The sequence below is a fragment of the Anopheles stephensi genome, chromosome 3, assembly GCF_013141755.1.
Source record: "Anopheles stephensi strain Indian chromosome 3, UCI_ANSTEP_V1.0, whole genome shotgun sequence".
In the NCBI taxonomy this organism is placed as follows: domain Eukaryota; kingdom Metazoa; phylum Arthropoda; class Insecta; order Diptera; family Culicidae; genus Anopheles; species Anopheles stephensi.
In genome coordinates, this window is record NC_050203.1 from 19725791 (window position 1) to 19857951 (window position 132161).

General features: G+C 43.7%; 12 protein-coding genes, 1 long non-coding RNA gene and 1 other non-coding gene across 35 annotated transcripts; 6 read left to right on the forward strand and 8 right to left on the reverse strand.

Moving 5' to 3' along the window:
* Positions 1 to 14403: 14403 nt before the first annotated feature.
* On the reverse strand, positions 14404 to 17595 carry LOC118512736 (toll-like receptor Tollo). Of its 2 annotated transcripts, none has more exons than XM_036057599.1 (2): positions 17483 to 17595; positions 14404 to 16557 (listed from the first exon to the last, which is right to left on the reverse strand). In XM_036057599.1, exons 1-2 carry the CDS (start codon positions 17506 to 17508, stop codon positions 15270 to 15272), a joined length of 1314 nt encoding a protein of 437 aa, XP_035913492.1. In that variant the 5' UTR covers positions 17509 to 17595; the 3' UTR covers positions 14404 to 15269. The 2 variants fall into 2 exon arrangements, with proteins under 2 accessions (XP_035913492.1, XP_035913493.1); XM_036057600.1 differs by lacking the exon at positions 17483 to 17595 and adding an exon at positions 17333 to 17387.
* Positions 17596 to 36526: 18931 nt separating this feature from the next.
* LOC118512737 (brachyurin-like) lies at positions 36527 to 41444 on the forward strand. The gene is made up of 2 exons (XM_036057602.1): positions 36527 to 36577; positions 40117 to 41444. Exons 1-2 carry the CDS (start codon positions 36560 to 36562, stop codon positions 41065 to 41067), a joined length of 969 nt encoding a protein of 322 aa, XP_035913495.1. The 5' UTR covers positions 36527 to 36559; the 3' UTR covers positions 41068 to 41444.
* A 1456-nt stretch (positions 41445 to 42900) lies between these two features.
* LOC118512745 (protein LLP homolog) lies at positions 42901 to 43689 on the forward strand. The gene is made up of 2 exons (XM_036057631.1): positions 42901 to 43266; positions 43354 to 43689. The coding sequence occupies exons 1-2, from the start codon at positions 43090 to 43092 to the stop codon at positions 43651 to 43653; spliced, it is 477 nt and encodes a 158-aa protein (XP_035913524.1). The 5' UTR covers positions 42901 to 43089; the 3' UTR covers positions 43654 to 43689.
* LOC118512742 (syntaxin-17) lies at positions 43671 to 45657 on the reverse strand. The gene is made up of 2 exons (XM_036057629.1): positions 44672 to 45657; positions 43671 to 44599 (listed from the first exon to the last, which is right to left on the reverse strand). The coding sequence occupies exons 1-2, from the start codon at positions 44991 to 44993 to the stop codon at positions 43977 to 43979; spliced, it is 945 nt and encodes a 314-aa protein (XP_035913522.1). The 5' UTR covers positions 44994 to 45657; the 3' UTR covers positions 43671 to 43976.
* Positions 45658 to 45966: 309 nt separating this feature from the next.
* Positions 45967 to 48175, forward strand: LOC118512739. The gene is made up of 2 exons (XM_036057607.1): positions 45967 to 46383; positions 46691 to 48175. The coding sequence occupies exons 1-2, from the start codon at positions 46208 to 46210 to the stop codon at positions 47853 to 47855; spliced, it is 1341 nt and encodes a 446-aa protein (XP_035913500.1). The 5' UTR covers positions 45967 to 46207; the 3' UTR covers positions 47856 to 48175.
* On the reverse strand, positions 47994 to 60376 carry LOC118512740 (hemicentin-2). Its single transcript, XM_036057608.1, has 7 exons — positions 59062 to 60376; positions 49570 to 49668; positions 49417 to 49496; positions 49125 to 49346; positions 48959 to 49056; positions 48802 to 48897; positions 47994 to 48336 (listed from the first exon to the last, which is right to left on the reverse strand). The coding sequence occupies exons 1-7, from the start codon at positions 59586 to 59588 to the stop codon at positions 48289 to 48291; spliced, it is 1170 nt and encodes a 389-aa protein (XP_035913501.1). The 5' UTR covers positions 59589 to 60376; the 3' UTR covers positions 47994 to 48288.
* LOC118512741 (G-protein coupled receptor 52) lies at positions 50938 to 90967 on the forward strand. 18 transcript variants are annotated; one of them, XM_036057627.1, is made up of 7 exons: positions 70195 to 70328; positions 70950 to 71786; positions 81018 to 81343; positions 81414 to 81554; positions 81621 to 81879; positions 83371 to 83379; positions 85390 to 90967. In XM_036057627.1, the coding sequence occupies exons 4-7, from the start codon at positions 81422 to 81424 to the stop codon at positions 85964 to 85966; spliced, it is 978 nt and encodes a 325-aa protein (XP_035913520.1). In that variant the 5' UTR covers positions 70195 to 70328; positions 70950 to 71786; positions 81018 to 81343; positions 81414 to 81421; the 3' UTR covers positions 85967 to 90967. The 18 variants fall into 18 exon arrangements, with proteins under 18 accessions (XP_035913508.1, XP_035913511.1, XP_035913517.1 ...); XM_036057615.1 differs by lacking the exon at positions 70195 to 70328 and adding an exon at positions 50938 to 51112 and having other exon boundaries at positions 70903 to 71786; positions 81018 to 81554; XM_036057618.1 differs by lacking the exon at positions 70195 to 70328 and adding an exon at positions 50938 to 51112 and having other exon boundaries at positions 81018 to 81554.
* LOC118512746 lies at positions 66224 to 67578 on the reverse strand. Its single transcript, XM_036057632.1, has 2 exons — positions 67248 to 67578; positions 66224 to 67171 (listed from the first exon to the last, which is right to left on the reverse strand). Exons 1-2 carry the CDS (start codon positions 67391 to 67393, stop codon positions 66988 to 66990), a joined length of 330 nt encoding a protein of 109 aa, XP_035913525.1. The 5' UTR covers positions 67394 to 67578; the 3' UTR covers positions 66224 to 66987.
* Positions 90968 to 91475: 508 nt separating the features above from the next.
* LOC118512738 (PAN2-PAN3 deadenylation complex subunit PAN3) lies at positions 91476 to 103290 on the forward strand. Of its 4 annotated transcripts, XM_036057606.1 has the most exons (18): positions 91476 to 91621; positions 94207 to 94766; positions 94855 to 95002; positions 96885 to 96963; positions 97033 to 97125; positions 97207 to 97552; positions 97625 to 97725; positions 98268 to 98406; positions 98537 to 98683; positions 98763 to 98906; positions 99001 to 99117; positions 99202 to 99322; positions 99393 to 99515; positions 99593 to 99722; positions 100964 to 101100; positions 101171 to 101362; positions 101445 to 101607; positions 101684 to 103290. In XM_036057606.1, the coding sequence occupies exons 4-18, from the start codon at positions 96898 to 96900 to the stop codon at positions 101798 to 101800; spliced, it is 2136 nt and encodes a 711-aa protein (XP_035913499.1). In that variant the 5' UTR covers positions 91476 to 91621; positions 94207 to 94766; positions 94855 to 95002; positions 96885 to 96897; the 3' UTR covers positions 101801 to 103290. The 4 variants fall into 4 exon arrangements, with proteins under 4 accessions (XP_035913499.1, XP_035913496.1, XP_035913497.1 ...); XM_036057603.1 differs by lacking the exon at positions 94855 to 95002; XM_036057604.1 differs by lacking the exon at positions 94855 to 95002 and having other exon boundaries at positions 91528 to 91621; positions 94204 to 94766.
* On the reverse strand, positions 101878 to 105202 carry LOC118512748. The gene is made up of 2 exons (XR_004906349.1): positions 102538 to 105202; positions 101878 to 101910 (listed from the first exon to the last, which is right to left on the reverse strand). It is a non-coding gene; the product is annotated as an uncharacterized LOC118512748 (long non-coding RNA).
* A 233-nt stretch (positions 105203 to 105435) lies between these two features.
* On the reverse strand, positions 105436 to 106288 carry LOC118512747. The gene has a single exon (XM_036057633.1). It carries the CDS (start codon positions 106131 to 106133, stop codon positions 105960 to 105962), a length of 174 nt encoding a protein of 57 aa, XP_035913526.1. The 5' UTR covers positions 106134 to 106288; the 3' UTR covers positions 105436 to 105959.
* Positions 105436 to 117856, reverse strand: LOC118512743. Its single transcript, XM_036057630.1, has 4 exons — positions 117701 to 117856; positions 115973 to 116223; positions 115793 to 115893; positions 105436 to 106288 (listed from the first exon to the last, which is right to left on the reverse strand). Exons 2-4 carry the CDS (start codon positions 116160 to 116162, stop codon positions 106139 to 106141), a joined length of 441 nt encoding a protein of 146 aa, XP_035913523.1. The 5' UTR covers positions 116163 to 116223; positions 117701 to 117856; the 3' UTR covers positions 105436 to 106138.
* On the reverse strand, positions 116865 to 116936 carry Trnap-ugg. Its single transcript has one exon. It is a non-coding gene; the product is annotated as a tRNA-Pro (tRNA).
* A 2076-nt stretch (positions 117857 to 119932) lies between the features above and the next one.
* On the forward strand, positions 119933 to 121638 carry LOC118508798 (leucine-rich repeat-containing protein let-4-like). The gene is made up of 2 exons (XM_036048516.1): positions 119933 to 119967; positions 120435 to 121638. Exons 1-2 carry the CDS (start codon positions 119933 to 119935, stop codon positions 121636 to 121638), a joined length of 1239 nt encoding a protein of 412 aa, XP_035904409.1.
* The last annotated feature ends 10523 nt before the right edge of the window (positions 121639 to 132161 follow it).

Here is a 132161-nt window from a genome sequence, read left to right on the forward strand (position 1 = left end):
TACCACGGTACAGCCCATCATCATCATCGTGATCGTCAATGTCTTAGGAATTAACGAGCGAGCAAATAAAATAGCAAAAGTTTTAAAAAAACTCCTCCAAACCCAGAATGTGTGTATGTATTTGTATGTACCGCGTGAGCAAACCTATCACGACCACCCAGAAGTGAAATGGAAGTTCTGCACCATACTGCTGGGGAAAACCCCGGCAGAAGAAACGTTCTATTCCTACGTTCTCGGACAGGCAGAAGTACTAAGGTTTCCTTCGTCCACTGAGGTAAGTTTTCTTCAAATGAGGCGGTTCTAAGGGGGATTTTTTTTTGCCTTTCTTAGCTTTCCCTGCCAAGCTTCGGGATGGCTTCAGTGAGGTGTCTTTTCCTGTTGTTTATTACGCACGTAATAATCTGCAACTCCGCTGCGTGCGTATATGAATGAGTGTGGGGAGGATGGAGGCAAGAGATGCGTAGAGCGAAACAAAAACGGAACAAACAGCCTGTCCTTAAATGGTAGACAACTTTGTCGAAACAGTTAATGAATTGAAATAGAGGGAAAAAAATGTGCAGTTCGAATTTTCAACGACGGTTTGTGGACTGAAAAAAATATTTTGGGATTTTTATTTATAGTTACCCGGATGTAAATAAATTGTCGCACACAAACAAGAAAGGAAAATATTTCTGCGACAACAAAAATAACCCAATAATACACTCTCAATGGTCAAACATTGATCAAACATTAGTTTATTTGCCATGGACACCTGGATTAATTTATCCTTTTCTGCAGCAATGTTTTTGAGGAATTGCAAATATTTAATATACAATGCGCTGATGAAGTCTTTGGGACCTCCGTCTTTAGCTCTACAACCTAGAGAGTTTTTGGGATGCCATCACTACCTTTCGTACACATGGGTTTAAATTCACAGATGCTGAAGTCTTTGGATTTCTTTCAAATCTCCCAATAATATACGCCTTTAAATTGATAGATGGGGCGGTTCATTGGCCGAGGCGATAACGGCGCTAGTCTTCACACGGCAGAACCGGTGTTCAAATCCCTCCCAGTACTAAAGGTAAAATTAAGTAACAAAAAGCCAGAAATAGCTGGCCGAGACCTCCCGAGGTTGAAGTCCCAAGGAAGAAGAAATTGACAATAAATCCGTTGGTTCACACAACCTTTTATGGGGTTCTCAATATAGAGCTATGTCTTGGATTGCATCGTTCTAGAATCTATTCATTTATTTTGACAAAAATCAAAATTTCTAATAAACTTCAAGAATTACTTCCTATTCATGCTGGTATAGCAAGTCCAACTATGATTCCGAGAAATGAAGATTCTTCCAGGTAAGGTAAAGTTTACTGTTACGGTTCTGTTTATGAATCCTTAATGCCTTGAAATATCAACACAAGCCATACGTCAGTCAACAGCTTATGTTGTATACTACCAAGTGAATTTTTGAAGTTCAACAAAATTGTTGAAACCTTCGGAAGTGTAAAAACGAATCACGTACATCACGATGGTTTGCGCCGGAAAAAAAGAACCGGGACATCATGAAAGTTGTGCAATGTTCCTTAAACACCTTGAAATCAAATCGAAATGTGATGGAACACCTAAACGGGAGTTTTGAGAAATGTTTTGCGGAAAAGGACACCCAGCAGACGATTGAATGGCGTCCGATCGCCGCATTCCTGTCGAATTTTCCTGAAAAAGTTTTTCTAACTCTCCACACCTGAGCCCCCTGGACCAATTTGTTCAAGGTGAAGTAAAAAGGGATTTCAATCGAATATTCTCTAACACCAATGTGAATTTAGTCACAAAAATAGTATCCATTTTCGAGATCTTTCAAAGGGACACCAGGAAGTTGCCTGACCGTAATCGATGCCGAAAGTGGATATTTTAAATAATTTTAATAAATTAAAAATACAAACTAGATAACTGTAAAGTTTACCTTAAAAACTCTGTATTTTTTTAATATTGCTGAGTATATTAAGGCAGTGTTAAAACTGTACTCAAACCCATGCATTATTTATTTTATTTTATCTTATTTATTTAAAGTGTAACAGCTAGTCGCCGTATAGTCAACACCGCCTTGCATTCTTTAATAGAGTAAAATAATTAATATCGGAATAAAAATTACAACAAAATTAAACGACTTCTTTTATAGAATATTCTCCTAGTCTCCTAGTCTTCAAAACACTTGTTTGTAGCTTTGCTGTATAAGTCAACCTCGTGCAAACGAACGCCAGTCCGGGATGAAAAGCCACTCACCGGCAGTCTTCTTTACATGTGACACGAACAAAACAACGAAACCAAACAACGAAGGATAATGCTGGAAGCCAGTGCCAGTGGCCTACCACCACCGTAAATCCTTCAGCAACATCATTCACACAAGGACAGCTCCGTCTCCAAGGTTGGCCTATTGCAAGTTTCCGCCAGGAGGAGTAATGGGCGCGAACAGTGGAAGCTAGATCTCGTCTGCTAATGAGGCCCCTAAAGATGCCGGTTGACGGTTTTGACGAGTAGCGCACACTTGCAACCACGCCACGCAAGACGCCCTAATGAAGGTAGTAAAAAAAAAACCAGCCGCCGACCGGAACATGCGGACGATGGGGAAGGACGGTGTGATGGTGTGCCGGTACCAGGCACAAATTCAAAAGATTTTTCAATTGCGCTGGCTGCGCTAAAGTGGAGTGGAGCCTCCGCCGTCATCATCGTCGTCGTCGGTTCGTTCAGATGGAAACACTTCCGGCGAGTGCCGGATACACCCTCCCGCCGTCCACCTTCTCCCCCTTTCCCCTTGTTCTAATGCTAGGAACTCCATGCCTTTTTTTAATTCAACAGCTTTCAGTATGTGTGCTGATTCGGGCAAACTATGCAAATCTGCTAGAAAGAAGCAGCTTGGCTGTGTAGTGCAAAAATTGCACACAAATGCTAATTGCGATAACGCTGCTTATGGCCCACCGCAGAAGGTGGTACTTGTCGATGAGATTTTTTTTCGGTTCCTTCTTTTTTTGCAATGCACTTTGCACTTCCACACACATGCACTTGCCCGCACGTTCGACAGCCGGTTTGCACATTCAATGCTGCCCCACTCATGTGCTCACCAGACCTATTGTGGTGTACACATGTTGTCACCGGAAAGCCTATTGTTTTTTGTTCGGTCTGAATACATTTCCCCGGGACGGGTTGGAATTTTCCATCCATTGCACACACACACACACAAAAACAACCGTGGGTTTTCCGTGGGCTAAACAGATGCAAGTGACGCACATGTGTGTGTTGTTTGTGCGCTGATGGTGCATTTACAAGGGTGCGTCGATATTTCAAGCTCCCGAAAGTGTTTTCACGGTGGTAAATGGTGGCTTTTGGGCTGAATGAGCTGGGACACAAAGTGGTGTAATTTGCACCATAATTATCTTCCGGTACATGGTGGATGTGAAATGATTTGTGTTCCTTCGTCACTGTTCGGCTGAGTGTTCTTCGGTTATTTTACATTGAAACAAGTGTTTGAAGAATTGTATAAAGTTGTAGTCTCTTATACCATATACATTCCATTATTCAGTTTCTTAAATGTAGGATAAGCTAGTAAAAAAATATATTAGCATAAAACACAGTAATATAGTAAAAAAATTATGTTTTATAAAATCATGCCGAAAAGCTTATTCTTCTTATTTGAATCTACTATCTAAAGGGTTCTTGTCCAATCCTTGCAGATTTCCTTGTCAGTATGGGAAGACCTTGAGAGGATTTTTGGTTTTTTTTAAATAATGGTTTTGATTATGCATAAACTAAGATTTTCTTTTCTACTACAACGATTGTCATTAATATTTGTAGTGAGCAATTAAAAATGTTATACACATAAAAGTTGTTCAAACAGATACAGCTAAGGCACAAATATGTGCGGATGTTTAAGAGTACAGAATGATGGCAGCATCATAAGCTGTCCAATAATCTCACTAATAAGCAGTGAATTTCACTTCGAAAGTTGCGTTGCGTTGCGTCATGTAATGATAATAAAACCAAACGCCCAGACCTACATGGTCTTTTCAAGCCATCCAAGTAGACACAGAAGGATCGGTAGGATCAGTACTCGACCGTGAACGCTTTTAATAGTTACAGGAGCAAATCAGAAGAAATTTTGCTTCCGATTATTAAGTAGTAGTTAGAGACAAAATAGTAACTAAATAACTCCGTAGGGCATGTCATGTCATGAGAATGACACCGGACGACCCAGCTCGTAAAGTCCTTTCAGGCCGTCCACAAAGACAGAGGAGGCGTGGTAGACTCCAACTGAAATGGAGTTAAGGCGTTGATGTGTCCGCCAGAACGGCCTGGATAATCGAATGGCACACGACGGTACTAGACCGTGAGCTCTATTGAGGATTATTGAAACCGGCCATGGCCGCGAAACGGTTGTAGCGTCTCACAGTAGTTAAGAACTGTTTTCAAAACAGTACTGTGTTTTGGACAGTAAATTTCAACCTTAAGTTACTACTTGAAGCATCAAAAACGTCAATTAGTATCCACATATTATAATCCAGTTATGCGAATTTGTTCTCGATATTATGAGCACTTCAATTAACATTACTAATAATAAATATGTGATATTTTCAACCGCCAATTTAATTCACCCAAAATTGATTACCTCCCACTGATTGTTTTCCATTACCAGCAAGCAAGTCCCAGTCTAGAATTCCTTCCGTTCGGGAAGCAACCTCGCACCGCAAATTCCATTACGAGACGCTAAATAATATCAAGCAATTTGTTTTCTACCGGTAAGCATACCCACGCGCATCTCACACGCTACCGGGTGTATTAGATTCCACCGATTAACGAGCTTATCGAACGGAACAGATTCCCCGCAAAACGTATCGTAATCGACACCGACCATCCCACACCGATTAACCCAAAAAAGGATCTACCTTTCCTGCCGAACCACTCCACTGCACAGCATCTGCACCTGCACCTGGTTGAGCTGAACTGCAACTGTTGGGAAATGAGGAAAATAACTTACCGGCTGCTTACCGACCGGCCGTCTAGGTTACGGCGAAACGGAAGGCCGCTGCCGTTCTGGCATCATAAATCAATTTAGTTAAATTGCACATGAAATTACCTTTTCCCTGTTAAATGGCACCGTTTAATGGATTGATTAATGTGCGCTCGGCGTTCCGCCAACAAGTTGGAACCGCGAGCAACGGAAGAAGTATCAGCTAACGAGCCTGTAACTTGCAAGCCGCTGTGCAAGGATCCAGCTCGCCACGGTGAAAGAGTTCCACCGGTTTGCCATCGCGGAAGTCTTTCGGTATCGGGGGCTCCCCCCTTAATTGGTCGTAACTTGAGTTGGTTGGTTTCAATTTGTGACTGGCTGGCGATCGGCAGGCGTTACAGATTTTCCGCGACATGTCGGCAGGGAAAATGGCTGATAGCCCCAGAACCGATCGTGCCTGGTATCGATCCAACCCGATCGTGCTTATTTAATTGTTCAATATTGAAACACTGATTAAGTTATTGAGCGAAGAATCGTGGGTTCCTCCAAGGTAGGTTTGATTAATTGGGACCGAAGCAACCTCTATCGGGCACGCCCTGCACTCCAGCGCAGGCCAATTTGCATAGAATGTCTTGGGTTCATTTATTTTTATGTGTGCCATCAATATCAGTTGCAAACACGTACCTGGTTCACGTTCTCCACCGACGATCGGTTAACGCCTGTGTGGTCCTATAAATGGCCATCGGATCCTGCCGATGCGAACAGGTTCGCACGGGGGCCATTTGCTGGACATAAAGATTTACCGGCCGCTAAAGCCACCACCACCGATTCGATCAGGCCATTTTTTAAATCAAGCCACCGTTCGTTCGTCTCGGTTAGCCATTTAAAATTGGTCATAAAAATCATAATCTCATTTCTACCCAATTACGCAGCCAGCGCTCGATGAAGCGAGTACGGCCATTTTGCTTGGTCAAACACACCGCCGTTCATCCCGCTACTTGTTGTCGACGAGGATTTGTGTGCAAAGAACATCCCTCTTTGGATAGAAAATCAATTTCCACCTGCTTCCCACTCTAGGGTCGCGTTTTTTTTTTCTTCTCTCCTTCCACTGAAACCGTACAAAGGAAAATGGGAAATTCTCCGTCGAGCTGAAGACAGGATTTTTCGATCAACGTCCAGCCGGAAGTGGTGCGCGTCGGGAGGAGGTAACTTTTTGCAAAGCAAAAAACCGGAGATTCGTTCCTCTCGTCAGCGACCGATGCCTGGAATCTGGTAGGTTTCGGTATGGGGAGGGCGAATTCTTCGCCCGAGACGGAAAGTAGGATGGAACGTAATAAATTTTCATTCAATTAGTGATTCGAAATCTAATTTTCGTTACGGTTACGGGGCGAACAAGTTTGGGGACGAAGCACGTCTATAAATTGGGATTTTATTTGTTCGCCTTGTTTATAACGAGGGTGTTTAAATTATTAATCCTTAGAAAAAAATATTTTTATTCATCACTTTTCTAAGCTAGTGGACGAATTAGAATTTTTTATATATTTAAAAAAATATTTAAATATTTGTTTATGTTTTAAATTTTCAATAGAACTGTTTATAGAACATGATCCAAGCATTTTTCACAGGTAGATTTGTTTAATAGCACATTATGCAAACAATTTCCTTAACTCCTGCAATGGCAATCGCTCTACACCTTTTAATGACAGGGAGAAATTGAATTATCAGCAATGTAAGCCAAATTAAAAAAATATCTTTTATAATCTTTAAATTAAATGTTTATCTAATCCTTTATTCCTTTAATTTGTTCAAGGTTAATCTGAAACCCCATCAAAGTGTATCCAGATTTCATAAGCTAAAATGAAGATAGAAGACGCTCGAAAAATGAGTGTAAATTGGTAAAATATTAAGTAAAAGAATCCAAAATATACATAAACTAGAAAAAACTTATTTTCAAACTACATTTTAAGAGAAAAAAAACAGTCAAAATTGAACTGTCAAAAATAAGGAAAAATGGCAAAAAAAAATTTGAAACTACTTAACTGACGAACTTGAAATTAAAAGTGGCAAATAATATAATACGAAACAAGAAGCTAAATGACAATTGAAACCAACAGACCACAATAATTATAACAAAATAGGCTAGAAAGACTCTAGATGGCCGACAACACTGTAAAATAAAAATTTGTACTAAAATTTATTCTAAAGCAACAATATCACATGTACTCTTTTAATAGATAATGGGCAATGGATTTAAATAAAAATTAAAAAATATTAGCATCCAGCTGAAGCCAATAGGCGCACAAGCAATATTCCCAAAACGTTACTGCCATCAAGTGCATTCTTATGAAATGTTCAATTATAAGCAGAACCGTCCAAAATGGGACCCGAAATCAAATAAACCGCTTTTTTTCGAAATTTCCCCAAGTAATGAAGAAAACGGCACGGAAAGTCCACCTCCCTATCTGCCAACGGAAACCCTGAAGATTCCTGCTCTAGCGATGTCTTGCAAGCAGCCGTACAAGTTGCTGCCTAAAACTTCATTTTGTTTTCGTGTCCTCCCAACGGAAAAAAGAGAAATTCAGAACACCTCCGAGGGTGGTAGAAAAGTAAAATGGAAAACAGCTAATACAAATCCGCCCGGAAATGGTTTCCTTGCACACCGTGGGCTAGCAATCTGTGCTGTGCTGTTGGGCAGGATAAAAAAAAACCAACCCACACACACACACACCAACCTAACGATACGATAATGAACGACCCGTGCGGGATCCATTTTACTTTTTTGGTCTCTTACCCCCTGACGCGCTCATTTCCGAGAGGGTGGTGGTCAATATGGTTCGCGGCCCATCAGGAGGGTAACGCGTAACGCCATCATCGCGGCTCGCACCCTCGGGAAGGAGGATGTACCGAAGCGATTGGAAATTGGGAGGGAAAAGGGCGGAAAATCAAGTACGTCCACACCGCAAAAGGTTTCTGCTTCTTTGTCTTCTTTCCCTGGTGGGATTGCGTCGTTTTGTTTTTTTTTTTTTCCTTTGCGCTATTGCAACCATTGCGAACTTAATGGACTTTGACATGTACTGGATTTTTTTCTCTCTCGCTCATTGTCCCTCATTTGATCGTTTGGCTTTTCGGTGTGTGTGTGTGTGTTTTTGGGATTGTTTTTCTGGCTCGCAAAACTTCGCCTTAAAAATCTATAAAAATCCTTAGAACGGTGAATGTTCATCTTCGGAGGTGGTACGAGCGGGGATTCATTCAGGAAGCAGCGACTTGAACCTCACTTTGGCCCCAGTGTCTGCTATAAAACATTCTCCTTAGAAATTCATTGTTTCGTAAGAATAGATTTTTTTAGACTTGCTTTTAAAAGCATTGGGAGCAGGATGAGTTTATGCGTAAATTTGATGAGGCTGTCAGGATATGGAAATTCTGTTTCTGCAATCATTTTCACGATTGTACGTAACTGAAAATTGTGGAATGGAAAAGAATTTTTGAATGAAATTGCTTTGTCATTTCTCGAGGGCATGTTTTATTTTTTGCTGCGACGAAATGGATTGTTTTGAGTATTTTATGGTCATGCCTGACAAACTAGCAAACATTCCACACTTCTTTCAAGACAATTTTCGAGTCATTTAATAATTGGAAGCTGAGGCTTTGCGTCTTTGAGACCTCCTTACCCTCTAACGGCAGCTAGACTAGCCTGCCTTTTCTGCAACCAAGCGTTAGCAAAGGGTCATCCGAAACTCGTAGGTGAAAACTTCTGGGATCTTCTACAAGTCTATTAAGATTCTTAGTTACGCTGATGACGATAGACATCTCTAGTTTGAGACTCTCCTTGTTAACAGAGGCTCTCTGAAGAATCCAGCAAGTGAAACGTAACGTCGGGTATCGCGAAGGTTAGCATCGAGGCGAAGATAGCATCTGTGAAGTCGAACAATACATTACCTATGTTGGGTCAAAAGTCCTTTATCAATATAGATGATGAGACACATGCTCATGACGGATGAAGCTAGAACTGTAGACCTAGTCTGATATATAAACTCTGCGCATAAAGCAGAAGAATGCCTCTTAGTAACAGAGGATGATACAGAGGCTTCAAGGGAGCTGCTCATGTCTTGAGAATGGCATCGAACGTTCCAGTCCGTAAAGAAGAGACTCGGTAGGCTTCAAATTGAGATGGAGTCATAGCGTTGAGGAATCCGTCAGAAAAGCCTCAATATTGAGTTGGCCCAAGACTTCGTTCGACCGTGAATGAACCACGAACATTTTCCGAGAAACCCATTCTTACGTTGCACGGCCTATTGAATCAGCTGTATTAATAAAGTGAACGATTTGTTTTATGACCTTTACCTGCAATGAAGCTAAATTAACACTCACCAACACATGGAATCATTTGCGGCCAACTGCAATTAATAGTTGCATTTTACAAGCTCATGAAAACCCCGTTCAAAAACCAAACGTTCCTTGGAATGCTCGATTTTTTTTTGGAGATCATAAAAAAGCAAATAATTAAAGTAATATTTTCCCGGTTTTTTATTGTACCTGCAGAGAACGATTCTTTTTAAAGGCAACACAATCGTATACGTTTTTTTGTACGGTTCTGCAATTAATATCATTGGTTCGATCGTATGGATAAAGGTTAAAATTTCAACGGCACCGTCCAAACTACATTCTCGATCTTTTTTTTTCATCCGTCACACATCGGTGCATTTTTGCAGCCATTTTATTTTTTTCCCACTCTGGTTGCAGCAGGAACGATGCAAAAAATGTACCCATTCGTCGCCTCGAAAACGCTCAAGTGATAGCGCGTGAACAAACATGCATTGCTCCCTCCCATCGTTTACGCTGACATGACCGATCCTAGGCACTCGGCGTTTTTGCACCCCTTGTCTTCCTTGCCGATCTGTCAGCGGGCCCGGCTGGCAAACATTTCTTTTCGCCGTACGTACGGCTTTCATTGTGGCTTTCTTTTCTGCTGTCTTTGCCTGGTGTGCGATCTTCCTCATACATCGGTCCCGAAGCCATGGGGCGAGAGCAAGAGCGCGTGTGTGCCTGGAAAATGATCCCAAAGCGCACCAAACCGAACAACAAAAAAAAAAAACGCCCCGTCCAACGTTTGACTGACGGTTTTCCTTGCACTTCACGCTAGAGTGACTCTTGAGGCGGTTTTCTGCAAAATCTACACACACACGCTGGCCTGCCAGTTGAACCCTTGTGCGACGTTTGCACAAAGGATATGCCCTACGAACGTACGAACGAAACCTGCCACACCGTCCGCCCTACTACGTCATAATACGTCCAGTAAATTGGCAAGTGCGAATATATGTATAAAGGGAGAGAAGAGCCAACCCCGGAGCCCTCAGCAGCAGCAGCAACAGCAAACAGAGCGAAAAAAATGGCGACTTTGCACACATAAAACTACTACTTCTCGCTGGCACACTCGAAAACGGGCTGCTAGGCGAAAACCCAACCCCCTTTTGTGTACGGAACCCCGAAATGGAAAAAAAACCCAACCGATCTGATGGCGATGCTGATGATTGCGAGCCCGCTCTGCAACGCAATTTTCCACCCGGAGTATTTTCTAAGGAATATTTCTTTTTATTTGCATTTTTGCAAACCAGCCCGCCATTACTGGCCCTGTGAGATTGTGAGTAAAGGAAGGAAAAGCGGGGAGAAAAAAAAAATCCCATTTCTGCAGTGCAACCGGCAGAAGAATTTGTAATTTGCACTTGCATGGTTAATGCATGTGCTAGCAATGCATGTGTGTTGTGTGTGTTGGCACTTTTTCAAATCTTCACCATTACTTCGCAATGCTCGTGCTTCTGGCCAGACTCATTCAAATGGGCGTAGACACATATTCGGAGTTTTATGTTTTCTTCTTATACGGCTTTTCTCATTCGTTAGTGAACTTTCAGTTGAAAAAACAACGTTAAAACAGCTTCTCAAAAGGTATCCATTCGCGCTATTCGTTCTGTGCATTCTGGGATGCATTTTAATTTACACCACGTGATGATCTGATCGGTCCTAGGAAAGATGGAAGCTAGTTTGAGCAAGCATTAGGGTGTAAAATAGAGAGAAGATTTGCAGCTTTACAATCTGCTGTGTTGTTTAGGGTTAGAATGTTTTAAAGGTGAACAGCTATTGTTAAATCTTCATCCTGTCCTGTAAATTATTTTTTTAATATGCCGTTTAAATTTTCATAACTGTTTCATCTATAAAAACCCTTAAAGGTGCTTGGCCTGTAGCAGGAATTCTATATCCCTTTATAATATCTCCTCAGTCCACCAGTTATTCTGGACTTTCTAACTGACGTATCAGCGCTATCCATTCCTCTCAAATCAAACTTATTCCACCTAGAGTTCTCATAGGAAACAACAACGAAAAAATTAACAATTGCACAAAGTACAAAAACATAACAAAAAATCAGAAAAAAGTCGACATAAAATATTATTCAGAGACGTCGAGTATCACAAATATAGTTGGAAGGTCCCTCAATATAAAATGCTGTTATAGAGACATGGAATACTTGCGTATAGAAAAAGAAGAACAAATCAGTCTTTTTAGGACTCTTCTGTCCATTTAATCATCCAAAGATTAATGAAACTTTACGAGGCAAAACCAGCACGGACTGAACTGTAATGTTGAAGTCATTGTACATCTGGAGAAGTCCTTGTCCAAATGTTTTTTCTTCTCTATATCTAGGACCTGGCCTTCTTATTTTTCTTCCTTGGCACTACAACCTCAAGAGGTTTCGGCCTGCCATTTCTGGCTTTCTGTGACTTGATTTTGATTTTGATCAGCGTACGGGGAGGCAATCTTGACAGGATTTCAACCCCGGTCCTGCTGTGTAAAGACCGGCACCCTTATCAGCTCTGTCACCGGAACGCCCCAATCGTATTGGTGGTGTGGCTAGTGGTTGACAAAATTTGAGCACTGTCTTGGATTATTAATTGCCAAATAGTCCTGCACTTGTGTTGGACATTTTCCTGTCGGGAAATTATAATAAAATCTTCCAAAACATGTTGTCAAAAATCAAAACATTGAAGGTCTACACAGTCAAAGACTAGCGGCACATGTTATGGGATATAATCATTTCAAGTTAGCCAGAAATTGCAGTTGATTAAGCCCTCTCGAAGTTGTAGCGTCAAAAAAGAAGAATAGGATCTCGCTGTAGCGTATTGATAAGAATTATCATAAGATCTCTTTCACATTGTATATAATTTTAAACGATTAGACGACTAATCGATAGTATCACAAAAACCTCAAGAAACCGGTAACTGAGCTCAAGTGATTAAAGTATTAAACTATTTTTTTCTCAAACCTCTGGATGCTCTTAAGCATGGATAAAAACGTACTTTATTTATAATTATATGAAACTCTTACGGAAAGCAAACCCCCTTTTAGAGACTTTGAGAAAAATAGTAAAATCTTTAATTTATTGAAACCCTTAAGTGAAAATAAGATCGTAAAAGCATTGCATAAAAAAGGGACCAAATTACAATGAATTTAAACGGCCCCCAATAAAGATTGTAACACTTTTTAATCGAAGTAGATCGGCCCGATAGCATTACAGCAGCGGCAACAGTGTAGTGCCCATTTACAAACAATGTAATGACTGCAGGTCTGATAGCGCAACAAAGAACCCCTTTTCATGTAATGTGCCTTACCGCATCATTACCATGGACACCATCTTTAATGCCGCCGATCAACCGTTTTTCACCATCACCATCGTGTGATCGCGTGTTTTGAATTCTGAAAGTTTGCCGATATACATGCAACAACAACGGTCCAAAACAAAACCAGAGAAACCAACAACAACAAAACTTCCCTTTCATCTCCACCTCTATAACGACCGGCCAAAAAATACACCGCCAGGTCCAGCTGTCCAGGTGTGTGTGCGTTATGCACACGGCAGGGGATGCTGGAGTGCTGCGATAATAACGGTCCGATTGGTTGATCCTGTCGGTGTACAGAAGGCCGGGTTGGTAGCAAGCAACCAGCAACACGCATTAAATTATTCCGTGCTTGTACATTGGCCAACGGAACGGTCCGCCGGTTAAACGGTGCGAAACGGAACGGTCCGCTAATTGTAGTGACCCGAAAAAGTGAGTGGCGTCAGTGGCCAAATCCGAAAAGCTGGCACACGCAGCATCCCGCCGGCAGCTGCATCACTAATCAGCTGTTCTGTATGCTTACTGCAGTGATTAGAGAGGACCTCCACAGTAAGGGCCGGTAAAGTCCGTTCTAACCGTTTCCCCTTAGCACCAACCGAAAGAGTCCTAAAATTAGGTAAATTTTCATTCAACCTTGGTCTGGTATACGGAATGTCCTTTCAACATACAGTTTTTGCTTCAATCCCTTTTTCCAAATTCTCAGCACCGATTCCATGGCGCTTCCCAGTTCATGGTCGTCCTAACCCTTTCCGACATTCAGCTTCTGGACATGCGGGACATTCACAAGTGGTACCGATTGCACATGTATTAGTGTGTGTGTGAATGTGTCCAGATGTGGTAAAAAAGGACACCGAATTCCAAATCCCTTGGCAAGCATGCAAACAAAACCCTGCTGGCTGCATTCCACGAGGGTCAAACACTACTTTCCCGTGGTCCGTCTCAACGTAACACACACAAACTAGGAAGTCTTTGTTTGCTTTATTATCAATCTAGATATTATTCAATTTTCCCATTCCGGTGTTCCATCGCGGCCACCGACCGACGCTTTTGTTTTGCTAGGCTCAACCCTTTCCTGGTGCCGCACGAAAGGGTTGCCGATGCAGGCGAGCTTCGGAGGCAGCTGGATGCTGGAATCAACAACAAAAAAAGGGACGCACAGGACATTCAACTGCACAATAATCATCCGGGCGCAGAGGGTCAGAACAGAGGACTCGCCGAAGCTCGTTTGTTTCGCCGCGTTCCTACCATCCGAGGAGTTGTTGTTTTTTATAAATACATTTTAATATCACGGCCTGAATCCGGAGGTTTCCCTGGAACCCCCTTCTTTACCGGGGACCGTTCGTTACAGGCCGCTCGAGCGCTTGACAGGACATCGTGGAACGTGATTCCTTTTATTCAAATTACATAAACCCCAGCTTGTGACCCATATACCCCGGTCGCCGAGCAGCAGTCAAACGTGCGGGAAAACCAGTTTTCTTGCGAGGAAAACTTTTGCTGAGCACCTATTCTTTTTTTTTCTCCTCATTTTCCTGTGTGAAACTCTCTGTGGCGCATTCCGTGTTGTAACCCTTTTTGTCGAGCAACGAGAAGAAATCATCTCGATGTAGAGTAGGTACAGAAAGCTGTACTTCATTTGGTAGAACTATTCGCAATGGTGATGTCTGAAAGTGAAGATCGTACCTGTAGTGCCTCCGAAGTTTCCGATTGTGTCAAAGAATTATGTTCAGGATAAATTCTCGAAGAAAACAGTGGCTACAGAAGAAATTATGGTATCTTTTGCGAAATGTTTACTGCAGAAAGCATAATCTGTGTGTTGTGCTTTGTCCGTGAGCGGTTACGGGTGAGGTGCTTCATATCGGCAACGCATAACGTGGTCTGTGTCGCGCATTGCTTTCGTAGTTACTTTGGACATCGCGACAAGGATGATAACAACAAGTTGCTGGGCAAACCAATTCTCCTTTGATTCGACTGTTGAGGCAGTCATGTAGATTCCAGAAGCGGATCTTCCTTACTGGATCGTTGGAGACAACGAGGCTCATTGGCGTATAGAGTGGACCAGGCGACTCTGGATATTGAGAGGGAATATCCCTAACAGACTCGTTGGAGTCTTTAAGGCCTTACTTTGGGTAGGAAGACACTCAAAGCTCTTAAAAGAATTGGACGTCAGAGTTTGAGTTATGTCAAGTCTAATCCCAGCAAGCCTACCTTATGTTATCTTGGATTTAAAAGAGCGTTTGTGATTGTGGAAAAACAGTGAAAACTCTCCATATTTCCCTAATGTCCTATCCTTGAGAGCCAAAAATCCTAGCTTTGCGTGTCCGAACAAAACATGAATCAACTCAAGAACAGCGGGAACCTTCAGTGAGTTCCTGAAGTTGCTGACATTTTTATATAAATAGATAGATTTACATCTCCTTGATGAATGCGTCTCTAAATTAAGATGTATTCTGAAAAACTCAGCGATTTTTATACTCTAAAAGGGTTTCGCACCCTTGCAAAAATTCATCAAGTTTGCAAAAATATTGAAGTAATTCTTTTTTAAATGTCAATAATGCACGCTTTGTTTATTCTGTTTAAGCATCCATTCATTTAAGAACCCGTACTTTAATCCAACACTCGCAACAAATCACCTACGAGCAACAGATACCATCGATAAGATTCTGATTCTTGCGACAATCATTCCGGGTCATTGCGTACGCCGTGATGGAACCCTTCAGCTCCCTCACCAATGCTCGGTTGTCTTCGCACCGGAATCGATTACCCTCCAGCATCATACGCACCATCACCGGGAACGAACCGGACAAATCCGTCACCGTGATCCGCTCGAGCTGGTTCCGGCGCAGATCCAGCTTCAGCACACGTGGCACAGTCCGCATCACGTTCAGATCCAGATGCACGAACTGATTGTCGGCCAGATGTACGTACTTCAGGTGTGTGATCGGTTCCGTCAATCCATTGCTCAACGATTCCAGCTGATTACCGTCCAACTTGAGCAGCACCAGCTTACCGAACCGTGCGATCGATCGGAAATCAAACTCACGGATTCGGTTAAACGACAGATCGAGTGTGATCAGCTTATCGAACGTCGGTACATCGTCCACACTCGACATCTTGTTGTGTGGCATCTTGAGCAGAATCAGTGACGACCCGTTAATGGCATTGCTTTCCACCGTACGGATCCCATTGCCCGTTGCAACTAGCTGACGCAGGTTCGACGGGATATTCACGGACTCGAGATGATTGTAGCTGACGTCGATCAGGTCGAAATTGTACCGCCGCTCGAACTGTGCCAAGTTGAACGTCTTCAGTGCGTTGTGCGACACGTTCAGTGTCGTCAGTGAAGGGCACCCACGAAACACTAGATCACCGATCGAGGACAGATCGTTCTGCTGCAGCTCCAAACTTTCCATCTCGGACAAATCATCAAACACGCTGGACTCCAGCTCGGTGATACTGTTTTCGTTCAGCAGCAACGTATTTAGGTTACGCAACCGCTTGAACGCCGTACCGTCGATCGTGGTGATCTCGTTGTTCGAAAGATCTAGCGTCTCAAGACGATGTGCGCCGAAAAATGCTTCAGCAGGCAGTTCATGAATTTTGTTACCTCGCAGATTCAGCGACAGAAGCGTTCTTGCTCCGGCAAAACTGTTCGACTGTACTTGTTTGATTTCGCTCGAGGATGCGTTCACTTTTTCTAACTTCGGAAACGTTTGGAACAGTGTCGGTGGGATTGCGGCCAGCTGCGAGCGTGCGAACTGTACGTTGGTGAGCGTTGATGGGCTTGGGCTGGAGAATTCGGTCAGCAGCACTTCGTCGGCGAACACCTTGGCGCCGATCAGGCTGCAGCTTCGATTCAGCTCCATCGTACAGACGAGCTGCTTCGAAAAGGCGCCATGAGGTGCCACGAGGGCTACCATGCTGGGGAGAAGAAGAAGAGATTGTTGGTTTTTACTTCTGTGAGCTTCGATAGAAGCACTTTACTTATCCGGCTGAACGATCCAAATGTTGGAGTTTAAGCTTATCTTTCATTAGGATTCTTTAGTGAGATGAAATTCACTCTTTGAATAATTTCTTTGAAGATTTAGAGTTAAATAAAACTAACTCCAATGAAAGATAAGAACTTTGCTGTCAATAGCTACTCACACTCCTGGAATTTCTGAACCATTCTCTGATTCACCAGCTCTGACATTCATTGAGACATATTTTTAACTTCAAACACGTTTGGATGGGCATCAACACAGAAATATGTGACTGAAACAAGGTTCATTACGTAGGCCAGGGACATCATCAATCCAACGAGCATCAGATTTGTTTTGAAAACAAACGTTTCACTCGGCAAAACCCATGATTCAAACGTAAACCGCAATCTCTAAACGACGACGAACACTTGTTACTCTCGACTCTCTGTGAACTTAATTAGGGGATATGACAATACATTTTTAATGTACTTCATTTTAAAATGTCCAGCTATACGTGTAAGTTTGCTTCATATAAGCACTTCTTAATGGACTTTTAGCACAAATTATTGATATTTTTTGACGCAGATCTAGGTTTCACTAAGAATTCTACGTAGGAAAAAGCTGGGTTGTGCGATTCTACCTAGTTATTTTGTATTTTATGAAAAGGATTTTAATTAAACAAAAATCGTCACTTTAACACTAAGTAAAACAAGCTTCTAATACAGACTGCTTGCCTCAAATAATCTTCTGAAGTTCGATCAAATTATACCGGTCCACGTGGTTACATTCTCTACCTATGATGGCATTAAAATTAGTCTGCTTCACAGTCACCTTAACAAATCACAACTCACTGTACTATTCCAATTTACATCGCAAATACTTACAACAAAACTACGCACAGCTTAACCATCTTGAATCGGCGAACGGACTGAAACTACTGCTCCCGTATGCTGCTTGAGTCAGTCTTAACACTTCACGCTTTAAATAAATCCACAATGATAAGGAAGTGACCGGTCCGATGTTATTCGCCTGACCTCAACTTTAACCCACCAGCTGTGTAATCACTGTAACTTTTTTCACGCAAATCTACATGATTGTTCTGAGTAATTGTACTTTCCGCCACCAGACTACTGGGAGTCGTTTTGCAGCATAAAGTGCGTTGAATCAAACAGAAAATATTTACTGAAGTGCATTTCTTCATAATTCTTACGCTAAACATATTCTTCCTCTCGAGTACGAGATTACCGGTACGCGTAGCTTAAGCAAAATATAAAATCGACTATGGGCTCTCGTTATCGCCTGGAGTTGTATTCAATGCACGTCATCACCGCACATCCGATTCATCATGGGAATCGGTCGCTCAGCCGTTACATCGAATCAACATTCCGATTGAAATGTTTTATGCCGTCGGCATCTCACTTTTCCATACACCATACCCGTGTGTGTTAAGCGATGAATTTAACGAGAACTCAACTTATACGGAAAACGATTGCAAGACTTGAACTGGTTTATTTATATTGCTGGTGCGTTGTAAGCAAAATAGAAACAGATCATTATGTCGTTGTTAATTCCCACACCGGGAATTGATCTCGGGGGTTTCAGGGTGAAAGCCGGACATCCCCTTCGCCTGACAATTTAGGACGCGTTAGGAGAGAGCAACTTCAACTTTGTAATGAAATTACTTGCTCTATTTATCTTTATTTTTCTTAATAAAAATGAAATAAAAATAATTCTATTAGACCACTGTACAGCAATCAATTAAGCTTTCAATTGACACACTAATAGAAACAAATGATGGGCCTCTTAGAGATGAAGCTGTCCACTTGAAGAACAGCCCTCATCCAGCGCGTACCTCATCATTCAAACCAAGCTAAGCGGCCGATCCCTGTCCTAATGAGCCTAATTAATCAACAGAACCTCCACGCTTTTACACCTTCACGCTCAAAGCTGTAGCTTTCCTTGGGCAGTCCCTCACATTCTCCCAGAGACATTCCTGATGAGCGATGCGTTACGGGGCACACGCTAATTTGCCACGGATGATTTCAAACAGCCGCCGAATAAATCAAATGTGGCTCTTTGGAGCACCAGCCGGGACTCCACGCTACTTACTCCGTCAATCAAAAGTCCATCAAAATGCAGCACCAACATCGGATTTGACCCCTTGGAAGATCTCCTGCTCAGAAGGATGTCCAAGAAGATGTGCAAACATTCTTCACTTTCTTGCGTCAGCTGAGAACTCATAGCGTCCCGTGTTTCTTGGTGGATGGCCGTATCCACCGAATTGTTGGCGATTGTTGCGCTGCTGGCCGTCCTCCAAAAAACCAATATCGCCAGCCGAGAAAGGGTGAAAGACGTAGGGTTCACAGCCGGTTCCAGCGAAAGAAGAAGAAAAGCTGTCCATTACCGGCCGTTTGGCCGTCAGCGGCAGCATCAACCATAAACATCCGCCTTAATAATGATTATTTGAAAACATTTATTATAAACTGCTTAATTACACAGGTTTCGGTCTGAGCCGGAGCGCTCATGTGCTGGCACCTTTGGTTGAGGTGAGGTTTTCTTTTCTCTCTCTCTATTTCTTCTCACTCCATCTGTTCCGCAAAAAACCCCCCTAAAGAAACAACGGGGTTTTTCGGGTTTGCAAGCGTACGGGGCCCACTCAAGATGACAGGACAGGCGTGTGCAATTTTTTTTTATCTTGAAGCTTTTGCGCACCGAAACAGAAGGCGTGCAAAAGAAAAGCGCCCGGAACGGTGAAAAACGCACCAAAACCCGCACCGTTTCACCGGTATCACGCTAAATGGATGGAAGCCACCTGGAAGCACTTGGCAGATCGCGCACCAGAAGTGTGCGTGCTGTCTGTGGCCTCGTAATCCTTCCACGGATGTCGGCGTCTGGTGGGAGATATGGGGATGTAAAAAACCATTTTGAACGTCGTCGTTCTGTGATGTTTGCACAGTGATCTGTTGCGCTGTGGGATACCGTTTAACATCATATAATTATTGAGAGATGGACACAGGCATACGAGAAAAAGGAGTCAACTTGTTTCGGTTTTGGTGTCGAATAAAAATGTTTATAAAGAAATATTTAAAAAAAAACATCGTTTTAAAGGATAACAAAAGAATATCCACCAAATTAATCCTTACCAGCTTTAACATTGAGTCCTAAAAGCGTATATTCATTCCTTTGCATTATTCTGTATTTATCTTCTATTTTTAATTATTCGAAATCTTAATCAACATCATGATGTAAATGTATGTGTAAGGGGCCCGGTGGTGGATGCGACAACGGCGCTGGTCTTCATACGGCAGGACCGGGATTCAAATCCCATCCGGACCGTTCCCCCGTAGTGAGGTCTGTCAGATATGTCTGACAGTAGATGTAAATGTGCCATAATTGATCATGATATTCAATACACAAGCATAATTACCGGTAACAGGTAATCGATTGAACAATCGAATAAAATCTGGTAAATATAATTTTTAATTACAATTAACAGCCATTTGTCTACCCAAGAGGACTAAACTTAATTGATCGAAGCATAGCAAAGCATAGCCGATCGATTCAATGCTTTATACATTCTGAAGCTGCTAAAATCAATATGAGAGAAATACTACCCGCCTGTCCATCATGAATGAAAAATCAATAGGATGAATGAATGATTCGATTTACCGTAATTAGCAATGACGGATGGCGAGTTTTATTAGTTTTGAAATCACGCAATCAATTTACTAACCGCTGGCCCATGCATCACCCTTGCAGACGCTTTATTTAATTTTCATTCAGCTTTTAATGCTTTGCTGGGAGTCACAGGAAATGCAAACAAAACTGATTTTTTAATTGAAGAATTGTTTTTTACTCCGCTGATTTAGACAATAAAATTGTATTTTATTTTTCTTCAACGGTCACAAGAAGAATTTCCCTTCTAAACAAATCTTATACGATTGCTAAATGGTAATCTACATTCAGTTTCACGCAAAGCATTTCTGCTATTCACCTCATTCGAAAACCATCCGGAATCAGGACCCATTTCAATGCACCCATCACAAAACCACCTTCGCCACCATCATCAGTGTAGCAGCAGGGTTAATAGTGTCATGAATTATTTTTAGCACCAAACAGCCGTTCTTGGGCAACATTGTGTGTTTGTGCGTTCGCGTGGTGCACAACAAGCCGATCATTGTGCCACCATAAACTTTATACGATCACCTACATCCGCTTGATGCTTCGTCCGTTCGATCGTTTACATGCGACCCTAGGCGATCGTGGTCAACACCCACCCCAAGCCATCAAGGGACAGATGCACCGTGCAACCATGCACCGACCTGCACGAACTCCACTCCACAAAGTGTGCCTGTGTGTGCTTTTTTATGAATGAATGCACCACCTCGTAATGGCCACCACGCGCGAAAGAATACAGCCATAAGTGGAGGGCGTGTGTAATTTTCAGTCGCTGTTCCGTCTCGGATAGGGAACGAGGGTACGAAACGAATCATCCGGCCACGGAGGGGTTTGCATGGATTGCATCTTTGATTGGTTTCGAAGGGTCGTTCGACGGCAAACGCGAGCCGCGGTAGGTTCGTCATCGGCGCGCGTGTACAAGTCACCGCTCTTGGCTAGGATTTACTGTGTCATAAGTTACGTGAAATTGATTCGCGACGCATCGGCGGCCGTTCGGTGCTGTGGTTAGGCGCAGCGTTCGGCTGGGCGCTGTTTGTGTGTCTATTTTCTATTACTTTGTGCACATGTGGCGAAATGTGTCGTAAACCTAATGTCGTGAACAACACGTTAGGATAATGATGAGAAGATGATTTCAGAACTTCGCAGACGTTGCATCGGTTTGTAGTAATGTTGCTGCAATGCAATGGTTGGTATTATTTACGTTGATGATTGAAATTTTACTGAACTGGTGCTTTTAAAAAATTTATAGTTTTCTTAACAAACAGACAAATAATACGGTTTTTTGTTATCAATTTCTCCAACATTTTTTATAAGTATCTCAATAAGTGAAATAGCTGAACAAGTGACTAAAATAAATAAGCGAGAGTGAAGCAAAAAACCTGCATTTCTTAACGTCTTAAACGCAAAAGAAACTACAAAGTGATCAACATCTACGGAACCTAGCACATTAATTTTCACCATAAACCATAAGCTTTATTAACACTTTAACTTATGATACCCACCGCATACATGTATCGCATTGAAAAAAAAACTTCTCGCATCTTCTCGCTTGATTGAACTCTTTCACTTAGCTAATCCACTCAATCGGTGATTTATTCAAAGTTGCATTAATCCCACAAGAAAAATACCCTACAAAGTGGTTCGCTTTAATCTGAACCCCCATAACGATCATTACGTACGCCACTGCAATGTCTCCCACTTGGCAATTACCGTGCAGGTTGTTTGCAAAACAGGGCCCCGATCCCTACACACATTCAAAACCCCAGTTTCCACCAAAAAGATACTTCAATCAGGGAGGAAGGTGGAAAATGATGCACGCGTGGGAGCTACGATCGATCGAATACCAAACCAAATTGCACCAGGTCTCTGTGCAGGCAAACCGTGGGTCGGCTTCCCTATAAACCGGCGCGCAATAAACTGATGATGACGATAATTTGTTGTCTACATGTGTTTTGAATTATCGCAATCGTTTAACCGTCCCGTGCTTGCTAGCTTAGAAGGCTGCCCGGGAAAGCCGAAAGCTGGCCGTCCTTTCTAATTCGCGAACATGGCACAGGGAGTCGCGGCCGAACGATCGCGACTCTTCACTCTATCAAACATTCACCCGCGAATGCTGGCTAGGAAATACACCGTTGGAACCATCGGGTTGAGATGTGCACAAAACCCGGTTGATAAAGCGAACGAGTAAGGCACAGGGTCAGAAGGAAAGGTTAAGGCCCACAACCGTGCACGATTGTCGTCAGTACCGGTTGGTAACATCAAACGGTTTCGGATCCCTTTTCTGGTGGGTCGTGTGCTTACGGGAAATTCTGCTCACATACCCGAGGTAGAGACCTACCGATACGTGTTGGCTCCCAAGCCTCACTCGATCATGGTTGCCTGATAGTGGAAACGCGGAAAACGGTATTAACACCTTCGATAAAGTTTTGCGGCCGCTTTTCACATGCACATTCCTGGCCTTTGACCACAAATATCTTTTCCCTCTTCGCCGACTAGCTGATGGAGGTAATTAAAGGTGAATTAAGAAACTTGGTCTGGCTTTTGCATTGGATAAGTTTATCTGGTGATGGTATGATCATTTTGTGAGGTTGCGGTTTACTTGTTCATAAAACAGGGAGGTGATGCTTCTTCCTGTGGGATTCTACAACTATTTGCTGTGGGATGCTTTGAAAAAAAAATGGGTTGGCTTCATACGACGTAAATAACTTTTATCTGAAGCATCAGTTCCCCTTCTTCATCAAACTTGAACTTCGTTAAAAAAATCATAGAAAACTTGTATTTTCTCGACTAAATCAGGTTCTAGCATGTTTTGATAAAATAAATATTATTGGTAAACTTCTGCTTTATAGCAATTGTTTGCTAAAGGCTCGATCAAGCAACGAAATAGCTTCAGATAGATATAGACAAGGCAAAAATTGAAGCCCTATTGGTAAAGATAGTCGATTTGGAAGTTGTAGTAAAATTCTATCTATAGCTGGTGCGAAATTCGAGCTCATACCAAAATTGATTTTATGAATTGTACTATAATGCTGACAGTCAGCCAGCCATATCAAATAAAACACAAGCAAAAGTAGTTGAACCTCTCAGGCCTTTCTCAGGTTTCCCCAGAGAGCCTACGGCTTACGACCCCGTTTGAGTGAAACGCTTCTAGAAATCTTAAGCTGTATTAGCTATCCAATTTGCGTGTTATATCTTATAGTGTATCTGATCAAAATAAAAACAAAACATACTCCAAGATTATCTCGATCTACCAAAGAGGCAAATCATATATAACTTGCCTTAAATGATATGCAGTTAATGAGGACACCAAAAAAGGCTGAGCTTTAAAATTAGTAGAAAAAATACTTCTTCGCGAGCGGTTATTGATGGACTCTTGTAACAGGTGTCAATGTACAGCCTGATAAGTAAATACCTTGAGCAAGGACCAATAATAAAACTCTGAACTACTGTTCTAGACAATGAAGCTAAGTCTTTAGTCTTCTTTACCTTGAATCATCAAAAGTCTTTGAAGATGGTGTATGTTGAACTAGGATATAGAGCTGCTGGATCAGAAGAGTTTCTGGATGATCAGCTAGCCTATCTGTTCTAATCCAGATCAATAATGTAGTGATATGGATATTGGAGTATTATGAAGATATTCCTAGATTCATTACTGATAATTGATGTTTCATATATTTGAGAGTCAGAGAACGATTCACATACCGTGAGAACCGTTGAGGATTCATGCTCTGCACAGTTCTTCTGCAATGTAGTTAGGTGATTTAAAGAGCCAAAGAAACTTTGGAGTAGAGATCTGTAGATATCACTAGGATCTTCCAATATAATTACACTGTAATATGATTGTCTGTTCCAGACAATCAACAGATTCTTCTCAAAGTTTTGATGAGATATCCAGTTACTGTTTCTTGTTTAAAAATTACTTTCAATAAGCCAAATACACAATACTTCACCAATACAGCTCATTCTTCTTTGTAATCAAATCACCCGTACAAAGTAAAGATTTCCTTCCACCAAACCGCAATGCATCTCAGCTTGGGACATTAAACGAAAAAAAAACCCACCCATCAAACCCCAAATTACTCCACCTCGTGGAGTACACATGCTGTAACTTCATCATTACCACATCTCCCACCGCTTGGCGCACCGAACTCTACCCTTATGCTGATTATACACACACACACATGCTACCCGATACCCGAACCTTATTATCATAAACCGTTAGCCCGTTATCATTGCTAATGCGTTCGCTTTACGGTTCCGTCACGATCACACTTCACTTACGGCCGCGAAATACGCCGGGACGCCTTCCATTGGGGCCCCCCGTTCTTTTTTTTTGAAACGACATAATGAAAGGTCCTTTTGCTGCCCCTTCGCTACACGGCAGCAGAATTGCGTGCTGCAAGCTACGTGTCAATAATTTCTCGTCGTTTGGTGGAGATAATAAATTCGAGCCACCACGCAGAAGGTCACTGTTTCACGGGTTTCTTTGCGGTTTGCGTTATTTCGATGCCCGCGCAGGTAGCCGGCATGATTGATGACGAAAAGGCAAAGCACATCATTGGAGGCTGGTGGTGGTGGTTTTTTTTCGGGGGGGGGGGGTCGGAACCCAGCTTTTGAAAGCTTGCAGCTCACGGTGGTTCGATAATGGAAAAGCGATAAGAAAGCAGTGGTAAGAGTTCACTTTTACCACACAGCACAAAGCGATGATAAATTAACTCACGAAACCAATAAAAGTGATCGCAAAATCTCGAAATCATCTTCAAGTCATTCCTGGCCTGGTGGATGGACGTTCGCTGACCGATCGCTTCCCCATTGCAAAATACCACCGCCGGACATTAATCAAGCACTTTGTCGATGATTGTGAAATTGTCATGTCAGCACAAACGAAAGAAATTTACCAGGTTGGTCAGCTTTTCGTCCCACCCATGGGTTTATTGTTTTATTGTAGTGATAGTTTTTACTTTATCTTCCCATTTTCTTCATTTAATTTGCTCTCCCCTGGGAGGAGGCTTTCAGTATGTTTTTTTTTTGTTTTGTTCGGGGGATAAACATGGCGCCCGCAAGCTTCACGGCGCTCGAAGTAGGTCATTGAAATTCTGTACTATATTTCCGCCCGAACCAGTTCTGCCCTTCCCGATTGTGTCAGCTGGGCGCAGGTATACGGGCTGGAACTCATCATGTTTCATGGTTCCAATCATCCCGCCGGACCTTCCGTCGACATCCTTCCGCCCTAAAGCACACCCATTTATGGGAGCTGCTGCAGCAGCAATAACAACAAAAAATCAATTACATGTATCATGTTTCGATGAAATTATGATTGCTGTCGATTCTTATTTATCGCTTCGCGTACGACGCACACCACTCGCGCCCTTTCCCAAAACCTCCTGCGTTTCCCAGGCGTAGCCGAAACAGGGTCCAATTACGCACAAAAGCGACATTTTCGTCGATCGCCGGTGAATCTGGCATAATGACCGATTATCGTTGCCGGTGGGCAGCACACACGCAGGCACATCGAAATATGCGTCCGATTGGAATGTGCGAGCTTTTGCGTGGTCCTGGTATTGGGCGTGATTGGATGTGATCGGTGATTTGATCAGCAAGGTGAACGTTTGATGCATATTAAGGTGGTACAACAAAAAGTAGTAAGAGAGTTGAACAACAATAATGTGTGTTTTAATTTCTAAATCCAAACTTTTGATACTTCTTACTTCTTGGGCAATAAGCTCACTCAAGTGAGATACACAGTTGCCTGCCAATCTTAGCTCATTAGAACTGAGAAGCAGCTACCTCATGAGCGCTTGCTCCAGAGAAAATCGGTGAGCTAGCATTAGTGAATCATTTCTTATCTTGTCTACCCACTAATGGCTTATCGACCCGAAGAATTATAAAGTTGCACCATGATAAAAGTAAACCGACAATAGTCCTTCTTTATCTTGGTATCAGCACAACTGGATATTGGCGAGAAAGACTATTAACGACGCGGTCATCATGGTCGATCCTAAGCAATTGCGCTATGCTCCAAAGTAGACGGCTTCTACTCGGGATTTCGAATAATGCTCTAGATCTTGGAACAAAATAGTCACCGGGCTCCTGAGTCATCCTACTGGACTTTGGATTAACTGAACAGGCTTACAAATGACAGACTCTTCAGTGCTCGGGACACGGCTGTTACTGTTCAAGAAGTGCCTAACATGTAGCATATTCCCTCTATTTTTTTTTTGGTCATAGCTGCTAATTTAATTTAATTTAAACTTCTATTACCTAAACCTTGCAAATATTTATTCAAAATACCTTAACCCAACCACCGATCTCTCAGTCCCACACGCTGCCTTATTATCCTACACGAACCCACAAATGCAGCTGGCCACCTCGTCGACCGGGAGGTCTCGACTGATTCATTAGGTTAACCTGCAACCTACCGTGACCCCGGGCAGTGACGATGTCATCAGTGATCGGCGAGACGAGAAAGCGAGAGATCGTCTTGGCCAGCCTACCTTCCGCTTGTTTGTCTTTGCCCGCCAGCACCACCATCATCCATCCGAAAGCAATCTCTCAAAAAGTCGTGGGGTTGATTCAATTGACACCGTTTTACGAAACACCACTGCCCCATTCGCTAACTCATTCGTTGGTTGCGCAGTCTTGGCGCATCGATCGTTTGCTACGATCCTTTTGCCCGACAACGGGTACGGTGGATCCTATGTTTACACCGTTGGAGGATGAAGAAAACCCTGACGGCACCGTACCGTTGCCGAAGAGGTCATCTCTCGGTGACGGTTTCATTTATTATACCGTCGCCGCAGCTTGTGTACGATGGTTTTACGGTTCCGATGCACTCATGCACTCATGCACATGCTCGCTGCATTTTTCTTTAGCAGCACACCGTGCCGAAGACCGTTCCGTACGACAAACAAAAAACGGCTCAAGATGGGAATTCTCTCGCACTAAACGGTACTGGACGGTGTTGTTTTGTTTCGCGGTTCGTTTCTTTCCCTTTCCCTCGTAATGTACTGCGGGACATGCAAAACGGATCGTGTGGGCTCAGGTGCATTCTTAAATCATGCCAGGCCGTACGGTATGTGAGGCACACTCCGTCGTCATCGCCGTCATCCGTAATAAAGTTGTGCAACATGTCGATGGACATGGTTTGATCTTGTAGTATAACCTTTGCTCGCACCATCCCATACCAAACATTGTGGTGAAGTTGGACGACGTACAACACTTCCATGAGGAATCAACCACAAAGGTTCACTGCATGGACGTCATAACAAACTGAAGTCAATTAACGGGGGCAACTGACTGACGATTGTTAGCTCGGGTTTTAATTTAGGCAACTTATTTTAATACATTAATTTCATTGCTGAGGATCCACGTACCTTGCGAGATAATGATATGAGCCATACGATTATAATCATTACTTCATCATTTGTGAGAGTTAAACTTACAGCAGTACGAATTTTAAGTTGGAACTGATTATATGGATTACACATGTTCGTCACAAATTCAGTGGAATATTTCGTCTCGGGGTTTCAATATGTTTTCATGATCAGTTTTTCTTATGACAGAACGAAGGGTTGCACAATACGGCATCGGACCGTAATACTCAATAAATAAATAAATAAAATAGAACGAAGGGTTTGTAGTATCGAAGCATTTCTTGTTAACTTTTGATCCTAGAGTTACAATTAAAATAGTACAATTTTTATGAGTTTTCATTTTCACTAAAAAACCATTCGTTTCTGGCTTTAATTAATCCTCTTTATGATTTTGTCCGTTAGAGTAAATATTGATCATTACTAACAGGAGATGGGTCCACCCAACGGAATGACGGTAGTCCGAGGCGATAGTTGCGCCGGTCTTCTACGGCAGGACCGGAGTTCAAATCTCATCCACACCGCCTCTCAGTACGCAGGACTCACTACCTTGCTATGGGTAAAATGAACTCACAGAAATCCAGAAATGGCAGGCCGAGACCCTGCGAAAGGTTGTAGTGCCCTAGGAAGTAGATGAAGTTTACGAAACAATACGTGAAAGTCAAATATATTATAAACAAAAATTTAACATTTTTTACGCTGCAGGCAACAGTTACAACCTGGACTAATCTCCAGAAGTTGAAATATTTACTCAAATAAATTATAGCCAATTCAGTATAGGAAAGAATTTACAAATCAGATAGACAAACAGCGGTAAACTTAATTCGAGTTCCATCATTGCTTAACACATAAAAATGTTTACAATTTCATTAAAAAAAAATTAAGAACGAACTCCAGTTTTTGCTGTTTTTACTGAGTGAAAGAGTGAAATTAAAAATAAAGTATAAAAATCTAGAAAAAATTTAGAAAAATGAGGAAGTTGTAGTAAAAGTAAAATAAAACTAAAAATAAAAGTAAAATAAGAATCAACTTAAATAAAAACCCACAAAACTATGCAATTTATCCTGAATGTCGATCAAACCAAAAAGCATTGGCAAAAATTCGGAAACAAAAGCAGAAAACCATAAAACAAAGAAAACATTCCTACATTCCTTCCTAATAGAGATAAATGTAAAAAATAGAAATACTGAATTTAGAAATTTAGAAAAATGTGGATGTGAAAGCAAACAAAAAAAAATAAAATAAAACTATTCAACAAACCGATAGAACAAAGACAGTTCTCCTAAATTTCCTAATACTGACATGAACAAAAGAACTCTTGTCCAATATTTACCTGTTCGATTTCCATTTTTCCGTCTCATTCATCAAATCAAACATCCATCCCCCGAACAATGTAAAACGCTCCCTAATGCCCGATAGCTTCCATTTGCATTCCAAGCTTTGATTTCTTTTGCAAAGTCCCATGCTTTTGTTACCTTTCTGCAAAACCACCACCATATGGCAAACCTACCGGGCAATCTCCGGTCATGTGGAATGCTTTTACCCGCTCCCGCTCAGTTCACAGATCTAACTGAATCGCCATCGAAACACACAATTGTCCACAATCGAACCGCTCGAACATGACATGAAACATGACACCAGGGCAACGAAAAAAAAACCTTCCAAAATTCTACCAAACGAAACAGAAAAATTGGGACTGACTGCATCTTGCTCGGCTCAAACGAACAGACAGAGGGTACAAACAGACCAACGTTTGTCACACAAAGCACCGAAATTTCACCAAAGAAAAACCTTCATCTGACCGGACGGGGGCCTTGATTTGGCCGCGTTCCAGTGTTCATGCAGGTCTGCCTTGCGGTCGTCGTCGGTTCATTCGGCCGGTGCCACCAGCGCCACCAAATTAAGTGCATGTACTGTGCGTGTGAGTTTGTGTGTGTCTGTGTTCCCTCTTCGCATCATCCCCATAATTTTCGTGTCGAAAGTATGCCCTCTTTGCACAAAGGGGGCTTTTTTCCCCCTCCGCATTTCTTTTACTTTGAGGTTACTTAACAAAGAATGCGTCTGGTGCTGGAGAGCAGTAAAGAAAAAAAGGATTGACGGTGCAGCACATGTACGACGAAAAACTGCACGCACATCGGATGGGTTGTTTCTCGGGAATGCAGGGGGATGCCGAAGAAAGAGAAATGCAATCTCATCATATTTCCGCACCGAAAAAACGAAGCAAACGCCAAAAAACAGACTTCCCATCCGGGTGGTCAATGCTGAGAGAGAGAGAGAGCGCATCTTGCCGGCATCTTGAATCTGTCTTGAATATGCTCGGGTCAGTTCGCGGAACACCAAGCAGCAGCAGAAGCCGTTCCCTCACCGTTGGTTGAGAAGTTGGTGGTGAAGTTAATTAGTTTGATATCGGCCACAGTTTTCCGTCCCGTCCCCCCCAAGAGGGTACATCGGTGAGGTTCATTGGCCTACCCGTGCGGACAGTTTGTTTTCCTTCCAACCCTTCCGCTGGTGGTGCAGTTATTTTGCAGTTATAATAATGATATCAGCTGTACCAATAATGAAAAGCACATCCGTCGATAATGATTTCTCGCAATCGCCAAACCGCCTTCCCCGTGCCCCCTCCTGTTGGGGGTTTGTCCTGTGTTTTCGGAAGATTGTCCGAAGACCACTCCTTCTCCGGCAAGAGCTCGCGGTGGCTCATCCCTGTTTTCGCGGGGTGGTCCACAGTTTTTCCACGTATTTCGCGGCATTCGAAAGAAAGCAAAGTGGGAGGCTTACTTACAGCAAAACATTAATTAAGTAAATGTAACTCAACTGTAACCATCAAGATTAACTGTTTTTTTTTTTTGGGTCTGTTTGTACAATTTCCTTTGGACGGTATGTGATCGCAGTCGGAACGCTTTTGTTTCACCTCCAGGGAACGGTTCGGGAATTGTGTCTCAAGTCGTTTTTTGGCGCGTCTTCGTCATAATGGCTTAGTTTGATGAAATTAATTACCCAAGATAACGTTCTTTTTTTTTAAAGGGGTTGGCGAAATTGTTTCATTGGAAAATCATCGGTTCGGACGGTGTTGGATGTGTCTGGCTGTTGGACTGGCTAGCAAATTGAGAAAGCGAATGGGTATGCGAATAATAAAATAATTAGATTCCGTGTAATAATTAGCATCGGGTTCAAAACGGGTGGTCAATCTGTGATGTGTGGCGAGAGAACTTACCCAGAACAATGTTAGGCGTTGTGGGGTTTTACATGATTTACTTTATTCGTATTTAGCAGTTGATATTGTACACGTCCTTTCAGCACTCGGGAAAGTGCGTGCAATATCAACGGTTACTATGAGAATATCATCTTAGAACATTACAATTAAAGGTATTTGATTTCCCTGTCATACGAAGCCGTTTCCATATCAACTAGCTTTGTTTGCCTTTTCATCTAAGAAGCCTGCAATAAAAATTTAAGCTATTGCCTTATCAACTGAAAACCCTTGTAAAAGGTATTTGATTTCCCTGTCATCTGAAGTCGTTTCCATATCAACTAGCTTTGTTTGCCATTTCATCTAAGAAGCCTGCCATAAACATGGATGCTATTGCATTATCAACTGAAAAACCCTGTATTCTGTTTCTGATTATATCATATTTTTTTGCATTTCTTTTGCAATTCGCTTTATTCGGCAAAGTGATCAAAAAAAATTTTAATTATTTAACAAATTGTATGAAAAGTATTGTAATTTTTACAAAAAAAAATATTTCATTTAACCAAGCTATACAATATAATCTCTTACGTCAATACGTTTTGCATCTTTTTCTGTGGTGAACGTTCATAAAGGTTAATACTCAATCGTAATTTCTGTAAAATATTGGACTAAATCTTAAATATTTAGAGCATCTTTTTTAAGTTCTTTGTTTAGTTATATTTTTGAGTTTTTTTATATCCTGTTTTATTAACTATCTCTTTTTCTATAATTGTTTTTATTTTTTTTTATTCTTCAAATAAACTGCTTCAGTCTTGCTGCTTTATGACTTAGCGACTTTATTGATAAAGTATGTACTTGTTAATCTTTATGCAATTATTTATTTATGAAAAAGAAATAATTCTTTGCATTATTAGTTTTGCTACTTAACATCGTATTGTCATATATAGTGACTTATTTTAGAATTTTTTTATTTCTTATTATATTTTGACTTGCTAACTTTTAGATTCTTCCTTACCTTACTTTAATTTAATAAAGTTTTGATATATTTTTTATTAGTACTGAAACCTCTTTATACTGTAAATCGTTTTCTATTCAGTTAAAAAAATAACTTAATCAAGCACTCTAGTTAAATTTTATATGTTTTTTTACAAATTTTTAACAGGTACACACACACATTTTTAAAAATTTCACCAAAATTTTATTACTTTTAAAAAAAAATTATGGATAATATCAACAATTTTTTCTATTTCTTTTTAGGTTATTCTAAATTTCTAAAGGTTTCTAAAGGTTATTATTTAGGGTTACTAATAAATTCAAGCCTCAAACTACATCACCTTCCAAAACGTGCCAAACATCCCACCGCCAAGCAATCATCACACAGCCACGGGAGGCTCGTCGACAACGCCGCCCGGCACCGTCATTATCTCAATCTCGAGGTGCATAACGAAGTTGTATTGTATTTAATTATTTTTGGCATTCTAGCTGACTGCAACTGCACCTCCACTACAGGCGAGATTAGCCCGGACAATAAACAAACAGTTAATCGGTGCCTCGAATCATCCATGTTCACGCGAGGCATACACACGACACGCTGCTAAGGCTGGTACAGTACTTGGTGACTATATAGGCAAGCTGGCTACACATTCTAGCAACCGTCCCGTCAAAAAGGCCATAAAGTGCAAATCTTACACTCCAAAAAGCGGTGCTACCACCAACATCTGCAGTCACGCTTTTGGCTCACTTTTGCCTGCCGCTACTAAGCGACTTGAGGATTAACCGTGGAGCACCCTTGGGAAATGGGTGCCGTGTGTCAAACAAATTACACCTGGGCCGCCACAGTTTGCCCAAAACACCGTGCACCGTACAGCAGCATAATTGAATCTGATATTGATATATCCTGCACAAACACCTTCTTCACACGGGTGCCGCACTGGCACGATCTGGCTGGCTCGCTTGATTGCGGATGCTGCCGTGACTTGCGACGAGCCCTTCTTTTCGTTTTTGGCTCATTGGGAGATTCGGTTAAAACTGTGCACTGTTTACCATATTCATTGCACAGAATTTGCGCAACCGATTTGCACAAAGTACACAGACCGAGCGCGGGCGTTTAGGATTAAGTTAGCTGGCGTCTGGGGCCAGCTGGAGCTGGGGTTTTAATGCCGCTAACTGGCAGTGGAGTAATAACGGACCTTCGAAAGGGGACGAAAGGCCGAAGTGGAGCTGTGCCTTACGAGGGTACAAGGCAAAACGTGGAGCACAATGTTTACAAATCGTGAGCAAACATTTAACATCGTTGGTGTTCATTATAAAAACACTCTAAAACATGTGGAGGAATTTATTGGCCTTTTCTAAATAAACTCACATGAAGTTGAAAACTTCTTAAACAGGGCTTTTGCAATCAGTTTAGATGTCTCGATTTTACCTTTAACATCAAAAAATTTACCCCTCATACCGGTGCAGGAGAAACTCAGCAGAAATAGTGTTTACTAATACAATGAAAACACTCGACCATTTCAACCGTTTGGCAAGCTAACCTTCTTCCCCGTTGAATAGGGCTCTATGGATGGATTCGAGTAGCAGACACGCGTGAAAGGAGCGCCCTTAATGAAGCAAATATATACTCACACACACACGGAACAATAATGTGCCTGGGCCGTGCCGGGAAGTGTGTAAATGTTTGCATTCACATAATACAATGATCGTGTGTAAACATTAAACTTCACGCCGGGTATCGTCTGCCCTTCCTGTAGCATTCGTGTGCATTGGCAGGCAAGTATCGCAGAATCCGCCCAGCAACGTTCATCCACAGCTTCACTGCAAGGTTTTAATTGAACACGGGCTGCACGGAGAGTGGTGGAGAGTTGCAGAAGAGGGTAAAAATATAATTAAGCACACGCTCCCATCACTATTTCCAAATATTCAAACTGTTTCAAAATTAAACAGTCAAATTTGTTACTAAATTAGGGATCGTTGGATGAATTTGGCCCTTGCTATTAAATGGATGCATTAAAAATGGCCCATTTTTGGATTTTAGTAATTATAAAATTACTTCTGACGACTCAATGAACAAGATTTATCATAAATCCTACATTCGAAATGTTTTTAACATAAAAATGGTCAGCTATTAGCATAAGATGCTACGACAGTTGAAGGAGTCTATAATCATGTATCCGAAAAATAAATATTCAGCTGCGACTTAGTCTTGGCGACAGGATCATACGAGAGAGTTATCCCATGGATTTTCGCCCCAAGATTCTATTGGTCGCTGTTGAAGTCAGTTGGAAGTATATTGAAACTATCGAAAAACCATTTTCTTACAAAATCTGCGTAATTGTGTTGATGATCATTTTCGTTCAAGACTTGAATACAAACGTTCATCTTATCCAGGATAACCATCACCAGTTGGACTTCTGCTCTGACTTATAGATACAAATTTTACAGCAATTTTATTTACGTTCATTTTATCCAGGATAACCATCACCAGTTGGACTTCTGCTCTGACTTATAGATACAAATTTTACAGCAATTCAGCCATCAGCCGTAAAGCCTGAGGAGATTCTGATCAGTCTCCACTGTATTTCACCGTTACAAAACACTGTGAGGTTGCACGAATCTCTTCCCTATTAGAAGTTTTCGTGTAACTCCAGAAGTGTTAGTATGTCGTAGCTACTATTCGAATCGGCTATAAACGCTCGCTCAGATGGTTTACTGTCAGATCTTTACTCAATGATAAATCTCTTACATATTAGCAAAAACTTGTCAGCTGTTTTACTTTGAGGGAATTGCTTTGGGGTCGTATCTGATTTCAGATCAGAAGTACGCATCTTAAGATCACGTATACCTTTGGAAAGGCTCGTACTAGGAGATCGTACTAGCTTTATTCTATTTGATTTCCTATGGCATCTAGTGCTTACATCACAAATTAGGCAGATTTATGAGGAAGAGTTGGGGTCACGCTGCAGTTACAAGATAGATTTCGTAATAGCTGCTTCAAATCAACTGATGAAGCATAGACTCGTGACAGAAGGCAATGGAAAACAGGTACATCGTTTTGACTTAGGACCATCGTGTGAAAAATTGAACTAGGTCTCTTGCAACTGAACACATTCTTCTTCCTTGGCACTACAACCTCGAGAGGTCTTGGCCTGCCATTTTTGTGGGTTTCTGTGAGATTATTTTACCCGCAGTAAAGTAGTCAGCCCTACGTGCGGGGAGGCGGTCTGGATGGAATTTGAACCCCGGACCTGCCGTGTGAAGACCGGCACCGGCAATTAATGGTCAATAGATGCATTACTTGTACTGGCTAAATAGATGAATGCAAGCTTTTCCTATGTGGACTAGAAATGTGCAAGACAATTGTGGACTCTGCTTAAGATGAAGTGGACAACTTACTGATCAAACTAAACACTTAGGCGCTTTTTCGAGTTCTACAAGAGTGGACTACTAACATATGAAACTGGGAAGTTTTGGGAAAATTTATTTTGTAATCTTATCAGCAATGAAATCTTCTTCTTCTTAGGCACTAGAACCTCTACATGGGGCTAGCCTGACATATCTGGCTTTCATTGACTTGATTTTACCAGCGGCTTGGTAGTCAGTCCTTCAGCAGTCAGCCAGTCAGTCAGCAAATGACAGGGCTAACACATTTCTGAACAGCTCATCATGTATATTGTCCACTTAATTTGAGCCCTGAAATGGCTTAAAATATACTAGTTAATTCCGTAAACCCTCTAACGATTATTCAAAGTCAACAAATCAGGGAAGTTAATCAAATAAAACTGAACACATCTTAAGTAAGAAAAGTTTCCTCCCATTAGAAAATAGGATAAGCAGATGCATCGAACTATTCTCATAAAACTCTACGATCGATTTGCTCGCCCCCGTTCAAACAATGTTTTACTCTCCAGCATCGATGGTTGTGAAAGATATTTTCACGCTATCATCACCGTTACAAAAGCTTCGCACCGGGCTAAATGTCTAGGGTTCAATTTCCACCCGTACTTCCAGCTGCAGCACTGTACCAGCAGTTTCGTTATAAAGCTGTTGATCCAAATTATAGGGCCAGCGGATGATGATTACGGGTAAAACCCAGCCGCGGGCGAACGTTGGCTCTCCGGTCCGGTCCGTGCTGCTGCAAATTTGTCTAATATTTGCAAGTGCACCGAAGCACCGACGATTCATTCGATCAGATGATCGCATCGGTCCATTCGGTGGTTTATTTGCATAGGCTTGTGAGGTGTGTGTGTGTGTGTGTGTGTGTGGCTGTAGTGACTTACCACGTCCCATTATGCCCTTAAGCGTCCGAAATGGTTGGCGTGACAGGTTCACAACATGGTGGTGACTTGTGTGTCCTGGGTGTGGCAAAGTCCTGCCTCGCTACACTGGTAGGTAGCGCTCAAGAGTGGGTTTGTTGATGCGAAAACAACAGTGCGATTGCCCTGGAGGCTCGTCAAAAATAAGGCAAACAACAACTGGAGGTAAAATTATTACCCCGCATGCCATTCCCTGCGCCCTGAGATGCGATCATGCGATCAGTTTGATTGAATGTGCAGCCCCATGGTGGTGACCTAAAATATCTTCACCAGAAGATTAGACCAAGACGGTCCATACAAAGATCGCACGGGACGTAATTTGTCCATCCCACACTCGCTCGGTGCTTGTTAAATGCGCCAGTTTCGTTCCACGAACACGATCGTTCAATCATCGCTCAATCAACGGCTGCGATGTTGCGAGTTGCAACGGTAAGTGAGCTGTCAGGGAACAACCCCCGGGTTGAAAGGAGGCTTTCGCGGGATGCATTTATTTGAATTATACCGCCATCGTCCAACCAAGAGTTCAACAACAGCTTCATTTTTTTTCGGTCCGATAATATGTTGGACCTCCAAGTCCAAGTTCCTTTTTGTTCATTTTGCTTCCTTGCATGCAGCCTGGCGTGTGTCCGGTTTCCGATAATGATCGGCTGTACGGCTGGCCGTACCAGGGTGGACAGGGTGACGATGTCTACCAGGCAACGTTTGCTCGGCGCCCATCTGGTGACCTGAGCTAGGTGCAGAATTGCAGTCTGTGCCTTTTTTGTTTTTGCTCTCCTCTCGGAGGGCCTTCTGGTGTTTGACTCTACCGGATTACTGCAGGCAGGCAGGCAGGCACGTTTGCGTAACCGAACACACAACTGTCTGAAGATGTTGTTGTTCTTCGTCTCCTCCTTCATTGCTCATTTCACTTTTACTTTTTTTTTGCTGCTGCAGAAGATTCGCTCATGCGACCTTAACCTACCGGACGTCCGTTTTATTAAGCTTATGCTCGTTCAATCCACGCAGACAATGCAGCAAAAATCAAATTAAAAATGCATTCTTCCCCGAGTTGCAGAAATTAAAACACCAACTGCCAATTGCATCCAGGAATATGCCGGGTCGCTTGCTCAGCACAACGTCAGGTGTTACCGGGTACAAGGATAACGGAAGGTGCCTACAGCGTGATGTGTGCTTGGCTACTGGGCATCTAGTTTCGCGTCATGTTGTTATGATAATTTGTGCCAAAAACAAAAGGGGGGGGCTAACGGGCAGCAAAAACTCAACACGATGTACGATGTAGTCGATTAAACTTTTCCGTTTCGGTACTTGTTGAACTGATGAAATATTTATAGAAGCCATTTTTGTTGATCGGTTTTTCATCGAATTAGTAAGCTCATGGTGCAGTAAAAAGTAGAGACAATTTATCTTGATTGGAAGCATGGAAGGACCGTCTAGCTTAAGAAAGATGTTAAAGTTTTTGACGGATGATAAAATGGCTGCCACTTTCTACATCGGCTGGCTGGCTCTACATCGTATATTGCTTAAGGAGACGCTGTAATTGATAGTCGGTAAAACAGTAGAGCACGATGTTCCAATTTGTTGCATGAATAAATTTGAAAGAATCTACCCTTAAAAGAAACCAACAACACCTCTTTTTTCGAGAGTTAATATAATTTAATATTATCAGTTTTTAAGTAAGTCTGCTTCAAGACAATGGTAAGAGAGTGTCTCGTATTCTGGCGCTCGATCGTGGAGACCTGAAGGATCGAATTTTATTTAATTATCACGGCTTGACATCGTATTCCCAGGAATAAGGAACTGAATTATAAGCTTGATCTTGTTTTTTGTAGCAAGAGTTCATCCACCTGGCTACAATGTTGAAAATAATTCGAAATCACCTTTACATGATAGCCAAGACTCGTGTGTTAGTCAACTTGATCGATGTCTAAATAACCGTATTTTAACTAAATTTTAATCCAACAATCCTTTTCTCCAAGCTGTCCACTAGTGATGGGTCATACGACTCTTTCCATGGATTGACCCGGAGTTGAGTTCGTCCTTACAGGAATCGAGTTCGACTCAAGGATCCGTATGGGTCGACCCGTAGGTTCAGCAAAGCATACACGAGTTCGACCCGTAGGTTCGGGTGCAACGAGTCCGGGGGTTGGACCCGTGGGTTCGACGAGTTCGGGTTGATTTGCTTTGGCAACAAATTCTATAGATTATCCCGAACTCCTTGCACCCATGGATTAGACCAAACGCAACCGAACTCACGGGTTGACCCGAACTGGTTGGAATTTCAAATTGGACCCGAACCGCTCCGGGTCGCTTACGGATGACTCCGACCCGGTAGGTTCGGGTCGCCCCCGCCTAAAAAACATTCTTCTACTGCAAAAAACTTGAAATATTCAAGCAAATTGATGTGATTGAGCTATCAGTTCTTCATCAAGCTCCTTTCACAAGAATTAATTCTGACTTCTAAGGAACAGATTGAGAATTGTGAGGCTCTTGCACTCAGTCGTTATTTAGTCAAATCAAACCTAAAATATATTCTCCTTTTTTAAAATAGTTGAGCAAGTTAACTGATGGAAGTCCGACAATGTAGACTGAAGCATAAATTATTAAAGCAGAAGTTCAGAGTCTATTGATTGTAGAGCCTCTGGTCTAAGGACCTTGAAGCCAAGGCAATACCCTCACCAATTAAAATAATCCATGAGTAGTAAAATATCTTATAAGTCTTATATCCAATAAAAGGAGACATTTTGACCATGAAGTACTAAGAAGAAGATGTCCCCTTCGTCAATAAATTTGAAGTCTGGACGCCGAAACCTGTCTCTGTGCCAAGGAGCAAACGAACTGGGGAACGAGTGATGTGAAAAATAATCTGTTGAAGCAATAAAGGATTTGTCCCACTGGAGGCCCTTGCAGGTAGCTCGCGGTAGCCCTCCGAGGCCGCTCGGTTTGTCCCTTAGGACCTCGAATTCTTGAGTTGTACCTTATGACTGGCTAATAGAATTATTGGGTTATAAGATTCACCTCAAGTAACCAATTTGTTGGAGACCAAAACGCTGGTGCTATTGATCGTCATTTTTATGGAAGATCTGTCCAGGCCGTCACCTATGATTTCAATACAAAAAGTTTATTTTTACTACAAATTTAAATTAAAGACTTAATCATAAAAAACTACAATTTAATATTAATGCTGACACGCTTAGTCACCGATTCGGTCTTCCCTCGGGGCTTGACAAGTGAAGGGAACGGGCCGCAAAAATCACACCTTGATGGGAAACCGTTCGATACGTTCCCCGGTACTTCCGACCTACCGCACACACAACTCTTCATTACGGGGCCATATATTTTGTGCAAAAACACCTTCCCAACCATCCCAACCGGGCACGGTTCGGTTGTGCGAAAAATGAGTGAATACGCCCGGAAGGCAAATGAAGGCCGGTGGGCTTCGCTGGCCGCCTCGGTAGACCCACCTACGTTGCAGGGCTATTAATTTATTAATCCCATAATCAAGCCCGCCGTAAATCTTGGGCGCAAAGTGAAGGCTTTCCGTTGCACTATTAGCACGCAGGGTGTGATAGAACCCGCTCATCATGTGATTCATCATGTCACGCTCGATTGTCTTGAGCCCTTCATCGAACTAATGGCTGTAATTGCTTTACACCGGGGGTAAGCTTGGGGGGAATTTAAAGCATTGGCAAAATTCGTTATTGAAATAAATAAGCTTAATAACAGTCACAAAAGGGGGGTTTTATCATCAATTCCTTATGATGGGCAACATTTAATGAGCAAGGTGTCACTTGCTCAGAATACTGGTTTCCCTGCATTCAACAGTTACTTAACCTACATCTCACCGTTCGGAACTCGCAAGACGCCGCTTGCTTGGCCTTATTTGTAACCCAATCTGCAAGTCTGTGCCATCTTCTCTTCCCAAATGGTCAATACTTGTCAGTTCTTCTAAAAGGTTTTCGTATAAAAAGCTTCATCCAGCAGGCCCACTCGCCTCATTCTGTGACAAGATGATAAGGTACGTTCTTCTCACTAGTCTTCTGACCGTTCTCACTCTGGCGGAAAGGATCCAGATCGATTGGTCCAAAGTGCGGCCGATCGAGGACTTCGACCACTACTGGGAACGTCTGCCTGCCGAGCTCCAATCCCTCCGCCACTCATCCCCAACGAACCGTATCACCAACGGACAGGAAGCAACTCCCGGCCAATTCCCGTACCAGATCGTACTGCTGAGTGAGTTTGCCACGGGGACATCACTCTGCGGTGGATCGATACTGACCACCAACTTCGTCCTAACGGCCGCTCACTGTGTTGTGGCCGAGGCATCAACCCTAGCCCTGGGAGGCATCGCCATCATGGGAGCTCACAATCGTATCGTTGAGGAAGAAACGCAACAGCGTATCCGGTTCGTGTCCGGCGGAATTCTTCGCCATCCGTTGTACGTGTCGTCCAGCCTTCGGAACGATATTGCCGTGATTCGTCTAAATTCTCCGATGACTTTCACCGATCGAATTCAACCCATCCGCTTGCCGGCCCGTTCGGATACGCGCCAGTTTGCTGGGTACACTGGAACCATTTCGGGGTACGGGCGTACCTCAGACTACAGTTGGGCTACTGCGGCTGTGCTCAGGTTCACCAGCAACCCTGTCATGACCAATGCGGACTGTATTGTGCGCTGGAGTGCTGCCACCATCCAGAGCCAGAACGTGTGTCTTCGAGGGACGGGTGGACGTTCCTCGTGCAACGGTGACTCCGGTGGACCGGTTACGGTGCAGGATGGCACCAATGGACCACTGCTGATCGGTGTGGTGTCGTTCGTGTCTGCGGTGGGTTGTGCCGTCGGTAGACCCTCGGTACACACGCGTGTATCCTTCTACTCGACATGGATCGAGGGCATCTCCGATTACGTTAATAGCCCTTAAGCTTAGTTTTAACTTTACTTTGTCTAAATATTTTTACAAAATTGAAATACGCTTGTATTAGAACTCCAACTAATACAAGGACACAACATTCCACCTCCATCCACTTCCATTCAAGCTGCCCTCTAATTAGAGCTCATGTCAAATTTCAATTACGAACAAGAAAGCACTTCCAAAACTTCATACGATAAGGATAAGGGCTCCGAGTGTTGCCAGGAGGGACGACGTGCCACGGCCACGGTAAAAAAAAAAAACTAACTTCTCCCTCGTTAATAAAAATCTCCTTAGCGTCCTGCCATGTCCCTTTTGCTCTCGCCACACGAAAGCCTGACAAATATGGCTGCCTTCCGGACCGTAGCACTGAATAGCAAATACGTCCCTTTTTTCTCTGCTGCCATATCCCGGTCTCCGGCCGATGATGATGATGATGCTGTCCGAGGTGGTTTGCATGGAGTTTTTTTTACATAATGTAATACGCGGCGCGGCGTACCAAGCGGTAGTTGCGAAAGACCACCAAGGAAAACCTCATTATTTCCTTGAAGTCTCCGCCGACCAGCTCCTTCCCCGGGCCCGACCACAAGACTATTTCCTTTCATTTTCTCGTCCGAGAACTAATACCAGCGCGGAAAAAGTGTGTGTCGCAGTGTGTAGGTGCAATTGACCAACTTCATCAGCATGCCGAATGATGGTGGTCTGGTAGCAGCAAGGATCGTGGGTTTGGGTCCGGACGAAAATGGGAAGTTTTCGAGAGTCCATTTCCATTACTTGGGTGGTAAAAAAGTGTTTGGAAAGAAAATTGCCACCCTCTCGCTGGCATTGCTACCTCTGTATGTGTGTGTGTAGCAACGGACGCAAGGCAGCCATATTGATTTTTTTTTGCGCCTGCCTTTTCTTATCGTACATTTAAACGAGGGGTGTCGTTTTTTTTACCCATGCTAGAACCACCCCTGCGTTGGGTTGTGCTGCTACTTCTGCTGCTGCTGCGTACGGTAAGCGTGAGGGTGTGAAAAGCATCCCTAGAAATGCGATCCAGGGGGCGGGTTGTGTGCGGCATTTGCTGGCCACGGTTCGTTGCTTCCGGAGCTGCCGGGCGAATGAAATTGCAGGGAAAAATCAAAGCCAAAACCAACCATCCATCCATCAATTGGTTCACGGGCACGGGTGAAACGAATGGGCGTTCACTGGGGATGGCAAACGACTGTGGTAGGTATTGATTTTTGTTTTCGGATGTGCTGTAATGTCTTTTTCTGAGGTTTCTAAGCTTATTGTGAATTCTAGAAAATTCCTTACCGGTGTTTACCCGGTTTTATTATTTATTCTTTTAAAAGAATTCAAGGAATTTGCTTTTAAATTCTTAGTTCACCTCACACACAAATTATTTCAAACATGTTTTGTAGACTATTTTTCAAAATATTTTCTTTTTTTATTTGTTTAATAATAGTTTATCATGTGATGATAAAATTCTGAATGTATTAATGGTGTTTTCGTTTAAACTTTATTTTTTGTTTGAAATTCAAATGATAACGGCAGATATCGTGAAACATTTCACCGATTCAAACTCTACAAGCAAGCGTGGTCCGTTTACACTGCCGTAGTTGAGAGGTCAAATCTTTTCCACGCTAGTTTGAATTAAAATTTAGTTTTAAATTATCTGTTTTCCTTCAATGAAGCATTTTGGTAAATCATTATTTTATTCATCAATCAAATATTACTTTACTTTCAATAAATCACTCAAAACTATAATAAAAACTATTAAAACAAACAACTACACACCATGGCACCTACAACTGGATTCCCATACGTCATATCGCGAAACGTCAAATGCCGTACGACGTTCACCTTCAGCATGCCTTTTTCACAATACGACCAAGTAGAAGCACCACGTTTCTGTGCTGCATTCTACAATTGTTTGTATTAAAACGGTGCAAAACCACCTGCATTTGTGTTAAAACAATCCCGAATCGTACCACGGTCACGTTTCGTTTCGCTTTCCCTTGTGAATAAACCCGAGAAACCGGCACCAGCATGACTGCACGCAGTAAGAAACGGCGCAACCAAAACAACGCCATTCGCCGCACCAAAAACAAGGTGAAGGAGCTGAAGAAACTGAAGAAAATGCTCGGCTTCATCGAGGAAGACGCGGGCGAAGGAAAACTGATGGACAAAATCAAGGAAATCACCGCACAGAAGAAACAGGAAGAGGTATGTAGGAAGGTCCAATCTGTTTGGGTTTCAATTCAAATGCACACACATACGGGTACTAATCACCATAATCCCCCTTTTGTATAGGAACTAGAGCAGGTAAAGCAGGAAGCGATTGAAGAGCTGATCGAACAGGAAACCAAGGAGTACGTCAACCAGGACAAGTTCGTAACGGTGGTCAACCCGAAAACGAAGGTGAAGCACGTGTACAACGTGAAAACGAAGCGGGACCAGTTTGGCCAATACCCGGTCTGGTATAACGCGAAGAAGGAGCGCATGAAGCAGCGACGCCGCGAGGGTAAGAGCGTCAGGTGTCGGCAGTTCCGTGGCCACCGTTTGCACTTTATCGACCGAGGATCGAACTGGAAGGCACTGCTGGCGAAATAAACCGAACCGTGATTTTGTTATTAGTAACACAAAGAACGTGGTTTTTGGGTTTATTTCCATTGTAACGACGGATACAAACATTCACATTAGTGGCTAGTGTAATGGGATAATGGTGATACGGCGGCGATTAATCGGAGAATACCAGCGGAGAATTGTTCATGAAATTGGTAAGCAATCGGTAAGCAATTCCAACTCGCAAGCTCCAGCAACAATGTACAGCTCTTACAAACTAACAACGCTCTCCCCGTCCGTGAGTAAAATCGACTGGTGGCTGCTGAACGTACTTCGACAGATTACTGAATCGTGCAGCGGTTAAACAGTTGTCAAGTTTTCGATGCGATCGGTTGCGTTTCGCCCGGTTCGGCCGGTGCATCGCCGGCTGTCGCTTCCGTAGCACTATCGTTCGAACCGACCTCATCACTGTCCGGGATAGCGTCCACGTTTTTGATGAATTTCCCACTGGCAAACCCGACCAGCCCACCGCCGAGTGCGGCCAATCCGCCAGCCTTCAGCCCTACCACTAACCCGATTGGACCACCAATACACGAGCCAAGGAATGCTCCGGCCAACGGGTAAACCGCTTTCTTGTACGCGAGCGCACGCTGTAGCGCCGTTACACCTGCCTCCACCTGGATCTGCGCCACATCGACGTTCTCCTCGACCTTGGTAACTGTTTCGCCCTGCTCGTGCACCAAATCGTGCACCTTTTGGTACAGCTCCTGGATGTCCTCCATTTCGTGCTGTAAATGTTCCATCTGCCGTAGGCATTCTTCTCTTTGGCGTAGCTCGTGCTCCTCCATGTTGTACGAGCTGGTAATCTGTGGAACGTACGCCAACCGACCACCGGTGGGATACTGGGCATTGTTATCACCGGACCGTTCTTCCTCATCGTACTGGCGCTGCTGATAGTCCCGTGCGGACTGGGCACGTAACGTTTGCTGCATTGCTGTTGGGAATCAATTAGAAGGAAAAGGGTAAGAAATGAGACCTAAAAAAATGCCAAACTCGCCTCACTCACCCATGTACTCCGCCATGCTGCTAAACGCATCCTTCTTGGTCGACTCAATACCCTCATCGAAACGGTCATAATCGGTCGGTCGCAACCGCTGGCGCACTTTATCTATTTCCACCAGCATAAACCGTATCTGCTTTACGATACGCGTCGCGTTCAGCTGTTCCCGTTTGACCTTCTCCCAATCGTTCAGCGAGCCAGCCTTTTCGATGTTGCATTTATGGTTTTGCAGCACCGTCAGGTACTGGGGGATCGTCTGGTTGAACTTGTCGATCGATATTTGCGCCAGCTTTAATGGGATTTTCTCGTCCACTTCGTTCGATTCCATTGCTTCTCTGCAGGGGGTTGAGTGAGTGTTACGGAAATGGATTCTTCTTTTCCGTTTTTCACAATACGGAACTGTTGCGTTGTTGCGGATCACCTACTGACACGATTCTGGCAAGCAAAATTGCTCGCAGCGTACGCAGCGCACAACAAACACAGGACAGACGGTAATCAAAACAACGAAATAACGTCAAATCTTATCAAAATCGAAAGTGGAAACAAAGAACGCAAATCGATCCGTGATTAGATTCTACACACACACATCGCCTTTCCCTGCAGCCCTATTTTTCGAAGGCTGATTCATGTATAGGGGTTTGTTATTGTTTTTCTTGCCCTTCGTCGGGTCCCTATTGACGGTTGTTTTCTTTACGTTGAGCGATGTGTCTGTGCTGAGTTTAGTTTGTACTAGGGAACAGGCGCCATTAACCTTTATGTTTGTATGGGCGTGTTTTGGATCATGAATCACGTTGTTTTAAGTAATTTCAACGATTTTTTTCAGTGATTTAGTCACTCTTGTTTACCAGTGCTCGCCATAGCCTAGATTTCAGTTGAGTATTAAGAATATCACGGAATGGAAGGCCGTATGAGAAAAATCGCAACATCCACAGCCAGAAAAAAAGTTGATTAATTATTTTGACCTAGATTAAGAGGATCTGAATCTTCTGAGGATGTAAATTCAAAGAACAGTTATTCAGTTTCTTTGATAGAGTTTTTTTGCAAATATAGATTAATCATTAAGATGATTAAATTGGATAAACGTCTTGCTGTATATTACAAAAATTATATACAAAATTCCTCTACACACCACCACTTAACTCATCCTAGGGTATTTTAACTAGTCTTTTAAAAACTAAACTAGTTAAATTCCATGTTCGTCAATCCAACCGTCATTTTCGAAGCCGAATTCAAAAACGTTCGAATTTTGGATCACATCCAAACCCGTTTACAACCCACCGAGGGTTCACTTCTTCCCAGCACCGCGCGTACCTTTGCGTTCTGTGTGGCTGTGTGCGTACGTGTGTGAGTGTTCTTCGCGTCATCGAGCATCGGTGACGATAGGTAAACAATCGGCAGCATAAATATTCTTCGCCACACGGTGAAAAAATCACGTCCCATCCTTGCAACCACTATTGCGCAGCAGGTAGATAAACTCCCGCACTAAATCCGGGCCGCGAAAGGCGTACTGCAAGCGAAAAAAGGCAAACAACAACCACCATCATGGAAGGAGATGCGCGCTTTGTGGTGGATCGGTCGAGCGATCTCGAGGAGCTAGCACCCGGTTTTCAGAAAGCGTACACGTTCAGCCTGCCGACGGTAACGCGCCAGATGCTGTGGGACTACATGCTGCACCTGATGAAGGTGGTGTCCGGCAACGATAGCCACCTGAAGGCACTGTAAGTAGGACGGGTTTGGATGCCGTGCGTACGCGGGCTGTGGGCCCGTACGGCTGTGTCGCAGTGTCTTGGCGCGGTCAACGGATCCTAGTGTCGTTTCGCGGAACGTCAATCTGAATGTGGCAGATATGTCTGTCATTTTCGGGTGACCGTCAAATTGAACGTCGTTGACTCGCGATGCTGATCGACAAACAGCCAGCAGCAGCCCGTTCAAAACAACTCACACTGGCACCAGCAGATGATGGACCGAATCCGATTTGGTGAAGCTAATTTGCGTTTTTCCCTCGTTCCACGCCTGTACTTGCAGCCAATCGTGTGCGGATAACAATCCCGAGTATGGTGACGATTCCGTCGGATGCGTACAGCTGCGGCGGGAAGATTCGTACTGCACGGTGAGGGGCCAGATACATTCGATCGGGCCGTGTGACGATGGAGAAAACATGGAAATCAAAATCTACACCCTGACGGTCACGATAGACGAGGTGCACCATAAGGTGGAATCGGTCGCGTGCGATGATTGTGCGGAGCTTGGCTTCTGCCAGCACACGATAAGCTTTCTGCTGTGGCTGCACACGCGTGACCAGCCCGGCACCCATCAGGATGTGGAGTGTTTCTTCCACACACCGCTCGCGACCGAGCTGGAGCAGCTGCCGGGCAAACCGACGCTCAACAAGACCAAAACCAAAAACTTTATCCGCGAGGTGGTGCACGGACTGCAGACGGAGGATATCGACTGTCCGCTGCGGTGGAACTTTTCGTCCGCGAACAAAAAGTTTGCCAACCTGTCGATTCACGAGCTGATCATCTGCGGCGTCAAGAACCGGTACACGGTGGCCCAGTTCTTCGAGCACGCGCAGGCGGTCGTGGCGTCGGCATCGGGTGTGCTGGCTGATAAGGTGAAATTTCAGCCCCGATTCCATCCCTGGTTTCAGGAGCTACGGTACGGCCGTATTACCGGTGCGAAGGTGTTCGAATGCATCCAGCCAGCCGTTTCGGCCGAACTGCTGCACGAGAAGATACTGGGCTGCAACAAGGAGATCGACATGCAGATGCAGCGCAAGAAGTTGGCCATCCGGCAGCGGTTGGAAAAGTACACGAAGCGAACGTACGAAAGTCCGCGCATAACGATGAACGCCTCGTTTCCGATCATTTTCGACGTGCCGGACGGTATCTGCCCACAGCACGTGGTGGAGATCAAGTGTCCGCGGTCGCACGAAAACATGAAAAAGTACGTGACGAGCGATGGCAGCCTGCAGGAGAAGTACTACCTGGAGATGCAGGTACACATGCTGATGTACGGGGCCACGTCCGGCGTGGTGTGTGTGGCCGATCCGAACTTTGAGACGAACAACGAACTGTTTATGCACTCGTTCAATCTCAACAAACCGTTCGTGGTGAAGAAGCTGCAGAAAGCGCTCGAATACTGGGAGACCAACGTGTTCCCGGAGCTGATGGCCAGCTGGTCGGAGTAGGCGGGTGAAGAACGGGATTCAGGATTCGATTGAAAAACTAGGAGATTCTAGAAAACGATAACCAACCGGCCACAGCAGCAAGCAGAAAGCAGCAACAAATGGAGAAAAAAAAACAGAAATAGTCGACAGGAAGCATTGGTTCGATTGTTTTGGTAGTAGTCTATTTTTAATCTTCCTTCTTTGACAAAAACATTACACATAAAAGAAACACACACACACACACAACTCGCTCAAACACACGCACGCGTACATACATACACACACACAGGCAATAGCATTTTAAGGACAATAAATGTAAGACTTTCATTCTATTGAACATAGCACACTCGGTACGGTTAACTTAGGTAGAGGTGGCAGCATTCGAAGCGATTGTTTGGGAAGGTGATCCCCCTGGTCTCCTATATAACCTCCTTCGGCCCGTCCAGCTGGCAGGTCAGTGCACCCGATTGCCGTAGTCCACCGAGGGAAATAATCGTTGGCTCTGTTGTAGAAGAACAAGCGAATAGGAAAGCGATCAGTTGATGTTAACGATTTTCATGCGATAACCCTGTGTCCTAGCGATGGTCCTAACTGTCCATCGCCTTTTTTGTCATGTCAGCAATGTGCAGAAAAAGAAGGTTGCGTAATCTGATAATTTGCAGCAGTTTTGGTTCACTGTAGTCCAGAAACTACGTTTGCAGATAGCTTAGCTTCTAATTTCCGATGATGCTGATTGATAACAGAGGACTTGGAGGCTAGAGAAGAATCTGATGTGAAGTTCTAGAAGATCCTGGACAAGCTCGTCTTGTTATATATAATTCCCAACCGCAGCCATCAGCAGATTTAGAGGCTGATGACTCTCAACAGTGGCCGAGTCTCCAAAAATTGGAAAGTCCTTAATTCTTGATGGATCAATCGAGTCGAATTGTTTAAAGAAAAGTTGTGGATGCTATCCACACGTCCTTACCAATCGTGCCACCTGCGATTTTAGCACCGAAACAGCTTCCATCGTGTACTGGACCTTCTTGTTAAGCTCTTGCCGATCGTCTCGAGATGCCACCATCTGCAACAAATAAGATCTTACTATAACAAGAGCTTCGAGCAAAAAAGGATCCTTTGCTCACCTGTTCCAGCTTCCTTAACCGAATGTCCAGACTGTCGTAATCAACGTCCAGGTCGTTCTCCATATCTCGCGCTTCCGTCGCGAGGTCGTTCGCTTCATCTGCAACGCAGGTGAACGATTCAAAAGCAGCTCATCGATTTGATTCCCCCAAAAGTGTCACAACTTACCGATCTTTTTGCAACTTTGGCGATCGCTCTGCAGCATAAAGCCTTCGCGGCACGTGCAATAGTACGAGCCCTCGGTATTGTAGCACGTCTGATCACAGGGCTTATGTTCCTTACACTCGTTCACATCCATCTCACAGTACTTGCCGGTAAATCCCGTCGGGCAGGTACAACGATCTGGCGCAGTGCATTGGCCACCATTCCGGCACGGAGTTTGACAGACCGCTAGAAGAAAGAGGAATAGTAGATGTTAAACGCGATTGAAGCTGCATCAAGATTACAGGAAGCTACTTACGCTTAAAACACCCATCGGCGACGGTGGTCGTTGTGTCCCAGCCACGGCAACACGTTTCCCGCTTCGCTACCGGGTACGTCCTGTTTGAAGTTCGAAAGTACAAGATCAACCATGTGTGTTTGTTTACTAAGGCTATCGCCACGTGCGCCTTACCGCAGACCAGAACAGTTGGCCGGATCCGTGCAGGGTGCATTGGGGTACGTCTTTACCACCGACTTCCGATAGATGTACACGGTGCACACGTTTCTGTTTCTGTGGAAGGAACGGAGGAAAAAATAAATAAATAAATCAACACCCATCCTCTTGTTGGTGAAAACGGCACGTTCCTCTACTGCGGGCGAGACAGACGACAGACACGCAACACAAACCAACCGGCCAGACAAAGGAAGCGGAGGTTGGAAGAATTGTGGGAAAAAGTGGTGCCATCACACTTATCGCGACGGGAATGCCGAGTAGGATTGTTGCCACTAAAGTGGCCTCCCCGACCCCCCGCGAGCGGGTGAGACATGATGCACTTCCCGGTACGGGCTAATAACTCTTCAAGGCCACGAACTGGCTTCCCCAGTTCTAATGGCTGTTCTCGCTTTGCAGCTTGCCCCATTAAGCTGGCTGGCAGGTTATGGACGCACGCATTTGCATGGGAACCGATTCGCTTTCGCGAATGGTCGATACAAAATGTCTCTTTTGATTATCTTTGTACCGTAGAATATAAGTCGGAAGGGTTTTAAAACCAAAATGTAAGGTTAGCTACACGATTAGACTCTTTCCGTGTGTTGTAGAGTGATACAAGATCGATCATGCTCGATCGTACACTCACACACAGCATATCACAGTACGTGGCAGGTCACAGTCCCAACCGTGGCGATCGGTACTACTGGTTGCTAAAATTGGTTTGCTAATTTTAGGAAATAAATAATTCCCAACCACCATCTCGATTCTCCCCCCCCTCACCCCTCACCCTTAAAGATCGCATTTAAACGGTCACTTCCTGTGCGGTACTGTGCCGTCCTTAAGCGAGATGTGTCAATATATTTACAAGTGACACCTACTCTCACACGATCACACGAGCGGTGTGAGATAAGACGATCGGTGATGATCACCTCTCCCTTGTACACACGCGCAGCTTCTCTCGATCCGATACCGTGGGCCCGTAATCACTGTGATAGATCGGCATCCACACGTGTGAGCATATCATCCGTGTCTCATCTCATGCCTCGATCGAGTGAGAAGCGGAGTGTGAGCGTGAGGATGGATTACGGTTCGTCTCACTACGCGAGCTCTCATCATGGCGGACGAAGAAAAAAAACAAGAAAACCCCCCACTTGGTGGATGCTTGTTTTTCCTATCCTCATTTTCCGGCCAAATTAACATCCCATCAATGGGATCCTCCCAAATAATGTGATCTTTCACTCGTATAGCCGTAGCTCGCGCTCGCTCTCGCTCTCTGCTGCTCTCCCACCCGATCGTGAGGATAGCAGTTCTCACGCATTCCCAAGGATGCTCTAATTGGCCGAATGGCCAGTGGCAATCATCGTGCGCTTAGTTTTATCAAAATCGCCAATTAAATCGGTTCGACGGCGGAACCGTCGGTGGCGTTCGGTTTTAACTTTCTTTTTTTTTCCTACTGTACAAAAAAAAGCGATTTAATTTATATTAGTGTAGTGCAACATTCGTTCTTCTTTCTCTGATGGAAAAAGTGAGTGTGATTTTGGTTGGGTTTCCTTTCGTTTTCTTTTTTTTTGCTTGCGCCTTTCCGCTCAATTTTCCGCCCTGCTTCCGTAATTATATCGTAAGCAGGGGACGCGCAAAGTGTGTGCGAAGCGCGCGCTCGTGTGAAAAGTGTTTATTTTTAATGAAAATATATACGCGCGATCGTGATCATAATCGAGAAAGTGTCCACCAAGCGCCACACACTGTGTGGTTGTGTGTTTGTGTGTGAAGGAAAATCAAAGGTGGAAAAAAAGGAAAGCAAAGTTAGAAGAAATTCTTGCGTAAAAAATGTGTGGAAAATTGTTTTGCCTGCTGTGCTGTTGGTTTATTGTTTTGTGTAGTGATCATGTTTGTTGTAATGTTGTTTGTTTGGTTTTTCCTATGTCACGTTCTGCCAATTTTATCGCGTGATTTTAAGTGACTTTTTTCTTGTTCTAAATATTGTTGCCCTTTTTAGAGCCGTTGCCTTCCCTTCACAGCACCTTAATAGGCAAAATCAACGGCGAAAACTATCCTTTCTTTCCCTTTTTCCCCTCTCCACACACACACACATCAACCCTCCCTCGGCCAGGTTCCGTTGATCGGCGAGTGATTTGTTCTTTAGCGCGTGGTTATTAATAAATTCAATGAAATACGATCATACCGGTGGCCGATCCCGCGAAACTGATATTTTCGCCAGATTGGCTATGGCTTTTGCCGCATCTGCCGCGATAGTTTGCCGGTAATGATTTTCCCCTCCCCACGCCGACACGACACGAATGACAGACAATAAATATGCATCGGTTTGGCGTGCCATAATCATCGGCACGGTCTGTACGGTGGATGGCATCGGCGACCAACCAGGCCGCTCAGCAGCAGTACATTTGAAGTTCAGATTACCGTAAATGTGAGCTGCGTGACAATTGGCATCGTTCGGCGGGGAAAAAGGGAAGGGAAAGAGAGGAAAAAGGATACGGAGCGGGGGGTGTCCTGAGCAGGGGCGTCCTAGTTGGTTGAGCGTTGGTCAGTAAGGAGAGGTTTTAGCTTAAAGTTTAATGGGTTTTTTTTCGATGAAGAGACCTTTCAGATTTCTTTTGGTTTGCATTAAGAATAATTTCTGAGATAATCCCTTATTTTTCTTAAAAAAAATTGAATTATTGTAATTCATGTCATAAGGAATTACAGAGGCATCTATCATTTCAAAAAAGGTCTTTTTTTAGAGAAGTATATAAAAATATTTAAACAAGGGTTTTTAGAGCTAATTTCCTATGAACTTTTACTTATAATGATTTTCTGTAGAAAATTTAATTTAATTTGCTTAACCACTTATAAGTCCCTAGAGATGAGATCTTGAGTAAAAATTCCAAGTCCATCATCTTTCTTCTTCCTTGCTACTACAACCTCGAAAGGTCCCGGCCTGCCGTTTCTGGCTCTCTGTGACTAAATATTATAGTCCTGGGTACGTAGAGGCGATCCGGATGAAATTTGATCTACGGTCTTGCCGTGCGAGGACCGGCGTTGCAATCGCTGCTTCCACCGAATTGCTCCAAACAGTGGAACCGAGACGGGACTATATAAATAACCTATGGATCCTGCAGATTATTTAAAAGTCTTTTCTGAATAATACTTTTAAAATTGTTATTCTGTTCGACCTTTGGTTGAACATACGTCAGGACCCCTAGTATCTAGTTACTAGAATTGGTAGACTTCAATCAACTCACACAATTCATGGAAGCTGAGAGGTTAAAGGGAGATCTCTTGAAGATACAAAGTTAGAGAAATTATTAGCATTTAGGAAGTGGTTCTTCTCCTCTTCAGAACAAATGCATTCTCCTTGTCAGTATATCAGCATATAGTCCTGTTAAGCATGAAGAAGGCTGAAGTATTCAAAAACGACCAGTAAGATGCACATCAACTTCAATAGCCTTTAAATGGGCTTGAAACGACCTCAAATTACACCGTACTATGTACACCGGTACAAAGTTTGACACGACCTCCCCGCACGAGGATTAAAATTCTTCGCATATCTATCTGATCCCGCGCCTGTGCTACCCTACCGGAATCCTTCAATCACGCCAAAAAGCGTGCCCGGCGTAGTTGTTATAAATAAAACCCCACGGTTAACAGCGTCAATTATCGATTTAAGGTGCATTCTTGCAGGAAGCAATCATCATCTCGTTTATTCCCTTCTCTGCATGCTAAATAACCGTGTGGCGTTCGTGGGTTGTGTTCTTTCTTTCCATAAAACGTATTGGTCACACGTGGAACGCAGATCTTAATTAAGCCGTTACCCACGAACACCACACGACGGGAACGGTGGATGGTACGGTGGTTGCATTCGAAATGCCCGCTTCTACATTGCCCTTCGACACGACACGTATAGTATGCCCGGTGTAATGCGGGAGTGCATTAAATTGCATCGGCCGTTTCTACTTGTAGCTGCAATCACCAAACCTCGCCATCCTGGGACCGGACTCTCCGCCATCCGTTGTTGCATCGAATCGAGCTATAAATCATGGCCCGTACTTTGGCTTGGATGATTCGCAACTGCAAACGATCAATCAAGGTCCGTGCCGATTAGTGGGGTCGATCGCATAATTCACGCCCTCCGCACTGTGCACTGCTGCCGAGGTGGTAAAGGACTCTGCTCTGCACTTCGAAGGGAGCGAAGGAAATGACCGATTATTTTAAGAACTTACTCCCGGACTCTACCACGGTGAAAGATCTCTTACGTGAGTGTGTGTGTGTTTGAGTTTTCTTTTACTAACCGTGAAGATATCAAGCCATCGCCGAGTCAAGAGCTTGCCCTGGCAGCAGGAATTAAGTGTTGACTCTATTAATCAGCCGCCAAGGTTTGTCTGCCACTGGCTGGAACGACCCGACGACCACCGTACGTACCGCAAGTGGCAATAAAAAACGGAAGCAACTTCAACAACTTCTACCAAGATCAGCTAACGTCAGCCGCGCAAATATGCGCAAATGATGAGCAGTTCGTGGTGATAACATATGAAGCATATGCAAATGGGGTGATATCAGCTTTACCTGTTGTCACTCGGCCGTCTCGATGTTGCCGAGATCCATAGAGCGCTGGGGGGATTTGAGTCATCTGCTTACTTCCCTTTTTTTATTGTCGCATAAATATGATGAAGTGGTAGGATACCCATAAATGGGTTCGAAGTTGTGGCGTAATCCTTTTCAAACGTTTCTTCGTTTGAAATTCAAACCACCCGCTGCCAGCAGCGTTAGCAGTGCCATAAAGCAGTGAGTTCCTTTATGGGACGTATAGGGTTGTGGACGGTGTCAATTTGTTGGAGATAATTTTTCATCTTTATTGTTCGAACATGAGCATGAGGAAGTCTAGTCTGGTAGAAATGTTTCACACGAACAGGTGTGAATTGAGACTTCATTTCGAGGTTTAGCACATGTAAAGCAGCATATTTTTACACTTCAGTTTGTTGTGTTGATGATTGAAAACACTTTGAAGATTCGGTATTTAAACATGGGTTGTTAAACTTGCAGATAGCCATCAATTTAGGAGGAAAGGGGTTGATCACGACCGACATGGGTTGTGCAGTGGAATATGAAGTTCTTCACCGTGATAGATGGCTCAAGGACGATCGCTACCTTTGCCAAAAACAGGTTCATTTTGCCGTCACCATCACCCTGTTGTGGCTCGTTTTTATAGCTCATAATATTACTGTGCTATAATTTGCGCGAGACAAACGTACAGCCATTTGCCATTTGGGATGCAAAGATTGAGTGAAATATATTGTTTTAAACATTTTTAAATTGATTTCTCAAAAATTTCTATCCTATTCATCATATTTAATAAATGTCGCGCAGCAGCTATAGTATCTGACAAATCGAAGGCTGAAATACTTCAGTACGTCACTTGTTTAAGCTAAGTGAGTGATTGCTAATATAGGTCGATTGGCGTAGATTGATGTTATTGAACTGAAGTATACAGGCGTAGCTTTGTTTCATGTTGGAATTTTTCACGTGTGTCATTTGACGTTTGATCACGTGGCCTTTACTTAGTGCTTGTTTTGCTGTGCCGTAGAATGGAACTGCCTCTGAAATGTTTTTCAAATAATGACCTAGATGACTCATCCCGGTAGAACTCCCATTTTTTCATTAAATTCACATAAAAAATTTTGAATGTAAAATGATTCGTTTGCCAGGCAGAGGCACTACGATCGTACGTCTGATCTCCCTCATGAAATCTAACATCGTCAAGTTAAAGCCGTACTTGTTCATGGCAATACGTCTATGATCCTTTCAGGCATAATTCGTTTTATCTATTTTATCTAGTAGCTTTGTAGCGCTTAATTTTCCACAACCAAGAGAAGAAGACTCGATCTTTAAGATCATATCACTTCTTTAAACTGTTCTCTAAAGCATCTTCTCAGGTTGGTAACGGCTTATTTAAAATTCGATTTTAACTCACAAACATTCTGACCATCCAACGCGGTTCTACGATCGTCTTACCTTCGCGTCTTCTTCCTTCCCAACCCAGAAAGGGCCACCACGATCGAATCGTAAGAACAACTACAAAACACATGTTCAGCGCGGTAGTGCCCTTCGGTCTATGGTCGTCACCGTCGTCGTTGTCGCCTTCCCAGACGAAGGAAGGCCCCCTCAGTTATTAATAGCCGGACGCGTGCGAAAGTGTCGGCGAGTGCGATTTTTTTTTTTTTGTCTTCTCTCCCTGTGCCCGTACTTTGCACTGTCGGTCGTCGTGGTGTCGTAACGCAGATGATCGACGGAAAAAAGCCGCAAAAGAAAGCACCAGGGGGGAAAAAGTCATGCCTGAGGTGTTCCTGCCAATGCAGCTGGTTGGTGGAAAACATGCGGAAACGAGGTTTCGTTTGAGGGATGGATTATGAGTCACAACCGACCACCGGGCCCGGGATGTGAATTATGTTCGAATGCAATCCGGATTATTTGCCCGGATAATACTGTACGGTTCGTTAGACGATTACGCACAAAATTTTTGAATGTAAAACAGACACCCATAAAACAATATTCCCTCGCAATGAAATCACTCATTCCTGGGCTAATAAATACATCGATTCGATCGTTTTCCATTTGAGTGGTAAAACCTCCTTCCATCGGGATGAGCTACTGCAGCTCCAATTGCATTAACTACTGCATTAACACATTGCAGCTCTAGCGCACTGGATAGCGTTGTATATTAAGTGGGTGTGATAATAGCGATCTCCAGTGGGCAGAGTGAATGAAGCAACCCAACTGCGTGCCGAACAACATGTAGAACTCATATTACACCAATCATTGTCCGATGACAACAGCAAAAAGCCAGCATTATTGACTCTTTGCTGCTGGAAGGGTTTCACAAGTTATGGGACGCACAGCTGACCGACCATTGCACTGACCGACCCATGCCATCACTCGATGACTTATTGCCTCCATTATTCATTAATCCGAAAGGGAATTGTCATTAGAACGTTCTGCTGTTGCGTGAGGTTTTACGGATACGGAGCCGGACGGTTGTGGCGCTTGATTGATGTGTTTGCCGAGCGCCATTATCGTGCCATGGGAAGCAACTCCTGCAGGAAAATCCCATCCACACAGCTCATGAGGCGGGGTTAACATGTGTGTGATTTTCTGATTTATTTCTTACGTTCCTACTGGAGCTCATGTGGTAATTAGATAAAACTGTGTTTGATGTGAAGAAATTGTAGGTACTAAGGGCCACTCCAGATTGTTAGCACAACAACATTCTTCGCATTTTATTCTCAAGTGATCGTTTGTGATCGGTTGCTGGTGCATTTTATCAAGGAATTTTCTTCTTCTTCCTTGGCACTACAGCCTCGAGAAGTCTCGGCCATTTCTGACTTTCTGTGATTTAATTTGGTCATAGTCAGCCCTACGTACGGGGAGGGGATCTGGATGGGATATGAACCCCGGTCCTGCCGTTTGAAGACCGACACCGTTATCGCCTCGGCCACCGGACCGCCCTCTATCAAGTACCATCCTTGGCCTATGCCGGTTTGCTATAAAAACGCTTTGAGTACTAATATACTTAGAAAAGTCTGAAATAATGTTAATCATTCCACTTGATGTTTTTATCTTAATGGAACGGCCTGGCCTTATGCTATTTCTGGTTTGTTAATATAAGCAGAAAAATAATGAGGTTTATTTCTTTTTGGAAAAAAATCCTAAAAATATTCACATCCAACTTAATCTTTGGTGCTATAAAATAGAACCAGCCGAATTATGGTTCATTATTTATATTAGATAAGGTAGACGCATCTTCTGCATGTCCCAATCTGCTATTATTCATGTCGAACACAAATTTCTACATCTGTTTTCCACTCTCAAAAACATCCTGTGTTAACGGTTGCTATAAAATCCTTTAACAAGATCGCATAAAACCACAGCCACGAAACAAAAGCACCCCATGAGAAGGTATCTTCACGATTCTGGCTGTTTTCGCACACAAAAATCGTCATTTGTTTCCCATCATCAAAATGAACGACACCGCATCGAAAGATTTACTTCACTCCAAACAAGGTGTCAGATGCCATCAATCAGTTGCTCGCGCCCCATAACAATTCATCGGACATGTACGATTGCTCGCAACAACAACAACAAAAAACCGTTGCATTTGCATGCAAATGCGTTCCAATAGCATAAAGAACGCCGGTTCTCCAGTGGAATTGAACGGTATGAATGGGTGTGTCGTGTGTTTGAAAGCGTGTCCCAAGAAAATTTTGCCAACAGCCTGCTGCTGAATGCATTTAGCAGCATTTCATGGTCCATGGTGCGCTTGTTCGCCGGAAAGTGATTTAGATTTCTATCAGATTGTAAAATAAATAAACCGCTGAGATTCGGATTCGGAACAGCTGAAAGATATTCATGGGGCAAGAAACAAAACAAAAAGGCAGCGCACAACAATCAATGGGCTTGTTAATTTTTTCCCAATCTTTTAACCTCAAATGTTTGCTCGATGTGGGACACAAATCAGCTTGCTTGATGCGTTCTTTTCACGATGCGGTTTTAATTATAAATCCCTCCTGCAGGACACACACTCACACACGCAAAAAGGAGGGTAAAACACAATCACTAAAAATCTCTGCCAAACATCACAATATCTCGCGATCTTCTTCTGAAGATTCGTGTATCGTTCTTTTTAACCTTGATCCCGGTTGATGGTGGAGAAAAGAATGCCACTTCTTGTCAGTGGCTTAGACATCCTCCAGAAGAGGGGAGGATGGTGAATGAACAGGATTCTGAAACAAAAACGCATACAAATCTGCCCGTTGCCAGTAGGGAGTAGCTTTACAGGGCGATCGCTAGGAAGAAGTGAAAGAAGGTATTATTAATCTTCTCCAGCCGTAATGCATCCTCTGCATGGTATGCTATGGCCCGTGGGCAGAGACCGGTCGGATAGAAGTTCTTTACGCCTGTTTGTGTTCATACTTCATGGTTCAATGGGAAGAAATATTAATACGACAGGCGGTAAACGATCAAGTCAGACAGCATGACGGGGTTTGGAGTTGAAGACTCAACAGACAAGCGTGGTAACGAGTAGGTAGCGAGGAAGGAAGCCATTTGTGTTAACGTTTAGGTGTTATAAGAAGGAAATCTCGTGTGTGTGATTATTTTAATATTTGTAGTATAAGAGGTCCTTAATTTCCATTTTTAGTATCCTTGAATAAAGTTAGCCGTATTCTGGAAAATCAGTCTTGGCGGTTTGAGAAAAAAAATCTCGACCAGATGTTCATTTTAACATCGAGCTTTTATATTAAAAATATTTAAAAAATCTGCTCAAAGCAGAAGCAAATGGTTAAAAAATTTAGGAACTAATATTTTGCTACGTTTCACCCAGCAAAAATGTACTCAACTTCAAACTGATTCATATTCAAAGCTACTAAATTATAGCAAACTATGAGTAAACTTCCCTACACAATTATAGCAGCTCTATTTGCCTACCTGGTACTGTTATTGTGGCGTGAGGCTCCCAAGGAACTAGTACCACTTCGTGTCAGCATCCGATTGACCGGACGTGCCCCAGGTACGGTTCCACTCGAAGATGTCCTGCGCCAACCATGCGCTCCCGGCTGCTGCTGAGGATGAGACTGGGCACGGTGATGGCGCCGATGCTGTGGTGGCGTTTCCCGATGTCCTCCACCGTGCTGCTGACCGTGTGCCCAGTGCTGCTGCACTGTACCCTGGTACGGTGGCCGATAATCGGTACTACCACCATTACCGTACCCGGGCCCACTTACTAGCGAATAGTTTAAGGACGTCTGGTTCCGGCTCCTGGCCTGCTCCGTACGATGCCTGTGGTGATGTTGGTTGTGATGGTGCGGAGCATTCTGCTGCTGACTTCTCAGATGGTGAGGCTGGCTGCCACCGGTATAATCATCGGCTTCTTGCAGTGCCTGCGAGAAACTTTCGACAGCTAGCACTAGCAGCGCGCCAACAAGCACCAGATGGTGCGCCAATTTTCTACCCATCGTTAGCGTGACCACTATTATTATGATTACCACTACCGTGCACTTACAATACCTTTGCCTTTGCTGGGGGGTGTCTTTGTTGCTTTCGCTTTTTTTTCCTTTGTACCTTCAGGAAATACTTGCGTGTGTGGGGTGGGATTACGAGATCAGCAACAGGGGTAAAGAATGTGTGTGTGGTAGCAAAAACGGACACAGATCAAGCACGCAATTATCTCCAGAGCTCGTCCGTCGATACGTCGATCGCACTCAATTAGAGACACGGTACGTTGCAGTGCAATCGTGCTGAAGGCGAGGCTCTTCAAGCTAGTTGCAGCTGGCTGACCTGGACGATCACGATGCTCTGCGACTGTTGTGCACCTTTTTTTTCGCAACAAGTATCACAATCAACAAAACTTCACTGCTAAGCACAATTTTCACCTTTCTTAGCCGGCTATTCGCTTCACTCGTTCCGGCTTCCGGTTCCGTTTCGCACAAGATGAAAGGTGGTGGTGGCTGTTTGATTGCGAACTAAAAGCACTAAACCACCGTAATGCAAACAATTTCGCGACCGATCAAGTTACCGTTGATTTTTCGGGAACAGTAGAACCCGCAAACCACACAAAAACCACACACCGTAGGCTTTCCCGACCGCTCTTTCGCGCCCAGCGAGCAGCAAACACGCGGTCGATGATCGGTGGAAGATCGTTTCGTCGTCGTCGGTACACACACCGGCTTGCACAATGCTCACGGGCGGACTAAAATCTCGCGCTCCGTTCTGGCCGACGTGATCCGGCAACCGGCCGAGAGTGGGTTTGCCCGCGTCGCGGCATGCTTTGCTAGCGGTTTCTTCCTGCTTTGCGAGCTCTCTTTTGTGCGCTGGTAAATTCATACGCTATAAATTACATCGCACCCTCCTTGTCTCGCTGTCGCAGTTTTTGCTCTCGCACTGGAATCCTTTGTGATGATGATGATGATGGGGTTGCATACGTTTACTACACGCGTACACGCAAGTCCTCCGCCTCGTGAGTTAGAACGAGCTCGCGGCTTTGGTGCGTGATTTTGTGACCGTTTTGTTAGGTTTGTTCTTGCCTGTTTATTTCTTAGAGAGTTGGTTTTGCTCTCTCCTTTTCCTGTTTATTTATTTTTTGCACGGTACAGAAGGCTAGGGTTCTCACTATGGGAATTGCCGAAGATCACGTAATTGGATTGAACTTTAAACTTTAATTAATGAATCTCAAGTTGAAAATGTGTCACTTTATGTCATAATCGCGTAGTTCAATATTTTGCTACATGGGATTTAGCTATAAAAATGTGGATGCTAACATTTATAGATCTACTAACATTTTATAGCAAACATATAGTAAACTTATAGCAGTACCTTAACATTTAATAAGAATTAAAAGCTATCTTTTACGGTAAAATAATTTTTCTTTAGAAATTATAGCGAGTAATACCAATTTAAACCTTTTTTTTCATCATGTTTTTGCCACCCATGGTTCCATCGTGTACCATATCTCAGCGGTTAAAAGAGAAACAAAATCCTACCGGCAAACAGCATCTTCACACTCCTCCGTGTGATCGTCACTGCTGCATCCGTTGCATTTCGAGCAGCATTTTTGCCCTCGGTGGCTACAATGTGTTCCCGGTGCACACGTAGGTGGTGGCACGCGGGCACGCCGTTCTGATTGCTCGAAGCAACGAAACGATGCTGGTCGCGAATTGGTTTAGTATTACCAAGACGATCGTTCGAGCAACAAAACCGTGCCAGAAAACGAGAGAGAGAGAATACGAACTGAACTCAAAACAAAAAAGAAATGCGACTTGAGTTTCCTTCTTCATGAATGGAGACAGAACGGCAAAGCTCGAAACAGACTCGTCGCCCTAACCTTTTCAACGCGTTGAACTTTATTCCTAAGCCAACTTTATATCCCTGTGCGTTTTTTGTTGTTGCTCCATCCTTCTTTTCGCGATGCTGTTTCGCTTGTGTTTGCATATCTTTTTATTTGCCTTTTTATTCATAATGCTGGCTCACTATCGGATAGATTGTTACCCAAGCTTATCTTATCACCTGTGCGTCGAAAAGCGAGCAAGAATAATAGAGAGAGAGAGAAAGAGAGAGCGATCGCGGGGTTGTTTGAGTTGCCGCATTTGTTCGCGGATTAAAGGCGACTGCTCCCATGTCTTCCCGGCGGCTTGTGTGGCGAGAGCTTAGGCACCGAGCTACATTTTATGGAACAGCGCGCTGGTCCCAATTAAACATCGTCTGGGAACAATCTGAGCCAATTAAACTATTTATTTATGGCTTCCAGGCTTCAGATCACCGAGCCGAGAGGATGCGTGGATGCTTTATTCTACCGGGGAATGCAAGAAAACAGTCTCTTTGTGCTTCTTTCTCTACGGGTGATTATGTTACGCTGGACATGGCCATTGGATATCAATGTATGCCAGTTGTACTGTGTCATCAATTTTATTTCTAGCTCATTTTGTGCTATAATCCAGCTTCCTGAGACATTCCGAGTTAGGCTCCGATTACCTTCCACATACTCCACTCGAGTACCCTGCAATCCGGAAACATTGGCTCCTGTATGGAAACATCCGCCGGAGTTATGCCCCTTCGCCGAACGGAGGTAAAATCAACACCTCTACTTAACGCGGCATTTAACAGTCGGCCTCCGTTGACTTCACATCGCCAATTAAAGCTTGACTCATCCTTGCCCAGCTACTCCGTGTGCTGTGAAGATCAGCTTGGCCGGTGTTTTTTTTTTTTTTGCTGCTATCCACTTTATTTACGCACCAACTGCTCTGCTGCTCTCCAAATCTGTTTCTTTGTGTGCTATGCTGGAGAGATACGTCGCGATTCTCGCCAGCTTCCTTCCAGCCCATGTTTAAATTTGTATTAATGTAGCTTTTTTGTGTTGCTGTTTTGCAGTCAATCGGTGCACGACCACTGTCCCTCGCTTTGGGTTGCCATTTGTTAGAACGGACAGATTCTGGGTCGAATTCCGGGAGTTTCTAAGATCGTGTACTGCGGAATCAGAGAGTTGGGGAGTGGTTAGGGGAGGTTCGGAAGGGAAGGGAACACAAAACGAGAACAACGAGTGACTCGAGACATATCTTTATGGCCCTGATGGTGTTTGCTGTTTTGCCTATTCAGGTCGCTAAGATCGATCGTCATTCATTTCCTCGATCGTCGTGTATCCTTCTACGACCCGATTTGTTGTAGCTCGTGTTACTCTTTCGGAGGGGAAAAAAACTTCCGTGCGGCCTTTTCAAAACAGAAGATTGTTTTTTGAGAGTGAAATGGTCAATTCAAATTAATTTTCAGACCAGGTCTAGGCTTAATTTTTTATCTAGAATTATCTTATCTATTGCCCATTGGTTGTCTATTATTTGATCCTCAATACATTACAAAGTGTAGCAATATTTCCTCATGTTATGAAATAAATACCCAATAAAGTTAACATAAGTTTTAACACATTCTAATATTCTAGGGGTCATCTTGTACTAAAAACTATTTACTGGATTTAGTACTAAACCCTATAACTGCCATCCAATTTTCCACCGCCAGATCAATACAATCTAGCACTCATTGAAGCAATCATTGAAGGGTTCGTCGTGCATTTGCTTTCCTTCCTGTTGATCTTCTTTTGCACAAGAAACTGACACCTTTGGGCAACGTCAAACCAAGGGGAACGATAACGGGAAGCGATGGTGAGCGGTTTCATATTGCAAATTCCCATTAGCAACCCTAATGCCTTCCCGGAGCACCTCAAGGGAGCGTTTGAATAAACGATGACCTAGGATGGGTGTTCTCTCGCTCTCCTAGGGCAGCAAGTATCATGTTCCATCCGCATTTCTGCAGTTTCTATGCGCTTTCCTGATGCTTCACCGAACGCTGATGACCTGCAACGCACCGGATATTGACCTTTGGAGCAACGATCAGGCAGCTCTCCCCACACGCCCTCTCAACTGGGTGGTGTCCTCGATCTCGTCTCGAGCAGTCCCGGAATACGTTTAATCCAATGGTTGACCGCTCAACCGAGCCAGATATCGCGAGATCATTCGTTCGGATTCGTCGATAGCCCTTCGTTCCATTGCGGATGAACTGACCTCGGTTCAGCTCACGATGCACACACAGACACACACGTCATTCAAGTGAGGCGTTCCTTGAAGCAGGCGGTTTCGGAGGTTCCGCCGAGGTCTCGCCTTGGTGGGCAAAAGCAGTCAGAGCACTTCCTGACTGAGTCAACACAAGCTACGGTTGGTTTTTTTTTTTGCTACCATTGGGTGTCTCGGGGTTTGTTTCTTTCCATGCACTCGACGCCTTCCGATACGATCACCGGTCACGCTATGCGAGGAGATCGAAGATACACTTATGCTGCTGGCACGTCCCGCGAGCCTTCCACACCGTCAACTCGTCGTGACGCACCAGAGAACAAAAAAGGGGAAAAAACAAAACCTGTTCTGGTTGGGAGTTGAGTCGAGTGGAGTGTGTTATCAAATCGAGGTCCTCCCTTCGGGGGCAGGTGGTGGCCGGTCCGCGCTTGACCATACATGGACATCCGACTGGCACTCTCGAGAGCCTTCCCGCAAATGGCAGGTACCGAAAAATTAGCGTGTAGCGCGCGTGGCCTCAGGAACTGTGCTGTCTGAGCAAGATGACCTTCCGAGCGAGCTGCGCGCGATCTCACCTGGCGGAGTCTGTTTGGACAGTGTTTGGCAACCACGGCACGCGGATGATTTGTTTTCCGCTTCCAACATCCAACAGTTACCAGTGCTCGTTGCAGTTGCAGTCTCCACGCCTTTAAGCGAAAGTTAAATAATACCACACCTGTCGTAGGCTCTTTGCTTTACCAATCATATAGCCTTTATTATCAGCCTATCAAACCGGTAGCCAGCGACTGCTTTTACGATCGGGGACGGTTAAATTAAATCACATCACTCTACACTGACACCCGGTGGGCACAAAATATCATACGATTGGACAACCCAGACACGGCGTGGCTTAAAGGCAGCAGCTCAAGCTGTCTGGGCTTTCTGCTTCTGTAGCTGCTGCTGCTGTTTTTTTTTTGTTTGCTTCATACTTTGCAACTTGTGAGTGCGTTTTTTTTCTTCTCTGCGCTGTCTTCACTCTTGCAACGAAATCTTACGTTGAGACGTTGATAAACCATACAGCAGCAAAACTCTTTGTGTGGCGTGTGGGATTTTATTTATTTGTTTACGTTATGAGGCGCACGGTGGCGCTAGCGTTATGATTGACTGGGTTGCAGTTCTTTTGGGGTGCAGCATGCTGGCGCCCGTCTGGCCAGCCCGGCTTGTTCCTAGACGAAGTGCACAGGCACACGTAATGTGAAGGAACTTGTTTGTGAACAGTTGTAGTGTAAGCATTAAACTTTTTGTTCGATTTGCTGCTCGGGGTGTTGATCTGAATGTGAAAAGAGAATTTCAAGATAAATTGTTTTTAAAATAAATTTTAACAAACTCTTCTTCTCTTTTGCTTAAAAATAGATGTTGGTATAGTTGTGATAAGGACTGTCTTAAGTAAATCCGATATGTGTTTTATTATACCTATATGTACATCTAGTACCTGGAGCAAAGCAAATTTAGGGATTTATCTATTTTGTACTTTTTCTTCATATATTTTTAATATTTTTTTTACGTTTCCTATCTATTTCTTTCTTTCATTCTCTGCTTTTTTTATTCCATAGGAACAACATAGCTGTATTGCTCTTTTGTTTTCTTTTTTTATCTCATCTTTTGTGCTTCCTATTTTTATACATTATTTTATATTCTTTTTTTATTTTCCCTTTATTTCCTGTTTTTCTATGTTATCTTTTATGTTTTCTTCTTTGGGTTCTTTGTCATGCACATCTTTCTCTATTTTTATGTTATTTTTCAAATATTTTCTGTTTTATATAGTTTTCATTGATGAATTATATGATTACAGTGAAAAAGTCAGTTTTTCATGTTTCTTACAGTGTTTTCTTTAAAATGTGTTGGTATACATATATTATATTCTTATGGTAAAACCCTAACTATCTTAAATAAACAAAAAGATAATAAAATAATATGTTTTATAAATATTTGTTTCTTAAAATAAATGTTTTATTCTGATGGTAAACAAACCATCAATTACTCCAGATGATTGACATTGATCTTGATTGAATGAGATGAATATCAACAACGATCATCTCGATGCGCTCATTACATGTCACCGTAAAGTTCACATGGCACACTATTCCGCAGGGAAACAATTACCACTTCCAACATGTTTTACTGTCTACAGACGACAATAAACTCACAAAGACCGTCCAGCTAACGTGCGAGACATGGCGTTCCGTTGCTCTTCGTCATCTTCCGGAAATGCAATATTTACCCTTCGCATTTCATTTCGATCACATCAAATGATCGTTTTGCGCATGGCAAATATTATTCTTCACCATTATTTGCATACTGCACACGCATCTTTACCATCTGTCAATCGGCGGGAGTACGATTGCTATAAACCATCGCTTGCCCAGCCCATGTAGTTGCTATGTTCATTAGCAAATAAATTGCACACATCGTGCGAGAAAGTGATTAATAAAGCCGTGTCCATCGCACGCCGTGGGACACCTTACGCCATGTATGCCAAAGAAAGAACACGAAGCATCTGTACCGTGTCCGGTGACGGGAGTTGATGAGTTCAACTTGAACTTTCATCGGCGGTCGCTCTGTGTGTGCTGGAGCAACCCTTTTGTTAGCCTTGTGTGGGGTCACGCAGATTGATGCATCTGCGCACCAGGCGTTCGGGCGGGATATGAAGTCATGTCTCGATCAGTTCACGAAACCTTTGGCCCCACGTGCCGGTCACTGTCATTGTCAATTGGGTGTAACGTTGCGTTGGACAAGTGTTTGGCCCTATGGAGAGGGTCAAGAAGGAAATTAAGACAAGGATCGGTTGGGGCACAGAATCGTCATCCTTTGATACTGGAATATTCTCGGTGGTTGCGCTTGATTTATGAGTGATCTTGATATATTTCCATCCGGATATCTTCCCTGACTGACTATTCAGCTATGGGCAAAATTAAGTTGAAGAAGCGAGTACTGGTAGATTCCCAAGACTTCTTAAAATACTTCAGAAATTAACAAACACATTCCATTGCACCCATTGCATTATTTAAATTAGTTCATACAATACTTTCAAATCTCAGCCCAACTTTCACTGAGGCGATTGCTATATATCACGACGTGGAGACGTTCACCAGATACAAACATTCTCCATATTGCCTCCGGCAGGCGGATTTAATATGCTTTTTTTTTCAATCCTCTCAATGATCCTCCCTGGGTGATGGGCAGTTCGCTATCATCCTCCTGGAAAACGATGCTGTACTCTGTCAGAGATGCACTTATCGACATTTCGCGCAGAATGATTTATCGACTACGATGGCAAGGGTATCGCCCGTATATCACCACCCGGCGTGTAGATCAACTTCCAACGGGGCCCTTCCGACAGCAGATGAACCCTCGGGGCGAGTTGATTGATTTTGTGCAGCATGCGTCGAGTGATCAGCTTCGTACGTTGACGATTGCAGTACCGTTGAGCTACCGTATGATGTCTGATGCTTTTAAAAATCGAATTAAAACAAGAACATTAGCTTCAGCTAGTTCTAAAGGGTGAAGAAACCCTTATAAGCTTACCCTTCGTAAAACTGTCGAAATGTGGCGTTCTCCAGGACCATGCGCAGATTTCGCTGCTGGCAGATGTTAAACAGCCCCAGATAAATCACGGAAATGACAAACCCAACACCAGCTGCCGCATAGCCGTAGAAGAAGACCGGATTCATCCTTACTATTACTAACTGGATCCCAAAAAGAAATATAAAAATGCACTCAAAATTTTGATCAATTTTCCGTCAAAAAGGAAAACTAAAAACGCGCTAAACTTCAATCCTTCCTTCCATCGTTCCTAGCCTGCTTTGTGTGTGTGTGTGCAGGGTTGTTAAATGCTAATAAAAAGTCAATGCTTACTGAGGCACAAAATTTAAATCACCCTGCTGGTGCTTAACTGTCAAAAATGAGTTCCCCTATCCCTGCACTCGACCGACAAAGCGCCAAGCCAAGGTAAATCGGTTCAAGCGTCAAGACGGATTCGCCACCGCCACCACCAATCACAATCAAATCGTTCGTATGATGATCACTCGTCTTCTGTGCTTGAGTGATTCGTTTTTCGCTACTCGTTAGCAGTTGGATAGCGTGCCAGCTGGATGGACATTGCCCGGGCCCGGAATGACGTCACCGATTCGGCAGGGGGTTAGGTGAGTCCTTCAGCGTGTCTCATGAGTTCCGGCGTGCTCGGGCAAATTGTGCGAGCTTCGAGGTTTTCCGACCGGGACTCACTCTGCCCCTGGAGTGGTATTTTCTTTGCTCGGGGCTGAGGACTCTAGGCAAAATGCGACGATAAAGCATTGGTATTCCATTGAAGCGATACTGGTTCGTGTCCGTGTGTGCGTGATTGGTCGTGATATCCGGTTCGAAGGTATTCTCCCGGGATGTACCAAGTGTACTTCCTACGCTAAGTGGAGCGGTTTTCGTACGTGGTTAATCTTGCTTCTTGTTACAGTGAATGGTGGTGGTCTGTCACTTGGCTTCCGACGTTTCTTCGCTGGTGGTTTGTAGTGGTGGAATTTGTCTGCTTGCGTGAAGCTACTTGTGGTTTGTTATACGTTTGCAGGATAGCTGTTCTTCAAGAATTCTAACCTTCACCACTAGTTCTTCCAACATATTTATTTAGGAAAGTTTCATGGATACTCCAATAGCCAATATACTGAAACGAATTACATCTGCACAGGAAATTATTTTCACAAAGCAAATCATCACGCTGACAAGCAAGGAAGCAAGCTTATCATTAACATCCATCTCCCATATAATAATGATACCTCGCGCATACACCTGTGCACCACACGTGGAAATCTAATTCGATTTTCCTCGCCTCTCCAGGGGATATACATTTTTATCCCTGGTAAATGATAAAAGCAGTAGGGATTTTCTGTTCGGTGGCATATGGTTTGTGGTTTACTATTTATAGTGAGCGTTTTATCGCGGTGAACAGGTGTCGAGTGGCTTATATCTGGCACGGACCAAGTCCGCATATCTGTGTCGGGCGGAAATTACCCTTTATTGTAGCAGCAAGCCAACCGATAAGCCGGGTGTTGATGCGTGGGAAAAGCAAACTATTCGCAGAGATAGTTATTAGATTAAACTGCGGTGTTGGGTTGTAGTTTTTTTTTTGTTGGGTACAGAATAACAGGCCTCGGTCGGTTGTTTGACGTTTAATTAGATTGGTATATGATCAGCACGATCTGATTACTTCACATTTATGACCTCTTTTGTGTCAAAGTATTGTCAGAGTTTAGTAAATGCATTGGTTTGCTTTTAACAGCTTTCGGGATGATCAATATGCATATCTTCGTGGATAATAATTATATCAGCCTCACCTAGATTCAATTATACTGCAACCCTAAAAGCTATGGTTAGAGATATTCCCAGGACTCTATTTGAAGCACAAAAAATCCTAAAAGGTTCTGTAAAATTGAGTTAAATATGGCAGCTTGAGCTATGAATACATTTAATGAGCTATGTATATCATTTAATGACATATTTATATAGAGGCGGCCCACTGGTAGATGTGAAAGCATCGCCGGTCTTCACACGGCAGGACCGGTGTACTAAAACAGTAAAAGTTATGTTCAAACTTTAACAAACATATGTAATTTTAAGTGCTGATTGAGGCAAGGGATCAAAGTCTTAAAGAGCTCCAAAACAAAGACTTCAAATTCAAAAACAGAAGAGATATGCTTTTGGGCTACGAAAGATAAGGCAAATCAGCAAGTACTAAAGTAGCGTCAAACGTTTAAGCTTCTCCCAAATTACTATTAGCATTTTATTCTGTTTTCTTAATCCTTCAATGAATTCCTAATCTATCTCCAAATAAGTCAGATCCTGTACAATAAGGATTTCTTTATTAAAGTTAAACACTTGCACTGTAAAGTAAACTGTACTAAAACCCACCTATCATACTAGAAAGTTACATAAAACCTTTACCGCTTTTCAATTCAATGTTTCAAGCTTGCCTTATTGCTGGAATCACTTAACAAGCGTACAAAAAATAACACAGATCCCTCGCTTTACTAGCATTCATTCATTCAACAAAGCGCCCATTGCCCTAAACCTTTATCGATGTGTGCATGAGTGTGTGTGTGCATCGTACGGGTTATCTAAAAAGCTAATCACCATCACCATCGCATAATCCGAGGTCAGTGTTCCCATCAGTAACGGTAAGGGAATGGACGTTCGTTGTTTGTTGCCTGCCAATCCACGCACACACACACACGTGCACACCATCCCCAAAAGCCCTCCTTTGCTGGTACCCTGTTACGCAACCTGCTACCAAAGCTTCCAAGCTTCGTCGGACGGACGGGCGAGCCTTCGAACGAGCCAATACTCACTCGAGCTATACTTAGGGTACTCAGCGTGATCCTATCCTGAGTCCTGCCGCGTACAAAGCTCGCGTTATCCTCGCAACAGCTCACGAGCGAAAATGAGTTCCGATAGCAGCGGCACGGGTTGGGATCCGCGGACCATTCGGCCGATTCAGTACGTTGAGTGCGAAGCGAGCGTAAACGTCGTCGTCGTGGCTTGTTGGCTGCTAAAAACTGTGTGTATCGCAAGACTTTTTTTAAACCCTTTTTTTCCGCCTTCCAGCAAGGGCTGTGCGATAGAGTGAGTAGGAAGCAGTGAGCGTAAGTGGGAAAGCAAAAGCAAAAGGACTTCTGCATTGGTTTTGTTTGATCGAAAAGAACGGTTGTGACTGTGAATGAAGAAAAGCTACTGATGGGGCGAGGAAATAAGTTGTGAAAAACGTGTGAACATTGTTGGAACATATAAGGGTGCAGATAGCAGCTTTAAGATTTATACTCCCTAAGAAGAGGTATTATTTGGTGACTGATGGAAGAAAGGGTTGGATACCACTATACGAGATAAAGGACTCTTCCAGACAGCATCACTTTTCGAAGCTTGAATAAGGTCTCCCACTCAAATGGACTACGCAAAAATGTAGTCTTTTCTAGTAAATATCCATTTAGTTGGCATCTACCACTTTTTAATATCCATTATTCATTTAATGCCAGTCTTCTTGAAGCAGCAATTAGAGCTTAATAGTAGTGTAGCAGAATTTTCCACTGATTGCGCTAATCGGTTTTGTTACAATCAGCAAACGAGAACAGGTTTTTACTTTGATTTTATCCTCTATTAGTACACGTATGCATATAATTGTTTATTTGTCTTACTTTCCCAGTAATATCGCCCTTTCTTTTACCTTCATCGCTATTATCCTACGAGCAGCCTACACTAAGGATAGTGCTGTGTGCGAAAAAAAGCCCACCGAACCGCAAGTGAGTGAATGAAAGCCACCACACTCAGCTAGTGAGAGAGCGTGAGTGTGTGTGAGAGAGAGATAGTGCTACACCAGCAAGTGATTAAAAGCGGGAAAAGTTGGGAAAACGAAGAAAAAGCATCCCCCTACACATCCCCGGTCCGAAACCGGGAGAGCAAGAGAAGGTGGGGGAGCCCATTGTGTTTGTGTGTGCGTGTGTGTGTGCGTGTGTGGTGTGCAGGTCCTGGCTGATCGGGAGCGAAAAACAACGGCAGTGAGAGAGCGCTTGCTGTGAGTGAGCGTGTGAGAGCGAGCGCGTGGCTCTCGCCACATGGAGGTCGAATTTCGGTTGCCAGAGTGCTGAGTTTGTTCGCGCTTTTCCCGAATCGATTCGGAAGCCTAAAGTTTCAGCAAACGCAGTGTGACTACTAGCGTGGAAAAAGCAAATTCTTTTGTAGGAAAGGTATCACCCAGTGAAGTGAAAATAATACACGAAACAAAGTGGAAAATTTAAGCGAGTGAAGTGAAGGAAGAGGGATACACAACAAGCTCCCCTGTTTTTTGGGCTGTGCTACGGAAAGCTTTGTGCAGGGCGAGTCCTGTTTGAGGTTATGGAGGCAGTGTAGTGAAAACGTCACGGAACGACTCCTGCAAACGGCGAGATCGAGGCGCTTCCATTCACAACTGTCGAAAGGGGTCTACAGGGGGTCTCAACCGGAGTACCACTACCCGTTCAACCCGACGGTGGACGGCTTGAAGGATTAGTAGCAGATTGTTGCAGACAGCTTCGTTGGACAACAGCACGGGTAAGTATCTGCAACACGCGTCCAAGGACTTTCGGGGCGAGGGCTTTTCGCGAGCGAGAAGGGCGTGGAGCTTTTTCTGTTTTGGGGTGGATTTGTCTCGTCTGACGAGTTCTTCTTTGCGTTCCAAAGTAAGTTAGTATAGCCTTAAACAAGTACTACGAACATCATGCTAAGGTCTTGAAGTTTAAAGTAAAAATCCTGGGAAGAGCATCGTCTATACGATAGGCAAACAATTTTCTACGCTCAATTACAATGTCACCCGTGAAGTCTATGGTGCTTCTTTTTTTGCGTTGCGCTCTACAATTTCCCAACCAAAACCCTCCCTAGGGTGCGTTTAATTAAAAGAGACTACATTGTAATGCTTACTTATCAAAGGCAACAAAAAAGCCACGCAAACTTTTCTCATTATCCTTCACTGCACATTCGGTGCCCACCCGGTGCGGGAATGTGGTTGGCCGTCTGCCTCTTTCGTTATCAGCCAGAGCAAACACGAACCAACTGCCCAAAGGCAGTTCCGAAACGGCAATTCCACAGCTCACAGGAACGTCGCCGACATGACGTTTGGTTGGGCAGCAAATTTGCATTCCCGTCTTTCCGAGTCCTCGGAGGCGCGTGGGTTAAGGTTTGTACCTTTGGGCAAGGCTTTAAAGGCTTGGCCATTTGCCAAAAACCGACTTCGACTTATCGAGGAAGTTCCAGTCACTGCGGGTGTGCATATTTGGGGGGTGTTCTTCGTATCAGTAAGTTCCTGAACTCCGGGGGCGATTCAGTACCGGAGACGTTATGTAAATTTATTGCCACTGGAGGCCCCTGCCGAGGAATGTACAAGGAAATGGCTCGTTTTAAGGCGATATAGTGCTGAGGGTAATTTGTACTGCAGAATTCACCGTGCTTCTTCAGCACTGGTGATCAAGATCAGTTCTGTAGAATTTATTGCACTTGATATGGTCTTATTTGAAAATTAAATTCTCTCCTTCAATATTTTTAAGCGGCTCAATGAGCCTCAAAGTATCAACAAACCAACAGATTCTACTGCTTGGAGAAAGCTACTGCCGTTCAAGCATATTCTAGATATTGCCAGAATCTATCAACTTCTTGGTAAATCCCGTTAAGGGTTTTTATTTGTACTGTGAAAAATCCCGCTCTGTCAACACTACTGTGCAGGGGGGAAAACACTCACATACCCACCCGGTATGCCGGTGGTATCGTTGCGTGCCGGGAAAATCGATTTTCCTTGTCCCGGGCGTTGTCAAAATTAACTGTTTGACTTTTTCGTTACCCGTTTCTCGCTGGCGAACGTAAGGTTGTGCTAGGTCTGCAATAGTGTGTCCAGTGGCTCAATTTCACCTACAATCCTTCCACACAGACACGTACAAGGCACTGTCATGTGACCTCGTCTGTCCGTTATTGGGCACTATCATTGGCTATGTAGATTGGACCATGCTTTGGATGGGGTGAAACGCGAAACGGAAGTGGTCTAACGGAAGTAGGAAAAATGAGGAATAATTTTATACCGCCCGTTTAGTGAATGGTGATTGAAAAAAAGGGTGATTGAGACCAGTTAGACCCATTATGCAGATTTGGCTGAATGTTATACGAATAAAAGACTTCAATTTTATGTTCATCATATTTCCACGTAAAACCTCCTGCTTATTTCGTACCAAATAGCGTATCAGATAAGCTCTCCACATAATGCTCAGTGTCTATTTACCCCAAAAAAAAACTCCATATTGATCAAACACTTTTCCTTTGATTGATTTTTTGATTCACACTTGACTCTCCCGGATTGTATCCAGCCTACCAGTGTGTCATCATCGTACCTCCCACTGTGTGCTCGCGTCATCATACTCATCATGGCAAAATAAAACAACCGCTTGTCCCTCCTCGAGCCTTTCCCTTTCTCCCCTCCACCAACAATAACCCTCTGGAGGGGAATTGAATTTTGAAAGCGATGCGGAACCGATCGCTGCCCATAGCGTTTACGTAAATTAATTTTGATGTCGCCATTAAATATGTTCAACCAGCCCGTGCGAAAACAGCAGGCTGGCTGTCCCACTGGACACGCTGACCTGACCTGTCGAGTGTGATTTTCGGGTAATTTGGAAAATTAAATCACTACCTCCCATCCCCAGCGCAGGAATGTTGTTGGGGCCGATGCAAAACTCGTCCAAGTTGCAGAAGTCGTCGGGTTGAAGATAATTGATAAATGAAACACCCAGCATATTTCCGTACCACGTCCACAGCTGGCCAGTTGCCTCCTATAAAAAATTGGAAATGGAGACATTTCCCCACAAGGTGGGGGTCGTCTGGGAGGCGCGCACAAACGGGGTTGGCGAAAGTTGGTGACATCTTATTGTACAAATCACGTGCATAATCGATTGGCAGCAGCAACCATTCAGTCTGGGTCGGCCGCGTGGGAATGGATGGCGCTGATTGTTGGCCGTTTGCCAGCGTTTTTGGTCGGTTCGGCAGAATCGCACTGTGGGCATGTTTCCCGGCCTTTGGTCTGGCAGACTGCATCACACACACACACGGTTTGGTGGGTGATGCACGAGAAATGAAGTGTGCTACAGTTGTGCAAATGACTTCATCGTGGAAACAAATCGATTTTGGAGTGCTATGCAGTGTTCGGTTGAAGATCAAAAGGAATATTTTGAAGCGAGAGAATTTTCGCAAATGTTAGTTATCGTAAAGCCCACTTTAGGCACGATTTTGTGAAGGAATTCAAATGCTATTGTTCGTGCTAAATGTATTAGAATTAAAGGCAATTATATGTTTATTGCTAACACAATACCAGCTTCGACCATTTCCCTGATGGTTTTTCGTGATTAGAAAATATAGAAGGAACGAATTTTGCTTTTCAGCGTTTACTACTAACCACTACACTTAATTTAAACAGTTTTGCACTAGCCCGAGTGGGTTACAATAATTATTTCCTACCCTTCAAGGCTTATTTTCTAGTCTTCGGTTCTAGTCCGCTTCTGGTTTGGTGGCACGAACGTTGCTCGTATGATCTTAGCAAGAAAAGGGAAATTTTGCACCTCAAAAGACCATTTACATTATCCGGAACATTACTTTGCTACTCGTCTACATAACTAGGGCTAATGTCAAATTACACTTCTACTGAGTTGAGTGATTCTGCTTACTCACGTATCTTGTGCTCGTAGTAACTGACTAACTAATGACCTGAAATTTGCTTATTATAGTAATATTTAGATTATTTTCGTTAAATGTTTTTGTCACAGACTTTGACATTGTTTTGAGTTTTTTGTTTGTTTTGGTATAGTTTATAGTAAACAACATTCCGACCCTATCAAGGAACAAACTAACCGATGGCATTGTGAAAATATTGCGATGGGTCTTAGTACTATTATCAGAGTTAATCTTTAGCACGTTCCCAATTTTTGCCAAAGATGAAGTTGATTCTTTTCTGAAATTTTTGAAAAGAAAAATGTTGAAGCAATGGTGCGCTTCAATTACAAAAAAGGGAAATATTCTATTTGTTCTTCTTTAACATGATATAAGAATGGATTGAACACGAAGCACCAAAGAAAAGAAAATAAAGAATTTAACTTGAAGCTAAAACAGCTCTTGTTAATAAAATATTTTTTACTCGAATAATATGATGAAAAATTAAAAATACCTACAGTAGTAGATCCTAATTTTCGTTAGAGGAATATTCATATCAAAATCATATTACTAACATGAATTTGTATAATGTCGAATGAAACTACCAAATTACATTGTGAAAAAGCAATTATCTCCTAGCTTTCACTCCACCATTCGTATATTTATCAGCTCTGCGCCATTATTCTTACATAGAATAGCACACGCTCAATAGCTGCTCCTAAAGCACCATTGCAAGCTTTTCAAAAAGCTGATAAGAAAAGAATAACGGTTTCACATTGACAGTTACTAACAAAAGATGGCTGAGCCAAGCAAAAAGGCAGGAGGAAAAAAAGAAACGAAAATTGAAAGGATCATTTCATACAGATATCTCTCCCGTACAAAGTGCTCTCGGAGGTGGTATGGAAAGCTGAGAACAATTAAAAATAATTAGTAAACTTCAGCTCACCATACACTGAACAGCCCCGATATCACCACCGCCACATACACTTCACACATACGGCACACACTCACTTCACAGCAAAACTATCCACCCCATCGCCAGATTCGTCCGTTGCCGTCCGTCACCCCAACTCCGGCGCTCGGGAGTTTTCCATCTCGCTGAACGCATATTCCGACAGCGGGAAGCAGGAAAACCCATTGCCACCATGGCAACCGGGAGGCAACTGTAACGGAAAGCAAGCAGGCGGCCCATTCGTTTCATTACGGGCGGATGAGAATTTCCACTGAAGCGCTAACAATGTGCGCCGTCAGGGAAAAAGGACGCGTCTGACGTCATACCGTTTGTCGTTCTCGTTCGTTTATGGTGAAGCACACACACACACTCACACATATAAACCTTAACAGCAGCCCCCGGGACGGAAGCTGTGGGCGCACTCGATAAGGATGTTCCACATTTTCCATCCATCGCTCGCTTCGTCTCGCTCGGCCGGGAAAATGGCGCAACTCATTTCCGCTCATTTGTTGCACCTGGAAAATGTTCTGAGCAGCGTAGCCGTGTGAGCAAGCAAGTAACCTTTAGATAACCGACCTTTTTTCCCCTAACCCCGCATCACAGTGGGCCCATCCTGAGAAGGAAGCCTACCGAGCCGAGCTTTTCCTCCTGTGCACGCAGTGTGATTATGCATTTTATGTACTTCACCTGCTGTCTGTCCTCGGGCTCGCGCTTGCTTCTTGCAGATGAATTTATTTCCAACCCTCCTTTATGTGATGCTCCCTGTATATCATTGTGTGTGTGTGCTGCTATGTTTGTACGTGCAGCGATAGCATTCATTTTCAGGCCAAGGTCAATGCTGCTGCCTCCCAGGATTGGGAAGGCGTATGGTCACGTGCTACGCATGTCATTGAGCTTTCGCTCGAGAGAAGCATAGCAACCACAACAAAGCAAAAAGGAGGAAAAAAAACCCTGTTCGTTCCGAGCGGACAATCCGATATCCGATAGCCGATTGCTGCTCATTTTCTCCACGATAGGCCCGAATCGATGAGCCGTGCAATCCGGTTGTTCGGTTCGGTGCGACACATTTCTGCACATACCAGGCTTTTCCTTGATGATTCCTGGCCAGAATAAGCTTCTGTGTTCACTTTTTTTTGTTTTCTTTTCTTTGTTCTTCCTGTAGGAAAAGAAAGTGTTAATGGTGTGTTGATTTTACAAATTATTATTCTACAAAATATTTGGTGGATGTTGAATTCGAAGGATTTGGAATACATAAAAGCAATTAGGTTTATATCTTCATATTTTTTATAGTATTGGATATCTCCTATCTGTTCTTTCATTTTTATCTTCTCTTTCATCTGCTTCTTTTCTGTTCCTTTGCTCCTTCTTATTTTATGCATATCTATCCAAATTCTTTACTTATGTTCAGCACGTTACCTGAAACATATTTTGAGCTACGATTGTCTAGAGTCATTGAAAGTTTCTTTTTTATATTTCATCATCATTATCTTCTTTTTCTGTATATACTGATCTTTCTTCGTTTATTTTTTTTTTCTTTTTCTAGTTCTTTCTTTTCTTCTTTTTTCCTATTTATGTTCTACTTTTCTCCTTTCATCAACTGAGTTTTCCTTATTTTGAACACCAAATTTCCCATCGCTTTATTACTCTCTTTTGTTTTGTTCCACTTTTATAAAAAAAAGTTTTTTGTCTCTTTAATCGTACTCATTTGCTAATATGTTACCATCCGTTTCATGAACGAATGTCTTATGTTCTTAACCTTAACTTTGTGTTCTTTTTCCCTCTAATCTAATCTGGTTAGCAAGAATTTTATATAATATTTTTGTTTTCGGAAATGTATGAGTCTCTATTGCTTTACAATCACCGCTCCAATTTTTCCTTGTTTTTTTTTCTATTTGTGTTCTTTCTTTGTTAATTTAATTACTCTTTTTTGTTTTAAAGTTTTGTTCTGTTAATTTTTTATGGTTTGTATTGGTTTATGTATATCGATACACTATTTTTTTCTTCTACCCAATAACTTTCTTTTTTGTGAAAAATATCTCGTCTTATAATTTCAAAAGAGTCAATACAATATCTAACCTCAAACATGGTTAACCTACCACTGCATGCATGTATCGTTCACCCCATTTTATCATTCCTATTTCTAAGGGCATAGGATGGTCTCCCAGCGTTACACCAACCAACTCCGATTGGCACAATCACAACACGTGTTTACATTCACAGGTTGTTTCCTCCTTACATCATGTCATATGCAAAATCGATACACCAACCCACCATTGAAACAAGCCGGCGTGGATTTTACACCATAAAATTGGCTAGCTGATTAGCCGGCCCGGACCGTACCGTTACCATTTCCACTAACAATTGCCGTACCATTTCCCAGCCCAACTACCAACAAATGTGTCCCACCCAGCGTGTGTTGCGCTCGGGTCCAAATCGATCGGTTTTGCTCCGCAATCGATCGAAGAAAGGCATTCGCTTGTGCACCAACTTCAACCGCGGTAACCGTTTATCATATGCAAAATTTCGGTTCGGTATCCTCGAAGGACTTCATGTCGACAAGTTGTTTTGTAGCATGGATTTGAAGCGCACACATGCACAGCTGCTAACAAGGACGAATGTCGATTGTGTGACATGTCTATCTGGGCTGCTGAATTTCGCAAATATCGATGTAAATCGCGCGGGCCAGAGAGAGAAAAATAGAAGGAGGGATAAACACGATCTGTGCCACGATTGCAATCAAACGGTTCGCACATCGTATTCCCAAATCACATTTTGCTTCCAAGCCAAGCCTGTCAGCAAATGGGAAGCTTTATTTATGACGTTTGAGTCGTTTGGGCTATTTGCTATTGGCGTGGTGAGCAGAGCGATTCTGTTCCCTCATGATAAGTGACGCGGTGATACATTCGCTATCGTTTTGATGGTGAATATTAGAGAAGAAAAAACACACACCGCCACCTGCGCGTGATGACCTTGGGAAGGGTGAGAACATATTTTTGATGCGATACAGGGGCGGTTTTCTGTACGTTTTTGCTATCGGTCGTCCGCGTGCTGCTGCGTTCAATGTCAAATGGAGACGCCTGGTAGTTTACGCGCAGGCGGAATTGCACCTCTCGGGTGTATGTGGGGTTGGAATTTTATGAGCCCAGCTGGCAGCTGGTTTGAAAGCCGGGTGTGGAGGGTGGATATTAAATCAGCTTGCAGGATATGATGGTGTATTTTTATGGGGTAAAATTCATTTCCTTTGAAATTCGTTTTTCATACTCATTTACTCAGTACGGGTTTGATTGCTTAGCACCGCTTGTTTATTTGATTATCGAGTGCAATAGAAAAGCTCGTAAAATTATTGATTTTAATATAAATAAACGCGTGGGGTTTGCTTTTTGTTCCTCTATTTGTTCTGCTTAATATCTTACTCAGCTTGTTCTTAAGCATACCGCGTCCAGCTTAATTCGTTCTCGTTATCGTTCACCCAGCCAGCTGCAATCCTTCATAATCATTCTTCCATGGAAATGAGCCTTCGCCGGGTAGCAAAGTATTCCCCTAGTACACATTTTACATGCGCGTGCCAGAATGCAATAAAATCATACCATCCAGATCGATGCTTGCCCCAACACCAGCGGTGACGCGTGCTCAAAGTCCTTTTACACGTTACCCCGCACGGCACAGTTAATGTAAAGCGCTTGTGGCGTGTGCGTTTACTTCAACTACTTTCTTTCTTTTTCTCTCTCTCTCTCTCTCTCTCTCTCTCTCTCTCGTTCTGTCACCTTTTCCGTCCTGTTTACTGAATAGGATTGGGAGTGCATTGGTACGACCAGGTACTAGCATCCTGGACCGTGGTAGGCAAAACGGTGGCATGAATAATTTAACAATTATACAATTGCATTTAATACCGGCCGTTCATTAAGTGCTTTTGAACCGGAAACGGCGCTTTTCCGTTCACTACTAGCACTGGCCGGCGAGGCTAGGTAAATGCAATTGCACCCTTTTTACATAGCGGGTCCCCACCGGACTTATCGACGCTTTTGGAGAGATTTTTATCGCTACCGGTGGAATATTTATTCGCACCATAATTACAATGATTTACAATGTGTTGCGATGATTAAGGCTCTGGGAGATGATTTCAACCCAGTTAGAAAGGGGTGACTGAAAAGAAAAAAAAATGAAAATGTTTGCCAACAATTGCTTTCCACTTATTATTTTCCTAATTTCTTTATTCGACTCGAAGGAATTTTTAAAGACAAAATAAAAATGTAGACCACTTGGTTCACAATTCGTAGTAATTTCCCAAAACGTTGGCCCGACATTAATGATGATGAGCTGTCTGGTCAAATGACGGTGCCAGATGTGTCTTTTTTGTGGTCTTTGGAGACATCAAACATGCAAACGGGTGACCATCAAGGTACAATGTCCTCCTGAGGTGGGTCCTCCAACGGGCCACTCGCGTGCTTCTCACTGAAGGTGTGATACTAACCCCGGACCAAATGGACAGAGCGTATTATTTCACCATTGCACGAAACACAAACCGAATTGCCGAAATGTTTGCTGTTTGTGATGATGAAAATTGAGCACGTACCGAATGGGTGCGTGTTTTGGGCCGGCACGTGCAATTAATGATTTTTTGGGAAACTATTTGAATGGCCACTGGGGAACCCAATGACTTTTCAATTATGGTATCTTGCTATAAAAACGAATTGCGGTAGTACATTTCTCTATGGCAACTACAATGTAGTAGAATTTGCTTTTAATGTCTCTAAATTCTCTTTAATTCACACACAATCGTAAGGGATCAATCATTAAAAATCAATTAAAACAATTAGTACACTTTGTACATTAGTTTTTGCTTTTGCTGTATCTTGTATATTAGTATTTTTAATTCTTGTTGTATGTGTTATTATGAACCTAAGCAGAAAGAGAGATAGATTTTAAATACTTAAAATTATGTTGTAAACTTCAACAGTAACATCTTGTTCAATGTGTACAAGCATGAGATTAAAAGTTAAGATCTGAAACAAAAACAGTTTTTCATAATTTCATCGAACGTCCGGGAGCAATCAAAACCTCTATCTCTTAGTATACTACTCTTACTAAATATAACAAAATACTTAATTAAAGATTTGAGTAAATCTTTTTTTCCATTTCCTTTTCCACAGATCTGCTGTGTTGTTAATTTTTAATGCGACCACCCAAAACCGCAGAAAAATCAAACGTTCTTCCATTCAAACACCATTTAAACGTTTTAGTACAATTGTACTAAAACCAACGCCGCAGTTCATCTCTCGCTAGTTTGTGCACGAACGATGAGCTTATAATCTACAGGACGGTGTTCAGCAATAGATGAGCAGCTGTTTGTCCCATCGCTTTAACGTTACCCATCGACCACCGGCGAATCAACAGCACGAGCGCACGGACAGCGACGACGGTTCGAGCTAGTACGCATTGTGCCCATCGCCGACGCCACGTCATGACCGGATGTGAGGTAATCCCGGATCCGGTGACGCAGTGATGCGGCGTGGGTGCAATGCTTATCTCGCCCGTCTCTGTTTCAGGAGTTACGATGCATGGGCTGAGTCACCTACAAACCGGCTCAACCCTGGAGGCGCTCACGCAGGCCACGATCATCCTCATCCTAGCGGTCGCCATCGTCATCTCGAACCTCATCGTAGTAGCTACATATCTTAACTTTAAGGGTAAGCTTTCCGGGCAGTTCCTTCCCTCGGCGTAAATCGATACTCTAAGCCTATCGGTCATTGCAGGTCCCCATGAGGTTATCAACTATTATCTACTGTCGCTAGCAGTGGCCGATCTGCTGTGCGGTCTGTTCATCGTATCGCTCTCGGTCTATCCCGCATTCAGTGGAGAATGGATCTATGGGGATGTGGTGTGCCGGATGGTCGGCTACCTGGAGGTAACGCTCTGGTCCATCTCGGTCTACACCTTCATGTGGATCTCGGTCGATCGGTATCTGGCAGTGCGGAAGCCACTGCGGTACGAAACGATCCAAACCAAAACCAGGTAAATGTTGCCCTTCCGCGTCACCGTGGCGCTCGAGGCCAAACCAAAACCAAAAGCCTCCAATACCTATTGTCGTCTAGATTCCGCGTGTGCGTGCGTGTGTGTGTTTATAGATGTCCACCAATTTGGCGCATACCAACAAAGTACCCAAGCAAAGCGCCCACTCAATACACCACCCCAACCACCCAACAACCCACACACACACACAAACACAGTGTTTGACTTCCTGAGCCCCTGAGGTTGGGCTACCCTGACTGTGGCCCGCCACTCCCCGAACACCATCGCACTTTGGTGTGACTGTTTCGTTGTTGTACTCGTGCGCGCGAATGTGTTTGTATGAGTGTGCGCGTGTGTGTGTGTGCGTGCGTGTTTGTGCATATGATTTGATTGTGTGTACTAAACGGCGTGATGTACTACTAGTACCTGTATGATGTAGTTGTGTAATGTACACTCACACTGTGTGGTTTTTCCTTCCGTTTCTCTTGATTTAACTTTAACCCAACTTTTCGTTTTCCTCAATATCACACTGTTTTGATGATGATGGACACGTGAATGTGATGTGGTTTGATGTTTTGTTAGTACAAACACAAACAAACAAACGGTTCCGTTACTAACTGCTTGATACCAAAGTTGTTTATGGTTTTTAGAGTTTTGCTATATAAAAAACACTCTGTTCAATTTATCTTGCGTATGCCGATCAAAATCAAGAATCGTTTAACTTCTTGATCATGATTTCAAAAAAAAAATTCTTAAGAGTTTCCCCTCATCCTTTTTTTTACGATCCGTTTGTTGTTGGTTGGGAAAATGTTGGATGTTGTTTTTCGTTTTTCTCTAACCTTTATTACTTCGGTTTTTATCGTCCAGCTCTCGTTGTTCTGGACATTTGTATCCTTATCCCCCGTTTGTTGTTGCAGTTTTGTTGGTTTTCTGCCCCCCCTTCTCCAGCAACCCAGTTTGTTCCGTATCTTATTTGAATCTTTCTCTTTCTCTTCCGTTCCGTTCCCATGGTACCACTACCTTCCCAACATCCGGTCGGTTCATCCGCGACCGAACTTGTATGGCAAACTTTTATGGCATCCTATTTGCACCGCGCCCGGTTGCGGTTGATCTCGCAACCCAACTTTCCTCTCTCGCGGTGATTGGGCGCTACTCGCCCCCCCAAAATCCGCGTGTTGGCCATCTTACATCTAACACACACACACACTCACATCCACACACACACACACATAATACACCCAAAATCTAACCAATTGCCATCTTGTGATTGCATCCTCATCCCCATTGACATCATCGACATACCGTTCCTATTGCATACGCATACGTGCGTATCTGTGTGTGTGTGTGTGTATGTGTCTGTGTGTCTGTGTGTTTGTTTGTATGTGTGCGCACGAGAGAGAGAGCGAGAACCCCGAAAGAACGGAAGAACCCTTTATTGATCGATGTTTGTTCGTGTGTGATGTTCTACCTCCCCAAAAAAATACTAATATCTAGGAATGGAAGGTTTGAATACTTTAGCCAGTTGATTACTAATTTTTGTTTCTTATTCTTTCTTACCTATCCTTCTGTTTTGAGCGAAAAAAAAAGCATTTTTTGTTTCTTTCTCCTCCCTGTAAATATATACTTGGGCTGCATTTGGCTAGGAATATTATTGGTTTTGTTTTATACCTTTATACTTTGGCATACAAATCGTTCGCTTTTCTGTAAGTGCCTTTCGGTAACGAACACAACATGGTAGAAAGCGCCTTTTTTCTATTTTTGTTTTGCTAACTACTGTCCTCCCAATGTAATTTAGTCTTTGTTTTCCTTAATGTAGATACAGTTTTTATTTAGTTTTTATACTACTGCTACTACTAACACTCCAAGGTAGATTTGAATGAACGTAGATGATGTATAGGTAGTGTAGATCGTTTTAGCACAAGCACACTTACACCTTGCTACTATGAATCGATATGTGTACATAAACTCTTGGCTAACACGCATTTCCTTTCCTTTCGGATCTAATTCACGTAGTTATTGCAGCGGAATCATGTTTCCTTTTTTCTGTAGCTCCTCATTATACCCAGACAAAAATTTACTAATAATAAAGCTTTGTGCAGCAGTTAATTTTTTAATTTCCATATAATGTACCATAATTTGCTATAAATTTTTCATTTACTTTCACATTAGCACACACACACATAGCAATTTAGAGCAAATGAAACAGATGGCAAAGGCAAACATGACTACTTGAAAGTATCGCTAGCAGATGATGTCTCTAAGCATTGTTGTTGATTTAGCAAAGATGAAATATTTGAAAACTTTCTAAGCTGATCAAATAACGCCTAACACCTTAATCTCCATGGTCAGCTTAGTAAGATTTCCAATACGTGGTGCCATAAGCATTTTTGTACATTGATGAGTTTCTATGTTTATAGCATCGTGTGTGCGTTTACTATGTCATCTGCTATAAAAAATAATAAAATCATCTGCTCTTGATACGATCAACTGGAAACGATTGCCTTGTCAACTGATTAAAAATTGTACAGTAACAGTAAATTGAAAATTAAATAATTCTAACCGAAGTAAATCCAGATTTTACTCAACTGATTTATAGCAAGCGATAAAAAAATTCTCCAAACAACCTAAACTATAATTATAAATGATCAATTGTAATAAATATACCAACAAGTAAAAAAGGAATAATTCATGGAATATCGGCAAACGATGTGGGTGATATTGCTAAAAAAGCATCGAACAGTAGTATGAGTTAACTAAAAAAGCTATAAAATTAAGATACTAACAGAATACAGCCATTCAGTGACTCTAGCTAAATTGAGAGAATCATTCCCTTCACTGATAGAAGAATTTTTCCCACAAGACATACTTATCCAGTTAGTATCCCAATCCTACAGACTAGAAACTCAACCAGTTACTTAACCGCCAACTCAACTCATCTCCCCCCCCTCTCTCTTCCCGTTCATGTACAACCGCTTAGAACAGTGCTACAAACTCCACCATACACCAGCTAAATGCTTAGCAAAATTGATTAGATATGTATGTTGTCGGTAAATGTTGCATTCCGTACTGGCACGTGCATGGCTGCGCACCACGTAAACGTTTGTTGCGACACGCAGCCCGGGCAGCCCATGGCATGGCCAGCTCCGTTTTGTTGTGTAGTAGCGCCACGCGTAGATGCTGTTGTGCTTGCCACCAACCAACCTACCAACTAACCTCACCCACCACAACCGCCGTCGGGGTTTGACTGACGCTTCCATTATGTTGTATATCCCGTATGTTTGAAGCCTTAAGCCCGTATATTTTGACCCGTACCGTATATACCTGGGAGTTTTGAATATACGCTAGTGACTAGTGCGCTAAGAGCACTCGGAAACCGACCCAACTAACGGATCCAAAACGCTTCTTCTCGCTTCTCTTCTCCATCTCGGTTTCCCCCATTGCCTCCAAACTCTTCCACCCCACTTCATCCCGTTGCCCAAACCAAACCTTGTCCAAACCTTCCCGTCCCTAAAGATGCCAATGCTGGATGGCGTTCACGTGGATCTCGGCAGCCATGCTTTGCTGTCCACCGCTGCTCGGCTACAACGAGGCCAACTACAGTAAAACCACCAACATCTGTATGCTCGAGTGGGGCAACATGGCGGCTTATAGCGCAACGCTGGCAATCCTAGTCCTGGGGCCGAGTGTCATCTCGATCGTCTACAACTACGGCTACATCTTCACGATGATGCGCAAAGTGCGATCGGGTGCACCGATCCACGATAAGGAGTACGCCACGGCGCTCGCCGAGAACCTAGCGAACCCCAGTCACTGCATGTCGTTCGCATTGGTGTTTTCCTTCTGGATCTCGTGGGCACCGTACATCGGGCTGCGGATCTACGAGCTCGTCTCGGGGGAAACGATCGACAATCCGCTCCTACACTTCGGCGCGGTCTGGATCGGCATCCTCAACTCGTTCTGGAAGATCATCATCATGACGAGCATGTCGCAACAGTTCCGGCTGCTGGTACGGTTGCTCTTCCTCACCATCTGCTGCAAGACGAAGGGCCGGCTGCAGGCCGAACTGATCGGGCTCGATCCGGACGACTAGGGTTGGCACTTTTCTTCGCCAGCTTGCCAAGCTGCACCCGAACGATCGTACAATCACGTTTACAAAACTTTGTGCTATTAACACGGACGGATGACGACGGGGACGATGAGGTGGCGCCCAACAGTTAGACTCGGGTGGCGACGCTCCAAAACTCCAAACTGCACGCTTTTAATCGGCAGGGTATCGATAAGGTACGCTAGGCAACCTAGGCAACATAGGCAAAAGCCGCTTAAAGGGCGTTAGGCATCTTGAAGCAAATCTGAAGCATGTCTACGGGACCGGCTTCAGAAGCAGTAGGAGCATTGTATCTTACATTATACAAACAAAACTCATTACCGTACTCTTCTATATACACAATATAAATACGTGCGTGTTTAACCCCGGTTACCCGTTTTACTTCACGTAGGCTATATAGGAGAACGATCTTTAAAAATGCATACAGCGCTAGATCAGATGGTAGATCAGGAGGAAGGTACAATGCTAGCTACTATTACTACTACTACTACCACTACGACTACTACCACCACCACTACAACAACACCGATTTGAACCGATCTGCGTGTGCTGATTAGCTGTTTGCTAGTTCGCTCTTTAGTGCACCGCTGTTTTGCGACCGCCGTTTGATGGACGTTTGCTTGTCTAGAACGCGGCCGCAAACATGCCGACAGCTGACAAAACAAAAAACCTTCAATTACATTGCTACAAACTGTGGGCTGTGGGTAATTACCAGGCGAGAAAAAACAGGAGGAAAATCGGGCAACCCTACTATGACAAAACCGTGAACAATCAATCTTGTCTCGAAACGTAAATAAGCTGAAAACGTACATAAGTGGAGAAGTAAAAATGTTTGAGTGTTTCCTACCAGGAAAACCAGGATACTAACCTTTGAGTGAGACAGTCAGGCGGTGGCGTTTGTTTTTTTATGGAGCACATCTTGCCATAATGGCCGGCTCCACCAGTTCGACGGAAGGTGTTTGTTAAGGTTGAAGAGAAGAAATTAAATAAGTAAACCAAAAACCGAAGACACACACACACAATTTCAGGGCTCACCATCGATACATATTGATCGAATCTATAAGGTATCGAAATGAAAAGCACGAAGAAGAAGGAGAAGACAAATTAATAACAGCATACAAGGGAAAATACCGAATATATGACAGAGTAGCGCAAAGCGCGATACACATTTAAGGTAAAAAAAAAAGCTACACTTCTTGCAAACACATGCCAAAAGGAAAAACAAAGCAAAAGGCAATAAATGGGAATGCTCTTGTAGTGTAATAAGTAAAGGAGAAAAAGATACAAAAGCAGAAATAATTAGCCGCTATTATGAAGCAAGCTTTCAAGCACGCTTGCTCAAAGAAGGTAATAAAGCAGACAAACAAACTGAAGAAAAGGTAGAACACAACAGCAGAAGAGGCGCAAGAGGGATGCCGACACTCATGTGCATGTGTTACCTTTTTCTAGATTTTTAAACGAGTGAGATTAAAAAACCAACGTAATCGTAATACTAAGTGTGCACACGTGGAATGAAGAATTCGGAGAGTCGGAGCGATTGGAAGGCATCTGTCAAGTGGAGTGTTACATAGCACCCTTAACTTGGCATGGCGTGAAGAATTGAATGTGTGAGGTGACATTTGTTAGACAAAATGGAAGCTAAGCAGACAGACACGCAGCTGCTTCGTGTCGTGGAGTAGTAGCGAGGTGTTATACTTAGAAAACACAACAAATCGAAATACTATGTTTAATGGTCAAGATCTCATCGTTAGAGCAGATCACGTTTAGAGCATGGGCAAACAACGCTAGCATCGCTGGAGGTTGGTTTTGAGTTTTCCCTGTCATCGAAGCAATAATCTCCTTCCCAATCTCCCATATTTGTCCCTCAGCAGCCACTTTATCCGAGGGGGAGGTAAGGTAAGGCGAGAGAATGGCATTGTTATTCACACAGAGCAAGTGGACAGCAAGTCGGGTCGTGGCGTTTGTACATAGGAGATAGGAGTTAGCACCGGGTTTAGGGCTTTCGTTTCCTGTGCCGATTTTCTTAGTGCTTCACCTACGACTACGAATTAGTTGATGCTGAAGGAAAAAAAACGAGAGTTCTCTCCGTTATCTTCAATATAGTTTAATACACTTTAGACGATTTAAAAAAAAGTAAGTAATTTTATTAGTACACCAATTGTTACCACTCGCAACCCACAGAACACACAGGAGTAACAACGAATTGTTAAGCCCGGTTTAACCAAAGAGCTTTCCGTTTTGCTGAAACCCGACTGTAGACATCCTTCGGCAAGGAGTAGAAATAAAGCGTAGGCTAAACATTATTTAATCGTAAGTTCGTTAACGTTTCGTACAAAAAGGTTTGTTCATACTGTAGCGAGAAACAAAAATCCGGACGACGACGAGGGAAGAAGCAGAAGATAAGATGAGACAGAAAACAGAAAAACCAAAACACCAGGATTGCGGATTGGTAAACACAGGTAACATACACACACATGAAAAAAAAAAACGCTACTAAGGATAGAGAATCGAACCCGGTAGTAGTAAACGGAATATGTCAAAGTTAAGTATGCAATAAGACACGTTCGCTTAACGCCTCACAATCGTTGAAGCGGGTGTAGTGTGCGCGTTTGAGTGTGCAAATCTAGTAAGAGAAAGAAAGAAAAGAAAAACAGGGATCTTTCCTTAGCAAATTGTTCAAGCATTCCTTTAACACTTGTTTGTAAGCAGAGAGAGAAACAAAGTTTAGAGCACGTGGGGATGGGAAAACCAAACGGTCAAGAAGTGTGTGTGTGTGTGTGTGTTGAGCGAAGCGATCACAGTTGGATTGAATGCGTCCTTCCAATGCGTTTACTAACCAGCCTACTACTACTACTACTATAACTATTACTACTGCGACTACTACCACCGCGATCACCAATTATTGCTATCCCTCCAATTACTTAGTCGATCAGGCATTAGGAAAGGATCAAGTTGCGTTACGATCAGCCCCTATAGTTTTGGATATTATACTACACGGGTCGCGAACCTAAATCTGCTCCCCCAAGCCCTCCCTTTCCCCCCCCCCCCCCCCCATCTCATTCACCCATTAACCAGTCTGTACTGTCATGGTTTTGGCATATATGTTTCCACAAGGCCTACACACACAATTAAGCAGCAGCAGCAGCAGGGATCCGAGTTCGCTAGAAGGAAAACTAAAACCGTTTCTCCTAATTCCGCGATAAAATTATTATGGCTACATGCGCTACACGCTCAAGCACTGAACCGACCATAATATACCGGTCAGCTCTCTTAGTGTAGTGTCAGTGGTTGTCAGCGCAGCGAACGCGCGCGTTGTTAGATTAGCGAGAACAGAAGAAATTACACCGAACGCAGCTCTCCGATGAGATCGAAACCCCCAGGTTGTTGAATGGTAAAGGCACTGCCCGTCCCGAGTGATGGCAAAGCAGCAAAAACAGAAAATGACATGCCAGACAAACAATAACTCGCTCAACGAAACCAAAGCAAGCACGAGGAGAACGCGAACGAGTCGATGCGTTTTAAACGATCTCGAAGCTCCCGGTTTTTGGCAGATAAAACTCAATTTTAAGCTACACACCCCCTTCTCCTGTTCGGTCATTCGGCAGCATCTGAGCAGGACGAACCGAGCTAAATGTTGGATTCGTTTTAAGCAATCTCCAAGCCGTGTGGAGGTGGATGTGTTTTAAGCTGTTTAATCATGTACCAGCAACCAGCTCTCAACCTATAATCGGACGTTTGAAAATAAAAAAACCACTATGTACTACACCATTTGACAGCATCGTTTTAAAAACAAACCCCATCTTCTCACTGTTTGAAATGTCACCGTTAATAGGCTGTTGCCGATCTGTGCCGACCGGCCTTTGCTTGTTGTAGAACAGTTGGACAAACTGTTCCACTACCGATGATTAGTCTAGTTGATGGGAAATTCGGAAAATTGTGACAGTTTTTTGTGGTTGTGTCGGGTGCTTTTCACAGTAATTCTGGCACGCCTGTGACGGCATTAGGCTCCGCGATATGTATTCCAATATACTGCTTCAGGTCGTAGACTAGTGTTCACAAAGAAAAAAAAAAAACACACGCAGACACACAGAGACACAAAAATTGGTCGTGATTACTCCGTTCACGTTTAGTATATACATACCCATATATATATACATAATATTAGCCGGTTAATAGAATTGCTCAGCTCAGATCGGTGGATTGGAAAACAAGTGTTTATTTGTTTATTTATTTTTTGGATGAACGTAATTGGGGGCGACTTTATTAAGCAAAGCAAACAATCTCGATGGATCGACACAACAAATCGTCGAAATTTAATCTCATTGGCTATTGATACTTGTAAACGAAAAATATTTCAGTAGTAGCGCGGCTAAACTTAGTGCTAAAGCAATCAAACAGATGCTTCATTTTTCTACACACTGTTCTGATGTTTATTTTATTCTTGTTTTCTGTTACCATTTGTTTAAGTTCGTGTCTTGAATTGGTTTCGATTATTTTGTTTATTTTTTCGTTTGTTTTGTTTTTTATCTAACTTTCTTCCTGTATACTTGTAGTTACAAGTTTTGTATAATTTCTCTCATTTTCCTATTTAGTTTAGAAAATTTTTATATTAAATTTTAAGTTAAACTACATACAATTTTTATTTCATACACCAGCAGTCGCAAATGCTGTAGATTCTTGTACTTAGGTATCGTCGCTTGATTGGTGAAGCGATGATGAGTAGCAAGAGTATAGAAAACCAAGTTAAGCAAAACTATGTACAAGAGTAATGTGAAGGCATGCAAAACAAAATCACAAAAGAACAAATTAACAAATGCAAAAAAAAAACAAACAAGCAAATCCAACAAAGCGACACATGTACACGTTGTAGACGCTTCCGTATATTCAATTACAAATGGGAATAAAAACTACAAAACGGTGTGTAGCATTGCAGCAGCAGCTGCCGCAACAGCAGCAGTAGACATGTACCATGTAATTCAAAATCTAGAATATTGCAAACTGGCTGTTCCATCATCTAGCATGAAATGAAAACAAAACAAACAAAAAACCACGGAGGAAAGAAAAGAGAAAAAAAACTTGTGACGAATGATGTCCAGATTTTTTAATTTATAATAAACCATTTCCAAATAAAAAAACATACAAAAAAAGACAACTTGACTTTTTTATAAGATATGGCCAACAAAATATCACATTTCAGATTTCAGAGCTTTAGTACACATAAAACGTTTTCCGAAAAGAAATTTCTACCGTCAACAATCCTACAAATTGATTATTTTATTGAGAATTTTATTATTACAGTTTTGCATGTGTTCAACAGTGAAATTCAAATTTGAAAAACCGCCATGTTACCTTTTCTCAGTTCCTAAGCGTCGAACGAACACGTCCTTAGCTGAAGTATAAACGCACCCCAAACATCAAACATTCGCAAGAGAGCGAATCATGTATCTTCTCTCTCGAAGTACTGTGCCTGAGCAGGATAGCGCCATAGAATGCCCAAGCCCAAGCGAGACAACCAGACAGCAGGTGAAACTGACAGTCACACCAAAACGAAACGACGGTGCGTTTTGCCAAACACAAGACGTATTATTTTGTGTGTGCAGACAAAATACCAACACTCCGCTGCTGCACGATCGAAAAATGGTGAGCATCGTCGTAATCGGTCGTGTTGCGTGATAAATTATGCTGGTGCCGTGAAAACAATCATCCAACAAGTCGCCGTGACTGGAGAATTAGTTTTTCCCTATTGCAAAGTGTTCGATTCCCCCCTTGTGGCGTAGAAGCAAAAAAGCGAAAGGGATGTGAATACGTACGCTTGTACGTGCGTACGTGCCTGTGTGCGACTGTGTGTGTTTGTGCGGTTTGCATGAATGTGTCCTTGCGCTGCGTGGTTTTCGGGTCAAAGTGGTTTTGTTGTTTGCTATGTTTGCTCTGGCTGAGCGTCGTCGTCGTCGTCTGTGGTTAACGGTGGGGTGAAGGAAGCGCATGTGTGTGCGCGCGTGTGTATGTGTGTTTTGTTGTAGTACAAGGGTAAGATCAGGGACGGGTGGAGGACGATGCGAGGACGTACGCATCAAACGCACACGCTCCACAAGCGTAAAGTCGACAACGACGCACAAAATACAGTGGCGTAGAAAAGAGACACACACGACCGACAGAAACAACAAAAAAAAAACACATGCCAAGCAACAACGCGACCGCAGGAGGTCTCGTCGCTTGGATCACGGACACCGCCAGCTCTTACGTGCATATGTGTGTGTGCGCGTGTGGGTTTTTCCGTCACCGTTTTTTTTCCAGCATACGTTCGCACGTTCTTCAGATTTCCGATGTTTTCGTTGTAAATTGCGTAGCATTCTTTGCATTTGTTTGCATATGTGTGTTGTTGAAGGAAACAGAAAACGAGCGTAGCAACGTCCCGTCCACACAGCCTACTACTGGTTGATGTGCTTCTGTGTGTGTGTGTGTGTGTATGTGCGGAAAAAGGTGATTTTCTTTTCTTTTTTCCCACTCCCGTCCTGCTCTTGTGCGTCGCGTACTACTGCGATGGAAAACACATTCCAAGCAGGAGGCCCCGTTCATGGCCGCTGATGCTCCCAAAGGTGCTGCTGGATGGTGTACGTGACGGTATGGGAAAATACGGTCGGCCCGGTTGTTGGAAAACCGCTGTGAAACCCGGAAACATATTGTCGTCGAATCGAATGTCCTTTGGGGAAGTGAAGCAAATCGCACAACAACCCTTCACACGATGGCGCTGGAGCGTGTGTGTGTGTATGTGTGAGTGTATGTTTTGGAGTGCGCTACTGTGCGTGTGTGGGTAACAGTTGTTTCTGTACGCTGTCGTGTGAGATGGGAAAGTTCTAGTGTGTAAACACGCTCCACGAACGCGGAAATCGGCACAGTGTGGGAAACGATTGTTGCATTTTTCCTTCACACCTACTCGCACACACACACATCGATATATTGTACGTCAAGTCACCACCACCCCATCCACTTTTCCCCCTCACATCAGCTAATTGACAACTGTTTTATGACCCGCGAGAATTGATTGGTGTGTTTCGGGTGCTGCTAATGCGATTGTTTGATGGAGAGAAAATTGCGTTTCAAAATTGCCTACTACAAAAGAAAAAGACGAGCAGAAGCAAAAGAAGAGAGAGAGAAAGAGAGAGAGAGAGAGAGAGAGAGAGAGAGAGAGAGAGAATGCTGCCATGTGTTTTCTTCGGCTCCTTCTTTTTCGTTGGTGTTGATCATTGTTTTTGTCCAGCGCCTTATCTCTCGGAGCAATACGGAGCAGAAGGTGGCGTCGTCCCCCTATCGGACGAGTTGTTTACAACATCACCCGCTACCACCCACCTCCCCCCACCCACAGCTACACGGAAGGAGTCGCTTTTTATTGCCTTCTTACCAGTGCCACCTGTAACCCATTCTGGTACGCACTGTAAACGCACACCACCTCAGCTCAGTGCTCCTCCAGGCGGCCATGACACCCGGAATGGCCAATCCAAAATGAGCGTTTTCTTTTTGATCGGCAAGCAGAAAAGCCGAGTGTAATTGAAGCGAAATTTTCACCCACAATTCCTCCTACCCTCCCACTTTTTTATGCTGTGCAATATCTGTGTGTTTGTGTGTGTGTGGGGATGAAAAGTGCAGTTAACGGAATGGGTACAAATGTGTTATGATTTCTCTCGTTCTCTCCCGTCATGATGATGCTGCTGATGTTGATGAAAAAGCGTCATCACAATGGTTGCTGTGTTGATGTGTTGCTAGCGAGAAAAACGATCGGTGATGCGATGGGGGATGAGAAGGTGTGTGTATGCGGTTTACGGATTTTTTTCTTCGATCTGTGAGAGACAAATGAAAGTGGCAAACCGCATCTCATCCTACCATCCCGGGGAACCAAACGGATCGAATGCAGAAGGATCGCGATTTTCTTTCTAGACCACCCTCCCACCTGGTTCGAACATCAATTGGGGGTTTAAAAGAAAGCTAACTGTGAGCGTGAATGTGTTGAGTGCGTGTGAAACAGGGTTTTTGTTTTAAATTAAACTCTTCCCAAAGTGAATCGAGTGTTGTAACCTTGCCCCGGTTGGCACTTTGCACGTTTGCAAAGCCTTGTTCTTCCCCCCTTGAAGTGTGCAAACACACACCTTTCTTAATTAATTATTTTGTTCACTTTTTTCTGCTTTCCTTCGTGTGTGTGTGTGTTTGTGTGCTGTGTTGTGTGAAAGCAGTGAAGCACGATCAGTGGCAACGGTTTTAGCGCCACAAAACTCACGGGACGACAGCAACAGCAGCATTAGTAGTGGTAGTAGTGCTGCAAAAGAAAGAAAGTTTGGCAAATCACGGTGCTGTGCAGCGCATTTGCTGTTTGTTGATGAGGCAGACGATCGCCGCAACGTGAGAGAAAGCATCATCACCGCAAACGAGGACGACGACGACAACGGTGTTGTGCTGTGCGGTGTGTGCCTGTTTCTGTGTGTGTGTGTAAAAGTGGAGGGCAAAACCACCCTACACACCCTCCCACCTCCCACCTCTTGGCGACCGCCGCCGGCCCGTACGACGAACCAGACGAACTGGAACAGCAAGCTGCTGCAGGCCCAGAGGCCGCGAGCAAATCTCCACCATCCCATCGGTCCCAACGGTCGCCCGCCGATCGCGCATTGGGGGTGATCTGCTTCTTCTACATAGCACCAGCGTGAACAAAGAAGTAGAAGAAGAAGCAACGGCAGCAACAGCAGCAGCAGCAGAAGAGGGCAAAGAAGTGAACTATAACGAAACACATAGCTCTCAGGTATGTTTTGTACATTGACCTTGTTTCGCGTATTCACCGCAGCCGGTTCGCCACCCCCTACACGTGTCCCCTTTTCTCCCCCTCGCAGGGTGGGCGGTTGTGATGGGGTTCATACACCACCACACCACCATCATTCAACAGTCAGAAACTCACAATCTCTCTCTCGCAAGCTGATCGCCCAAACCAGCAGCTCTTGTGTGCGTTGAACGGAAATACTCGCTTAGGTACAGAGTGCTGTAAGCTATGCAGCTGTTGAATATAATTATAATACCTTAAAAAATATTAATTTCGGTATAGAATACAACTTGGCGCATTAAAATGCACTCCATTTCGCTCGCCATGCGAAAGATTTTTCTTTTCGTAAATAAATTTTTACACCGCGATGACCACCCGGTCGACCACAGTGCGCTGTCAGCTGCTCATGCGTCACGCTTGCCCCCACCGTGCTGTCGTTTGTTTGTTGTTTACATTTTACGACGATGAAGGGCTGGCACGATCAAAAACACGGCGGCTGTTTATATGCTCGCGCGCGCGTTTGTGTGTGCGTGTTTTTATAAGCGAAGCGAACGAAGGGTTGATTTTTATATCAAGGAAGGAGAACGAAAACAAAAATGGCTGCCGGTGTGACAACAAATTATTTTTCTGCGGTCTAAAGAACCAGGAAGTTCTCTTAATTTTTTTTTAAGGAAAATCTAAAGCGTTTAGAAAGCAACTTTTATGTAAGCTGTATTTTTTATGTTTACTTCACAAAACGTGACAAAATTAAGCTCCATTTTCTCTGTATAATTGTACTATTAAGCTATTAAAGTACATGAAACTAATGGAATGTTTCAAAGTAAAATTTGCATTAATGTCCCCTTTCTACTCCCAATGTTGTGGGCCGCGAGAACAAAACCCGTCGCTTGCTACATCTAAGGAGCCGCGCTTAACAATTAATGGAATTAAAACCACTATCGCGCTCAGCTTTGGTTTGTGCTTCCATTGTTTATTGTTAGGCATTGTTAGAGGTTTTGCGCTTGAAACTTTTGTCTCGTTTTTCAACCCCCCCTGGCCCAACATTCCGGCGATGTGGTGTGGGAACTGTGGCACGCATATATTGATCCTTTCAGCAGCCTCCCCGGCACAAAGCGACATCCATTTTTCTACATGCAAAACAGCGTGGGATGCATCAATCTGGGCGTCCTTTATAGAGAGCCCACGCATAAAATGAGCTTTTCTCGTTTCGTTTCTGTGGTAATAGAGTTAGAGCCGCGTAAGGTTGAGCCCGTTTATTGGTGTCACCCTCGGCGCAGTGAAACAAATTTCGGAAGCTTTTTAGCAGCTAGGCAGCCGCAGGTCACACCGTATAGACGCATCCAAAACACGTCCATAGGTAGAGCCATTTCTTGCACCAACTCTGGTGACCGACATTCTCTTTGCCTTTCCTTGGGCTTTTTTTTTGGGCAGATCGTGTTCGCACCTTTTCGCTGTCGCATGTGCTTGTGCGTTCATCAGCACCTGCTTCTGGTTCTGAGGTGTGAGTGTGTGTGTGCTGTTTTTGGAAGGGTTGAAATTGTAGAACCACCAACCTTAAGCCTCTGCTGAATTGACACCCCGGTTCCACTTCGAACCATGGTTTAAGACGTGGCGTTGTTGGAGATAGAACACATTCTTTTAGGTTTATTCTGAAAAAAATCATAAAGAACGTTGTAATAATTCCTAGAGGATTGCCCTTGTGAAGATCGTCAGCATTGACCCAAGAAGTCAATATATCTTATCTTAAAAAACTTGTAAGCGCAACAGAATACTTTAGCCTTAAGTTGTTGGATGTCGTTAGCCGTTCTATCTTCTATAACAAACCAAATAGAAAATAGTTGTGGCTTCCGAGGCCGCTTTTGATGGTACGCCCTGTAGATTGAACAGATGTACACGAAGGCCATCTTCAATCTTTGTCGAGGAAATCCAACAAATGCCAAAGTCAACATGGGCTTTATTGGTTCAACTGCTAAAGTCATTAAGTCAGCCAGTGTCGTGCCTGTTGCGTGCTGCTCTATTCCGAGAAGATCTCTTTTATAATACCAGTGTGATCGTTTGCATCATAATTGATATCATATCTCGTCTTTCTTTCCCTTTTTGCAGGATCGCGTAGACTATGGATCCAATGTTCTTTCCACCCTCCAATGGAGTTCCTTCCGAGAGCAAGCTGGCAACGTACATGGTAAGGGTCCGAGTTTATAAAATTAGCGCTTTAAAGTTAACATCCTCCCTTCTTCCACAAACTCCACAGAGTCGTCAAAATGGTACGACTGCCGCGTACGGGTTGCCGATGGGTCTCTCCAAAATTACGCTCGATTCGCCTATATCGCTCAAAAAAACACAGGCAAGTTCCCTACGACCACCCCCAACACCGATCCACGCGCTACGCAAAAACTAACACGCTTTCCTTTTTCTCACCTTCCAGGTGACACCACAGTCACCCGAATTCATTCCAAACAATCGATTGAGCACGTCCTCGTCGCCGAACTTTTACTCGTCCTACTCGATACTTAGCAGCAACAATGGTACCGGCACCGGTACCAACAACGGCACGGTCGTGGCCACCGCCCAACCACCGTCCCAGCAACCGCCAACCGTCGTCCCGTCGTCGGTGGTCAAGGCCGCGGTCAGCAACGGAGGCTACGTAGGGCCGGGGGGCGGCGGTGCTGGTGGTGGAGGTGGTGGTGGTGGTGGTGGTGTCCCCGTACCCGGCAACATACTGGCCGGTGCGCTTAGCAGCACATCCGCCTTTGCGGTCACACCGATCAAGGGTAGGGCGATTCGTGCGACGGTTCCCGTTTCCTGCGCATCACTAAGCGATGGTTATTCTCTTCTGCTTGCAGGACGAAACTTGCTGCGAAACGAATCACCGCAAAGTACTAATACATCCCCCCGTATTACGCCCCAACCTTCACCACCGCCAATTACCACCAACATTCATCAAGTAAACTACACACACACTCTCTCTCTCTCTCTCTGTTTTGCTATTGCGCTGTGTCTTTTTTTGTGGCCTTTTCCTTTTAAATGTGTATTTTTAATTCGTCTGATGTCTGTTTTTGATGTTAAAAATGTAAAACTAAATTTTAAACTATCGATTTGTCCAGTGCCGGGATTATTTGAGCGTCGTCCTTCATTTCCAAATTTAGTCATATTGGAACAAACAATTTTTTTTGTTAATCTTGAAGTTTGTTTAAGTTAAATCAGCTTTTAAAATGTTTAAAAATAGATGCAAAGAGATATTCTAAACTCAAAATGTTGTTCCACAAAAGCCTCGCACACCACTATGCTTCACCCCCATGGGTTCCCGATTGTATCAACGCGTGCCACACAAAAACCTAAAACCATCGAAAAAAGAAACAAAAAATCTTCAGCTTGTTCCTAATGTATAATATCTTCCGTCGTTTTTTTTTCTTCCTTTCTCTCTCTCTTTCTCGCTTCGTCCGTTCGTTCTCTTCCTTCCAAACGTCGATTGTTTGTTTCTCGCAGGAAAATGTTGGTGGCACTACGTACTTTTACCCAACGGCAGCCAACCATCAATTAACGCCGAGCAGTACAGTTAACACGACTGATAACTCCTTTGTCCACATAGCAAGCTCACAAATTAATCTAAGTTATACACATCCAGGTAAGAGTGCCGTGCCCATTCCCCGCATTTGTTGCAACGCTTCTCACCGAAACCCACCCAAAGAACTCGGTAACTCGGCTATAAGATGATACGAGCTGACTGTTTTTTTCTGCCTCCACTTTCCTTGCAGGACATGTTTACCCGGGACCTGCATCGCACGTTATCAACATGCAATCGAAGGCACAAGTGTCGGCCGCATTCTTCATGCAGGACGAGCTGAGGAACGATATTTTAGCGCGGAACGAAATCGTCAACAGTATCGAAAACGACAGTCAAGGTGAGATTTGTTTTCTTTTCCTGGCTGACTTCTTTGAAATGTACTTTAATTGCTTCCACTCTCTACGCCCGCTTTGCAGATATACCTCTTGAAGTGGAAAACTATCACTCGCTGTGTTTGCTCGAGTCGTTGCCGCTTCACCCGAAGCTTCCACTACCGTCGTCCACGTACCGGGCAACGCACGCCGTTACCGGCGTCAAGTACTGCCTACGACGTCTTCACGGTTCGTGCCCCTTGATGCGTTTGATCTAGCGAGAATCGTGTGTTCTACTGTTTCCCTTTTCTTTTTTGCTTGTTTGCTTGCGTCCCCCCCTTAGGTTTCCGTCTACAGTCCACCAAGTGTATGCAGGTGGTGGATAAATGGAAAAAGCTTCAACACACAAACATTGTGCAGCTACGCGAAGTGTTTACTACGAAAACTTTTGGTGATAATTGTGAGTTTGTTTTGTCGGCACCTTTACGCCGCAAACACCGAAAAGCCAACAGGGTTAATGTGAATCGTTTTTTTCCGCTCTCAGCTTTAGTAATAGTGTACGACTATCATCCCGGCTCACAAACGCTGCTATCCAAGTACTTCGCATCCGTTCCGGACACGAACGGGTACACCGATCCGTTCGCCGGCGAAGCGCGTCCTTTTAGGTAGTAGCAGACTAATGTTCTTTACCGGAACAAAAAAGGTTTAATAATAATTCTCTTCTTTCCGTTAAAGCCACAAAAGTTCTCTTCATCGTACCGCCGCAACGTCACTCCTGCCAGAAAATGAAATATGGTCAATTATCATACAGCTGAGTGCGGGCTTACGGGCGATACATCAGGCGGGACTAGCTTGCCGGTAGGGAATGCGATCTGCCTGGGGTGTTTAATACAGCAATTTTATAACAATTCCTTGCTTATTTTCGCGAAACGCAGGACACTGGATCCAACAAAAATCATTGTGACCGGAAAACGGATACGCTACAGCTGCGTCGGCATATCGGACATCTTCACCTTCGATCCCAACCAACAGAATCAGCTGACGGTGTTAGATCATCAGCAGCAGGTACGAAAGCGGCTCTTCTTATCAACGAATGTAACCCGTTAGTCTTTCTCCACTTTTGGCTTTATGGGATTTCAATTAGCTTAACGGTCTTTTCCCGAGACGAATAGTTGAGTTTCAGTAACTGGAAAAAGCTTTAAGGAGCTAAATGTAAACAGATCAGTAAACAGTTTGCTGGTTCATTCTCCTTCTCCACACGCTTTGCTCGCACATACCGCCGAAGATGGTCCGTAGCATCCGTCGCTAGAAAATGGCGAGTGCGATGGTGTCCTCCACTAGCATCCATCGACCAGGAAGTCCGCAGAGGACTACCGGTCGTATCATTGTGCGATGTACGAGTCTTCTTAGGATCTCAGGAGTCTGTGGGGCCCGCGTAGTAGGCACGATTCTCTTGAACAATGCGTCTTCGGATTTCACTGCTTAGTTACGATCGTGCCAAGGTAGCAGAACTCCTCTACCTACCTCCAGATCGTCGCCGTCAACTTCTACTCTGCTTCCGAGTTGTGCTCTATCACGGTCAGAGCCTCCGGCAAGCTGGCACCTTGTCTTCGTTGCATTGATTCTCAATTCATTCCTATTGGCCTCGCGTTTGAGGCTGGTGTACGCCTCGCACACTCCCGCAGAAGTCTGTCCAATCATGTCTATGTCATCCGCGAAGCCAAGGAATCGAAAATATCGGGTGAAAGTCATGCCTCTGATTTCGTAGCCCGCGCTTCACATGCCACCTTCCAGAGCAATGTTAAACAGTAAACAGACGGAGAGTCCGTCCCTTTTGCTTCAGTACCCGATGAGATTCCGACAGAATGTTCGACACAGCCGTAACACCTTCGCAGGGTGTTCCATAGCTTGGTCCGATCCATGATATCGTAGGCCGCCTTGAAGTCGATGAACAGGAAGGTGTGAGGGGATCTGGTGCTCTCAGCACTTCTGGAGGATCTGCCGTATAATGAAGATTTGTTCGGTCGTGGATTTCCCTTCAACAAATCCACCTTGGTAGCTTCCGACAAAATGTGTAGCAAGGGGCGCAAGTCTGCAGAAGAGTATACGAGACAGCAGGATCTTGTAGGCATCATTCAGGACTGTGATGGCTCCTGGTGAATGGCATCCTGGCTCCACTCGGAATGGAAGGTTTAATGATACTAAATGATGTTTAAATCACGACGTCAAATGCTCTCTTGTGGATTTCGATTAAAGGATATAACTGGACCTTCTTTATATCGTTTTATATGTGTCGTTTCCTTCAGGAGGATCTATTGGCACTAGGAAAGCTAATACTAGCGTTAGCTTGCCGTTCCTTACAATCGGTCCAGCGGGATCAAATACAAAGCAGCGTCGAGCTAGTATCCCGTCACTACTCGTCAGATCTGCGAAATATTCTAATGTAAGTCTCAAACTGCGGTGCTAGCCTGCAAGATTTCAGGCCCGAGCCTAAACACTCTCCTAACTTGCAGATGTCTTCTGAATACAAACACCCGCCGCTCGGTGACGGAGATCATGCCGATGATCGGTGCCCGATTTTACGTGCAGCTCGATGCACTCCAAGCCCAATGTGATATTCAGGAGGATGAGCTGGCGAAAGAGATGGAAAATGGACGGCTCTATCGGCTGCTCGTGAAGCTCGGCTGCATCAACGAACGACCGGAGTAAGCATACGTCGGGACTCAAACGAGAGAGAGAGAGGAGCTATTTAACCTCCTCCGTTTTTTTTTTCTTGAACTCCCGCAGGCTCAACCTGGACGTAACGTGGTCCGAAACGGGTGATCGCTACATGCTGAAGCTGTTTCGGGACTATCTCTTCCACACCGTCACCGAGGATGGGCGCCCGTGGCTGAATCAGTCCCATATCGTACAGTGCCTCAACAAGCTGGACGCTGGCACGATGGAAAAGGTACGCCCGACTGTTGCCCCAGTCTGTTGCCCTTTCGGTGCAGTCCTTTTAATATGCTTTCCCCTCCCTTTTCCAGGTTCAACTTATGTCCCGTGACGAACACTCAGTATTAGTAGTGACCTATGCTGAGCTGAAGCACTGTCTCGATCAGGCATTTTCCGAGCTGGTAGCGGCCAGCGACGGTTCCGTCTAGTAGTGGTGGTCGCGCTTGCCACCAGCACGACGCGGCTTGTTCACGGTGCCACGGTGCGCCGGATAAACCTACCGGCACCTGTTCCGCAAAACACACACCCGTTACGTTTCCTCCTTCTACCCTAGCCCCCCCCGACCAACCGTCCGTCTTTTGCGATGGGGTTGTTGATTGGGTGCATACATTATACATACGAGCGTGTATTTTCTTTCCTTCCGTTTTCGCCCGAAGCTTTTCAGTTTAGTTTCCTTTTCTCACCTATTGATCGAAAGTTTGAGCGTGTGGGTAAGGAAACAGGACGAATATCCTTTTTTTTGTTTTTTGTTTCGTCATCCTTAGCTCCACAGTAAAGTAAAAGTCGTCCGTGTTGTCGATCCGAGACAGAGAAAGGCAGCGTCAACCTTCACTTCGCCGATTGCCCCACCCTTTATCACCTAGCTTCATATACCCCGCCAGATCGCGACTCCGTGCTCCTACAAGTTATAGACTGATTGAAATGCAAACAAAACAACACATTTAGTGAAGTGTATGTACAACAACGACTTTTTCAAAGTGTGAATGTGTCAGATGTGTGATACAATTATATTTGCCCGCCAGTTGGTTCCGAGCAGACCGAAGTGCTGACAAGATTGCAATGATCAGAAATGAAAGGTTAAAAAGGCCTTTTTTTGGTTCAGTGTTTTTCCCCCAATTTTAATTTCGTTTCGTTTGTTGTGGTTATTTCTATTTAAATGTGTAACCCCCCTTCGGCCCAGTCGGAACACAACCCACGTGGCGCACGTGAACTGAACTGAAACTGGAAAAAATCAGCCAAGCTCAGGACGGAAAATGCCCGACCGACTGTAGACAAGACTCGCTACGCTATGAAAAACAGGGCGGTGGAAAACAAGTTCCTCTCGGCGATTTTGCTGGAAAAAGCTCACCCCGTGGTGGGTAGTTGGTGCATGGTAGGAAGCGTATTGGAAGAATGCGTATTGTGTATGCTTTCCGTTCGTTTTTTCGTATTTTTTTACATAACATTTTTCCGTTACATTAGATCTCGAGATGCGCTAGAAACACTACAAAACAAGCATACAGAAGCGATAATGATGTGTTACTGATCATATATTGGTTAGGCTTAAGATGTGTGGCGAGTCGTGGAAAGCGGTGAAGAAGAGCTAAGGGAGATTAAGAAAGGAATGCAACGCCTATAGCATGTAACACACAAAGTAAAGAGCAGAAGAAAGAGAGAGAGAGAAAGCGAAAGGGAAAGAAAACAACAAGCAATGTAAACACAAAGATGTGAAGAAAGGAACTTAATTTGCATGAGTTTGTTTCGGTTTGTTTTTTGCCTTCTCTTCTCTACTCTCATCTTATTCCTTTTTCCTTTTTTAGATTTTATGTGCGTATGTTTGTATTTCTTCTCGTCGTTTTTTTTTTGTTTGTTTTACAATTTATTTGTCCTGTCCGTAAATATATACACACTTTTTTGTAGTACAACATTTCAACATAAAGACTGTCGTTTGTGAACTCCTTTTTCTTTTTGGTTCTCCTTTTACTGTTGCGCTTCTGGGTACTATTATTGGGCTTGTAGTTTTTCCTTCTTTAGGAGAATCGAACTCCCTATTCCTGACTGGGGAAAGCAGATAAATGGCTGGTATTTTAACAAACTTGCCTCAATTTTATGGAAAAACTGCACTGGAGCATAGTCCGAAAAAAGGGGCGAAAAAAACGATGCGCAGTGTAGTAAGTTGACTTGCAGGCAACCACAAAGCAGAAGAAGATAACGAAAAAAAGCGTGCAGCTAGCAACAACCTGTAAGCAGTGAAGGGAAAAAGAAGTGCAAAGTGGTAAAAAAAAGCGTTGAACACTATTACTCTTATCAAAGCAAAAATGACCCACAAGAAGAGGTGCAAGCCGAAGCAGAACGCAACACAGAGAAACGAGATAGTAACGTTGCGCAATCAGTCAGGTGCACCGTTTGTTGGTTATTTGAAGTAAAACGAAAATCAAGAGAAGAAAAGTGGAGGAAAGAAAGAAAGGAAAAACTAAACAAAGACTTTTTATTGTGACAAATAATATTTAAAATACACAGCAAACGGGCAGCATATAGAAGAAGGAATAGAGGAAAAAGAAAAGCAACATAATAAAGAAAGGAAAACAAAAAACATGAAAAATACAACCAGAGATATATTTGTACTAAAAATAAAGGAAGAAGAAGACAGAAACAAAGGAAAACATGTTGTAGCAAAACAGGGTTGTAGTGTAGTAAGCGGTGTATAATGTAGGTGAACACAAACGGCACAAAACATATGGTCGGAGAAGAAGAGAAAGAGAGAAAACAAGATTGAACGAATGGAGAAAGAGTTCGTTTTTCTCTTTGTGGAGGTTTAGGTTTTTACGTGAAAACCCCACACTGTATATTCCCACCTCTCTTTGTTTTCTATTTCTATTTTCATCTTCAATTTTCCGCTTTCCTTCTGTTTCCCTCGACTTCCTATTCTAAGTAAATAAGTAAGGCTGACGGAATTGTGGCGATGAATAATGCTATTATTTTACATTTACATTAAACGCATAGCATACTTACACACACACACGCGCGTACGTGTATACGTATACACATATACATACCTTTGATAATAGTTCTATATATATGTATGTCATGTGGCCGTAGATTCTATTTGTTAGCTTACGAAGTGAAGCGCGAACACTGGGCCGTCTTTGCGCGGATCGGCGTGCTGTGGTAGCTCTTTTTGTTTTGATTAAGAAGATTTCTTCTCCATTAATTTTTTGTGTTCTTTTTTCTTCTATCTTTCATATCAAACCCACAAATACGAAACAGCTCCCATTAACACAGAACATACTCCTTGTGATAATGCAACAGCCACAAATCTGATCTCATTTTGTTTGTCATCTCCCAGAAACACACAGTGCACAGCAAAACCGCAATTCTTTGATTTTATAGTTGAGTAAATTCCACCCCGAGAAGAAGGAAGAAGGAACACACAAATTACAAAATAACAATTAATCAACAACAATGGTACAATCGAGACGGGCGTCCTGGTAATAACTGCTCTTTCCTTTTTTTGGTTCGATGTATATGTGTCCTTTGCTGAGCTCAGAAACCTAAACCTCTCGCTGTTTGCTAACAAAGCAGGTTAGAAGAAGTAGAAGAAGTAATTAACAAACAAAACAAAACAAAACAAAAACCATCAAAGAAAACTGAACCGAACCAACAGAAAGAACACACACACATAAAGGGGAAAAAAGAAGTAAAAAGAGATGAAAAACAAAACCCGCATCCACTGAATATGAAAAAGGATGAAACTCGCACTCAGACAAGGTTAAACTATATTTGACATGAAAAAGAACAAGAAAAACGGAGAAGAAAAGAGAGAGAGAGAAAGAGGAAAATGGAAAAGCGCAAACCTTGAAACGGAATGCGCGAAACAAAAACATACAAAAAAAGGGGTAGAGGAGTAAAAGAAAAACAAAACACAAAACGTTGAGAAATAAAATGTGAAAAATTATATTTACTGATAATACTTGGATGGCTTACGGTTAATGTTTTCTTCTTATTTTCGAATGTTTTCTTTTCTTTAATCAAATTTACAAAAAAACACATAAAAATTTACATATTTTATGAGAAATTGTAAAAATAGAGGTTGACGAGGTTGTACCTTTATTGTTGTTCTACTGCATCTTATTGCTTCTTACAGTGTTTTGCTAAATCGAACATTTTCATTAAAAGAAAGTGGCTTCTCTTGTGCGCTTTACCGTTGCAATGGAATATTTCTAGCAAAAAATGCTTTTCCTATCGGATAAAAATTGTTCTTACAACGCAGCATTGTTTCGGTAAATGCTTCGGTAAAACAAAAATCGCTTTCCCCGTGGACGGAATGTGGTACATCAAGAGATTCAAGTCTTAGAAAAGGCACGATGCTACTACCCTATGTTAGTAAAAAAAATGTCTCTAATCTCTAAATACAGAGCAGCGGGAGAAAATGTCAAAAGCATTTCCCGACTTATAGAAAAAAATATTAAAATTTTTTCGAGTGGAATGTTATGAAGTTGGTAGGAGAGAGATATAAAATAATGATGCAGAGTGCCTCACACTCTCTTACTCGGAACTGCATTTTGGTGTCATTGATGGCGACGCCTTCTCCCCCTTCCTGGATGCGTGTCAGGCGTAGCTAACCTTCTGATCGTACGCCTGATCACGCATGTCCTGATCGTCCGGTAGGGCGTGATGGCGCAGCTGACACAGCTGCGCACCATATCGCAAGATCAGCATGATGATCAGCACGATAAACATGGCCAACATGGCCACCGCCGGGTAAACGATCAACCAAGCCATTTCGCCTAGATGTCACTTTCACGCTTCTGCAACTCCACGTACTCTTCCCGGTGATGGTAGCCCTGGGGGGATGCTCCACGCACGGCGGCCGGTGGATACTGATACTGGGGACGGTGGTGCGATACGGTGTACTCGACTGGACGCTCAACGTCGGGCTGGAAGTAGAAGAGAGAGTAACGTTTTGAGTTGCAGCACGAGAAAGGGATAATGGACGAGTTCCATTCCGAATCAATTATTAAGCAACAGAATCTGCGACCGAAAAAGCAATCTTTCTTGCCTTTCTTATGCATTTCTCCGATCGAAATTGTATCCTTGATGGCCGGAGAATGGCACTTGGATCAGTTTCTTTCTGCATCCGCTAGTCTGCAATCCGTATCGAGCTCGCAATCCATTAAAGCGTCCCCGTAAACGATACAGGGCGCGTTCAATTATGCATCTTTATGCAATTTCAATTTAGCTAGTTTTCTGTGAAGAAGGGTTTTTTGTGTGTGTGTGCGTGTCCTCGTTGCCCCAAGTGTATCCCATTCTTGCACTGGAGAACCAAATGGCGAACAACCTTCTGGCCATCATCGACGTCGATGGGATTAATTTTAATTTCGGTCAATGTGTTACCCACCAATTGGTCCTCTATGGGTGCATTGGTTGCATTGGTTGCATCGTTTGGTGATGCGGCAAATTGGCCGATTATTGGCCAGGACTCATGCACGATTGTGCATGCGTACGCGAATGCGTTCGTTCATGCGATTTGCAATTGGCTTGCTGGGGTTGGGGCCAATGTGCCAAAACACGACTGTCGTCCGACGAAAATGGTGTACAGTGATGCGCGCAAGAAGTGGGACGAAGGATGAATTCGCTCTATCAGAAGTATTTAGATTTTTTCACGATAGATGGCGCGCTACAAATTTAAATATCAACTGTCAAACTACCGCACGGAAATAAAATTATTATTTTGACAGCTTAGTAGCATCTCGACTAATATTTTGATACAGTTGTAGGAAACAGATTGAAAGAACTATTTGAGCAAATATTCCATTTCACTTTTAAGATAAAAAAGTTTTTATCTCCTTTAAAAATGCTTTGACTCGAGTCCCACCAAAAGGCGGGAGATATTGGTCTTTTATTTTAGCGGAAAACAGCATGGTATTTGACTGTTGGATAACCTTTTCATTGCACGACCTCCTTAATCAAATCCCTTACAATGAATGCACGACTACTCGTATACGACAGAGCAGTGACTCTAGCCATGTGGTGGGACTCGCTAAGAATTATTTACTCTGAGCCAAGGCTTCATTGTTAAAAAAAGGATAATCTTGGAAGTGAATACTCGAAAATTAAATGGAAGCGCTCGTCGAAAAGAGCGTCAATCCGAATTATTTTCGATCGCCCGGTAACTTTACCTGCTCATAGTAAACCATTCCTAGCAGGTCCCACCAAAAGTAAAGTTGTTTATGTCCTAGCATGTAATTGAGATTCTAGGACATGCATTCGCAATCCTTCCAAAAAAAAATACAGGAATGATGTTTAAGCAGTCTCTTTCAAGCATTAGAAGGTTTAGGCTCAAAAATGGGGAACATTTCCTAGAAATTTAAATAACTCACGCATATATTCAAGTTTTGTTCCACCCTCTAGCTAAATCGCCAAAACTGCCAAAGGAAGTCGCATGTAAATAAACAATCAAAGAAGGAAAATGACTTTCTCGAGGTTGTAGAATCAAAAAGGATCGTTCAAAACTAACCCAAAGAGACACCTTACGGGAGACGATGGATCCTGAGAAAGAATCCAAAGCAAATCCATTCTTGGACAGGACAGTTGGGACAGCAAGCAAGTCAGACCATGCAGCGAAAATAGACTCCGATTCGAACCATGAAAAGATTTGTATGAATTAGGACTAGGCACTAAGAGTTTGGAGAACTAGTTGACTAGTGCAACAAGCTATCTGCCACATTGGCAAGGCTTATACAACCGATAAATTCTACATCGTTGACCGAGCATGCCCCCCGGGATAAGGCAAAACTTTGTCCAATCACACGCGTGACGCACTGTTGTCCCCCCCCCCCAAACCAGAATCCAAAGAGGTGAAAACGTGTTACCATAATTGAATATCGTCTGCAAAAACGAATGCATACCATCGTCCCGCAGATATAACTCCTCCAAGCATCGGCCAGACTTTAACCTCCAGCAAAAAACACATACTGGAAACATCAGGCCACTCGAAAGCCAATCAATCTTTTGCCTGCTAACCACAATCATCGGTGTGTGAGCACAGGTCGGTGTGTGTGTGTGCGATGCCGGAACACTATCACGCATCTACTTTATGGCCGATGCGGACGGTGCCATAATCTCGGGCAGGAATTTATCCGTTCCAACAACGCCACGAGATGCGGAATCGATCTAACTGAAAATGGAACCGATTCGCTTTAATTTCGATGGGTTTTTTCGCACCTCCGGATTCGGGCGCCCTGGGCCACGGCGTGGTTTTCCTGCACCGCCAATATTGATGGGCGAGTGGAGATAGTGCCGATGACACTGGCTAGGCTAGCTAGCAAACGACCATAATTGGACCAATGGAGAGTTGTCCAACTTCGCCAATCGGGAAAAAAAACCCCGCCATCGCTATCCATTTCGTGGCGGTGGCCTTAACCGGCCGACAGGCATTAGCTTCACTCGCGTGGTGCAGCTCGGAAAACCTCCGGGCGCAGAAGATGAGAATTTTAATTAAATAATGTTTCCCCATCAATTATTGGCCGTGGCCGAGTTGGCGGATGGAAGTTGCACACGGAGAGAGCAGTGCAGGGCACACGCGCAATCAATTCAATTTTCGCGGTACGATGGGCGAATTAAGCTGGATACAAGTTTCATCCCTATCTCTCGCTCGGTCTCTGGTAATCTGCATGCAATCAGTATCGCAGTGGTAGCGGCACTATGGCCAGGGAAAAAGAACTATTAATACAATATATTGCTTGGTAAATGTTGTGTGCGAGGGAGCCCCATGGACAGCATCATACAAAGGTCGATAAAGCGATCCCTAATTGTAGGATTGGAAGCTTGCCCGAGACCACCATCCCTCCGATACCACTGATGATGGTAGTATAATTCCGATTCAATCCTCTGGTGGCCAATTTACATCCATCGCTATCGACCAAATTACCATTTTTGCTCCCAATGAGTCCCCCGGGAGGTTTTGGCTAGGTCCGGCCGACTGTTACTGGGCGAGGGAGCTTTGTCGATTTCTTTTTTCGACCAGACTTCGATAGCGATGGTTCACCATCTCGATTTGGTACTGTTCCTCACCCGGTGCGGCATGGTCGGGTCGCCGAGCGCGGATGCAGCGTTGGACACACTGGCGTACCTCACCAACCATCCCGATCCCTTGGAACTCCCAGCAGCCGGACAGGAGCTTTGCATTTCCCCAACGCACGATCACTACTGGAACGATGTGCTCGAGCGGTATCTGCTCCAGTTTCCTCTGCTGCCGCGAGTTCTCACCCGCACGAAGCTGGGTGAAGTCCCACTGCACCAGTGTTCGCTGTACCTGATCTTCGAACCAACCGCACAAGCCCGGCAAGTGTTTCTCCGCATCCAGTTCCTGGCGACCAATAGCAACTGGAACCAGGCGGCCCAGTTCGCTGTAATGGTGAACGCGAAAACATCTTCCGCTGCACTGTACAATCAGTTCGAAAACTTTAACCTACTGGGCATCCAGAGCGGGTTGCTGCTGATGAGTGCACCGGAACACAATCGAACCTTTACGCTGACGGGTAACGGACAGGCCACCCTGGACTATGTGATGACGGTGAAAGATTTACCGAACTTGTTGAGCAACCGCAGCAGCTCCCTGGCGGGACGACGCGTGGAAATAGCGAGCAAAGTTGAGTATCCCTTTCTGCTGCAGAATCAACACCGACTAAGTGGGATTTACTACACCTTCTTCGAGGAGTTTGCCCGCAAGTACCGGTGCCGCGTAGCGTTCCTGCAGTACGGCGTGCAGATAGTGCTCACCATCCACAACCGGGAGTTTCTCACGAAACCGTACGCGATCGGTAGCTTCACGGGGAATTGTTTGGTCGTGCCGGAAAAACCCAAGCAAGGGTTGCTCCACTATCTGCTTTCTCCCTTCTCGGCTCCCCTTTGGTACCTTTGTGGGTGCTTTATGGCCGTCACCTTTCTGCTCAACTGGCACTGGGCAAACCACTTTCCGAACAATATACTGCTGACGGTACTGTTCGGTGATCAGGACGCGTCGTACAGTCGTTCGGAACGGCGGCTCATCTTTCTCGCTGTGGCGGTCATGTTTTTCCTGAGTGAGGCTTACTCCGCCAAACTCCTATCGACGTTTATCGAATCGCTGAATCAACCGAGGATTCGCACGATGCAAGCACTGGCCGAGTCTGACATTCCGATAGGGGTGCTTCACTTCTCCGACATTGAGGGGTACGAACAGATCCATCACAATGTGCGCGTTGTGGATGAACCGGAGTATTATGAAAATCTACGGCACGGACGGCATGCGTTCATGGTGCAGTGTGGCAATGCGGAACTGTTCGTCCATATGCAGGTACGCTACGGGCATGGTGAGTATCGGGTGGCGTACTACATCTTGAACGAGTTTTTCGGCTGGCGTATGAATGGGTTTTCTGTGTCAAGGTTTAGTCCGGTGTCGGTGCAGTTGCGACAGTTCATTGGGATCGTTGGACAGGCGGGGCTGTGGGAGTATTGGTGGGATCAAACGGTGCGAACGCTGCGGAACACCGTCAACCGTGGGTTGATACAGCGCGAGACGTTAAATTTGAACGATCTGATATCGCTACAGTATGTGCTGTTGGTGGGGTACGGGAGTGCGGCGATCGTGTTTGGAGGGGAAATGCTGATCAAAGGGTGCCGTTGGTATGGAAGGATGCGTGACAGAAAGAGGGAAAAAGGGCCGAGAGTGAGAAAATGGTAGATGTAGCTGTCTAGTTCTGATGCACATTTGGGCTTACGTTGACTTCAGATAGTTGGAGGTCTCGCTTAGAAACGATGAGCAAAAATAAAAGCTTCAAGTCTTGAGGATTGCTGCATTTCGTGGGGGATGTTTTTTATATCTGTGTATCTATAGACTTCATGAAGGCCAGGAGACCAATCGAGGTGACGGCCATGAATCTGAGAGGATCGTATGCTGGAGCCAGTCGAATCAATAATTGTGGTAGATACCTCGGTCCAGAAATTTTCTTCACGAATTCGAATATCTATTCTACTCAGCGCAAAGATGCTCGTATTCGTAAAGAACCTGATCACTGGTCAGCAGATTAGATCAGGCTTGAGCCTCCAACTTTCATTCCACTTACGACCTCCAGGAGGGCGCTTCTGCTTCTACTACTGTTTGAAGCCGCGTTCTGATATTGCTCTTAGATCCTTAATATTTGTAATATCCCTCTCTGAATCACTTGATGCTAGAGTTTAATGCTCTACATCGGCTGGTCCTTATACAGCATCTAATAACCTCGAGGATATTCCACCAAATGCACGCGATCATTTTGCTGACAAGAATTAGGGTTTCAGTACTGAAGCTGTTTGAAAAAGATATCCATAACCCTTTTTTCTCATGATATCGAAGTTGCCATCTAAAGATGACTTTTTAAAATATTCCCCACAATTTTGCTTGATTTTGGTCTACTAATTTGTCTACTTATTTGGACTATTTATGGATTTTCTTTTGGAAAAAGGCTTGACTTAGTCAATGGTCGAATCCGGAGCTCGAGTGTCTTCTGAAGTCTTTTAAGACAGAGAAACCCTAACAGAGTTTGGTGTGAGCTCCTGCTTGGAACTTCAACCTAGAGTTGCCTAGTAATACGGAAACACTAGTATTGAACAACCAACGAATAGTTGCTAGTGTAGTCATAGCATTCTTTTGCTGACAAGAACTCTATTCCCTAGAGAGGGATGCCAGCGATTAACTGCTATTGATTTGTTAATCAAAACACAATTAAAAGCTAATTTTTATATCTCCCGCGAGTCCCGAGACCAGCAGCGGACTGATGTTCAAATTTATGCATTTTAAAAGTCAGTTCTTCTGCATCCAAGCAGCAAGAATGTTCTTCGTACTGTATCTATCGGCAGCATTAGCCATTCCGAGCATGAGCACCATTTACTCAGAGCCACGCGAGTTAAGCACGACGCTCCACTACATTACAACCCAATCGGAACGTATCGAGATTCCTGCGGCCGGACAGGAGCTCTGCATATCGACCCCATCAACCGATCATCACTGGAACGATGTGCTCCAAACCTATCTGTACCAGTTCCCGCTCTACCCACGTGTACTGATGCCAATCGATCCGCAAAGCACCAAGCTTCACAGATGCTCCATCTATCTTCTGTTCGAACCGAGTGGTGCGCCCCGCGAGATATTCCTTCGCGTAAACTCTTTTTCCAAGCACACCAACTGGAATCCGGCTGCCAGCCTTATCCTTATGACCAACCCGATCGAAAGTGTGGATATGTTCCGGGTTATCTTCAAAACATTCGACACGATGGGGGTACGCAACGTGGCGCACATCGTGACGGACGTGCATCGGAACGCTTCGAACATTATGGTCAGCAACTACAAAGGTTCGATCGAAACGGTACACCCCGGGACGTGGTTGTACGGATGGTTCGTACAGGATAGGAACAAAAACATCGACCAACTGCCGATAGTGATCGAGAAGAAGATAGTGTTCCCATTCCTGATGTACACACCCAGTAGCATCAGCGGTGTGTTTTACCATTTCTTTGAAGCCTTCGCCAAACACATCAACGCACGCATGGCATTCGATACGGAAGGGAACCACGTACTACTGTCGATTAGACGGACCGACGCGCTAAGTGTTCCGCTCGCTATCGGAGGCTTCACCGGAAACTGTATAGTGGTGCCGGAAAAACCCAAGCAAGGCTTAATCCATTTTCTGCTCTATCCCTTCAGGGTCTCTTTGTGGTGCCTCTGTGGCTGTTTCGTTGGAGCTACGCTAGCTCTAAACTATCAATGGACCCAGCGTTTCCCGAACAACATACTGCTAACGATTCTGTTCGGCGAGCAGACGGACACATACAGCCGAACGGAACGACGGTTAATATTTATCGCGATCGTCATAATGTTTTTCCTCAGTGAGGCTTACTCCGCCAAGCTTATGTCGATATTCATCAGATCGTTGAACGAGCCACACCTCAAAACGATCCAAGAGTTTATCGCGTCCGGGATGATCCTGCAGGTGGTGGATTACAGAGAGGTTCAGCTTTACGAAGAGTTGCAGCACAACTTGCTTATCAGTGAGAAGAGCCGCTACGTAAGGAATGTGCATGAAGGTCGACACGCCATAATTCTGGACTGTGGTAACGCGAATCATCTGGTGCATGAGATAGTGAACAGTCACGGTGAGATATTCCCCCTGCGGTACTACATCCTGCCAGAGTTTGTCGGATGGCGACTGAATGGGTTTAGCGTTTCGAAGTACTGCCCGGTTGGGTTGAGGCTTGGGGAGTTCGTTGGCCTTATCGCACAGGCCGGCCTTTGGAATTACTGGAACGAGCTGTACATCAAGAAGCTGGATACGGTGCTGTACCGTTCGAGTAGCTACCGGGAAACGCTGCATATGGTTGATTTACTGTCGCTGAGCTATTTGCTGCTGGTTGGGTATGGAGTATCGTTTTGTGTTTTTATCTTAGAATCGGCTGGCCATTGCATGCTTTCGTACAGAGCAAAGTGTAGAAATAAGAGATAAATTGCTTTGTAAAGAAATTAGTCGAATTAGGTTCCTCGATCGCAGAGATCCTCATCATCAATCGACATGTTTGCACTGAAGAAACTTTAAATACAAAATTACGCTGATAGCTCTGTCCACACTTAACTGTGATTGAATTTAAACGCCTAAGAATTACAATGGAATTGATGAGGACTGAAGATATATCCTAACCAATTTTTGCGTCTCTGTTGCATATCAGTGTCCAAGGTAAGTGTACCATGACCACGCCTATATCCTTACTTTTACTAACGGTCGTATCTCTGTCGAGTGCTACCTTCTCTCAAGATGCAGCTATCGAAAGGCTCGTGCACATTACGACGGGCGTAAAGAATATAGAATCCCCGGCCGCTGGACACGAGCTCTGTATCTTCACAAACACAACCACCGACCCTTACTGGGTCCCGATCGTCCAACATTATCTTCAACGGTTTTCTGCCTATCCACGAGTGTTTCTGAACGCTCTCCAACCGGAGATCCAACTCAACCGCTGCTCAATGTACATCCTGACCGTTCCAAACATCGAAGGTCGGGAACTCTACCAATTGCTAATGAAGATATCGTTGAACACGAACTGGAACCAAGCCGCCCACTTCAGTGTAGCCATCAACGAACGCTCCCCAGCTCTCGGTAACCTGCTGAACGTGTTCCGTGCCTTCCCACCGCTAGGCATACGAAATGCTTGCGTACTACGACACGGACAGCGCCAACTTGAGACGTTTGTGAGTGACTTTAAGGATCGTGTGTACGATACGGAGCGGAGCGTCAGGCATCGCGCATTGCTTACCCAAGATCGCAACCACAATCTAGACCGTCGAGCGGTGAAGCTGCGGAAAAGATTTGCCTTCCCGTACCTCATCCTCGGTAACGGCAGTGTGAGCGGTGTTTACAATTGGTTTTTCTTCGTGTTTGCTGACTACGTCAACGCTCAGGTGCTGTACACCAGGCAGCCGAATGCAACCCTGTACGAAGTTGCGCTAAAGATCTACACGGCCGACCATCGCCTGAAGCCCATTTCCTTCGGTAGTGTCAGTGGCGATTGTTTGCTATTGCCGGAAGTTTCGCGGAAAGGATTGTTTCACTTTCTGCTACAACCATTCTCCCCGGCAACGTGGAGCCTGTGCGGTATCCTGCTGGTACTGGCCCTGGTACTGAGCTGGAAGTGTCCAGAGCACTTTCCCAACTCACTTCTCCTAACTGTGCTGTTTGGGGATCAAGAAACGAACCTGCGCTACACAACCACCGAACGCCGTCTACTGATCGTCGGTAATGTGATGCTGTTCTTCTTGACCGAAGCGTACTGGGCGAAACTTCACTCACTGTTCATAGACTCACTGAACGAGCCCCATCTGCGGACGGTGGAGCAATTTCTTCAGACGAACATCCCACTGGAGGTGGTACATACGGATGCGATCGCGTACTATCAGAAGCTACGCTCGCACCGTCCGCTTCGAGTGGCTGATCCTGAGCAACACATCCACAACATACAGAATGGACGCTGTGCTTTTTTGCTGTCGTGCAACAATGCACTGCTATTGCTGCACAAGCTAATGCACGCCAACAGGCAAGTCTTTCGGGCCCGGTACTATATACTGGAGCAGCACGTTAGCAAACATTTGGAAGGATTTTCTGTGTTCAAGTACAGCCCGATCGCGGATCAGTTACTGCACTACACGGGAATCGTACAGCAGGCCGGATTGATCAACCACTGGAGCTCTTTATACGTCGGTCAGCTGGATGGCTTTGTGAAGCGGACGTTCGTGTTCCACGAAACGCTCGGTTGGGCAGATTTAGCTTCGCTATGGTATGTGCTTATCATAGGCTACTTGTTCGGTACGTTGGCGTTTGTGGTGGAATTGACCGTGGGCAAGTTTGCCACTAATGTAGGTAGATTGGGCAACTTACGTTAACTGGCTGGAAGTGGCTGGCGTCCTTCAGCTCCGTCAGATCGAGTGGTGGTTGCTTGTGCGGTGTTGCTGACCAAAATGACACTAACCACCGATTTCCTACAAAAATTAGGAAAGAATACCACATTAAAGAGAAAACACGACACATTCAAGGTCTTCTGCTAGATGTTTTCTTCACCTGTGTGCCTATCCTGCCAGTACTGCTTGTGCTTGGAGCAGCAACCGCACACGACGTTCAGCACGATGATGAACACACCGATCACGGTGCAGATGGCGATTGTGACGTAGAACGGGTTAAAGTTCCCGTAGATGTGTCCTTTGAAGTAGGGATTGTCTAGGTACGCTGTACGCTCCTCGATGGTGGACATGATACCACTACACCATACCGGCAAGGGCAGTACGTCCGGGTTGGGGGGATGTCGTTGGTGTCTGGCGGAGAAAACAACAAAAGGCAAATAAATTCAGAGGAAGGTTTTAAACACAGAATACAAAACACTTCATTCTATGGAAGGGATAAATGTCCTGACGTTGTTATAATAGGACCCTTTAGAGAAGATCTGATTGCGATGGAAATGCTTAAAGCTTCGATTCACCTTCGTAAATATTTCCAATGATGTATGAAAATTAAATGATGAATTTATGAAGTTTAAAAATCTCATGGACGAATCTCAACAGGGGCTCCAAGCTTTCAAGGGACCGCAAGAGGTATCGTCCTGTAAATTAGTTGCTAGATCCTTGGAGCCTTAATCATTTAGAGGGGCTCGAACTCTAAAAGGGGCCTCATATAATATCTCCCATGGTCTCTGACTTTGGCCCAGTTACCAGATTCGACGTGTTAGGAGCCTCTAGCTATCCTCCTGCTGAGGTCCTCAAAAGGACGTGATCTGTCACTGAGATAGCTCGTACAAAATATTATACTTAGCTTTATAAAACTTTCCTTGCACATTAAGTATTTATTTATAACGTTTTCCCTCAATATATTCGTTACAAATTCAATATTTTAAAAAGAATAAAGAAGATAAAGATTGATAACAGTTTGGGATCAAACATCAAATCAAAAAAGCATTCACGGGCTCAACCGGGATTTGAACCCGGGACCTCTCGCACCCAAAGCGAGAATCATACCCCTAGACCATTGAGCCACCTGTTGAGCTCACCCACCACTACACATCAAATATCCACCGTGCAGTACGATACACACAACATGCTCAACCGTCATTCCACCTGGATATAAACAAGCTTCATTTTAATGTGAGCGAATGAACGTGTGTGCGTGTGGTGGTGGTGGTGAACCAACCAATCAGCTACACCAACACCGGTCACCATTTTTCTGCACCCCTCTTTCGCACCCCTAACCCCTCAGGGTTACATGGAAAGGAATGCGTCTGGCTAAAGTTCTTGTCCACCTGCGATGCGTCACGTTATGGTTATTTGATGAGCTTCGTTGGGAAATAGATGGGCGCAAATGGGCGCGATCGTAAAGACCGATCGGCATCAACCCTTCACGAGCGCTGCATCCTGGGGGATGCGGAGCCATCGTTTGACACAAGAAATGAAGCACATGGGCGTGTGTGATCATGCTGCTGCCCCTGCTTTTGAAGTCCAGTCTTTTTCCACACCTTTTTCCACTCGTGAGAATGTGCTAGAAGTGTTGACCTACACGCACGCCACACTGAGAAACACGCTTTTCTTTAAATTAAACACCATTTTTCTTTTAACAGTTTGCTGAAACAGAGGGTCTTCAGATTGAAAGAGTTCCCCCACAGGGCGTGGTAGAGGATCGCCAAACACACGCACGGGCGGTGATTAAGCCACACAAGATCAACGTCACTGTTTTCCCTCACAAAATAACGCACAAACCACAGCGTGGCAAAACAATAAACCTTTCTTCTGTTATATTACTCACTTTTTAACACAAAAAAACCCACACGGGAAACTGGCAAACACTTGTGCCGTCACTTGAGCAAAGAAACGGAACCACTCGCGACCACAGCTATCGTTGTTGTGCGTGCTATGTTGCGCTTCCACGCCGCCCGAATCGATCGCACCAACACAACCCAACACACCCGTTAATTGATGCGTTACGTTTGTGGTGTTTGTGTCGGCTCGCGTAAAGGGCATTTGTTTGTTGCTACGATACACACATTGCGCGTGCATGCTTTCGCCCTTCGAGACACACCTTTTTCTTTTTGGTTGCTTTTCAAAGTAACGGATATTTTCCCTTTTTTCCGGAGCACAGAAAAGGGACGAGCGAATCCCGAACAGCGCTAGACAGGTGCACAGTGATTAGAATGTCGTTAAACGGGGCACTGATGATTTACGGGGTAGAATTGTAATCGGAAATATAGAAAACAGGGGATAATTAGTCTGCCGAAAACGTCGTGATCGTTTGGTACTGTTTTGAATTAGTTAACGAGGTGGTTTGTAAGTTGCAAACAGTTTTATGTATTTTAATATGACATTTTTAAAATTTTATACTCGGCAACGGTCACTTTGAATCTTTCGTTAGGGGAGAAAAAAGCGAAGCGCATGATAAAACCGGTTTCAGTGTTTGTGGAGTTTATCCAGGGTTGATCTTTGGCCCAAACAGCATTCGGTTGGAGATTCTTAAAAATCGCAACACTATGAATCGTTTCGGTTGCAGTTAATGCTGATATAATTTGGACTGGTGTAAGACTCCTCCGATAAAAAAATTCTCCACATTTTTTGCACTAGACCCCTTGAACTAGGTCTGTTAGACTAGGTCTTTTGGAATAGTCCTGAGACTAGGCCCTTTAGTCTAAGCATATTTTACTTGAGCCCTTGCAGCAGATCCTTTAAACTAGGCTCCTATAGACTAGGAGACCTAGTCCCTAGTCCGATGGACTAGGTTCCTTGGACTCCTTTTAATAGGCCCCTTCGTCTGGGCATCCTGTGCTAGGGCCCTAGGAACAGACTCCTTGAACTAGGTCCCAAGGAGTAGGGAGTATTATTGCCCCTTGGAATAGTCCTGAGACTAGGCCCTTCGAGCTGGTGTACTTGGTGACTGCCTTCGTTCCTTTGGAGACGGCATGGTTGGCCAGCTCACCGGGCAGCAGCAGGCGGACGGCGGTTTGGATTTCGCGAGACGTGATCGTCGAGCGCTTGTTGTAGTGCGCCAGGCGGGACGCTTCGGCAGCGATGCGCTCGAAGATGTCGTTCACGAAACTGTTCATGATGCTTATCGCCTTCGAGGAAATACTGGTGTCCGGGTGGACCTGCTTCAACACCTTGTAGATGTAGATAGCGTAGCTCTCCTTGCGGGTCTTCCTTTTCTTCTTCTTGTCCGACTTGGAGATGTTTTTCTGGGCCTTGCCAGACTTTTTCGCTGCCTTCACGTCTAAGCATTTTTTATTTGAGCCCTTCCAGCAGATCCCTTAAAGTAGGCTCCTATAGACTAGGTCCATTCGAGTAGGCCCTTTGGAACAGGCTCCATGAGCTAGGCCCTTTGAAGCAGGCCCTTCGCTCTCTTCTAGCTCTTCGCCCTCACGACGAAGTTCTTCGACCTCTAGAGGTAGTTCCTTGCACTCATCTAGTACTTTGCCCTTCCAAGGTAGCTCTTTCACCTCCTGATGTTACTCTTTGTACTCTTCGAGCTCTTCATCCTCGCAAGGTAGCTCTTCGACCTCCTGAGGAAGCTCTTCGCACTCTTCAAACTCAAACTCTTCAAACTACAGGGGGGCCTCACCTCTCACATTTTAGCGATCAGCTGCCAAACTAGCTATGTTTAGAATTTCGGACCAATATTACAAACAAACAAAAACAAAAACTAGAGGACATGGATAAATTCTAGTTGAATTGACTAGAAGACAATTTCAAATCTGTTTTTAAATATTTTTATCTTAGCAAACTCATTTCAAATGCATAGTCTTCAGTTAATAGCTAAAATAAGACAAAATTGTTGTGGATTTCCAAAAGTCAGTTTTAAAATTGATTTCAAAAGTTCGCCTACATGAAACCATTATCAATTCTTCACAGTAAAAGTGAACATTCGATTAATCAAAATGAGCGTAGAAAATTTTTATTATCAAATAACAACAACATCAAACCAATAATTAAAGTCTCAGTAGAATTATCTTTGATTAACACGAATAACAAGCTAAATCCAATCACGTCCAACATGCAGCAATACGATTGCCGACTTGTAATTTTGAGGTAGGTTGTTTAAATCTAAAAAGACTTTATGGACCCAGAATTATATGATCATTAGAATTTAACAATCTCTTTGATTTTTTTTAACGCTGTTCAGGTAATTTAATTTGTTGTATGACTGTGACTTTCGAGAGTTATTTTAAGCTCTTGTTCATTTTCGTCTCTTTTCATTCAACCACTGTGTTCTCTTTCACGCAGTTGTTTTTTTTTTAACTTTTAACGCAAATAGAATAAAATTATTACTCAGTAATGCACGTACTCTCCCATTACGCATTGAAACTGTTTACCCTAACTATTATTGCTTTATAAAAAGCCGCAAGCATTCGGACGCTTGTCATGGCTGTTGGATGGTCTCATTCAACCGCAGACATGGGATCCCTCGACAGCTGGTTGATTTGGTGTGTATCTACGCCATCGACGGTAAACTATTCGCCCTTTACTAAGTAGCTCCGTGTTGTTCCCGTTTGCAGTTTTCTGTTAGTTTTAAATGCGGCCAACCAGTACACCACCGTCGGTTTAACATGTGGCAAAAGATTTTGTACGCTTTTCGATCTTGCCTCCGTCGAAGACACGTTCGTGTATCAATACGTTTCGCGACACATCGTGCAAGTAATTCTGGACAATGTGCTGCTGGAGCGTCTCGATGGAAAGGTGCTGCGGCAGTATCCACCGTTCGTGAAGTGTGTCGATGTGCAAAACTCCGCCACGATCACAGTGATGAGTGTACCGGTGAATGTCACCTGCCTGAGAATCGTTGCAACCGGGCTGAGCAAAATCAATTTCGTACAACGCAGCGCTCTGTTACGGTTGATGGTTGAAAAATCGCAGCTCAATGCAATACCGTGCACGATCGAAAACGCGCGTTCGCTAACGTTCCTCGAGATAGTGGAAGCAAACGTTAGACACCTAGATCTGGGCACGTTGTGCGAACACTCGCGCCTAGAGTCGATCGTTCTGAAGCGAAACAAGATACGTTATGTGCGGAACAGTGCCACCCGATCCTGTCCCCTGTACGATGCACTCGTCTTTCTGAAGCTGAAGGAAAATCGGCTAAAATCACTCAATCTGATGTTATTCAGTCGCTTCCGACGTTTAAACTTTTTCGACATCAGCAACAACCGGCTAGCATCGATCAGTACCGGCACGTTAACGCTTGATACGATTGAACGGTTCGACATGAACAACAACAGACTGACGGAGATTAGCTTTTGCACATGGATGCTGCCCCGTTTGCGATCGTTAATGCTATGGTGCAATAGTCTCACCGTCGTACCGGCGTGCGTGCAAAGCTGGACCAATATATCCTTCCTCTCGCTGACATCGAACAAACTGACCTCCTTTGCGATCGAGAGCGTAGCAGGTTTGGACAATCTGCAGCAGCTGTACCTGGCGTGGAACAGGATCGAATTCGTAAAGCTAAATGGTGCCCAGTTCCCGAGCAGCTTGGAACTGCTAGACATCACCGGTAATCTGCTGCATCAGCTCGATCTATCCTTCGTGCCGAGTCGATCGTTGACCGTAAAAGTGGAAATGAATTTTATTACCGGGCTCGATGTTAACAGCACCACCGCCAATGGAAGTGCATCGCACCTGACCAGTAATCCGATCGATTGCTCGTGGACATTGGGGCGGGTGCAGATCACAGGTGTACCGTGTTTGAATGGTAATGACTAACTACTTTTTAACAGGGGTTGATTTGATTGCTTTCTCCGGTCACCGCAAATAGAGTAAAACAAATTGAATAAGACCAATTTATTGGCCATAATTGTGAAATAAATCCTACAGATTGGTGGAATACAACTTTTTTTTATTCGTGAAGGAGAGTTTGGCCGTATTGCTTAAAACTAAGATTTCCCTCGCCGACAAGGCCTTCCCCTAAACGACGAGGCCCATGGCGGACGCATCTTCCGCTCCTGGGTTGATCCACCACTGCATAGCACAACACCCAAATTTAAAGAATGTGTTACGGCTTAAAAATCTTGAGATTTGGTTGAATCTAGGTTAAGAATCGGAACAGTGTGCTGTAGCAATATGTCTCTGACTCTATTCCATGATTCATGAAGGGTTACACAAATATGCTCTAAACTTGAACGGGTTTTCTTTAAAATTACTTTAAGGTTATACTGTCAGTGTGATTTCACCGGTTTCTTATCCTTTTTGTACTATATTTGGTCTCTTCAAATCTTGTTTTTCTTCATCACTTTCTTCTTTTATTTTAGTCGAATGCTTTTATAGAACTGCAACCGAAGGAGATGATTGATTGAGGAGATGACTAAACAATCATACCTCCTTCTTTAAACTTACTTAACTTTCTCGATTAATTTGATTTTATGCACTTGTTACTCTCACTCTTCAATTTAAAATACAAAACAAAAACCAAACACGCAATTTCACACTATTTTTAAATTTATTTGTAACCGCGAGGCTATGATTTGCACGTTAGGAACAAAACAGGTCCACAATTAACGAGCCGCGTGTCAACCGTTTGTTGCGTTTAATTAGATTTCCATTGTTTGGTGACCCATGCGCCCGTGCACGGAATGTTGTTGTGTTGCATTCTTAAACGGTAATCTTTTCCACCCGCCGATGTTGCACGATGTGAACATTGTGCAGGGTATGTTGTAGCGAAAGGGTTTTGTGGCATCCGGAGCATTTAGCTAAAACCATGCTAATCTCCCCAAACACCGGCCGAACGGACGAGTCGAGTCTCCGGTTCCGGTAGTGGCTGTATCACGCCGAGTTTCCCGAGTTTTCCCAAGCCCCCCGGGGAAGGAGCACGGTACATCGATCGGGGTGGGGTGAGTTTTGGCCCTTCCTGGATGCGGATGGTTCATACCCTTGATTGCACCTATTATTGTTCTGGGGCTCCCTTGGATTATGTTGCTGAACCGGGGTACACCTACGTTGAAGGATTGCTAAAGCACTCAGGGTACGGTTGATTGCACTACTTGACTTGCTGTTGCTTGTGTGCCGAGTGCCGGCGTAATTGGAAGCTTGCAGCTGGGGAAATGATGAGAGATTAGTTTTTCACTATTTTGTGAAGCCAACTACAGCTTATCTACATTCCTTTTTATTACGAAGTAGATAAATTCTGAACTTACAACGTGTTTTTCTCTTGTACAGAGTCATATTTTCAAATTATTAACTTCGATTTGCACCAGCAAAATAATTCCTTCAAACGCATACATCGTGCGCCGAGCTATAACGATGTTTGCATTTCGATGCAATTGTACGAATCTGCAAGACGTCTGTAATTGTTCGCCATGCACCCATTTACCTTTGTGTACTCTCCCATCGAGGCACCTGGTTGACCTGGTTTGGCGCAATTGAGCCCTGTTTTGCATCGCTTCCTTGCCGGCTGGCTGCTTGCGATGGATAATTAAGGTGGAATTATTTAAGTGATTACATGGAGTTTCTCCACTGGAAGATGCAATTCGATGGTTGTTTCGAAAGACGGGTACCGTTCGAATGCCTATTGAATTGTGGTTCGATTTGTACGCTAGAAAGGAAGCTTCGTCCACGCTCAGATGCGATGATGGGATCGAGCTGAGGAGCCCTATCGTCTATGTATCGGGGCAATTGATTTTAACTAGCTTTTCCTGAATGGATTTTTAAATGGGGTAGGAAATGATCCGTGCGAATGTTAGTAAAACCGGCACACAGAACAAAGCTGTGAACAAACGACAGTTTGATTATGGAAACCTGGGGGTTTAATTACTATTGGTGAAGCGGAGTGAAGAAGAAACGATGCTGATTTGCTAATCTGTTCAAGTGTCATGCATCGAATGAAATTTATTTTAATTTTAGAGTAAGCTTAAACTACCATTTCGGTAATGGTTATTGTTCTTTCGGATGTCTTTTTATAATGTTGCGTATTTTCAGGGGTTTATTGTTGACACAATCGTTAGACAAGGTGTTGGTGCCTTAACTTCAAATACTCAAAAGTTGGTTAACACGAAAAGACCTTTTTGATATGTGCTTGTAACGATTATTGGAGTTCACAAATAATGAGACAATTTTATTTTTTAAGTAGCTTTACAAGACTCGTTTTTTATTCCAGGAACATTGCTCAAATATTTTATTAAAATAAAACAACTGTTCAGGCCAATTACAAACTAATTTTTTTGAAGATTTGCCGCGATAAAAATCGAAGCAACAACAGCTACCAAACCTTCTGAATGAATGTCTGCTATTTGGACAAGGGCAACCTTGAATGAATCTTCCGCACAAAAGATTCATTGCTGTTAAGGATATACTTTAGCAATACGGCCAGGCCGTTCTTTATGAATAATAAAAAAAAGGATATGCTTTTCCATTTGGATTATTTAAATTCTGAGGCCCTTCTTGCGAAACGTTTGTTCCTCTGGTGCTTGTTCTGGTGAATAGTTTTCCTAATCAACTTTATCGAGCCGTCAGAGCTAGGACCCTTTCTATACTCTTGCCTTCTTGCAGAAGGTAAAGGACGGTATAGAGTTCGTTTCTACTTTAGCTGGTCCTGGACAATTGCCTGGACGAATTGCTGGTTTACGGTAACAAAGTGAAAACATAAAGGCGCTTCCCGATACCCGATTGGCTGTGTAAACCCTGCATCGCATAGCTTGTGTGCTGCGAGTTGCCTAATATTAGGCGCAAACGAATGTTTTGAGCAAAACCAATATAAAACCGATCTGTTCAAGCCCAGGGACTCGTAACTACCTGCGGATCAACAGCAAAGAGGCCACATTGTGCTAGAAGAATCATTTAACTTAATATATTCATAAAATGAAATGGTTCTTTAACAGATATCTCATAAAAGCTGGTACAGGGATACCTTATTCATTATCTGTTTCATTGTAAATGAAAACGCGTACTCCCCACCAAATTGTGCCACCTAATGACCTTCCTTACGCTACTTTTTCCACCGAAAGTTTCGTTTACACAAGCCAAAAATTCCAGCCCGTCTGTCGGTTCATGTGAAATGCAAAGCACTTTTAAGAAAACTTTCATACCGGCTCCGGTTCCGACTGCTGCTGCTGCTACTTCTACTACTACTGCATAATTGATCCTGCCCACCCAAGGAAAAGGATGTGCAACGGGGGAAGGGGCAAAAAAGTGCACTTAATTAACAGCTTCACTTCTGTGAAGGATCGGTCGCCGGAAGCATCGAAAGCCGGGCGACACAAAGTCACAATCATTTTTCATCCCACACGTGATGCATACACGATCAAATAGCGAACTGCCACTCAGCCAACGGTTTCCGGTGGCTTCGGTCGGAATTCGTATCCAGCACGCTCCAAGCGCCTTCAATTTCTTATTCTTTCATTGTCGAATACGGGGGGAGACACGGTGGAAGGGATGGGGAAAACTTTTCCCCCAATAGCTCAAGTTTTCCCGAGAAGTTAATCTTTGTCGCTTTTAGACAGAGTTTTGATGAGTCTCCCGCTCTCCCCCATTTGTGTGTGTGTGTGTGTGTGTGTGTGTGAAAATCTGTGGTCGGGTTCTCGCAACTCAGCGTCACTTGACAGTTTTTCAAAAAAAAAAAATGCACACATCCACATGAGACATGTGAAAAATGTGGGGAACGATGAAAACTCACCGGAAGACAACCTCACACACTGAAGACGAATGAAAGTTTTGTCAGATGAGGACTCGTCCGCTTTTTTTTAGTGGCTGTACTGTTTGCTGTGCTTTTATTTCATTTGATCTTTTTTTTAGTGTGGCCCACACTTTCGGGTGCTTCCCTTATTTCTTCGCTTCCGGCTGCATGTGTAGTGACAGTGGCGGATTTTCGCCACCCCGCCACACTGTTTCATATAAAAAGTGACCTTTTGAAAAAAAAAGTATCAGGAAAACCCGGTGCTCAAAGTGCCGCTCCAACAACAAACAAACACAATTACTGCCTTGCCATGTGCCAACAAAAAAAGGGAAGTGCACCACTCACTTGCCAACCCTCCCATTTTCTTCACAGTTCCACAAAAGCTTTAACAAAAGGAAGAAAAATGATTCTTTTAAGTTGTAGATCTCTCTGTGTGTGAGTTGGTTATTTTTTTAATTCCCCCGTTTTTTCCTTCTCAATCGTCCAACCGTTATCACTGACCGTAAGCACTGGTTCCCGGGGAATAAAGGGGTAACACACAAAAAGAAACTTACAAACACTGCTCAAAAAGTCAACAAACCCGTCCGGCAAGCACCGCACAAATACAAGTGGCCGCGAAAGAGAGAAACAAAAAATGATCGCATCATCAGCCAGGAAAAGGCGTGAGTCCACCATCACCCTAAAAACTAGCCCTAGGCCTTTTGTCTGAGTGGTTTTCCGTTCTTTTTTTTTCACCCTGCGTTGGCAGAAATGGCGTTGGGCAATGAAAAATAGGAATAGGAGTCCCGAAAGCTTGGCGATTTTTTGGCGCCGACTCTCTTTGCACCGAGAAGAATAAGTTTTTGACTAGACGACTGCACTTGGCACACGGAGCGGGTGGCAATGGGATAGCTGCATGCACACACACACACACATTTGGCATGTTCCTGGTTTTGTTAGTCACAGCTCATTCCCTGCTGTAAGAGGGACTCGTCAGCTGGTGAGCGGGACTGCATTTAATTTGATAATGACACCCGGGAGGCGCAACTGCGCCAGCGTTATGTCAAGGTTGTGCAAACAAATTCCCCAAACCAAAGGGGGGGTGTTCTGTCTTTCTGTATTTTCTGGTGTGTTTTTGGATGTTTTTCCCTGCGGGGTGAATTGTACAAAAATGTACGTACCAAGCCTTTGCAGTGGGTGAGATGGCATGATGGCATCTCTTCGGTTGTTTTGTGTCGCTAGTTAAAAATTATCGGCACGGGACTGTTTTGGATGTTTTATAGATATGATATTTATAACAATTTCTACGGTGTATAATGCAAAGAACAGAATAAATATTTAAATCAGTAATAACAAATAAATTTACTTTGAAATTACATTAAAATGTAAAATTTATTGCTTAGCTTAATGAAAGATTAAATGAATGAAATTTTATATAGTTTTCTTTATTGTTAATTTATTTACCAAACTTTTTTCTATATTTTATTTATTAAGTATTACGTACTGATGCCGTATTGTCACCACTGAATGTGGAGACTGTGAATTATATTCAAGAAAAAAAAAAACAATTAAACAAAATTAACTAGCCATTTCTTCCTAGTTATTTGCCATATCCTGGGCATGCTCGGTTGCTTTTTTCTATATGTCTTTCATAAAATAGTAAATCTAAACATCCAGTGCTAGTTCACAGTTTTTTACATTTTTTACAATGATAATTTTTTAAAGCATATTGTCTTAGTATTTTTTATCTGTTTCACTCTGATTTTCATATATTTTGTGATTTTTTGTTATTTTTTACATTCATTTCTGTTGTGTAATTCTTCCGGTTTTATAATTTATTAGTGATTTAAAAAGTTTCGTTCGTATTTTATGCTATTTTTCATCTTATTTCATTTTTGCAGTTTTCTTTTATTTCCATTTTCTTGTGTAGGTTTCATGTATTTTTTGTTTAATTTTAAATTTTAAATTTTGTTTATGTAAACAAGTTCGTTGGTCATAACTGTTGTCTTTTATTGTAGTCTTTTAAAGTTTTAGTTCGTCATATCATAATTTTATTTAATTTTCTTTGAAATGTTCTTACTTGTGTCCTTTCCTTTTCAAATTGTACTTTTTTATTGCTGTGCGATTTCTTAATTTTGTTACCCTTTTCTTGAAATTTATGTCGCCGTTTTTGTATTAGTTTTTCTTTTTTGTTACTTTTTTCTAATCTTTATTTTTCATTCTATCGGTTCAGCTATATCGGTTTTTATTTTTATCTATTTTTAGGCTAGTTATCATATTGGTTTTCAAACATTTATATTAAAACTATCTCATTTTATTCTTTAGAAAAACTTAATTAAATTCTTATTTGAATACGACTTTTATTTCTTCAATTATGTTGCAAGATTTATTCTGTTAATTTATTAGATAAATCAAACGTCCACTGAAAAAATAAACTACCATTTATCTATCTTATCTGTTTACTCTGGCAAGGAGAATAAGAGTGAAAGTTTGAAGAATCTTAATATCTACTTAATCCCATCCAACGACGGTCAACAGGAGCTCATCGAAATCGCTGTGCGAAAGAGGCTAAGTGCATCGATTGATACGAAAACCCGTCCCGGGCAGTAAGTAGTCCTACTTTTCAGTTTTCCATTCCATTACTCGTCCTAAAGCTTCACCGCATCCAAGGCAAAGTGACGATTGATGCTCATCGAAGGACGAGGGAAGATCGTGCTGTTTTTCGCCTCGATACTACTCGATAACGAACACCCGGTGCGAATGAGTCCCTCTCTACGCCTCCTTTTCAACCCATCTCAGAGCTGCAAATCTTCGAACTTAGACATTCATTTACCGAAACACCATCAACTGACACTATCGACCACAAGGACCTGTACTGGGTGCACGGATCAAACACATCTGTAGCCTTCTTCTACTACAGGCTACTGTCGGCCCCATTCGGTGAAGTAGTTCACCCGTTTTTCCTTTAGGCACGTTCCTTCTTCTTTTTTCCTCCAAACTGAAAACTGAAAAGAAAAAAAAACGGTTCACGGAAAAACACCGGCCACCGGTACGGTTCAGCAGGTTTTCACCATTCTTGAAACCGGGTCGGTTCACACTCGGGGTAAGTGTTTCGCATTCTTGATTGTTTTTCCTCCATACACACACACGCACACACGTCTGACCTTTTGTTGCAAGACCTCGGTCCCCAAGATCCCTTCTTTTTTCTGGGCCAACCGAATGAACCATACGGATTATCGGAAACGGAATGGAAACCTTCTTTTTTCCAACGGCGCTGAGTGTGTTTAAGGTCCGCATCCTACATCAACACCCCAACACACTTTGACCGGTCTCGTCGGTCGATGTTGATGCTTGTTTCAGGTTTCCATTTTTCCTCCCGGCAAGTGTGGGACTGAGGGACTGTTGTATGGACATCTCAGGAAACCTACAGCACCGGCAAATGGAGCGGAGCGCTGTGGATTTTGTTCATTTTTGCCCCACAGAACATTCGCTCCAAAGGGAAGAAGACGAGGAAATCGATACATCCGGTGATGGGAAGCTTCGTGAGAGAATGTGCAACAGTCGCCCGCCGGATGGTTTAACGCTCTGGGAGGTCTCAAATGCTTCTTCCACTGTTAGCTCTGTTTTAAGACCAACCTCTCGTATGGTGAATGTGGTGGCATCCGGTGTTGAATTGAGGGATCGTAAAATGTTAGTGCTACTGATTGGAATATATATATTTTTTAGTGCCAATTTCGAACGTACGCTAGTGTCTAGTCCCGGAACCGTGGTGTGGGTGTGAAACTTTGCGAAACAAAGCATTTGATAAGCGAAGCTTTTCGCTGGCAGTTTCCGGAAATGGATAGTTAGTTTGGTTTTTGGATAAATTTGACGAATGCAATTATGCAACGCAGGTCCGATGCATTCGGTGGAATTATGGAGCGTACAAGCGGTTATCGATAAGCGTACGGGTGACATTTGCTTACTATTCGGTTGATTCGAATTAACGAGAAGGATATAAATTTAATTGGAATATTGGAGCTATAAGTCAGGTTGATTTATTACTGTTCTTGGAAATGAAGCATTTAAATGGAACAGAGAGTTAATTTGAATGGGATAGTATAGAGGTTTTGGTAATTATTATGGAAAGTTGTTGTTTCTTGTTAATTTTGTTATAATACTGTTATAATATAATATGTCGTTTTTTGTGCTTATTTGAAAAATTTAAATAATTACGTATTCAGAAAACTTGTTGATTCAAAGGTTTAAGTTCTCAAGGCCTTTTAAGGTGAAATTAAACATGTTTCTTTTGTTTTGATAATAAATTGCCTAGTAAATTATTTCAAATAGTATAAAGTGCTTCAAAAAATAAAAATTATACATTTTGGGAGCTAACACTTAAAAATGATGCGTTGTTCATGAATTTTTGGGCTTCTTAACGTTTTTGTCCTTCTAGAGCCATATAAACAAGGTGGTCCGTTAGCAGACCTTACTACTATTTTACTTACTACTTACTTACTATCCAGCTACAAACAAAACTATGTCACACCCGAGGCAACAACGGTGCCGGTCTTCATATGATTGGACTGGGGTTCAAATCCCATCCGGATAGTACCTCCGTAGTGAGGACTGACTATTCAACTACGTGGTCCCATTAAAGTCTAGTAAGCCAGATATGGCAGATATGGTAAGAGGTCGTTAGGCCAAATAATAATAATAATAAGAAGAAGAAGAAGAAGAAAAAGAATAAGCCAAATAAAAATAGCTCTTTGAATATGAATTAACAGTTCGAGATGCAGTTTGCTATCAAAATCCCTTCGTATGAAATTCCTCAACCGGTGTTATTAAAGCACGGCACCTGCAACATGGAACCCAATGTTTTAAGTGTCCTAACAAAAAATTCTCATCAATTTTTCATCCATCCCATACACAAAGAAGGGAGATAGGCTAGAGTGCAGCTATTACTACAGGGGTATAACGGTGCTGAATACCGCCTACAAGATTTTCTCCCTAATCTTACAAGATCGACTTGTCCCATTCGTTGAAGAGATCGAGTCGGAAACTATCAGAGAGGATTCCGAAACGGAAAATCGCCCACTGACCAGATCTTCACGATGCTTTACCCAGCATAGCCTCGGTAAAACTGTACGACGCAATGAGCTCTTTTGGAATCCCGGCCATGGTTACCTGGCTTGTGAAAATGACAATGGCAGGTGACACATCACATGGCAGGTGAAGGTGGATGGAAAACTCTCGGGGCCCTTGCCTGTCTCCTTTTCAATCTGGCGCTAGAGAGAGAGCCATCCGCGACTCGGAGGTGGAAACTTCGGGGACCATCTTCTACAAGTCACTCCAGATCCTGGCATACGCTGATGACATAGACATCATTGGTTTGAGGCTCTCCTATGTAGCAGAAGCTTATCAAAGGATCGAGCGTGCGACACAGAATCTCGGGTTGAAGATTAACGAGGCGAAAACCAAAATGATGGTGGCACCACCAGCGGCCCTGCTAACAAACACTGATTTACGCAGGGGTGATGTACAGATAGGTGACCGCACTTTCGAAGTCGTCCAAAACTTCACCTATCTGGGGTCAAAAGTCAGCACCGACAACAACATTGATGTTGAGTTACGCGCAAGGGTGCTGGCTGCCAACCGGTCATACTACAGCCTGAGGAAACTTATCCACTCTTAATACCTATCGCGCCGAACGAAGCTGGTACTGTGCAGAACATTTATAGTCCCAGTACTCTCATACGCCTCTGAGACTCTGTCCAAAAATGACGAAACTCTCTTAGTCGCGTTCGAGAGGAAGCTGCTCAGAAGGATTTTTCGGCCCCATATGCGTGGAAGGACAATAGACGGGCCGCTTCAATGACGAGCTCTACGAACTGATCGCACGGCTCTATGGACTCACCACTGTGCAGCGAATTAGACTCGCCAGGCTCCGGTGGGCTGGTCACGTCATGAGAATGACACCAGACGATCCAGCCCGTAAAGTCCTTTTAGGCCGTCCACACGAACAGAGGAGGCGTGGTAGGCCCAAATTGAGATGGAATGATGACGTTGCTGCGTCCGCCAGAACGGCCGTGATAACGGAATGGCAGACGACGGCACTAAACCGTGAGCGATATCGAGGATTGTTGTAGCAGGCCAAGACCGCAAAGCGGCTGTAGCGCCTGATAAGTATGTAAGTAAGCAACGCAGAGAATGTACAAGGTACTACGTTTGGATTTCATCACGGGACTTATCTTTTCTTTGAAATTATGGGGTTGTCAGCATGTTGGAAAAGATGAAAAAAGTGTATTCAATGTATAAACTGACGAGCAATTTTGAAGACTCATTCCAATAAGCTTATTAAATGAATGCCATTGAAATCGTGGATAGTGATGTTCTACTTAGATGTACATGGTTCTACTCCATGCTTAGTTTATTCTATGTTTATCGCTGGAACATTTCGGTGAAATACGTTCGTTAGACGCTAAACTCATAATTTTAAACTATAATTCTTTCACCAGCTAAACTCCATGTTATGAGGTCATATGCCATATTTTACGATCGAAACATCCAGCTTTCAAACACCGCCCGGTACATAAAAACAAACACCATTAGCCATAATTGGGTGTCATGCTAGCGTCAAGGTGCAGTAAATCACTCGCACTGC

What these genes read in the sequence shown, in the direction of transcription:
- LOC118512736 (XM_036057599.1), bottom strand. Translation starts at nt 17,508, where the DNA reads ATGGTTAAGCTGTGCGTAGTTTTGTT. An exon ending in AAGCTGTGCGTAGTTTTGTT is followed by an intron (nt 16,558 to 17,482) that starts GTAAGTATTTGC and finishes TCTTCTCCCCAG; the next exon opens with CATGGTAGCCCTCGTGGCAC.
- LOC118512745 (XM_036057631.1), top strand. Translation starts at nt 43,090, where the DNA reads ATGACTGCACGCAGTAAGAAACGGCGCAACCAAAACAACGCCATTCGC. An exon ending in CACAGAAGAAACAGGAAGAG is followed by an intron (nt 43,267 to 43,353) that starts GTATGTAGGAAG and finishes CCTTTTGTATAG; the next exon opens with GAACTAGAGCAGGTAAAGCA.
- LOC118512742 (XM_036057629.1), bottom strand. Translation starts at nt 44,993, where the DNA reads ATGGAATCGAACGAAGTGGACGAGAAAATCCCATTAAAGCTGGCGCAA. An exon ending in CAGCATGGCGGAGTACATGG is followed by an intron (nt 44,600 to 44,671) that starts GTGAGTGAGGCG and finishes GATTCCCAACAG; the next exon opens with CAATGCAGCAAACGTTACGT.
- LOC118512739 (XM_036057607.1), top strand. Translation starts at nt 46,208, where the DNA reads ATGGAAGGAGATGCGCGCTTTGTGGTGGATCGGTCGAGCGATCTCGAG. An exon ending in GATAGCCACCTGAAGGCACT is followed by an intron (nt 46,384 to 46,690) that starts GTAAGTAGGACG and finishes CTGTACTTGCAG; the next exon opens with CCAATCGTGTGCGGATAACA.
- LOC118512740 (XM_036057608.1), bottom strand. Translation starts at nt 59,588, where the DNA reads ATGGGTAGAAAATTGGCGCACCATCTGGTGCTTGTTGGCGCGCTGCTA. An exon ending in GCCAACTGTTCTGGTCTGCG is followed by an intron (nt 49,497 to 49,569) that starts GTAAGGCGCACG and finishes AACTTCAAACAG; the next exon opens with GACGTACCCGGTAGCGAAGC. An exon ending in CCAAAGTTGCAAAAAGATCG is followed by an intron (nt 49,057 to 49,124) that starts GTAAGTTGTGAC and finishes CCTGCGTTGCAG; the next exon opens with ATGAAGCGAACGACCTCGCG.
- LOC118512746 (XM_036057632.1), bottom strand. Translation starts at nt 67,393, where the DNA reads ATGAATCCGGTCTTCTTCTACGGCTATGCGGCAGCTGGTGTTGGGTTT. An exon ending in TTTCGACAGTTTTACGAAGG is followed by an intron (nt 67,172 to 67,247) that starts GTAAGCTTATAA and finishes GATTTTTAAAAG; the next exon opens with CATCAGACATCATACGGTAG.
- LOC118512741 (XM_036057615.1), top strand. Translation starts at nt 81,386, where the DNA reads ATGCTTATCTCGCCCGTCTCTGTTTCAGGAGTTACGATGCATGGGCTG. An exon ending in TACATATCTTAACTTTAAGG is followed by an intron (nt 81,555 to 81,620) that starts GTAAGCTTTCCG and finishes CGGTCATTGCAG; the next exon opens with GTCCCCATGAGGTTATCAAC.
- LOC118512738 (XM_036057606.1), top strand. Translation starts at nt 96,898, where the DNA reads ATGGATCCAATGTTCTTTCCACCCTCCAATGGAGTTCCTTCCGAGAGC. An exon ending in CTGCCTACGACGTCTTCACG is followed by an intron (nt 98,907 to 99,000) that starts GTTCGTGCCCCT and finishes TCCCCCCCTTAG; the next exon opens with GTTTCCGTCTACAGTCCACC. An exon ending in GAAAACTTTTGGTGATAATT is followed by an intron (nt 99,118 to 99,201) that starts GTGAGTTTGTTT and finishes TTCCGCTCTCAG; the next exon opens with CTTTAGTAATAGTGTACGAC.
- LOC118512747 (XM_036057633.1), bottom strand. Translation starts at nt 106,133, where the DNA reads ATGGCTTGGTTGATCGTTTACCCGGCGGTGGCCATGTTGGCCATGTTT.
- LOC118512743 (XM_036057630.1), bottom strand. Translation starts at nt 116,162, where the DNA reads ATGTCCACCATCGAGGAGCGTACAGCGTACCTAGACAATCCCTACTTC. An exon ending in CTGGCAGGATAGGCACACAG is followed by an intron (nt 115,894 to 115,972) that starts GTGAAGAAAACA and finishes TAATTTTTGTAG; the next exon opens with GAAATCGGTGGTTAGTGTCA. An exon ending in GCCACTTCCAGCCAGTTAAC is followed by an intron (nt 106,289 to 115,792) that starts GTAAGTTGCCCA and finishes TTCTACTTCCAG; the next exon opens with CCCGACGTTGAGCGTCCAGT.
- LOC118508798 (XM_036048516.1), top strand. Translation starts at nt 119,933, where the DNA reads ATGCAGCAATACGATTGCCGACTTGTAATTTTGAG. An exon ending in TGCCGACTTGTAATTTTGAG is followed by an intron (nt 119,968 to 120,434) that starts GTAGGTTGTTTA and finishes TCCCGTTTGCAG; the next exon opens with TTTTCTGTTAGTTTTAAATG.